This window comes from Pipistrellus kuhlii, unplaced genomic scaffold (assembly GCF_014108245.1).
Source record: "Pipistrellus kuhlii isolate mPipKuh1 unplaced genomic scaffold, mPipKuh1.p scaffold_m20_p_50, whole genome shotgun sequence".
Lineage (NCBI taxonomy): Eukaryota > Metazoa > Chordata > Mammalia > Chiroptera > Vespertilionidae > Pipistrellus > Pipistrellus kuhlii.
In genome coordinates, this window is record NW_023425552.1 from 186,540 (window position 1) to 326,427 (window position 139,888).

The 139,888-nt window shown below is 52.5% G+C and overlaps 5 protein-coding genes across 14 annotated transcripts in view; 2 read left to right on the forward strand and 3 right to left on the reverse strand.

The window, feature by feature from the left end:
* The window catches only part of LOC118706304 (AP-3 complex subunit sigma-2), a 28,180-nt gene extending 19,183 nt beyond the window's left edge, over positions 1–8,997 (reverse strand). For 2 of the 3 annotated variants that reach the window (XM_036415539.2, XM_036415536.2), the window contains exons 1-4: positions 8,842–8,997; positions 4,191–4,282; positions 3,489–3,600; positions 2,323–2,394 (exon numbers count right to left, since the gene is read on the reverse strand). In XM_036415539.2, the coding sequence (XP_036271432.1) occupies positions 2,323–2,394; positions 3,489–3,600; positions 4,191–4,282; positions 8,842–8,910 (345 nt within the window). In that variant the 5' untranslated portion in view covers positions 8,911–8,997. The remainder of the gene's footprint in view (positions 1–2,322; positions 2,395–3,488; positions 3,601–4,190; positions 4,283–8,841) is intronic. The other variant, XM_036415538.2, reaches the window with a different exon arrangement.
* A 2,821-nt stretch (positions 8,998–11,818) lies between these two features.
* ARPIN (actin related protein 2/3 complex inhibitor) lies at positions 11,819–21,312 on the reverse strand. Its single transcript, XM_036415534.2, has 6 exons — positions 21,111–21,312; positions 18,897–18,972; positions 18,159–18,291; positions 15,765–15,971; positions 14,739–14,902; positions 11,819–12,536 (listed from the first exon to the last, which is right to left on the reverse strand). The coding sequence occupies exons 1-6, from the start codon at positions 21,200–21,202 to the stop codon at positions 12,528–12,530; spliced, it is 681 nt and encodes a 226-aa protein (XP_036271427.1). The 5' UTR covers positions 21,203–21,312; the 3' UTR covers positions 11,819–12,527.
* A 16,596-nt stretch (positions 21,313–37,908) lies between these two features.
* LOC118706339 (40S ribosomal protein S24-like) lies at positions 37,909–61,593 on the forward strand. Of its 5 annotated transcripts, none has more exons than XM_036415602.2 (5): positions 37,909–38,315; positions 38,449–38,451; positions 41,844–41,857; positions 58,576–58,578; positions 61,583–61,593. In XM_036415602.2, exons 1-3 carry the CDS (start codon positions 37,924–37,926, stop codon positions 41,848–41,850), a joined length of 402 nt encoding a protein of 133 aa, XP_036271495.1. In that variant the 5' UTR covers positions 37,909–37,923; the 3' UTR covers positions 41,851–41,857; positions 58,576–58,578; positions 61,583–61,593. The 5 variants fall into 5 exon arrangements, with proteins under 5 accessions (XP_036271495.1, XP_036271496.1, XP_045429447.1 ...); XM_036415603.2 differs by lacking the exon at positions 61,583–61,593 and adding an exon at positions 59,705–59,714; XM_045573491.1 differs by lacking the exons at positions 38,449–38,451; positions 41,844–41,857; positions 58,576–58,578; positions 61,583–61,593 and adding exons at positions 40,885–40,891; positions 45,665–45,671; positions 46,818–46,959; positions 47,012–47,174.
* ZNF710 (zinc finger protein 710) lies at positions 47,216–99,680 on the forward strand. Of its 3 annotated transcripts, none has more exons than XM_045573484.1 (6): positions 47,216–47,310; positions 49,147–49,230; positions 90,737–90,927; positions 90,958–92,274; positions 93,283–93,474; positions 94,313–94,724. In XM_045573484.1, the coding sequence occupies exons 3-6, from the start codon at positions 90,763–90,765 to the stop codon at positions 94,703–94,705; spliced, it is 2,067 nt and encodes a 688-aa protein (XP_045429440.1). In that variant the 5' UTR covers positions 47,216–47,310; positions 49,147–49,230; positions 90,737–90,762; the 3' UTR covers positions 94,706–94,724. The 3 variants fall into 3 exon arrangements, with proteins under 3 accessions (XP_045429440.1, XP_045429439.1, XP_036271491.1); XM_036415598.2 differs by adding an exon at positions 97,686–99,680 and having other exon boundaries at positions 47,223–47,310; positions 90,737–92,274; positions 94,313–94,487; XM_045573483.1 differs by having other exon boundaries at positions 47,218–47,310; positions 90,737–92,274.
* IDH2 (isocitrate dehydrogenase (NADP(+)) 2) lies at positions 79,714–120,604 on the reverse strand. 2 transcript variants are annotated; one of them, XM_045573489.1, is made up of 12 exons: positions 120,390–120,604; positions 112,145–112,236; positions 110,870–111,035; positions 110,083–110,243; positions 109,838–109,981; positions 108,709–108,845; positions 108,365–108,516; positions 105,916–106,028; positions 105,107–105,204; positions 104,705–104,797; positions 103,434–103,552; positions 79,714–79,774 (listed from the first exon to the last, which is right to left on the reverse strand). In XM_045573489.1, the coding sequence occupies exons 1-11, from the start codon at positions 120,505–120,507 to the stop codon at positions 103,465–103,467; spliced, it is 1,362 nt and encodes a 453-aa protein (XP_045429445.1). In that variant the 5' UTR covers positions 120,508–120,604; the 3' UTR covers positions 79,714–79,774; positions 103,434–103,464. The 2 variants fall into 2 exon arrangements, with proteins under 2 accessions (XP_045429445.1, XP_036271505.1); XM_036415612.2 differs by lacking the exon at positions 79,714–79,774 and having other exon boundaries at positions 103,199–103,552.
* Between the last annotated feature and the right edge of the window lie 19,284 nt (positions 120,605–139,888).

Sequence of the window (139,888 nt, forward strand, 5' to 3'; positions counted from 1 at the left end):
AAACTTATACTTCTTCTAGTGCCACTTCTTCAAAACAGACTCGCCCAGGCCGTCGTATTTTGTGGAAAAGCCACACTCAAGGGGCCAAAGAGCCGCATGTGGCTCGCGAGCCGCAGTTTGCCGACCACTCTGTAATTCCCTTGTACCAGGCTCCTTGTGGAGTCAGAGTCAGGGAAGATGCTGAGAGGAACTGCCCTGCATTCCAGCAGTCAATCCTGAGAATGCCCAGACTGCGCCAGCCTGCAGAGTGCCCTGAGAGCCTGGGAGAGGGCAGAGACTGAGAGTCCCTAGACTAATAACACCCGCCTCACCCTAGCCAGGGTGGACCAGTGGCTAGAGCATCGGCCTGCAGACTAAAGGGTCCCAGGTTCGAGTCCTGTCCAGGGCATGTACCTTGGTTGCAGGCTCCTCCCTGGCCCAGGCCCTTGTTGGGGCGCATGTGCAGGAGGCAACCAATAAAGTGTGTTTCTCTCACATCGCTATTTCTGTGTCTTTCCCTCTCTCTTTCACTCTCTCTAAAAATCAATGGAACTGAAACCGGTGTTGCTCAATGGATAGAGCCTTGGCCTGCAGACTGAAAGGTCCCGAGTTCGATTTCGGTCAAGGGCATGTACCTTGGTTTGGGGCACATCCCCAGTGGGAGGTGTGCAGGAGGTGCTGATCGATGATTCTCTCTCATCAATGTTTCTAACTCTATCCCTCTCTCTTCCTCTCTGTAAAAAATCAATAAAAAATATATATATACATATATATTTAAAAAAATATGTGTGTGTGTGTGTGTGTGTGTGTGTATATATATATATATATATATATATATATATATATATATTTTATTGATTCTCTACAGAGAGGAAGGGAGAGATAGCTCTATCCACTGAGCCAAACTGGCTTCGGCCAATCAAATATATTTAAAAAATCAATAAAAATAAAAATCAATGGAAAAATATCCTTGGGTGCGGATTAAAAATATGTATAAAGAGATAAAAATACAAACATCTGCCCCATCGGGATGGAAACAGAGTCATAAAGGACCATGGCTTAGCAATGAGCACAGAGCATCCAAAAAATCACTACCACCCTCCAAGGGCCCAGGGTCCCGGTGACAACCAGCTGGAGAAAAACCAGGACCAAGCCAAACCGGAGCCGCCTGGACCTCCGGCAGGGAGCAGCTCTGGCTGGGTGTGCGCCCAGGGGGACAAAACACATGCTGGCAGCTGCCCTGCCCTGGCCGGCAATCGCCCGGGTCTAATCTGGATCTTGAGGGCGGAGGCCACGCCAGGGAACATGGGACTCTGAACCCCTCCGATCCTGCCTGACATCAGCTTCTCTGCAGAGCGTCACGTGACCTTCGGCTACGTTAATGATGCCTTAGCCACTGCTTTCCTGTTCAGGAAAAGTAAAGATTTCACCGGGGAAGTCAAAGCCTCGGAGTCGGGATTATGTGAAAGCTTCACTCTTACTGGACCGTTGCCGGGAAACTCATCTGATAACCAACATAAATCTACTGATCTCACCGTTCAGCCCGACAGCCAGTCATTCCGGGGACATGGCTGCCATCCCCCAGGAGGTCTGCATGGAAAGCCGAACCATGCTACAGGTCCAAGAGTGATCTCTGTGTGTTACCATTGGGAACGGATCTTTGCAAAGAACCCCCAAAACTATCACACTTAAGTTAGTAAATGAAAACGGGTTCTGCCCGGCTGACGTAGCTCAGTGGTTGAACGTCGACCTATGAACCGGAAGGTTGGGGTTCGAGTCCCAGTCAGGGCACATGCCTGGGTTGTGGGCTCGATCCCCAGTAGAGGGCCTGCAGGAGGCAGCTGATCCATGATTCTCTCTCATCACTGATAGTTCTCTCTCTCCCTTCCCTTCTCAAATCAGTAAATTTATTTTTATATATATAAAACAGTTCTAGGCCAAACCAGTATGGCTTAGTTGGTTGAGCGTCAAAAAGACATATTAAGAGCCCTGACTGGTTTGGCTCAGTGGATAGAGCGTTGGCCTGTGAACTGAAAGGTCCAAGGTTCGATTCCGGTCAAAGGCATGTACCTTGGTTGCAGGCACATCCCCAGTGGGAGGTGTACAGGAGGCAGCTGATTGGTGTTTCTCTCTCATCAATGTTTCTAACTCTCTATTACTCTCCCTTCCTCGCTGTAAAAAAACATCAATAAAATATATATTTTTAAAAACATATTAAGAAAAAGCAAAACCAGGTTCTGGCAATGTCCCAAGGGAAAAAGCACAAAAGAAAGCACATGAAGGTGCAGAGGGATGGCTGAGGCGCTTGGCTTCCTGGGAACCCAGGTTTGGGAGAGAAGGTACCTTATCCATGTGGAAGATCAGGTCCAATTCACAAACGTTTTCGAAGCATTTATCCAGGGTCTCCACAAAAACCTAGGAAACACAGAGAAATCGGTAAAGGAGAGAAACGGGAAATAGTCACATCTTCGTAAACAGCACACTGGAAAGTAAAGGGCGAAGTCATGATACTGTGTACCTGATGTAAATCTCAAACAAAACAGAACCTCATTTCTTATCTTTGCTCTCCCATTTTCCTCTCCGGTTTTTAATTTCTAAGAGATCATCTTGTTTGTGTTTCTTGTTTGTTTAGCAGCCCGTGTTTGTCTTCCTTTATCGCTCTGTGGCTTAGAGATAAGGGGTTGTTTCTCTCTCCCTCTCCCTCTCTCTAAATAAAAAGAAATTAATAAAAAAGAAAATATATATGTACATATATGTGTGTGTGTATATACATACATATATACATACACACACACACACACACATATGGAGCAGTCACGTGTATTTTTTCCCTCAAGCCTCAAAACACCATTAGTTTGAAGAACCCAAGGAATAGCCGAAACCAGTTTGGCTCAGTGGTAGAGGGTCGGTCTGCGGACTGAGGGGTCCCGGGTTCAAATCCGGTCGGGGGCATGTACATTGGTTGCAGGCACATCCCCAGTGGGGGGTGTGCAGGAGGCAGCTGGTCGATGTTTCTCTCTCATCGACGTTTCTAACTCTCTATCCCTTTCCCTTCCTCTCTGTAAAAATCAATATAATATATATTATAAAAAAAAAAAAGATTTAGTGAAAGTTTAACTGACTGACTGCTAGCCTCTGTTTCATCAGAGGCAAAAACAATGGATGCGTGAGAAGACGCTCTTGCTTGGAGGTTGGGAAGGGCAGAGAAATGACAAGAACGGCGAGAAAAGGAAATGGTTGAAAAGCAAAAAACAAGAAGTGAGCTACTGGAAATGTACACAAATGAACATAAAAACCAAGGGCAGCGAGAGGGATGGTAGGAACCAATGAACCCAGAAGCTCTGGGTGTTGAAGGGTTGCAGTGGAGCTTTCTCATAGCGCCATCTGGTGGACATCTGGCAACTTTACCAGTATCAGTACAGAGACTGACAAAAGGATCTATAGGATGGCTACTCAAAAACCGAAAGCGAACCCTAAAGCAGCTGCTGTCATTAGCTGACTGCACGTACCTGGATGAGGTCCAAGATCCCAAGTTCACTCTCGGATGAATCCACACAAAATACAAAGTAGAGGGTAGCGTAATGCCGATAGATCAGTTTGTAATCAGAACCACCAATCAAGCTGTGGAAGACAGAAAACACTTAAATCCCTGCATTTTTAAAAAATATATTTTATTGATTTTTTTTACAGAGAGGAAGAGAGAGGGATAGAGAGTTAGAAACATCCATCAGCTGCCTCTTGCACACCCCCTACTGTGGATGTGCCCACAACCAAGGTACATGCCCTTGACCGGAATCGAACCTGGGACCTTTCAGTCCGCAGGCGGCCGGCTCTATCCACTGAGCTAAACCGGCTTCGGCTAAATCCCTGCATCTTAATTAAACACATCGAAGAGCAACCCTGTCCCAGGGAATTGGGACTTGAGCCAGCACACAGGGGGAGGACTGGCCAAAGCATAGGCCAGTTCTACCAGGCGAGTGTGACCACGCTTGGCCCTGGTGCCTAAATCACTTCCCTCACCTTTTTTTTTTTTTCCTGCTCATCCTCCCAGAAACCAAACCTCTAAGTGAGAAAAATCCGAAACACAACTGTTCAACAGCTTCCAAACGGAATGTGGTCTCTCCCTCAGCCCATCATGCCGAGGTCAGCTCCAGCTGGCTGCACGGGCACCCAGCTGTCACGTGGGCAGAAACCGGAAGCTGGTCACTTACCTCCCGCCCTCCAGGAAGTTACAGATGTTGTCATCCCGTTTGAGAACCAGATGGAAGGTCTCTCGGACGATCTGCTGCTGAATTTCTTCGGGCTGTGGGATAAAAAAAGTAAAGTGAGTCAGCAGGGGGCAGTGGTCGGCAAACTGCGGCTCGCAAGCCGAGGTTTGCCGCTCTGTTGGCTAATGAGTTTGCCGACCACTGAGCTGGGGCATCTGGAAATGTATCCCACTGATGGAGGTGGACAGGGAGAGAAGTGCTTCCAAGCTGGGAATGATCTGAACAGATGGTACCAGATCCCAGAAAAAAGGGATGAGTAGCCGAAACCGGTGTGGCTCAATGGATAGAGTGTCGGCCTGTGGACTGAAAGGTCCCAGGTTCAATTCCGGTCAAGGGCATGTACCTTGGTTGCGGGCACATCCCCAGTAGGGGGTGTGCAGGAGGCAGCTGATCGATGACTCTCTCTCATCGACGTTTCTAGCTCTCTATCCCTCTCTCCTCCTCGCTGTAAAAAATCAATAAAATATATATTAAAAAAAAAAAAAGGGGGGGATGAGTAGAGAAAAAAAGAATAACGGGAATCTCTGGAAAAATGGACAAGGCTCTGTTATAGGAATTAAGCAAGGGTATATTGCCTAGCCAGCATGGCTCAGTGGTTGAGTGTTGACCTATGAACCAGGAGGTCACGGTTTGATTCCCATCAGGGCACATGCCTGGGTTGCGGGCTCGAACCTCAGTGTGGGGTGTGCAGGAGGCAGCCAATCAGTGATTCTCTCTCATCATTGGTGGTTCCATCTTTCTCTCCCTTCTGCTCTGAAATCAACAAAAATATTATAAAAACAAAACAAACAAAAAGAAAGGTATATTTAACAAGCTATCTAATCACTAACCATTGTCCTGACAGATAATCTGATATCAATATATATAAAAGCCCAAGGAATCAGCCAACTGGTAGCTATGACATGCACTGACAGCCAGGGGGCAGATGCTCACCACAGTAGCTGCTGAACTACAGTGACTTGGCAGCGGGGGTTCTCTAGTGATGCAGCTGGAACCAGAGAGGAGGGAGCCCGATTCCGGGGAATGTCACCCGAGAAACGCCGTCTCGCAATCCGGGACCCCTTGGGGGATGTCGGAGAGGCGGTTTCAGCCCAAACCCTGCAGGCCAGGCCGAGAGATGCCACCAGTGCACAGAGTCTCTAGTTTCTTTATAGTTAAGAATAAAGAAAGGAGAATTGACAGCTCTCCAGCAAGGTGAAAGAATAACTAGAAGGCGTGGTCCTGAAATATTTTGTCTTGCCCTCGAAAACATCTATGTCAACAGGCCTAACACCTTAAAGAGGTCGAGATGTAACTGTGTACACGTTAAAAAACCGACAAAACAACCTGTCATCTTATCTGCTGGTGATGTTGGTATTACATATAAGATATGCTACCATGCCAAAACTGGTTTGGCTCAGTGGTAGAGCGTTGGTCTGTGGACTGAAAGGTCCTGGGTTCGATTCCGGTCAGGGGCATGTACCTTGGTTGCGGGCCCATCCCCGGTAGGGGGTGTGCAAGAGGCAGCTGGTCGATGTTTCTCTCTCATCGACGTTTCTAGCTCTCTATCCCCCTCTCTTCCTCTCTGTAAAAAATCAATAAAATATATTAAAAAAAAAAAAAAAAAGATGTGCTACCAACAGTGTTACTGAGAAAGATAGTTCTATAGAGAAAAAGAATTTTAAATAATCGCAGAGCTACAAAAACTCCCCCCTCCACACTTATCACATCTGAGAGAGGTCGATTATGATGGAATCTCTTGATAATTCACATTTGATTTCTATTTATACACATAAGGTTCAAAATGAGTATGGACCTAACTGGTTTGGCTCAGTGGATAGAGCATCAGCCTCCAGACTGAAGGGTCCCAGGTTCGATTCCGGTTAGGGCATGTATCTTGGTTGTGGGCACATCCGCAGTGGGGGGTGTGCAAGTGGCAGCTGATCGATGATTCTCTCTCATTGATGTTTCTCTCTCATCGATGTTTCTGTCTATCCCTTTCCCTTACTCTCTGTAAAAAAAATCAATAAAATATACTTTTTGAAAAATGAGTATTTTTTTAAAAAAAAGGACTGGAGAAACCAGTAATTACAGAAGCAATTAAAAGCTCTAGACCAGTGCTCTCAAATCTCAATAAATGTGCAATAAGCCACCTGGGAATGTTATCAGAATGCAGATTATTCTGACACAGTAGGTCTAGGTAAGTCCTGAGACCATTTCTAACAAGTTTCTAGGCAATACCAATGCTGTTGGGGGCTACACTTTGAGGAGCAGAGCTTAAGCAAACCTTCAGAGTGGACTTGCCCTAAGAGTCAGATAATAGATTTAAAAATGTTAATACCGCTGAAATCTGTTTGGCTCAGTGGATAGAGCGTTGGGCCTTCGAACTGAAAGGTCCCAGGTTCGATTCCAGTCAGGGGCATGTACATTGGTTGTGAACACATCCCTAGTGGGCGGTGTGCAGGAGGCAGCTGATGTTTCTCTCTCATCGATGTTTCTCTCTCTCTCCCTTCCTCTCTGTAAAAAAAAAAAATCAATAAAATATGTATATTTTTAAATGTTAATACCTTTCTTTCTGCAGGAATTTATACTTGAAATGTTTAGTTATTGGAAAGAAATAGAGATAAAAACAGGGAAAATGTCATGGTGGAGAAACCATTTTTCAGAACTTTGACTTGCACTAGCACAGTGGCTCGGTATTTACTGACGGATGAATGAAAACGCACTAATCACTGACCCTTGTAAACCTGAGTAAATCGACCAGGTATTTTCCTGGTTTCCATTTCAAGCTTGCAGAGGGAAGCATCAGCACTTTTTTAAACTGCGAAAAACATCTTTCAAACTAGAGCCTTTTTAATCTGACTCTAGGGTGGAGGTGGCAGCAGATGGTGGAGAAAATATGAAATGATGAAGCTACCGAATTTCTAATTCAACAAAAAGGTAAACTACCAATTGTTTATAGTCCTCAGTGATTTTTATTATTTTTATTGAATTCAGAGAGGAAGGGAGAGGGAGAGAAAGATAGAAACATCAATGATGAGAATAATTGATTGGCTGCCTCCTACACACCTCACACTGGGGATGTGCCCACAACCCAGACATGTGCCCTTGACTGGAATCAAACCCGGGATCTTTCAGTCTGCAAGCCAACGCTCTATCCACTGAGCCACACCAGGTAAGGTTAGACCTCAATTATTTATTTTATTCTTTTTCTTTCTTTATTTTAATAAATCTTTTTTAAAAATATAAATTTTATTGATTTTTTTACAGAGAGGAGGAGAGACGGATAGAGAGCTAGAAAAGTCAATGAGAGAGAAACATCGACCAGCTGCCTCTTGCACACCCCCTACTGGGGATGTGCCCGCAACCAATGTACATGCCCTTGACCAGAATCGAACCTGGGACCTTTCAGTCCGCAGACTGACGCTCTACCACTGAGCCAAACCGGTTTTGGCTATTTTAATAAATCTTTACTGTTCAGATTACTACAATTGTTTCTCCTCCACCCCCCCTCAATTATTTTATCATAATAATCCCTCATATCCTTCAATACTTTTCTTTTTACAAGGTTAATTTTTCACTCCTAAGCTAGTATGGTTTTTACAAAAATACTATGTTCTTCAAAGATAGTACAAATGGTTAGTAAGGACAGGAAAAGATGCTCAACATCATTAGACATTAGGGAAATGGGAATTAAAACCACAATAAAAATCTACTTCACACTCACTAAGACATCGTTAATGGAAAACAGTAAAAGTCACCAGGGAGGTAGAGAAATTGGAACGAATACTGAAATTGGGAATGCCAAAGGGTTCAATCACTTGGAAAAAATTGGGCAATTCCTCAAAACGTTCACCATAAAGCGGCCGTATGACCCAGAAATTCTACTCCTAGGTATAAAATCAAGAGGAATGAAAAACACACGTCCACATAAAAACTTGCAGTACATGGCCCTAGCTGGATTGGCTCAGTGGTTAGAGCACTGGTTTGTAGACAGGAGGGTCCCAGGTTTGATTCCGGTCAAGAGCACGTGCCCGGGTTGCAGGCTCCATCTCCAGTATGGGGTGTGCAGGAGGCAGTCGATCAATGATTCTCTCATCATTGATGTTTCAATCATTGATGTTTCAGTCAGGGTCTCCTTGAGGCACCCCGGTCACTTACAGAGAGCCCAGAGAACAAGGAGGTGTCACAAAATGGCATAGAGCCCTAACCGGTGTGGCTCAGTGGATAGAGCATCAGCCTGTGGACTGAAGGGTCCCGGGTTCGATTCCAGTCAAGGGCATGTACCTTGGTTGCAGGCACATCCCCAGGAGGGGGTGTGCAGGGGGCAGCTGATCGATGTTTCTCTCTCAACCATGTTTCTAGCTCTCTATCCCTCTCCCTTCCTCTCTGTAAAAAATCAATAAAATATATTTAAAAACAAAACAAAAACAAAATGGCATAGAAATGCCAGGGTCCGGAAAGGGGTCAGGGAGAGCGGGAAAGCGGTCGGCGTGTGAGGGTCACGCGTGGTGAGGGAGCCCGAGGTGGTCGGCGGAGAGGAGGGGAGCCTGGGGGTCGGGAGGAAGGGGACGCGGTGCCCCGGAGGGACGTGACGCAGCCGGGCCGCACTCACGAAGCGCTGGTAGAAGCGGACCAGCCGCGGCTTCCCGTGGTTGTTGAAAACCAGAATCGCCTGAATCATCTCTGCCGGCCGTCACGCTCCTTTCGAGCTGCCTGCTGTCTCCAGAAAACATCAACTTCCGCCACAACTCCGGCACTTCCGGTGGGTGCGCCTTTGAAAAGCGGCCGGCGGAAACTCCCCCCCATGCTGCGCCTGAGGGCCGGACCGCGAAGAGGCCGGCTTCCGGATCGCGGAGGAGCCAGGACCCGCTGCAGGCCCGCGGGGATAGGGATCTGGGGGGGCCACGAGACCCCGAGGCTGGGAGGGTTGTCTCCTCGGCCAGCCTGGCCGGGACGCGAGTCTGGATCTGTGTTCTTTGCCCAGACCGACCGCTCGCCTCACTGATCACGTGGGAGAAGCAGGTTCCCACGCAGGAACGCCTGCGCGAAGTGGCGGAGGCCTCCCTCTCTTCCCATCCACATCCCGACATCATGTCCTGCTTGCCCTCTATGAGATACAGGCTAATTTAGCCTTTTCCCAGTTGGAGCGCGTTAAGATCTTTTTCTTTCTTTCCTCCTTTCTCTTTCTTTTTTTCTTTTCTTTTCTTTCTTGATTTCTTTTCTTCTTTCTTTCTTTCCTCCTCTTTCCTCCTTTCCTTCCTCCTTTTCTTCTTTCTTTCCTCCTTCCCTTCCCTTTGATTCCCTTCCCTTCCTTTCCCTTTTCTATCCTTTCCTTTCTTTTCTTTCTTGGATTCCATCCATAGTAGATATGAATTGTGGAATCAAGAGATCGCTAATGCAATCCCATTGAAAAGGTACCGGCGACCCCATATTGATAAATTTTTTTTATTTTTTTTTTACGTTTAATGACAGCACCTTCTTAGGCTACAGATGGAGGTGCAAACTGGGTCATTTATACAAATGACTGGGAATGTTTCAAACACCTTTAAAATGTATTCGCCTGGCCCTCACAAGCTGTATGGGCGTGCAGGAGGCAGCTGATCAATGATTTTAAAATGTTTAAAAAAAAATAACATTAGACCCAACAAATGAATGTTTCTCTGTTTCTCAAAATCGATCAATACCTTTTCTAAAATAAATATGTATTACTCTCTAGCCTAAACTGGTTTGGCTCAGTGGATAGAGCGTCGGCTTGTGGACTGAAGGGTTCCAGGTTCGATTCCGGTCAAGGGCATGGACCTTGGTTGTAGGCACGTCCCCCAGTGGAGGGTGTGCAAGAAACGGCTGATTGATGTTTCTGGCTCTCTATCCTTCTCCCTTCCTCTCTGTAAAAAAAAAAAATCAATAAAATATATTTTAAAAAATGTATTAGTCTTGTAGCCAAGGTTGTTTAATTCAAAAAAATCCAAAAGGCAGTAATATGCTCTGAAACTTAACAAAATGTTTTCAATGTTGAGAGGAGTACCAAAGAAAATTCTAAAAGAATGAGGGGACTTAGCTCTGCCAACTATCAAAACCTACTGTGATAGTCACATTGTCACTATAGCAAACCCACTGAAATATAATGGCTAATTGAAATATGAAATAATTTACTATGTGATGTAGGAGAAATGATAACCTGACAGTGGGGGGAAATGCAATAAATATGTTGGCATAACTGGTTAGCAATTTGAAATTAAGCAATTTCGTTATCTCACTTCATATCCTTCTAAAATTAAAGTTTAGTAAAGTGGTTTAGAGACAAATATAAAACTAGATAATAACTAAAAATGGAGGAAAATGAAGTTGCGTAACAGCTGAAAAGAATATCTTAGAAGCGATAAAAACCACAAGTCATCAGCTCTATATAAAGACTTTATATTTGTAAAACCAATTTTTAAATGTGGGAACAAATAAAAATGGAAAAGTTGTTAAAATCATGGCCAAGGAGCTGCCTCCTTAGCGCAGTAGGCAGCGTGTCAGTCTCATAAAATATGGCAAATGGTTATATTTTAAAACAGAAATAGCTGTGATAAACCGAAAAGAGTTACTCCCTTAGTAGATAAATGGGCAAAGAAACTGAAAAACAAAAGAGGAAACACATCTAGGAAATGAAAATGTTTAAGCTCGCTATTAATGGGGGAAAGGCTAATTAAAATAAAGTATTAACTTTAAAATTAAAGTATTTTCACCTTATTAAATACAATTTTTAAAAGTGTTAGCAGCCAGAACCGATTTGGCTCAGTGGATAGAGCATTGGCCTGCGGACTGAAGGGTCCCAGGTTTGGTTCTGGTCAAGGGCATGTGCCTTGGCTGCGGGCACATCCCCAGTGGGGAGTGTGCAGGAGGCAGCTGATTAATATTTCTCTCTCATCGATGTTTCTAACTCTCTATCCCTTCCTCTGTAAAAAAATCAATTAAAAAATACACATATATATATCTTTAAAAAGGAACCAAAGAATTACCCCAAAATTGGACAACGATAGAGCTATTAAATGGTAGCCGATCTTAAAAAAATAATAATAATGGTTATGAAAACTCAGTAGCAATATGGAAAGTGATTATATAACGATGGAAAAAGGATAATCTCATAAACTGATGAACAAAAATAGACCCAGAGACAAAGAAACCTGGAACAGACTGTCAAACCTCAGAGGGAAGGCAGGGAGAGATCAACCACTGAACTTGGGTGCATATATGCATAACCCATGGACACAGAATAGGGTGGTGAAGGCCTGGGGGGACAGGGGCAGGAGAGGGCAATGGAGGGAAAAGGGGACATATAAACAATATGTCTTTTTAATCTTTCAACAATAAAGATTAAAAAAAAAAAATGCCCAGCCAGTGTGGCTCAGTGGTTGAGCATCAACCTAGGAACCCGGAGGTCACCAGTTTGATTCCCAGTCAGGGCACGTGCCCAGGTTTTGGGCTCCATCCCTCGTGCAGGAGGCAGCATCATCACTGATGTTTCTATCTCTCTCTCCCTCTCCCTTCCTCTCTGAAATAAAAAAATAAAATAAAAATGTTTTGTTTAAAAAAGAAAAAGGGAAGGGGGGGCGGGGGGGGGAAGGTGCTATCAAAAACGTGGCCTGGCAGAGTGTGTCTGAGAGGTGAGGACCAGCCAGCCACACCTGGGCACAGCATCCCCAGACAAGCAGACAGAGAGGCCAGGAAGCAGGACCCCCCCAAGGTGGCGGAGACACAGAGGAGGAAGAGAGAACTGGCAGCTTCAGGAGAGAAAAGGGCACCAGGGACAGGAGGCCTGAGCAGCAGAGCAGAGGCCCTGGCCCAGAGCACCAGGGAGGACAGGTGAGGGAAGAACCGGGAGAATCCCAGGGCAGAGGGAGTAGCTGTCAGCTTCTCTTCCTCCGGGCCGCTTTGCATATACAAGGGGGATGTTTCCGAATTCTGCACCGAGACCAAGCCCAGTTCCTCTGACCGCGCTGGGGCTGGGGCACTCACTCACCACCTGCCTGCAGAGACACAGCTGCCCTCAGGCCGTGGCTGTCAAAAAAACTAGGAGGCTACAGCGGCCCTGATGCTAAGGGTGTGGCTGTTGGATTTGGTCTCAGCACGGCTTGTTCAGAGCGAGGAAGGCCTCTGGCGACCTCCTGGTTCCTAGGTTGATGCTCAACCACTGAGCCACACCAGCCAGGCATTTTTTTTTTTTTTTTAATCTCCTTGAACTGCAGAAGGGAAGTCGATGGCAGAAATTCTCAGCGTCGGTGAGCCCTGGGGTTACGCCTTCTTCCAGAAACCTCAGTCGTCCTGGGGATAAAGCAAAGAGACGTGAAGTGAGCACATATTTTAAATATATATATTTTATTGATTTTTTCACAGAGAGGAAGGGAGAGGAAGAGAGAATTAGAAACATCGATGAGAGAAAGACCCATCAGCTGCCTCCTGCACACCCCGCACTGGAGATGTGCCCGCAACCAAGGTACATGCCCTTGATGGTAATTGAACCTGGGACCCTTCAGTCTGCAGGCTGATGCTCTATCCACAGAGCCAAACTGGCTAGGACTCAGCCTCACCTCTTTAGAGGTGGCCCAGGGCGTCAGCTGACATCTCCAATTGTTTCTCTGTCCAAGACTTACTTACTTTATTTTTTAATGTATTTTTATTAATTTCAGAGAGAAAAGGGGAAGGAGAGAGAGAAACATTAACGATGAGAGAGAATCATTGATCAGCTGCCTCTTGCACACCCTACACTGGGAATGGAGCCCATAACCCAAGCAAGTGCCCTGACCGGGAATCGAACCGTGACCTCCTGGTTCATAGGTCGATGCTCAACCATTGAGCGACACCAGCCGGGCCAAGACTCACTTTATCAAGACAAATGGAAATCCAGACCCTCTCGTCCACCTGTGGTCTGTTTTCTCCGACAAAGGCTGTCATCTCCATCACCGAGACAAACAGCCCAGTTTTTCTGTGACTCTGTTTCTGAATGCTCCATTTGGGGCGTTTGACATCAATTCAGATCTTCAGGTGAAATACACTTCCGCCAAAACAAATAGTAAGCGGTGAGTAGGTTGAGGTCAACTAGAGGGCTGACCATTGGCAAACAAACAAAGAAAAAAACAACAACCGCTGAGCACCCAGTTAGCCATTTCCTAGCCGCTCTGGGCAGAGCGCCCAGAACAGAGAAAGGAAATATGCATTCCTTGCTTGGCTGCCTCCGCCTGGCTGATGGTAGTCGCTGGGTGTGACAGTGTTTGCAGACTTGCTCTGAAGTCACACGGTCCCTTCTACTGTCCATTCTCTGTGTCCCGCTTTTTTTTTTTTTTTTTTTAATTGATTTCAGAGAGGAAGGGAGAGGGAGTGAGAGAGAAACATCAATGATGAGAATCATGGATCAGCTGCCTCCTGCATGCCCTCCACTGGGGATCGAGCCCACAACCCAGGCTGTCCCTTGCTTTTATACATCTCTGGGGATTTCTTGTAAATGGGCACAGTTCAGACCCACCAAAAAGAAAGATCCCAGGACCTAACCGGTGTGGCTCAGTGGATAGAGCACTGGCCTGTGGACTGAAGGGTCCCAGGTTTGATTCTGGTCAAGGGCACGGTTCTGGGTTGCAGGCTCCTCCCTGGCCTGGGCCCTGGTAGGGGCGCATGCAGGAGCAACCAATCAAGACGTCTCTCTGACATCGATATTTCTCTGTCTTTCTCGCCCTCTTCCACTCTCTCTAGAAATCAATGGGAAAACATCCTCAGGTGAGGAGAAAAAAGACAAAAGAAAAAAAGGAAGGTCCCAGGTTGTCCGCCTTCACACCTTGAAGAATTTTCCCGATGCAACACACCCTCAGGAAGGCCACGGAGTTCCAACAAGGCTGGAGGGTCAAGTCCACACTGCTGTCTCCTTGTCCTACACACAACTACCGCTGGTACGGACAAAGCTCCTGCCAAGCCCAGCCAGCCCAGCCGGTGTGGCTCAGTGGTTGAGCGCTGACCCAGGAACCAAGAGGTCCCAGTTGCATTCCCGGTCGGGGAACATGCCTGGGTTGTGGGCTGGATTCCCAGTAGGGGGCGTGCAGGAGGCAGCCGATCCATGATTCTCTCTCTCTATCATTGATGTTTTTCTCTCTCCCTCGCCCTTCCTCTCTAAAAAGCAATAATATATATATATATATATATATATATATATATATATATATATATATATATGTTAAAAACAGCCCTAACCGGTTTGGCTCAGTGGATAGAGTGTCAGCCTGCAGACTGAAGGGTCCCAGGTTCGATTCTGGTCAAGGGCATGTACCTTGATTGTGGGCACATCCCCAGTGGGGAGTGTGCAGGAGGCAGCTGATCGATGATTCTCACTCATCGATGTTTCTAACTCTCTATCCCTCTCTCTTCCTCTCTATGAAAAATCAATAAAATATATTTTAAAAAAAATATTAAAAACGCACAACTCCTGCCAAGAGGTAAACCACTCCATCGCCAGGTCCACGGTCGTTGCCCCTGACCTACCCACTCCGCATCCTCCGCCCCGTCCCCCTGCTCTCGGGTCTCCGCCTTGGCCCCTTCGGAAGGCTTCCGGGCCATGATGTTGTCGGTCCATGACGCGCCCGTCTTCGCGTCGCCAGCGAAATTGCACTTGGTCACTGTTCCAGCCTCGAGTTTGGCTAACGAATCTGCGAGAAGGAAGGAAGCTGAGTGGCCTCTCTTCCTGGGGTGGGAACCCACTGGGGGGCTGGCCCCATTCTCCGGGGGTCCCTGTAGCCGGGGCGTGAGCCATTGTTCTCTGCAGGCCTGGGGGTGGACCTCAGAGAGACCGTGGATGGGACCCCCAAGGCCCCAGCTACCCTGTTTCCCCGAAAATAAGACAGTGTCTTAGATTAATTTTTGCTCCCAAAGATGCGCTAGGTCTTATGTTCAGGGGATGCCTTATTTTTCCACAAAGAAGAATACGGCGCACATTTATTGTTAAATGAACATAAAGGAAATCTATTACCTGTCTACGGTACGGCAGTACGGTCGTTGTCAACACAAACCAGACAAACTGTGAATCCTACAGTATCAAGAATTGACTCATTCATTCAATGACAATCACGTCATCATCTTCTGGAACATCATCCTAACAATCCAATTCCTGAATTTCCCGGTGAATTTCTTGTGACTCCATTTCTTTCAGAATCAGGGGGCCAAATCTCTCATGGTTAGCCTGGAGGGGGGGGGGCTTATTTTCGGGGGGGATGCCTTATATTTCACTCAGAAGGAAACCCATCAGTAGGTCTTATTTTCAGAGGATGCCTTATTTTCGGGGAAACGCGGTAGGAATGGGCACCCACAGGTACCATGGGACTGGACAGCATCCCACAATCCAGGGTGTCCAGGGCCTCAGGGCACGGCCCTGGAATTTAGGGATGTTTCTCAAAGGGTCTTGTCCCCCAGAGGCCAGACCTGGCTGCTCCCAGATCTCCAAGCAGGAGGGTTTGGGGCGGGGGGGGGGGGGGGGCCCAGGCCAAATGGGAACACGAGGGCTGCACTGCTCACCCAGGAAGGGGCCGTCGCCTCGGGTTTTCAGCCGAATCCCGGCCCCCAGCTCCAGCTCCAGGGCCTCCATCTCGGACTCGGGCACCCAGAAGGCCACGGTCTGCTCGGGCGTGAGGCTCTGGGTCAGAGCCAGCAGCTCCGGCTTATTCACCAGCTCCTTCAGGGCCTCGGGCGTGAGTCTGTCCGTGTCCCCCTTGGCGTCCACCTCTGCAGGCACACAGCACAAGAGGATGGATTGTTCCCGCTGTGGGACCAGCACGAGGGGCCCTAGACGGTGCGGCTCAGTGGATAGAGCATCGGCCTGCCGACCAATGGATCCCGGGCTCAATTCCAGGCAAGGGCATGTGCCTCCGTGGCAAGCTCCTTCCTGGCCCCATGCAGGAGGCAACCAGTCAATGTGTTCCTCCCACATCGATGTTTCTCTCTGTCTTTCCCTCTCTCTTCCACTCTCCCTAAAAATCAATGGAAAAATATTCTCGAGTGAGATTAAAAAACAAATAAATTAGCCCTAACCGGGGTGGTTCAGTGGATAGAGCGTCGGCCTGCGGACTGAAAGGTCCCAGGTTCGATTCCGGTCAAGGGCATGGACCTTGGTTGCGGGCACATCCCCAGTAGGGGGTGTGCAAGAGACAGCGGATCGATGATTCTCTCTCATTGATGTTTCTAACTCTCTATCCCTCTCTCTTCCTCTCTGTAAAAAAAATCAATAAAATATATTTTTTTAAAAAGAAAAGAAAAGAATTTTCATTCACCAGGCCTCTAGTAAAAAAATTGTTCAGCCGAAACCGGTTTGGCTCAGTGGATAGAGCGTCGGCCTTTGGACTCAAGGGACCCGGGTTCGATTCTGGTCAAGGGCATGTACTCTGGTTGTGGACACAACCCCGGTAGGGGGTGTGCAAGAGGCAGCAGATCGATGTTTCTCTCTCATCGATGTTTCTGACTTTCTATCCCTCTCCCTTCCTCTCTGTAAAAAAAATCAATAAAATACATTAAAAAAAAATAATAATAAATAAATAAATAAATAAAAATGTTCAGCCCTAACCGGTTTGGCTCAGTGGGTAGAGCATCAGCCTTTGGACTGAAGGGCCCCGGGTTCAATGCCAGTCAAGGGCACGTACAGGCAGCAGGCTTGATTCCCGGTCCTGGCTGGGGCACAAACGGGAGTCAGCCAATCACTGTGTCTCTCTCACATCGATGTTTCTCTCTGTCTCTGCCCCTCCTTTCCGCTCTCTAAAAATCAATGGGAAAAATATCGTCGGGTGAGGATGAACAACAACCATGCTCAGAGAATGAATGAGCTGTGGAAAGCACGGATGAACGCAATGACAGGGGGGTGGATGGATGCCGTGCAACCTCAAAACCTTCCCCTCACAGGCGTAGAGAGCAGAGGTCCCGCTACTGCCAGCACCGGGGAGGGAAACAACACCACGAAGGGCCCAAGACCCAAACGACAATTTTGGCAGCAAAGTGGAGGCACCAAGGCAGTGAGAGCCCGGAGCCAGGTTCATGGGTGATTCTGCCAGACTGAGGGGGCGGGGGAAGGGGGAGAGAGGACAGAAGCACTGGGATCATCTGCGTGAACGGGGTACAGGGTTCAGTCAGGGGCCCTCAGGCCAGACATGGGCTTTATTTTATTTTTATTTTATTTTAAATATATTTTATTTATTTTTCACAGAGAGGAAGGGAGAGGGATGGAGAGCTAGAAACATTGATGAGAGAGACACATCGACCAGCTGCCTCTTGCACACCCCCCACCAGGGATGTGCCCGCAACCAAGGTACACGCCCTTGACCGGAATCGAACCCGGGACCTTTCAGTCCGCAGGCTGACGCTCTATCCACTGAGCTAAACCGGTTTTGGCCAGACATGGGCTTTAAAGCCTATCATGCTGCCCGGCTGGCTTGGCTGGGTAGCTGAGTCGACCTATGAACCAGGAGATCCAGGTTCGATTCCCCTCAGGGCACAGATTGTGGGCTCCATCCCCCCAGTAGGGGGCATGCAGGAGGCAGCAGATCCATGATTCTCTCTCATCACTGATGTTTCTCTCTCTCTCTCTCTCCCTCTCTCTTCCTCTCTGAAATCAATAAAAATATTTATTTATTTTTAAATATATTTTATTGATTTTTTACAGAGAGGAAGGGAGAGGGATAGAGAGCTAGAAACATCGATGAGAGAGAAACATCGATCAGCCACCTCTTGCACGCCCCCTACTGGGGATGTGCCTGCAACCAAGGTACATGCCCCTGACCGGAACGGAACCCGGGACCCTTCAGTCCGCAGGCCGACGCTCTATCCACTGAGCCACACCGGTTTCGGCAATTAATATATATTTATAAAATAGAGTCAGTCGTGCTGAAAAGACCCTTTCTCGGGCCGCAGGGCCGAGGTACCTACTGTAGGACGACATGAGGAAGCCTGTGTTCACCTTCCTGGTGGCGCTGAAGTTGGGCTCGATCTCGTTGCCCTTGGGGTCGAACTTCCGGCGGTGGATGTGGCTGGGCCGGATGTACAGGACGTAGTAGCGCTCCTGGGGGGCAGGCGGAGAGTTAGGGGGCTGCTCCACTCCCCCTCCCCTACTCCCCAATACACACAGACACTCCCTGCAGCCCTCCCCAAACTCTACACCCTGGAACCCCGCCCTTGGCTCCAAAAAACATTCTAGCTGTGCAGGTCCCTGCCTACTCCAATATTGATCCATTCGTCCACCCATACGTACACCCATTCATTCATTCATTCATTCACATGTTTTGTTTTAATATATTTTTATTGATTTCAGAGAGAGGAAGGGAGAAGGAGAGAGAGATAGAAATACCAATGATAGCCGAAACCAGTTTGGCCCAGTGGATAGAGCGTCCGCCTGCGGACTGAAAGGTCCCATGTTCGATTCCAGTCAAGGGCATGTACCTTGGTTGAAGGCACATCCCTGGTGGGGGGGTGTGCAAGAGACAGCTGATCAATGATTCTCTCCCGTCGATGTCCCTCTCCCTTCTTCCCAGCTGCCTCTTGCACACCCCCCACTGGGGATGTGCCCGAAACCAAGGCACATGCCCTTGACCGGAACCGAACCTGGGACCTTTCAGTCCGCAGGCCGACGCTCTATCCACTGAGCCACACCGGTTTGGGCATCCTCACCTTTCTGCCATGAGCATCCGAGATGCTGTGCCGAGATACATCCACCAGCTCTCCCTCCAGCAGGACACCGTTTCCCCTGGATGGGATGAGAGGGAGGGATCAGCTGGCTCTGCCAGTCGTCAGGAGAGAGCCCTAGGTTCCAGGCCCAGTTCAGAGTCTGCACTGGGACTGAGGCAGCTCCTATGTGTACAAGCGGCCCCCTTCTCTGTGCTTCCCACGTGGGGCCTCCATGCCTTTGGGGGTCCCAAAGGTTGGGGTGCTGCTGAGGGGGTAGGAGGGAACCTTGTCAGGCTGCGAGGCCAAACGATGGCCCCTCCTGCGGGAAGGACTGTCACCAGGGACTCATTCTTCCCATCTGCAAAATGGGAGAGCAACAGTCATCTCACTCTGCTTCTGTGATGATGACGTAAGATCATGTATGGGACGCTGTTTGGTAAACTAATCAGTGTTTATTATGTATAAAAGAGCTTATTTTTTTTATTTAACCAAATTATAAAGGGTGTCTAAGTTGCTATAAAGTTATCTTTCCTGCTTTGGCTAGGTAGTTGGGTTGATGAGACCCGTGGTCAGCAAACTGTGGCTCGAGAGCCACATGGGGTTCTTTGGCCCCTTGAGTGTGGCTCTTCCACAGAATACCATGGCCTGGGCAAGTCTATGTTGAAGAAGTGGTGTTAGAAGAAGTTTAAGTTAAAAAAAATGTGGCTCTCCGAAGAAATTTCAATTGTTGTGCTATTGATATTTGCCTCTGTTGACTAATGAGTTTGCCGACCACTGGGTTAGACCAGTTGCAGGTTTGATTCCAGGTCCAATTGCCCTAGCTGGTTTGGCTCAGTGGATAACATCTTCAGCCTGCTGACTGAAGGGTCCCGGGTTCGATTCCAGTCAAAGGCACATGCCCAGTTTGTGGGCTTGATCCCCAGTAGGGGGCATGCAGGAGGCAGCTGGTCAATGCTTCTCTCTCATCATTGATGTTTCTGTCTCTCTCTCTCCCCTCTCCCTTCCTCTCTGAAATCAATAAAAATATTTTTTATAAAATAATCAACCAATGAATAAACAAGTGGAACAACAAATTGATGCTTATCTCTCTCAAGTCAACTAATCAATTTTTTAAAAATCTTGAGGGGTGGGATGAGGGCATGGGACAGGGGGAAGGTCAATTGGGGGGGAAAAAGGAGATATATGTACTATTATATGGAATACTTTAAACAATAAAAAAAAGAAGAAAAAGGAAAAATTAAAAGTTTTATAAATAAAAAAATAAAATAAATCTTTTATTTTTCACCTGTTTATTTTTACTTATTTATTTTTAAAGAGGAATGACGAGAGATAGTTAGAAACATCAATCAGCTGCCTCCTGCACACTCCCCACTGGGTATGTGTCCGTAACCAAGGTACATGCCCATGACTGGGAATCGAACCCGGGACCGGAATCTAGCCACTGAGCCAGACCGGATAGGGCATTTTCACCTGCTTAAAGCACTCTCACATCCCTGTTCTCATGGCTATTTTGGAGACAAAGAAGCCTAGGGTCCAGATTGCGGGGTTCCCACTGAGAAGAGCTGGGAACCCCACTTCCTGATTCCACTTTGCATGAAAGCAGAACTGAGTGTGGGTTTCCTGTTTGGGGAACCCCAAAAATGGGAGAGGCGTGGGGCAGGGGTGCAAAACCTGGCTACTGTCTGTACCTAGGTGCCTCTGTCACCCCCCCCCCCCTACCCTCAAAGGCCCGTTCCTTCCTTCTCCCAACTTCTGGGTCCCTCGGGGCAGGCCTGCGCCTCCCACATCCCACCCCCGCCCCACCCCTCGGCCCCGACACCCCTCTGGACTCTGGATCCGGTGCCAGCCGTGCCCAGGCCAGAAGGAAGGCTGGGCCAGCTGGCAAGCGGCTGCCAGGGGGAGTGGAGGGTGGAGACCGAGATCGTGAGAACCCGGCACCCACGTTGGGGCCAGGTTTGGGGGTGGAGACCCAACGCTCTCCAAGGGTTTAACCCGATCGATCCATCGATCGATCCATCGATCGGGGTGTCAGGGGGTGCGCCGCGCCTGCGTGCCAAGGGGAGGGCGCGCGGGAGGAGCTTTGGCACCGCCTGCTTTTCCTCTCACCGGCCCCAGGAGACCCCACCCGATCGGGGAGACCCCACCTGATCGGGGAGCCCCAGTAAAAGCCGGGGTGCGTGTGTGTGTGTGTGTGTGTGTGGGGGGGGGGGGGGTTACCCCTGGTGGGCGGCCGGCTCCCAGGCCCCGCGCAGCTGCGCGCTCCGCACCGCCTTGTTCCGGAGCGCGCTGTCCTGGTAGATGCGACTCATCCTCCTCGGGATCCGGACCGGGACCGGACCGGACCGGACCGGACCGGGAGCAGAGACCAGCGACTCCCGCTCCCTGCGGTTCCGGGAAGGCCGCGGCGCCCGGAGTTCCTGGGCGGGACCTAAAGGGGCCGCGCCTCATTCCCGCCCCGGGACCATGCGAGCCGGGAAGGGGCATCTGGGCAGACCCTGGGCGGGCTGGGATCCCATAGCCCTTCCTTCCTTCTTCTCTCCCTTTTCCTGTTCCTGGAGAGAGACACCCCTGCCCCAATACCCGCACAGAGAAACTGAGGCCCAGTGATCCCATAGGATCGGCTCTGGGAGAACAGAGATCCTATGGGATTGGCTCTGGAAGAAGAAATATCCTATAGGATCGGCTCTGGGAGAACAGAGATCCTATGGGATTGGCTCTGGAAGAAGAAATATCCTATAGGGGCCCTGGGAGAACAGAGATCCTATAGGATCAACTCCAGAGAATAGGAATAGAGAAAAGGGAGAAGCCTTATGGGAAGGGGAAGGGGGTAGGGGAGTTAGGGAGGGGGGCGCCGAAGCTGCTCTTGGGCCCGCCCCAGATCCCACAATGGCTTGGCTGAGGTTCCTGGGGTCTGCGACTGACTGACGCAGGGCCTAGGGTTGGGTGTCAGAGCTAGGGGGTTGGAACTCCCGCTGTGGACAAGTTCCTCAATCTCGGGAGCCTGTGATTTCTGCTCTGTGAAATGGGGTTGGGCCCCAGCCGGTGTGGCTCAGTGGGTAGAGCACCGGCTGGCCTGCAGACAGAAGGGTCCCGGGTTCGATTTCCAGTCAAGGGCACAGGCCCCGGTTGTGGGCAGGAGACAGACAGCCAATCCATGATTCTCTCTTCTCAAGGATGTTTCTCTCTCTCTCTCCCTCTCCCTTCCTTTCTGAAATCAATAAAAAAGATATATAATTTAAAAGGAGTAATAAACTCGTTCCAGAGCACAGCACTGCCCCTCTCTGTCCTCCCTTGATATTCTTGAACCCAGGCTCCCCACTGCCCTTTGTCCAAATGTCCCCTGCTAGCGTGCGCTGACACTCCAACCAACGGAGCCACCGAACAGGGCTGTAGTCGTGTGTGTGTGTGTGTGTGTGTGTGTGTGTGTGTGTGTGTGTGAATCCCTACCCGGGATGCTTTTCCATTAATTTTTTTTTTCTTTTTAGAGAGAGAGAAAGACAGAGAGAAACATCGATGTGAAAGAAACACATCGATTGGTTGCCTCCTGCACGCTCCCTGACCAGGGCCGGGGGGGCCAGGAGGAGCCTGCAACCCAGGTACATGCCCTTGACTGAATCGAACCCAGGACCTTTTGGTCCACAGGTTGACGCTCTGTCCACTGAGCCACACCGACTAGGGCTTAGCTGTTTTCTGTTTGTTGTTTTGTTTTGTTTTTTTTCTAGAGAGGATCGGAGAGGGAGGGAGAGATAATAACACCAATGATGAGAGAGAATTGTTCATCAGCTGACTCCTGCATGCTCCCACTGGGGTTTGAACCCGCCACCCGGGCATATGCCCTTGAACAGAATCAAACCCAGGTTCCTTTAATCCGCAAGCCAACACTCTATCCACTGAGCCAAACTGGCTAGGACTTTAAAAAAAAATTTTTTTTTTTAAGAGAGACACAGACAGACAGACAGACAGACATTGATCGGCTGCCTCTGCATGCCCTGCTATGGGGATTGAGCCCGCAACCTGGGCATGTGCCCTGGCCGGGAATCAAACAGGCAACCTCTTGGTGCATGGGTCGATGCTCAACCACTGAGCCACACAGGCCACGTCAGATCACATCCTAGCAGACCTGACAACGTCTGTCTCGTCCTGATAAAGTCTGGGGGTTCCAGAGCGAGAATGCCAAAGGGCCACAACTGCAGCGAATTTACACACACACACACACACACACACACGCACGCACATGCACACGCACATGCGCGCGCACACGCACACACAAACACGCACACGCACACACGGCACAGAGCCAAAGACACGCACAACAAAGGAGGCACCCGGGAGAGGAGACATCCTGTAAAAGAAGATGTCAGAATAAGAACTATACCTATCCATCACGTGGTGTCGATAAATGCAAACAGGGCAGGCCTTGTTCGGAGGAAAATCCGTGACAGGCCTTCGTATCAGGCAGCTCGTCCTGCCGCGTCACAGCCTCCCGGCCTCACAGGGCCTTGGATGTACCCTGTCCCAGCTACTCCCTGTCCCAGCTACTCCCTGTCCCAGCTACTCTCTGTCCCCGCCACTCCCTGTCCCAGCCACTCTCTGTCCCCACTACTCTCTGTCCCCGCCACTCCCTGTCCCAGCTACTCCCTGTCCCAGCTACTCTCTGTCCCCACCACTCCCTGTCCCAGCTGCTCCCTGTCCCAGCTACTCCCTGTCCCAGCTACTCCATGTCCCCGTCACTCCCTGTCCCAGCTACCCCCTGTCCCAGCTACTCCCTGTCCCAGCTACTCTCTGTCCCAGCTACTCTCTGTCCCCGCCACTCCCTGTCCCAGCTACTCCTTGTCCCAGCTACTCCCTGTCCCCACCACTCCCTGTCCCAGCTACTCCCTGTCCCAGCTACTCCCTGTCCCCGCCACTCTCTGTCCCCGCCACTCCCTGTCCCAGCTACTCTCTGTCCCCACCACTCCCTGTCCCAGCTACTCCCTGTCCTCGCCACTCCCTGTCCCAGCCACTCCACCGTGGCGACCAGCTCTGCTGGGGCTCCACTGACTGCGGGCAGAAGCCGTCCTCCACGCCTCACCGTATGGCCATGCCACCCCACCTGCCCCTTCAGACCACTGGTCCCCAGGGGGCTCCTTACAAGATCGCTCTCTGGAGAGGCCTGAGAAATTGCATCGCCTATTTTCCGGTGGCCAAAGGGACGTGATTGCTAACAGTAAGTGGGGGGTGATAACCCCTGCCATGAAGTGGCATCAGAATTACTCAGGTGTTGCTCTAGCCACATGTGTCAAACACAAGGCCCGCGGGCCAAACCCGTCCCGCCAGGCCTTGCAATGTGGCCCGCACCGCGCTTGTCATCACTGCACTCCGCTGCGTTTCCATCACAATGACAGTTTATGACTGTTCAGTAAACCATTCGGCCCGCGATTTAGGCTGGATTTTAGATTTTGGCCCCTTCTCTGATTGAGTTCGACACCCCTACTCTAGATGGTTTGGCTCAGTGGATAGAGCATCGGCCTGGGGACTAGAGGGTCCCAGGTTTGATTCCGGTCAAGGGCATGTACCTTGGTTGCGGGCACATTCTCAGTAGGGGTGTGCAAGAGGCAGCTGATGATGTTTCTAATTCTCTATCCCTCTCTCTTCCTCTCTGTAAAAAAAAAAAAAAATCAATAAAATGTAGTAAAAAAAGAAAAAAGATTCAGAGGTACCCCGATGCATTTCCTCTTTCCTAAGGTGCTGGCTTGTGCACGCAGTATTTCTGGAAGGAGGAAGAAGCAGCGGATCTCGGCGGCCGCCTCAGGGCCAGAGGCTCCTCGGGTGTGGGAAGGAGATGTATGTCTCCTAGCGTGGCTTTTTATGCTCTTTGATATTTTCTTCCCCGTGTACATGAATTACTTCTCCAATTAAAAGCTAGTTAATTTTTTAAACCGTGGAAACATCTTCATATTCGACCTCAGCTGTCATCAGAGAGATGCAAATGAAAACATCACGGAAATCGCCGAAGCCGGTTTGGCTCAGTGGTAGAGCGTCGGTCTGCGGACTGAAAGGTCCCAGGTTCGATTCCGGTCAAGGGCATGTACCTTGGTTGCGGGCACATCCCCCATAGGGGGTGTGCAAGAGGCAGCTGGTCGATGTTTCTCTCTCATTGACATTTCTAGCTCTCTATCTCTCTCCCTTTCTCTCTGTTAAAAATCAATAAAATATATTAAAAAAAAAAAGAAAGAAAAAAAAAACATCACGGAAATAGCCTTTTTTTTTTTTTTTTTGAAGGACTTCAGAATGAATAAGGCTCACAAGCTGATGAGGATATGAAAAAAATGGGCTCCAGTACTGTGTGCATGTTTCATGCACAGGAATGAGCATATATAGAAGTCATGGAGTTATCGTGAGTTCTATGTAAGTTATAAACACAAGCTAATTCTTGTTCATCTGGAAGTGCTTCTCCTAGTCCCTCCTCCCTCCCTGATTTGTCATTATATTCAGAACTAAATGCATCCCTAAAAGTTTCTTTGAAATGCTATCTTTGCCAGATCCTTTAAAATATATACATGGCTACTCTACTTGCAAATATTCCTCTTTACATGTATTTATCAATTCGAGAGAGAGAGGGAGAGGGAAAGAGAGAAACATTGATTTGTTGTTCCACTCATTTATGCATTCATTGGTTGATTCATATTATATATACATACAGTATATATATTCTTATTGATTTCAGAGAGGAAGGGAGAGGGAGAGATAGAAACAAAAATGATGATCAATTTTTATGGATCGGCTGCCTCCTGCACACCTCCCACTGGGGATGTGCCTGCAACTAAGGCACATGCCCTTGACTGGAATCGAACCCGGAATCTTTCAGTCTGCAGGCCGATGCTCTATCCACTGAGCCAAACACCGCTTTCGGTGCATATTAGCCTTTTATTATACAGGACACTAATGTTCATTCATTCATTCGTTCATTCATTCTCCTATCTCCTACCCACTAGGAAGGGATATGTGTGTGTGTGTGTGTGTGTGTGTGTGTGTGTGCATGCACATGTATTCTAACAGGGAGAGTTCCACCTTCATCCTCTCCAGTGGAAAGTCAACAGACAGTGACTCAATCCGAGAAACCAAGACGGGGCGATGCGTGCGCGCGGGTGAGAGATGAAGGAGAGAAGAGGCGCAGGGCCCGCCGAAGGAGGGAAAGTGGTTTCCGCTGCGGAGGGGGAAATGGCTGGGGAGGCGGAGGAGACGCTGTTTCTCATAACCAGACTTCCACGGTGATGGGGCTCTCACGGTAAGCGCACACGTGACACCGAGAAAAGGCGACAACAGGAGGGTGACCACCAGCACAACAGAGATAGGATCTCGAGCGTGCAAACCATCATGGGGGGGGCGGGGGAGAGGCGGGGGAGAATACAGAAATGTGATTAATCCAACAAATGGTAGGAAAAGAAACGGAAACAATAATGGAAAGAAGTATATCAGAGCCCTAACCGGTTTTGGCAAGGGTATTTTTTCAATTGCTTTTCCGAGAGAGTGGAAGAGAGGGGAAGAGGGGGTTGAGAGAGAGAGAGAGAGAGAGAGAGAGAGAGAGAGAGAGAGAGAGAGAGAAACATTGATGTGAGACACAGACAGATCGACTGTTTACCTCCCCCGACACGTGTCCCAGTGGGAACAAGGAGTTAATCCCCAACCCAGGGACATGCCCTGGACCGGGAATCGAACCCGAGACCCTTCGGTCCTCAGGCCACTGGCCAGGATGAAAAAGAAGAAAATTTAAAAAAAATAAACCTTCCTCCCTAAGTAACTAGAAAAAGAGCAGGTTAAACTCAACATCAGCAGAAAGAAATAAGAGCAGAGATCAATAAAACAGGAAACAGGCAAATGTTCGAGAGAAATCAATGAGGCCGAGAGCTGGTTCTGTGAAAAGGTCAATAAAATCGATCAGCCTTAAATAGACCGGGGAAGGAAAAAAAAGAAAGGAAGATGCAAATTGCCAATACGTTTTGATTTAAGTTTGTTTTATTCCATGTTAAACGTACACAAAGCTCTAGAGTCAGAGCTGCAAAGCCGGGTACATTCAGAAAGTCTGACCTCTATTCCTGTCCCTTTTACACTCAGTCCTTCCTCTCCTGGAGGTATTCTTTTCCTTTTCTTTTTAAAAATATATTTGTGCCGAAACCGGTGTGGCTCAGTGGAGAGAGTGTCGGCCTACGGACTGAAAGGTCCCAGGTTCGATTCTGGTCAAGGGCATGTACCCTGGTTGTGGGCACATCCCCAGTAGGGGGTGTGCAAGAGGCAGCTGATGGATGTTTCTCTCTCATCGATGTTTCTAAATCTCTATCCCTCTCTCTTCTTCTCTGTAAAAAAAAAAAAAAAAAAAAAAAATCGATAAAATATTTAAAAATAAATAAATAAATAAAATTAAAATATATTTGTATTGATTTCAGAGAGGAAGGGAGAGGGAGAGAGAGAGAGACATCAATAATGAGAGGGAGCCGAAACCAGTTTGGCTCAGTGGTAGAGCGTCAGTCTGCGGACTGAAAGGTCCCAGGTTCAATTCTGGTCAAGGGCATGTACATTGGTTGCGGGCACATCCCCGGTAGGGGGTGTGCAAGAGGCAGCTGGCCGATGTTTCTCTCTCATCGACGTTTCTAGCTCTCTATCTCTCTCCCTTCCTCTCTGTAAAAAATCAATAAAATATATTTAAAAAAAATTTTTTTCTGTGGCTTATCCATTTCCTATTTGTGTATATGAAAACACACATAGACTGAATACATTTGCAGCATTGTTTTAAGGAATGTAAAGATTGTCAGAAGGGGGTGATCTAACAGTCTCGGGAGGATAGCCGTGTTCAGATATAATCGATACATCCAAACAAAAGCTTTTAGTGGAATTCAAGAAACGCAGGCAAGAAGTGTGTTCAATAATAGATCAATGAGTCTGGTTCCCGTCCACAAATAATGGTGGAGAATATCAACGAAGCTTCTCCGGACTCTGCAGCAGCGAGTCCCGCCTTTTTGTGGACTCTGAGGGACAAAACACCTTCTTCCCTTCTACTCTCTCTCTAAAAAAAAATATCGAAGGTTGGACATGCCCCAAGGGCTCCTGGACTGTGAGATCCCACTGGGGATCGAGCCAGCAACCTGGGCATGTGCCCTTGATGGGAATCGCACCTGGGACCCTTCAGTCCGCAGGTCTCTGCTCTAACCACTGAGCAACACCGGCTAGGGCAACAACAACAACAACAACAACAAAAAGTTTTGAAAAGAGGAGTATTTACCAGCAAGGAAACATATTCCCCCCAAAGTATCATAAAGTGGAAAAAAGGTTTGCCAAACTACTTAAGTGGCATCGCCTTCATGTTACTGGAGAAGTATATATATTTACACACATGGTGTTATATAAATTAAATGATCTGAAGTGATAGAAAGCAAGGTAACCCGGATGTTAGTTAGTCCCGGATGCCATTGCCAGTGTTTTATATTTGGTTTGCTTGTGCCTGTGCGTTTTCTGACTTTTTCTGTAAATAAGCCTTTATTGCTTTTCTAATAAGAAATGAAGTCATGGCACAGTATTGGCCTGGCGATACACGAACAGATCAATAGAACAGCACAGAAAACAGGACAGAAAAGAGTCCATAGGAATAAGAATTCGGTGTGTGATAAAGGTGGGATTTCACATCAACAGGGAGAAGATGGGTAAGCAGATCCATCTCGCTGGCTCGGCTGGCTAACAGTGGGGAAGATCAAGTACCATCAGGCCCTCAATAAGCCCCCGTGTTATTTGAAGGCAAACGAAGAAAACTAGGTCTCCCCTAAGAAAGAATGGATCTTTAGAAGAAAATAAAAGCAAACTGTTCCATCGGTTTTTTTTGTTTGTTTGTTTTGTTTGTTTTGTTTTTTTTATATAAATATATTTTATTGGTTTTTTTACAGAGAGGAAGAGAGAGGGACAGAGAGCTAGAAACATCGATGAGAGAGAATCATTGAAAAGCTGCCTCTTGCACACCCCCCACCGGGGATGTGCCCACAACCAATGTACATGCCCTGGACTGTAATCGAACTTGGGACCTTTCAGTCTGCAGGCCGACACTTTACCACTCAGCCAAACCGGTTTTGGCATCTTTCTTTCTCTAATTTCTTAATCTCCAGCTCCTCCACTCAGGAGCCTCTCGTCTTTCCGTGCGAGACTTGGAAAAAAAGAGAAATACCACAGTTGAACATCAACCTATGAACCAGGAGGTCACAGTTCCAATCCCTGTCAGGGCACATGCCCGGGTTGCAGGCTCCATCTCCAGTAGGGGAGCGCAGGAGGCAGCCTATTGATGACTCTCTCTTACCATTTTTGTTTCTTTCTTTCTTTTTTTTTTTTTTTTTAAAATATATATATTCTATTGATTTTCCACAGCGAGGAAGGGAGAGGGATAGAGAGCTAGAAACGTCGATGAGAGAGAAACATCGACCAACTGCCTCCTGCACACCCCCCCACCGGGGATGTGCCCCCAACCAATGTACATGCCCTTGACTGGAATCGAACCTGGGACCCCCCCAGTCCACAGACCAATGCTCCATCCATTGAGCCACACCAGTTTCGGCACCATTGATGTTTCTTTCTCTGTCTCCTCTACCTTCCTCTCTGGAATCAATACAAATGTATTTTTTTTTTAAAGATGTTTTTTCAACAAACATCAAGTCATAGGAAAATATTTACAACACTTTGTCAGACAAAGGGTTAAGGCAATATCTCTAAGTGTTTATGAATAGAAAAAGCAGTTGAAGAGAATACAATAAAACAGCATCAGTGGTTATTCCTAGAGGAGAGTTAATGGGATATTTTAATTTCGTTCTTTATACCCGTTCCTATATTTTCCAAACAGTTAGCAATAAAAATACACTCCACTTTCCTAGTCAGAAAAATACGATTTTTTTTTTTTAAGTTGAAGGGAACTATAACAATAAAAACAGGTAATTAAAAGAGAAAATATGGCCAAAACCGGTTTGACTCAGTGGATAGAGCGTCAGTCTGCGGACTGAAGGGTCCCGGGTTCGATTCCGGTCAATGGCATGTACCTTGGTTGCGGGCACATCCCCAGTGGGGGGTGTGCAGGAGGCAGCTGATCGATGATTCTCTCTCATCCATGTTTCTAACTCTCTATCCTTCTCTCTTCCTCTCTGTGAAAAATCAATAAAATATTAAAAGAGAGAGAGAGAGAGAGAGAGAGAGAGAGAGAGAGAGAGAGAGAGAGAAAATATGAAAGGAAATAAGAAGGCTAAAAAGGTTTGAAAGGGTAGAAGGTAAAATCAGAACATGTGGAAAGGAAAGGTAGCCGTGGCTGGGTGGCTGAGTTGGTCGGAGTGTCGTCCTGTACACCAAAAGGTCATGGGTTCGATTCCCAGTCGGGGTGTGTACAGGGCTGTTTCTCTCACACACTGATTTTTCTGTTCCTCTCTCCTTTCCTCTCTCCCTCTCTCTAAAATAAAATAAAAAATAAAAAAATAAAATAAAATAAAATAAAAAAACATCCTTGGGTAAGGATAAAAAATCATAATAATAAATTAAAAATATGTACACAGATAATAATTTAATAAAAAAATTAAAAATAAGCCTGACCAGGTGGCTCAGTGGTTGAGCATCAACCTAGGAACCAGGAGGTCAGGGTTCGATTCCCGGTCAGGGCACAGGCCTGGATTTCGGGCTCCATCCCCTGGTGTGAGATGTGCAGGAGGCAACCAATCCATGATTCTCTCTCATCATGGATGCTTCCATCTCTCTTTCCTTCTCCCTTCTTCTCTGGGGAAAATTTTTTTTATTTTATTTTATTTATTAATTATTATTATTATTATTATTAATATATTTTATTGATTTTACACAGAGAGGAAGCGAGAGGGATAGAGAGTCAGAAACATCGATGAGAGAGAAACATCCATTAGCTGCCTCCTGCACCCCCCCCACCGGGGATGTGCCCGCAACCAAGGCACATGCCCTTGACTGGAATCGAACCCGTCACCCTTCAGTCCACAGGCCGACGCTCTATCCACTGAGCCACACCGGTTTCGGCACTGTCTATATATATATTTTTAAAGGATTGAAATCATAGGAAGTGTCTTTTTTCAGTAACAACAGAAGAAAACCAGAAATCAATAGCAGAGGGAAAATTAGGAAGAAAAAAACAAAACAAAAAACCCACAAACGGATGGAAATTAAACAACGCGCTTTTAAACAACTAACGGGTCAGAGAATAAATCACCGGGGAAATCAGAAACTACCCCGAGACCAATGAAAAGAGCAACACAATATTCCAAACCTTGCGAGACGCGGTGGAAGCGGCGCTCAGGGGGAGTTTACGGCTATGAAATGTTCACATTCAGAAAGAAAGAAACAGCTCAAATCAACAACCTAGCTTCCTACCTCAAGCAAATACAAACCAAGAATTCACTACACCCAAGCTAGCCGAGGAAGGAAATAATAAAGATTACAGCAGAGATAATAAACAAAGCAGGGCATAGAGAGACAATAGGAAAAAAATCGACAAAATTAAGAGTTAGTTTTTTAAAAATATATATATATTTGTTATTAATTTCAGAGAGGAAGGAAGAGTGAGGGAGATAGAAACATCAATGATGAGAGAGAGTCACTGATTGCCTGCCTCCTGCATGACCCCACTGGGATCGAGCCCACAACCCGGGCCTGTGCCCTTGACCGGAATTGAACTGGGACCCTTTCAGTCCTCAGGCCAATGCTCTATCCACTGAGCCACACCGGTTTCGGTTTAAGCAATAGTTTTCGAAAAGACCAACAAAATGAACAAACCTCTTAGCTACAGGGACCAAGGGTGTGGGAAAGAGAGAAGACACCAATAATTAAAATTAGAAGGGAAAGAGGAGGCATATGGCTGACTTCACAGACATAAAAAAAAAAAAAAAGATTGTGAGAGCCGGGACCGGTGTGGCTCAGTGGATAGAGCGTCGGCCTGCGGACTGAAAGGTCCTGGGTTCGGTTCCTGTCAAGGGCATGTGCCTTGGTTGCGGGCACATCCCCAGTAGGGGGTGTGCAGGAGGCAGCTGATGGATGTTTCTCTTTCATCGATGTTTCTAACTCTCTATCCCTCTCTCTTCCTCTCTGTGAAAAATCAATAAATATATTTTTAAAAAAAGATTGTAAGAGAATATGGTGAGCGGTGATACACCCACAAATTAGGATAACCTACAAGAAATGCGTAATTCCTAGGAATCCAGATTGGCATATGGAGAAATTGGGGGAATGTCCTGTACAGCATGGTGACTATAGTTAATCATACTACAGTTCATATTTTAAAAGTTGCTAAGACAGACCTAACCGGTGTGGCTCAGTGGATAGAGCGTCAGCCTGTGGACTGAAAGGTCCCAGGTTCGATTCTGGTCAAGGGCATGTACCTTGGTTGTGGGCACATTCCCAGTGGGGGGGAGGGGTGCAGGAGGCAGCTGATCGATGTTTCTCTCTCATCGATGTTTCTAACTCTCTATCCCTCTCTCTTCCTCTTTGAAAAAAAAAAATCAATAAAATATATTATAAAAATAAATAAATAAAAGTTGCTAAGAGAGTAGATTAAGATCTACTTTAAGAAGTCCTCACCACAAGGAAAAAAAAGCCGTGGCCCTGATTGGGTAGTTCAGTTGTTTAAAGCATCATCCTGATACACCTCGGTTGTGGGTTCTAACCTTGCTCAGGGCACAAACAAGAAGCAACCGATGAGCCCCCGCTGGTGTTGCTCAGTGGTTAGACCACGGGCCTGCGGCCTGAAGCATCCTGGGTTGGATTCCAGTCATGGGCACATGCCCAGGTGGCCGGCTCCATCTCCAGGAGGCAGCCGACCGATGATTCCCTCTCATCATTGATGCTTCTCTCTCTCCCTCCCCCTTCCTCTCTCTGAAATCAGTAAGAACATTAAGACAACAACAAGCAAACTTCTCACCTTTTGAAAAAAAAAAATTTAATATATTTCATTATTGATTTTTTTACAGAGAGGAAGGGAGAGGGATAGAGAGTTAGAAACATCGGTGAGAGAGAATCATCCATCAGCTGCCTCCTGCACACCCCCTACTGGGGATGTGCCTGCAACCAAGGTCCATGCCCTTGACGGGAATCGAACCCGGGACCCCCTCAGTCCGCAGGCCGACGCTCTATCCACTGAGCCAAACCGGTTTTGGCAACTTCTCACCTTCTTAGGTGATTCAGAAGGGCCCCCGATTTGTAAACCACGGACCCGAAGTGATCCTGGAGGGCTTCTCGGAGGAAGAGGAGCGGAGAAGGGTGGGCATGTTTGGGTTGGGCGGGGCTGCCGAGGAGAAACTGGTTCAGCAGCAGCATTGTCACCGCTGCCAACGTTGATGACACGTGCCTGTCCCGTGTGGTTCCTACGTGTTCTCTCACTGAGTCCCACCGCAGCAACGCTGTGAGGCAGGGCACGTCCTGGCGGTGCCAACCTGCTCTGCACCACCCCCTTTCCCCCCCCAACCCTCCCAGGCCTCCCCTCTGAATGGCTCCCACGGCAACAGGACGATGGGTTCCTGCCCTGCTCTGGCTGACCAGGACCGGGTCATTCACATACATATGAATACACACATGTGTGTGTACACATGTATGTATTCATGTGTATAACACATACAGGTATATGTATTATATATAATACACACGTGTAGGTGTACGCACATGTATATATATATATGCATGTGTGTATGTATATGCATATATGTGTATACATGTATGTATATATACATATATATTTTTTAATGTTTTATTGATTTTTCACAGAGAGGAAGAGAGAGGGATAGAGAGTTAGAAACATCGATGAGAGAAACATCCATCAGCTGCCTCTTGCACCCCCCGCACTGGGAATGTGCCCGCAACCAAGGTACATGCCCTTGACCGGAATCGAACCCAGGACCACCCTTCAGTCCGCAGGCCGACGCTCTATCCACTGAGCCAAACCAGCCTCGGCTACGTATATTTCTTTATTGATTTCAGGGAGGAAGGGAGAAGGGGAGAGAGCTAGAAACATCTATGATGCGAGAGGATCATTGATCGACTGGGGATGGAGCCCACAACCCAGGCATGTGTCCTTGGCCAGAATTGAACCTGGGACCCTTCAGTCCACAGGCCGACGCTCTCTCTCCTACAGGAGGCTGGCACCATGGGCAAACGAATGATGGGCCTGGGCACCTCAGGCCCCCAGGAGCGCCCTCTGCTGGCGGCTCCTGGCCTGGCACATGCCTGAGGCGCTGGGCACAGAGCCCAGGTGTCTTTCATTTTTCATTAGCGTGATGGGCTGCCTCTCCGATTCTGGGCGGTATTCATTACAGCCTGTTGTGTAACAGCCTAAGGTTTCACAGGGGAGGGAGCTCTCCGTCCCAGAGGCGTCTGGTCCCGGGGATTTGCCTCCCAAAGGACTGACTTATATATATTTTTAAAAATATATTTTATTGATTTTGTACAGAGAGGAAGGGAGAGGGATAGAGAGCTAGAAACATCGATGAGAGAGAAACATCGACCAGCTGCCTCCTGCACACCCCCCACTGGGGATGTGCCCGCAGCCAAGGTACGTGCCCTTGACCGGAATCGAACCCAGGACCTTTCAGTCCGCAGACCGATGCTCTGTCCACTGAGCCACACCGGTTTTTGGCACGACCCGCTTTTGAAAAGGATTTTGCGGATTCTGGGAAGCAGGCTGAGTAACTCACAGCCCGAGCAGCAGTCACTGCGTCCCCAGGAGCGGGGGAGGAGGGGGGGCGGACACGACAGGACACAAGTGAACAGGAAGGAAGCATCAAAGAGGAAGTGATCTTGAGAGAGGGACCAAGAACTGGCTTCTGGCAGCACCCACTCCAGGCCGGGCACCTCCCTGGCACTGGGCATGTGTCATCTCACTCGGGCGGTCAGAGAGGCTTCTGCAGAGCAGGACACCAGGACTCCGAGCGGTTAGGGAGCTTCCGGCACTCTGTCCCCTGAGCAAAGCCCTGGCCCCCTTGCGTGGCTGAGCAGGTTCCCACTTTTCTTTCGAGACCCATTAAAAAAAAAAATATATATATATATATATGTATATGTATATATATATATATATATGTATGTATATATCTGTATACATATATAGATATGTATACAGATATATACATATCTGTATACATATCTATATATGTATACAGATATGTATATATCTATATACAGATATATACATATCTGTATACATATGTATACAGATATATACACACACACACACACACACACACTTCTTTTTTTAAAATATATTTTATTGATATTTTACAGAGAGGAAAGGAGAGAGACAGAGAGCTAGAAACGTCGATGAGGGAGAAACACCGACCAGCCGCCTCCTGCACACCCCCCACCGGGGATGTGCCCGCAATCAATGTATGTGCCCCTGACCAGAATCAAACCTGGGACCCTTCAGTCCGCAGACCGACGCTCTACCGCTGAGCCAAACCGGTTTCGGCTATATACTCCTTTTTATTGATTTCAGAGAGGAAGGGAGAGGGGAGAGAAACATCAATGATGAGAGAGCATCATGGATCGGCTGCCTCCTGCACGCCCCACACTGGGGATGGAGCCCGCAACCCGGGCCTGTGCCCTGACCGGGAATCGAACCCTGACCTCCTGGTTCCTAGGACGATGCTCAACCACTGAGCCACACCGGCAGAGCTCAAGATCCATTTTATTTTTATTATTTTGATTTTTGTTAATCCTCACCTAAGGATATTTTCCCATTGACTTTTAGGGAGAGTGGAAGAGAGAGGGAAAGACAGAGAGAAGCCCTAACCGGTGTGGCTCCGTGGATGGAGCATTGGCCTGCGGACTGAAGGGTCCCGGGTTCGATTCCAGTCAAGGGCACGTATACCTTGGTTGCAGGCACATCCCCAGTGCGAGGTGTGCAGGAGGCAGCTGATGGATGTTTCTCTCTCATCGATGTTTCTAACTCTCTATCCCTCTCCCTTCCTCTCTGTAAAAAATCAATAAAATATATTATTAAAAAAAAAAAAAAAAGACAGAGAGAAATACCCATATGATTGCTTCCTGCATGCGCCCAGACCTGGGCCCGGGCTGGGCAGGAGCCTGCCACGGAGGTACATGTCCTTGATCGGAATCGAACCCGCGACTCTTTGGTCCACAGGAGATGCTCTCTATTCACCTGGCCAAACCAGCCAGGGCAGCAATGCATTGTCTTACTGAATCTCCTCAGCAACACGGGTGACCCTGAGCCCATTCTCTAGGCCGTGGTCGGCAAACTCATGAGTCCACAGAGCCAAATATCAACAGGCCGACTGACATTTTTTTGGAGAGCCTCATTTTTTAAACTTAAAACGTCTTCAGACGCCACTTCTTCAACACAGACTCGCCCAGGCCGTGGTATTTTGTGGAAGGGGCCAAAGAGCCGCCTGTGGCTTGTGAGCCATCCTTTGCCGACCACGGCCAACAAACATGTCAATATCGCGGCCCTGCCCACCCACGGCGAGTTTGACACGCTTGCTCTAAGGTAGGGGTGTCGAACTCAATCAGAGAAGGGGCCAAAATCTAAAATCCAGCCTAAATCGCGGGCCGAATGGTTTACTGAACAGTCATAAACTGTCATTGTGATGGAAACGCAGCGGAGTGCAGTGATGACAGCGCGGTGCGGGCCACATTGCAAGGCCTGGCGGGACGGATTTGGCCCGCGGGCCTTGTGTTTGACACATGTGCCTAGGGAGTGAAGCACTGAGTTTGAGTGTGGCCACGGTCATTCCCAGCTGCTTAGTCCACACAGCCAAGAGCTCCCTAGGCTCCAGCCATGGCCACCTTCTCACTCGAACCCGGGCCCCTCCTGTGGTTAACGCAGACGCACGCACACGCAGACGCACACACCTACCTCATTCCTCCGGTCTTGCCCATCATCATGGCTTCGCAATGGTGTCCTTTTTCCCCCAGACGGCGAGCTTAATGAATGCCTAAAAGGAAATTCATGAGAGTGATCCTTAAGGATGCATGTTGATTCATTTATCTGTTTGTTTTTTTAAAATATATCTTATTGATTTTTTACAGAGAGGAAGAGAGAGGGATAGAGAGTCAGAAACATCGATGAGAGAGAATCATCAATCAGCTGCCTCCTGCACACCCCCTACTAGGGATGTGCCCGCAACCAGGGTACATGCCCTCGCCCGGAATCGAACCTGGGACCTTTCAGTCCGCAGGCTGACGCTCTATCCATTGAGCCAAACCAGTTTTGGCCATGCTGATTCATTCATCTGTTTTTATGAACAATACACATTTACTGACCCCCTCCAACCCCCCCCCCCCACCCCAATTGGGCTGGCCCTGGACACAGCAACCTAGGTGCAGGCTGGGAGGACACCCATAGGAGACCTTCAGAGCGGCCCTGCCCCCAGTCCACCTGCTGCACCCAGGCCTGCCTCCTCCCCCTCCCCTCCCCTCCCTTTCCCACCCCTCTCCTCCCGGTTCTCACCCCACAACCCTTTATCTCCCTTCACAAAAAGCCCCATTCTCCTTTGGCACAATACGCTTTCACAATAGTCTATTCACCGCACAGCCCAAATCCTCAGCCGCCAGAGCGCTGTTCCTCCTTCCTCCTCCGTCAGGGCGGGAGAAATGCCTGCTTTCTGCCCCATGACTTCCGGTGTGCTCCGCTGTTTTGGACTGTAAGTACCTTGAAGGCCTGACTTGAATCTTTTTTTTTTTTTTGTTCCTTCCAGGATGATGATAGTTTCTTTTTCTTTTCTTTTTTAATTTGTATTGATTTCAGAGGGGAAGGAAGAGGGAGAGAGAGATAGAAACATCCATGATGAGAGAGAATCATTGATGGGCTGCCTCCTGCAAGCTCCCCACTGGGGATCGATACCGCAACCCGGGCATTGCCCTGGACCAGAATCAAACCCGGGACCCTTCAGTCGGCAGGCCCACGCTCTATCCACTGAGCCAAACTCGCTAGGGCTAGTATATGATTTAAAAAAAATATATATATATAGATAGATTTTAGCTCTTTTCCTTCCTGGATGCTGGAAGCTAAACCTTCATCATGAACGACACGGTAACCATCCGGAACAGGAAGTTCATGACCAACAGACTACTTCAGCGGAAGCAAATGGTCATCGATGTCCTTTACCCTGGGAAGGCAACAGTACCCAAGACAGAAATTCGGGAAAAACTAGCCAAAATGTATAAGACCACACCTGATGTCATCTTTGTGTTTGGATTCAGAACCCACTTCGGTGGTGGCAAGACCACTGGCTTTGGCATGATTTATGATTCCTTGGATTACGCAAAGAAAAATGAACCCAAACACAGACTTGCACGACATGGCCTACATGAGAAGAAGAAGACCTCAAGAAAACAGAGAAAGGAACGCAAGAACAGGATGAAGAAAGTCAGGGGGACTGCTAAGGCCAATGTTGGTGCTGGCAAAAAGGAGTAAAGATTCTTCGGTGACTATCTGTGACGGTTGTGCAGATTTTTTTGCGAGAGAACTAATAAACTATAAACTTATAATAAAAAAAAATATATAGATTTTATTAATTTTTTAGAGAGGAAGGGAGAAGGATAGAGAGTTGATGAGAGAGAAACATCGATCAGCTGCCTCCTGCCCGCCCCCTACTGGGGATGTGCCCGCAACCAAGGTACACGCCCTTGACTGGAATCGAACCTGGGACCCTTCAGTCCGAAGGCAGACACTCTATCCACTGAGCCAAACCAGCTAGGGCTAGTATATAATTTTTAAGCATTAACATATAGTTAGAGAACAGTTCCTAGGCTTCTCATTCACTCCACAGTAAAAAAAGATCCAGGTCAGCCTTAGCCGGTTTGGCTCAGTGGATAGAGCATTGACCAGCGGACTGAAAGGTCCCTGGTTTGATTCCAGTCAGAGGCACATGGCCCGATTGAGGGATCCATCCCCAGTGTGGGGCGTGCAGGAGGCAGCCGACCCATGAGCCTCTCTCATCATTGATGTTTCTCTCTCTCTCTCTCTTTCTCTCTCTCCCTTCTTCTCTGAAATCAATAAAAATATATTTTTTTAAAAAAAGGAAAATTTAGGAATCATCCAGGATTTAGCGGGAAACCCAAAGGCAGGCAAAAATCTGTGTGTGGTCGACATCTGACATTGGCAAGTGATTTTCCAGGAGTAATGACAGGCTGTGTCAAAATCGCCTTCCTCTGATGACTCTGCCTGTGGCCACGGGTGTGTATTTGCATTGCTTTATTCCCCGTAACCTAATCAGCCTTATTTGCATAAATATGAGACTAAAAATATGCCAAAAGAAGCCTAGGCCATCGACCATAAACAGGAACCTGCCAGCTTCACCAGGTCAAAACCAATAAACACGTAAGAGCCATAACAATAACTTCTATTGCTGTGGAAGAGCTCATTATTGGTAAAAAGCCTGGAATACAATTTCATATTAGTGACCAAGAAAAGCTTAAAAGGCCTGGCCAGTGTGGCTCAGTGGTTGAGCATCGACCTATGAACCAGGAGGTCACGGTTCGATTCCTGGTCAGGGCACAGGCCAGGTGACAAGCTTGATGCAGCCGATCCAAGATTCTCTCTTATCATGGATGTTTCTCTCTCCCTCTCCCTTCCTCTCTGAAATCAATAAAAACAAAAGAAGCAAAATAAAGCTATGTCTTTGCTTATTTTATATGTAAAAAAAGCTTAAAAGCGTATACTGCCGAAAACGGTTCGGCTCAGTGGATAGAGCGTCGATCTGCAGACTGAGGGGTCCCAGGTTCGATTCCGGTCAAGGGCATGTACCTTGGTTGCGGGCACATTCCCAGTGGGAGGTGTGCAGAAGGCAGCTGATCGATGTTTCTAACCCTCTATCCCTCTCCCTTCCTCTCTGTAAAAACTCAATAAAATATATATTTTTAAAAACATAATTAATAAAAAAATAAGGATAGCCAAAACCGGTGTGGCTCAATGGATAGAGCGTTGGCTTGGGGACTGAAGGGTCCCAGGTTCGATTCCGGTCAAGGGCATGTACCTTGGTTGCGGGCATATTCCCAGTAGGGGGTGTGCAAGAGGCAGCTGATCGATGGCTCTCTCATCGATGTTTCTGACTCTCTATCTCTCTCTCTTCCTCTCTGTACAAAATCAATAAAAAATACATTAAAAAAAATAAGGATAATGTGACTGTTTCTAGAGGGGGGAAAGCTATCTGACATAACCGCTTTTTGAAGTCCCTCTTACTTCCACCCTGGGGTCCTGCCCTTTCCAATGGCTGAGGCCAGTTGGGAGATTTAGCACGAAGCATCCAACACGAAATATTGCAGGAGCCTCGAATGCTTCTTAAAATGTCTGTCTGGTCTGTCAATGAGAGAAACAGATCTTAATAATCACCTGCTAATCTCCCAGCAGCTACTCGGGGGAACACATCAATTGAGACGCCGAAGAGCTGTGTCTCCTCCCTATTCTCAGCTCTCAAGATTCCCCAGACTTTCAGAGATGGATAGGAACATTCTGGAAAGTCTGCAGCATGAATGCATCTGATCCCCTTCTCCCTTGGGGAAATCCTGAGGATGAATAAACCTTATAATAGGGCCGAAACCGGTTTGGCTCAGTGGATAGAGCGTAGGCCTGCGGACTGAAGGGTCCCGGGTTCGATTCCGGTCAAGTGCATGTACCTTGGTTGCGGGCACATCCCCAGGAGGGGGTGTGCAAGAGGCAGCTGATCGATGATTCCCTCTCATCGATGTTTCTAACTCTCTATCCCTCTCTCTTCCTCTCTGTAAAAAAAAAATCAATAAAATATGTTTTAAAAAAAGATTTAAACCTTATAATAGCAAACTTTCCTTCCCATTTCAGCTCTGGGGGCAGGGGAGGGTGAGGGGGACAACTCTCGGGGCTTCTGAGATACCCAGGGAGACCCCCATTTCTTTCTCTCTAGTATGAATCCTGGGGTTCTCTTCCCCGGTTTGAGCTGGCCAGGGGATCTGGCTAAACCTCGGGGGTGCCTGTCGGTGACTGCAGACCTAACGTTTGCACCAGGGCCTCAGTGTACGCAATACGCCCTAATGCGTCACATGTCATATTCCCTGCCTTTATCCCTCAGAAGCCCAGGACGTTAGTGGACATTAGAGAAGTTAAAAAGGTGTCAGAGAAGGAAGTGGGTCACCTGCCCAGACAGGTTGTCCCAGGGCGGCCATCCGCAAGAGAAAAAGATAATGGGGTGTCCCTGCTGGTGTTGCTCAGTGGATAGAGCGTCAGCCTGCAAACTGAAGGGTCCCAAGTTCGATTCTGGCCAAAGACACATGCCCGGGTGGCGGGCTCCATCCCCCCAGTGGGGGGGCATGCAGGAGGCAGCTGATCGGTGATTCTCTCTCATCATTGATGTTTCTATCTCTCTCTTTCTCCCTCTCTGAAATCAATTAAAAAAATATATATATATATACACACACACATACACACACACACACACACACACACACACACACACACACACATATATATATATATATATATATATATATATATATATATGAATGATAATGTGGGTGTTTACAGAGAGAGAAAGATACCTGTGACTTACCACTGGGCGAAAGTGGTTGCAATTCAATAGGTCTAGGGTTATGTCATTTTTGTTAATTTTGTAAAAATAACATACTATTTACATGTACAAGTCACTCATTTGTTGAACAATTTAACATCTTTCTAATATCTACTTTACTGATTTCAGAGCGGAAGAGAGAGGGAGAGAGAGGTAGAAACATCCATTGATGAGAGAGGATCATGGATCGGCAGCCTCCTGCACACCCCGCGCTGGGGATCCGAGCTCGCAACCCGGGCCTGTGCCCCGACCGGGAATCAAACCGTGACCTCCCGGGTCACGGGTTGACCTTAACCACTGAGCCACATCAGCTGGGCAACAATATTTACTTTGTATGGTTTTATTTTCTATATGCGTGGATATAAAATGTCCAAGGATGGCCGAAACCGGTGTGGCTCAGTGGGTAGAGCGTCGGTCTGCGGACTGAAGGGTCCCGGGTTCGGTTCCGGTCAAGGGCATGTACATTGGTTGCGGGCACATCCCCGGTGGGGGGGGGGGTGTGTGCAAGAGGCAGCTGGTCGATGTTTCTCTCTCATCGATGTTTCTGGCTCTCTATCTCTCTCCCTTCCTCTCTGTAAAAAAATCAATAAAAAATATATTAAAAAAATAAAATGTCCAAGGATGTATATGCCACACTATAGTGGCTCCACGGGGGTTTCCTTTTCAGTTTGGCTTAGCTAATTTTCAAACTATCTCACCATGAACTTGTGTCCTAAAGAAATAATAGGAGTGTTAAGATGTTTACAATGCCAGAAACTGGAACACCGGTGCGCCAGGATCCGGGAGGGGGCAATCTGCTGGTGCCAAGTTCATCTGCATGTGGCTTCGAGAATGAGGGACCCAGGCAAAGAACTAAGATTTGAAGCAGCCAAAACCGGTGTGGCTCAGTGGATAGAGCGTCAGCCTGCAGACTGAGAGGTCCCAGGTTCGATTCCGGTCAAGGGCATGTACCTTGGTTGTGGGCACATCCCCAGTAGGCGGTGTGCAAGAGGCAGCTGATCGGTGATTCTCTCTCATTGATGTTTCTAGCTCTCTCTCCCTCCCTCTCTGTAAAAAATCAATAAAATATATATTTTTTAAAAAAGATTTCAAGCAGCTGGTAAAGGAGTCTATAATCCCTTCTGCCCGCCCTCCTCCCCAGCGTGACTGTCTGTCTGCTTCTCTCCACTGAGCAAACTCAGGGTACCTGCTCCAAGGGGGTCCCCTCTCTTTGCCAGGATACCCTCCCCTGACGAGGCTTGGCTTGGGTAGCCAATCTCCGAGTGCCATCCATGCCCCTTAGCGAACGCCTTGGCCCCCTGGATGAGACGTAGGTGTCCCCGATCCAGGCCACCTGTGGGGATACGGGCATCTTTCAAATGAATGCTCCTCCACAAGCTAGCTCATCGAGTTTCTGGCGTGGTGAGTCATCTGGAATGGAATCTCATGTACGGGCACCTTCCTGGTTTATAACACGAAGGAAAAGCCTAAACCGATTTGGCTCAGTGGATAGAGCGTCGGCCTGCGGAATGAAAGGTCCCAGGTTCGATTCCGGTCAAGGGCACGTACCTTGGTTGCGGGCGCATCCCCAGTGGGGAGGGAGGGGTGCAAGAGGCAGCTGATGGATGATTCTCTCTCATCGATGTTTCTAACTCTCTATCCCTCTCTCTTCCTCTCTATAAAAAATCAATAAAATATATTAAAAACAAACAAACAAACAAAAAAACCCGAAGGGATAGGCTTAGCTGGTTTGGCTCCGTGGATATAGACTAGGGGTGTCGAACTCAATCAGAGAAGGGGCCAAAATCTAAAATCCAGCCTAAATCGCGGGCCGAATGGTTTACTGAGCAGTCATAAACTGTCATTGTGATGGAAACGCAGCGGAGTGCAGTGATGACAGCGTGGTGCGGGCCACATTGCAAGGCCTGGAGGGACGGATTTGGCCCGCGGGCCTTGTGTTTGACACATGTGATAATAGACTGTCGGCCTGGGGACCATAGGGTTCTGAGTTCGACTCTGGGCAAAGGCTTGTTTGTACCTGGGTTGTAGGTTCCTCCCGGGCCTGGGCCCTGGCCAGGGCCAGTGCAGGAGGCAGACCATCGATGGTGTTGCTCTCACATCGATGTTTCTTTCTGTCTCTTCCACGCTCCCTAAAAACCGATGGGAAAATATCCATGGGTGAGGATTAACAGAACAAATAAGCAAGCAAACAAACCCCCCCAAAAAAACACGCGAAAGAATAGAAGCCACCATGTACCATGCTCTGCACAGGCTCACGTAGGCCTCGTTTTAACCCCGTGAGACGGTGTGTTTTCATACCCATTTTACAGATGGGAAGACAGAGAAGTCCACAAGCCCAGAGATTTGCCCGCAAGTAAGCCTAGGCCCTTACACAGAAGATGCTATCTCTGCAGCCCCCAGATCTTTCTTTCTTATTTTTTTAAATTGATTTTTTACAGAGAGGAAGGGAGAGGGATAGAGAGTCAGAAACATCAATGAGAGAGAAACATCGATCAGCTGCCTCCTGCACCCCCCCCCCCCCCCGCCCACTGGGGATGTGCCCGCAACCAAGGTACATGCCCTTCACTGGAATCAAACCTGGGACCCTTCAGTCCGCAGGCCAACGCTCTCTCCACTGAGCCAAACCAGTTCTGGCTCCCAGATCTTTCTTAGCCCCAATGTATAAGTGGGGAAACTGAGTCTAAGTTCTTTCCTGAGGCTGTGACTCCTCCAAGCTCATGAAGTTAAACAAGCGGGATAGGCTAAAATCTGACAATCTCCCCTCCCCCACTTCGCCCAGTCACCCTCCATGCTCTCGCCTCCCCCACGTGTGCCCTGACATTGCTCTCCTTCCCCACTCCCCCGCATGCACTCTCCTCTGGGGTGGCACATACTTGGGGCAGCTCCAAGAATCTGTAAGGATGTGCTCACTTGCCCTGGGGGCTTTGGACAGGCTGTGCCTGCCCACGCATCTGCCTGTCCCAGGCCTACTCATCCAGATGTCGCCTCTTCCGGGAAGCCCTCCCTGACCACCTTCGTCGAGAGTCTCCTCTTAGGTGCTTCCTCCTCTGTTCTTTGCACGCAGCACCTGGCACTGTGGTGGCTGCTGCCTTCTTGCTTATTATTTCCCTGCGGGTCTGGCCAGGCCTTCCATGAGGAGGACCTTGGCACCCAGCTCAACAGCAGGCACCCAGTAGGTAGGTATACTCGGTAAGCATTTGTGAAATGAATGCTTGGCCGGCCCGAGCTGTGCTTTGCTTTGTTTGAAGGCTACGACGTGGGGGCACGAATCTGGAGGAAAAGAAAATGACAGCGATGCGCCGAAACCGGTGTGGCTCAGTGGACAGAGCACCGGCCTGTGAATCGAAGGGTCCCAGGTTCGATTCCGGTCAAGGGCATGTACCTTGGTTGCGGGCACATCCCAAGTAGGGGTATGTGCAGGAGGCAGTTGATGGATGTTTCTCTCTCATCGATGTGTCTAGCTCTCTATCCCTCTCCCTTTCTCTGTAAAAAAAATCAATAGAATATTTTTTTAAAAAATGACAGAAATGTGTCATCCTATGAAGGGGGCCCAGTGGCCAAAGGCTCTGGGGCCTTCGCGTGGTGGTATTAAAACGCTGGTGTCCTCCTTGCCCACGCCAAGCCTCCGGCTCCTGCTTTCTCCCTCCCAGTCAGACACAAATCATGTTTCTGAGTGACTGCAGTCATTGCTCACATCACCAGGCGCTAGTTCGGGGTGGGGTGAGGGGCAGTGGCCTTGGGGCTCCGGTCTCTGAAGGCCCAGGCCTCCTGGCTGGGGGGCAGGCGGAGGGGGGGAGGGATGCCAAGTAGCAGGTCGGTCGGGGGAGTCTGCAGCCCCTTGGGGGAGAAGACAATAGGGCTCCACATCTGCTCTCTCTGCTGGGAGCAGGGACCCTCCGCTGAAAAGCAGGGAAGTGTGGGAGGAATGGATGAGAAGAAGGGGCGGAGCCAAGGAGATGCTGCCGGGAGGAAGGAAGGAAGGAAGGAAGGGGAAGGAAGCGAGGCGCTGGGCAGGCAGGCGCCGGCTTTCCTTCCTTCTCCTCCTCCTCCCTGACCTGGTCTGGGGCGCCAGGCTCCTCAGGCATTGTTTCCTGCGGAAACTCCGGGGGGGGGTGGGGACCCCAGGGGGGGCCTCACGTTCCCCCCTCAGTCCTTGGCAGCAGCCTCAGCCCCAGCCCCAGGCATCCAGCAGGTGCTCAATACTTACTTGGGGGACATGAGAGAGAACGTGGCCAACTTTTTACTCTGGGAACTTTTCCCTGTCCTCTCCCCGCCTCGCCTGCAGAAGCTGAGGGCAGAGCAGGTCTTGGGAGCACGCCTGGGCGCCCCATGAATAATTGACCCTCTCGGGGCGGCTCTGCCCCGAGCGGGGGGGGGGGGGGGGGGGGGGGGCGGGGGGAGACACAGGGTCCCCGAGTACAGACGCGGGTCCGAGGAGCTGGGTTCCCGGAGGTGGGAGGCCCAGGGTCCGGCCTGCGCCCCGGAGAGCTGGGGGCTGAGGGGGGTGGGAAGCCAGGCCGTGCCAAGCCCCCCGCAAGGAGGCGCCAGGCCCTGACCCTGCACAGGAAGTGGCCACGCCCCGACGCCCCGACGCCCCCTGCGGTGTCCGCGGGGCTGAGGCCGCGCCCTGGGATTGGAGGGCCCTCGGGGGGGGGGGGGGCGACCCCCGGCTCCGCCAGTCCGGGCCCCGCGCGCGCAAGGCCGGGAGCGCGCCTGCGCGCCCCCCTCGCGGCCCGCGCCCTAGAGCCCGTCAGTCCGTCCGTCCGGGGCGCCCCGAACAGCTGTTTTCCAGGCTTTTCTGCAGTTTCCCAGCCCATCTGCCTACTTTTTTCAAAAGACAGGAGTCTCCAGAACACACCCAGCTTCCACTCCGGGCCCCGGGAGGGGCGGCTGGCTGGGCGGCACCCCACCCGCCCCGCTGGTTCCCCTTCTCCGGGCGCCTCAGGCTCCCCAGGGCCTGTGTGGGGGGGGGGCCTGAGGGGGGGGCGCGCAGTCCCCGGGCCCCTTTATGCCTCCCCCCCTTTTTCCATGTGAGGTGCTGCCGCTGCCCTTCTCCTCCCCCCGCTTCACTTCATCTTTGTTCCCCTTTTTCTGAGAGAGAGAGAGAGAGAGAGAGAGAGAGAGAGAGAGAGAGAGAGAGAGAGAGGAGGAGGAGGAAAGAAAAAAAAAAAAAGGCGTGACTAGGTTTTCAAACGAAAACTCCCACAGGCACACAAAACCCTTTTTTAGAGACATAAGAAAGGAGGAAGAAGGAAGAAAAGAGGGAAGAAAGAAGAAGGGGAGGGAGGGCGGGAGGGAGGGGAGGGGAGGGGGGGAGCGGACGCCCGGCTGAGGCGCTTTCCATTCGGAGTGGGAGAGTTGGAGCGAGAGGCAGAGAGAAAGGGGAAGAAAAGAAAAAAAAGAAGAAAAAAAAAAACCCGTCCTCGGTGGCAAGAGAAAAAGAAAACTTGGGCTGACAGGAGGGGGTGGGGGGTGGAAGGAAGTGAGAGCACAAAAGAGAGATAAAAGGGCTGCTTCTCCCTCCTCCGTGTGTGTGTGTGTGTGTGTGTGTGTGTGTGTGTGTGTGTGTGTGTCTCTCTCTCTCCCGGGCGCGCCGGCTCCGGAGGAGCTGCTGCTTTGCATCCCTCCGCGCCCGCCCTGCCTCGCTCCCTTCTTCCTGGGAGAGAGAGAGAGAGGGAGGAGGAGGAGAGAGAGAGAGAGGGAGCGAGAGGCAGAGGGAGAGAGAGAGAAAGAGAGGAGCGGAGGGCGGGCGCGCGTGGAGGCGGCGGCGGCGGGCGGGCGCGCACAGCAGCCGGCGGTGGGCACCGCGCCCCCGGCCCCCCGAGGCCCCCGCGCAGCCCCGGACCCGGACCCGGACCCGGAGCCGGGTGAGTGTCCGCTGGGCCCCGCAGCCCCGCACCCCCGGGCGGGAGGGTGGATCGGACGGGAGGACGGGCGGGCGGGGCGCCGGGGGCGCAGGGGGGCGCGGGGCTGGGGCGCTGCGGCCGCGGCCGGCCCGCCCCCCGCCTCTCCCCGGGGACCGGGGCGCGCAGGCCCGCGCCCGCCGCGGCTGCAAACATGTCGCCTTTTCCCTTTCACTTCCACATTCCCGCATGCCGGCGAGAGAGCTGGAGGGAGAGAGAGAGAGAGAGAGAGAAAGAGAGAGAGAGAGAGAGGGAGGAGGAGAGGAGAGGAGCGGGGGGTAGAAGACTGGGGATGGCGTCTGGGGGGGCGGGGAGGGGAGAGGGGGAAGGGATGAAGGGAGGGAGGGGAGCGCGCGAATGAGAGACGGAAGAGAGAGAGAGAGAGAGAGAGAGAGAGAGAGAAGCAGAAAGGAAAGGAAAGGGAAGCAACGCGGTGGCGGCGGCGCGGGAGGCCGGGCGGTGGCGGCGGCGGCTGGGGGGGCGGGAGGACCCCGCACGTGGGTGTCCCGGCGCCGGTGCACTCCCCCCGGCCGCTCGACCGGCCGCCCGGGACTCAAAGTTTCGCCCCGCCCCTCGGCTGCCCACAAACTTTACTCTCCGAGTGGGTGGGGCGGCCCCGTGCGTGTCCCAGCCACTCGGGGTGGTGATGGGGGGGGGGGCTGGTCCCCCGAGATGCGCCATGCGCCCTGGGGACCCCCCTCCACCCGCCGGGCCGGCGGCGTCGGGGCAGCCCCGCGGGGACCTGTTGAAGGCGCTCCGCCGGCTGGCCGTGGCCTGTGCTGAGTCTCCCCGAGTCCCTAGTCGGGGCCCCGGGGCCCCCCCCTTCCTTCCCCCCCCAGTCATCCTCTCTCCGAGTCTCCTCGCGGTCATTTTCCTAATTGGACGGCGCGCTGGTGGGTGTGATCGTCGGCGGCGTCAGATCCGGGGTTCTCGAGGCTGCGGGGGGAGGGGGAGCGCGGGGACCCCGGGACCGTTAGGTGAGGGCAGCCTGTTCTCTCCACCCCGGCCTCAGCCTTGGAGATTCCCATAGACCCGGCCCCCTCCCTGCCAGCGCACCCTCAAACCGCGGACTGGCTAACTCGTGCGTATAGGGGTGTGTGTGTGTGTGTCTGTGTGTGTGTGTTTTCTGTTTATTTTTCCCCAACGTGCCTTTTTTTTTTGTAATTTAATATATTTTATTGTTTTTTTACAGTGAGGAAGGGAGAGGGATAGAGAGCCAGAAACATCGATGAGAGAGAAACATCCATCAGCTGCCTCCTGCACCCCCGCCCCCCCCCCCCCCAATAATGTGCCCTTGACCGGAATCAAACCCAGGACCTCGAACCTGGGACCTTTCAGTCCGCAGGCCGATGCTCTATCCACTGAGCCAAACCGTTTTTGGCCCAACTTGCCTTTTAAAGATGACTTTTGTGGTCGCGGCCACTGCCTGGCTCCAGTCTGAGCAGCAGTTTGGGGGAGACGGAAGAGGCCAGGGAGGGGCTTGCGTGGGGTTTTAACGAACCCCAAACTCGGTCATTCATGTCTCTGAGCTCCCACGATGGTTGCGGGGGAAGGCGCAGGCTTAGTCTTAGTGCGTTTTCACGGGGGACACTTCGGGGTGCTGGTCCATCCAGGGAGTGGGGTGCCACCCCCCTGGGCCTCCCTGGAGTCGGGGTCAATGCCCTCACTTGCTCAGGGTGCCCTGGGCGGGCCTTGATTTCTGTGCCCCCCAGAATGGGAACCCCCGGCAGGCGTCCATTGGAAGGGGGGACATGGTCAGTTCCAGGGGTCGCCTCTAAAATGTGCAAAATCTCCCCACAGGTGCTCAGAGGAGGTCTTTGCAGCCTTGAGGGTCACCCCGCCATCTTTGAAGCGACTCCTTTTCAACCCTGCCTTTGAGATCATGTAAGTAAAATCACTCCAAGTTCATGGCGAGCCAACGAGAGGCCTTCAAAGGACCTGCCGGGCCAGGTGGGGGAGGGCCAGTGAGACCCCCCCTCCCAACTGTCAGTAGAAAAAACGGGTCCTTGGTGTCTTCTGTGATCAAAGCCGCGGGCCTGTCTGGTTCTGATGTGGGAGACCCGCCCGTGGCCCCGTGGCCCTGTGGCCTCATGGCATGACTGTCCCTTTCTCATTTGTTTGCAAGTGAATGTTGTTTGCTGGTGGTTTCGCCGTGTGTCCCCCGGTGCCAGGCACCTGCCATGACTTGGGACAGGACCTCTGCATAGGTCCCCTGCAGTTTTCCCCCTGGATTCACGCTCCAGGACCCTGCAGGGCCTGGCTGTCCTGCCCGTGGGCTGTGGTGTGGCCTGGAGCGGCGTGCCTTTGGGGAGGGCGCATGGGCCACTCAGGCCACATTTTCTCGCCGCCAGACTCTCCCCTGCGTGCATGCGTGTGGGTGGAGGGAGGCGGTACGTTGAAGCGAAAGGCAGATTCTCGCTCTTTTCCCGGGTTCAAGTCTCTGTGTTCCGAGGTGCGTGGCCAGCGGGTCACTCAGTTTCGTACTTGGGGGTCACTCCGCACAACCCGTGAGATCTGTTTCTCAGGTTCCCTTTCTGGAGACGGGGAAAGATCTGGAATGGGCCCTGACCGGTGTGGCTCAGTGGATAGAGCATCAGCCTGTGGACTGAAAGGTCCCAGGTTCGATTTCGGTCAAGGGCATGTACTACCTTGGTTGCGGGCACATCCCCAGTAGGAGGTGTGCAGGAGGCGGCACGTGGATGTTTCTAACTCTCTGTGACTCTTCCTTTCTCTCTGTAAAAAAAAAACCACCAATAACAGCCGAAACAGGTGTGGCTCAGTAGTTAGAGCCTGGGGACTGAAAGGTCCCGGGTTCGATTCCGGTCAAGGGCATGTACCTTGGTTGCGGGCACATCCCCAGTGGGGGTGTGTGTGCAAGAGGCAGCTGATGGATGTTTCTAACTCTCTATCCTTCTCTCTTCCTGTCTGTAAAACATCAATGAAATATATTTTAAAAAATCAATAACATATATTAAATTAAAAAAAAGAAAGAAAGATCTGGAATGGTTTTCAAGTTGGAGGACGAAAGACAAATGGGGGACCCCCCGAATCCCCCAAGATTTTGTGCAATGACTCCTATTCTAGCTTTGCCCTGCCCCATCTGGGGTGCTGACCCACCTCCCAACCCCAGGCTGGGGGCTCCTTCTGTGGGATGGAAAGTTCCGGGAATCTGCTGCACATGTGTCAAACACAAGGCCCGAGGGCCAAATCCGTCCCGCCAGGCCTTGCAATGTGGCCCGCACCGCGCTGTCATCACTGCACTCCGCTGCGTTTCCATCACAATGACAGTTTATGACTGTTCAGTAAACCATTCGGCCCGCGATTTAGGCTGGATTTTAGATTTTGGCCCCTTCTCTGATTGAGTTCGACACCCCTAATCTGCTGGATCTCATGTCAAATGGTGGTCGATCCCAGCCTTTGGAGCTCAAAGCCCAAGAGGGACCAGAGCGGTTGTCTGAAAGGAACCCAGGCATGCCCTAGCCTCGTGGTCGGCAAACTGCGGCTCGCGAGCCACAGGCGGCACTTTGGCCCCTTGAGTGTGGCTCTTCCACAAAATACCACGGCCTGGGCGAGTCTATGCTGAAGAAGTGGTGTTAGAAGAAGTTTACGTTTAAAAAAATGTGGCTCTCCGAAGCAATGTCAGTCGCTGTGCTGTGGATACTTGGTTCTGTGGACTCATGAACTGGCCTACCACTCTCCTGGCCGGTTTGGCCCAGTGGATAGAGCGCTGTCCTGCAGGCCAAAGGGACCCCGATTCAGTTCCTTCCGGTCAAGGGCATGCACCTTGGTTGCAGGCTCCTCCCCGGCCCCTGGCTGGGCTCAGGGCATGTGCAGGAGGCAACCCATCCATGTGTTTCTCTCACATCGATGTTTCTCTCTGTCTCTCTCCCTCTCTCTTCCACTCTCTCTAAGTCTAAGAGATCATGGGGGAAAAAAATCCTTGGGGGTGAGGATTAACTACAGCAAATAAATAAATACAAATGTAAGCAGTCAAAGAAACCCAGGCCCGAGACAGGCTCCATGCCCAGGGCCCCACAGTAAGGGGCAGGGTCAGCCCTTGACCCTGAGCTGTCCGGGTTCATGTCCAGTGCATGCGTGCTCTTAACACAAGGCTGCCGCCTTTATTCCTGCTGGGGAGCATTTCCCAAGTTCATGGCTCTGAGAGCATGAGACCATGGGCGTGTGCTGTGTGCATGAGATGGGTAAAGAAGCCCCGTGTTCCCGCTGTGACACACATACTGTCCTGGAGGGTTTGACTGGCCCAACGGACTGCTAGGCGGGGCACCAGGGGCTTCTGGCTATTCTTGCATGGACTTCTTCAAAGTCCATCGGGTCGGCAGGCTGCTCCCAAGCCACACTTAGCACTTCATTTTTAAAAATATATATTTAGCCCTAACCGGTGTGGCTCAGTGGATAGAGAGCGTCAGTCTGCGGACTGAAAGGTCCCAGGTTCGATTCTGGTCAAGGGCATGTTATCGTGGTTGCGGGCACATCTCCAGTGGGGGGTGTACAGGAGGCAGCTGAATCGGTGTCTCTCTCATCGATGTTTCTAACTCTCTATCCCTCTCCCATCCTCTCTGTGAAAAATGAATAAAATATATTTAAGCCGAAACCAGTTTGGCTCAGTGGATAGAGTGTCGGTCTGCGGACTGAAGGGTCCCACGTTCGATTCCGGTCAAGGGCATGTACCTTGGTTGTGGGCACATCCCCAGGAGGGGGTGAGCAGGAGGCAGCTGGTTGATGTTTCTCTCTCATCAGTGTTTCTAACTCTATCCCTCTCCCTTCCTCTCTATAAAAAAATCAATAAAATATATATTTAAAAATATATATTCCGGTCAAGGGCAAAATATATACTTAAAAATATATATTGCCCTTGACCGGAATCAAACCCAGGACCCTTCAGTCCGCAGGCCAACACTCTGCCCACTGAGCTACACAGGCCAAGGCCACTCTTAGCACCTTTTGACCCGTGATGCTTCCTTCATGCTTTGGTACCTGGGATTGACTGAGGATTGATCTGGAGAGAAGATGGGGATGTAAGGGCCATCTTCTCTTGGTGGATTCGATCTTCCTGTTCAGCATCCTTTCATGCGGGTCGAGGTCCTTTTTGGTTCCGTGTGAAGCCCCTGTGCCTAAAACGGGGTCTGCCACCGAGAGAGCCCTCAATCACTGCTTGTTGCATCCATGTGTTGGATCGGAGGCCAGAGGTTTTCCTCGCGAGAGGAGTCAGAGAATGACACAGGGATGCGGGGGGCCGGGCGGGGTGGGGATGGATGGGAGCTGCCGGGTTTTGCAGTAACAGGTCACTTCAAAAGCTCGCTCCTCCCTGCTGGCTCCTCCAGGCAGGTACTGCGGGAGGGGCCTGGACTGGAGAGCTTTGAATGGGGTGGGGCTGCTGGGTGGAGACTTGCTCCCAAAAACAATAGCGAGGGCCGAGACTGGTTTGGTTCAGTGGATAGAGCTTCGGCCTGCAGACTGAAGGGTCCCGGGTTCGATTCCAGTCAAGGGCATGTACCCAGTGGGCGGTGTGCAGGAGGCAGCTGATCCATGATCCATGATCCATGATTCTCTCTCATTGATGTTTCTAGCTCTCTGTCCCTCTCTCTTCCTCTCTGTAAAAAATCAATAAAATATATTAAAAAAAACCACACAACCAAACAAACAATAGTGAGGGCTCCGATTGGGCTGGATGTGGGAGAATAATCATAATTCGATATCTCGGGCCAGGCGTGGCTAAGTGCTCTGCCTCAGTCTTCCCAGATGCTAGCGATGCCAGTGTCATCCCCACTTGGCAGGTTGGGAAACCAGGGCACAGGTTGGGAAACCAGGGCCACACACAGCTGGCATCGGAACCCAGGCAGACTGGCTTCAAGCTTCAAGCTTTGCCAGCAAGGAGCACTCAGCACATCCCGGCTCCTCAAAAGGATGTCAGAAGATGCCGAAACCGGTTTGCTCAGTGGATAGAGCATCGGCCTTCGGACTGAAAGGTCCCGGGTTCTAGCCCAGTCAAGGGCATGCACCTTGGTTGCGGGCACGTCCCCAGTGGGGGGGGTGTGTGTGCAGGAGGCAGCTGGTTGATGATTCTCTCTCATCGATGTTTCTAGCTCTCTGTCCCTCTCCCTTCCTCTCTGTAAAAATTCAATTAAAAAAAAAATGTTGCTCTAACCACTGAGCAACACTGGCTAGGGCCCTACTGCCATCCTTTCCCCTCTGTAGGCCAATGAGCCACACCAGCTCTATCCACTGAGCCACACCAACCAGGGCGGTATGTGCGCTCCAGCTCACACGATGGCTGTCACGTATGTGAAACTGGTGGGGATGTTAAAGCTGGGTGTGCCGCTCTCATCCTTAAGGCCCACAGCAGGCATTTCCCACCCGTGTGAGCCGTCCCCTCCTCCCCAGGCCACTCCAGACCCCGACGGCTCCCCCTTGGACGGACGGACGGCGTGAGATTCCCCAGTCGCTGAGCTGGTCCCGTCTGTCCGCGTGCAGCTTGCAGTCTCCCTGGGAGACAGACATTAAACTAATAATTACCCAAATGCTCTTTAATTACAGTGGTTACAGACGCTTCAAAGGGAGAAGTGCAGAGGGCGCGGGAAAGGGTGGGGGCTGATTGGCAGGGAGGCCGGGGGAAGGGAGGCGGGCCTGAAGGCAGAGCTGTGCAGGGTGGGCGGGGGTGGGACAGCCCATTGACCTTGACCTAAGCCCTTGCTCCTTTCTGTGGTCCAGGTCCCAGTCAGCACCCCCATTTCCTGGGCGCTTGTTAGAAATACAGACAGACCCTCAGGCTGCTCAGCAGACTTGCCCAGTCTGCTTTTTCTGTTTTATTTTTTTAAAATCCTCACCCGAGGCTATTTTCCCGTTGATTTCTAGAGAGGCTGGAGGAGAGAGGGAAAGACAGAGAGAAACATCGATGCGAGAGAAACACATCCATCGGTTGCCTCCTGCACACCCCGACTGGAGATCAAGTCCAAAACCCAGGCATGTGCCCTTGGCCAGAATCGAACCTGGGACCCTTCAGCCCGAAGGCTGACTTCTCTATCCGCTGAGCCACGCCGGCTAGGGCAGGAGTTTACTTTTTGAATAATAAGGATGATATGTCATGGCGTGGGATGGGGGCATCAAGATATTAGAGTTGCTTGGCTGGGGCGTGGCCATAAAGAGGTTGGGAACCACTGGGCTAGGCCATCAGAGCTTTGCAGAAAGGACAGAATAATTTCAAAAAGCGTGTGGGGCATTTTTGCACACAGGGAGGTCTGAAGTGAGAGAGAAACTGGCCGGGTCATAAGGGTCTTGAGGAAGAAAAGTATAATGTTTCTGCCCAAAGGGGAACCCGAAACCAGGGCGGGAGGAACCTGCTTAGCAGTGTTGCATGGGAACACCATACTTGACGAGTTGCCAGGGATGCCAGCTGGTGTGGCTCAGTGGCTAGAGCGTTTTGCCCTGCAGACTGAAGGGTCCCGGGTTCCGTACCCGTCAAGGGCACCTGCCCAAGTTTTGGGCTCCGTCCCCAGTGAGGGGCATGCAGGAGGCAGCCGATCCATGATTCTCTCTCATCGTTGATGTTTCTATCTCTCTCCTTCTCCCTTCCCCTCTGAAATGAATAATATATATATATATATATATATATATATATATATATATAATTGATTTTTTACAGAGAGGAAGGGAGATAGATAGAGAGCTAGAAACGTCGATGAGAGAAAAACATCGACCAGTTGCCTCCTGCACACCCCCTACCGGGGATGTGCCCGCAACCAAGGTACATGCCCTTGACCGGAATCGAACCCGGGACCTTTCAGTCTGCAGACCGACGCTCTATCCACTGAGCCAAACCGGTTTCGGCTGAATAAAATATATTTTAAAAAAAGAACTAGGGGCCAGTGCCTTTCTTGGCTGATCTCCCCCAGCCCTTCCTACGGGCCAGGCACCATTCTGAGCACTTCCCGTGTATTTGCTCATTTGCCTTGAATCACTTTCCAGAAGCCACACACCTAGAAAGGGTCAGGACTGCCAAAACCGGTGTGGCTCGCGGACTGAAAGGTCTCGGTCAAGGGCTTGTACCTTGGTTGCCGGCTCATCCCCAGTGGTGGGTGTGCAGGAGACAGCTGATCAGTGTTTCTCTCTCATCGATGTTCCTTACTCTCTCCTCTCTCTTCCTCTCTGTAAAAAAATCAATAAAATATATTTAAAAAAAAGAAAAGAAGAAGAAAGTGTCAGGACTATGATGGTACCCAGGCAGTTGGTTGACCTTAGTAACCGGGCAGGTGGGGGGTGGAGGCAGCGGGGCAGGGGGAAGCTCTTGCTGGTAGAACAAGAAATGAGATTGCGCCCTAAGCGGTTTGGCTCAGTGGACAGAGCGTCGGCCTGCAGACTCAAGGGTCCCGGGTTCGATTCCGGTCAAGGGCATGTACCTTGGTTGCGGGCACATCCCTAGTAGGAGGTGTGCAGGAGGCAGCTGATTGATGTTTCTCTCTCGTTGATGTTTCTGACTCTCTGCTCCTCTCCCTTCCTCTCTTAAAAAAAAAAAAAAAATCAATAAAATAAATAAATAAATAAGTAAGTAAGTAAGTAAAAAAGAAAGAAAGAAATGAGACTGCAAAGGTCCTGCCTCCCAGGGAACAGAAAGGACTTGGGCAGGGAAGCGTGTGTTATGAGTAAGCACCGGGTTGCCAGGCTAGCCCATGAGAGCCTGTGTCACGCTGGGCCCAGCTCCTGCTCGCTTGCAAAGGAGAACAATGAGGAAACGAGGCTGGTGCGGCCGCCGCACGCCAAATGGAATATTCTAGAGCCGGGTAGAAGGGGCTGGAAGAATTGCACTGTCAAAATAAGGGAGGGGAGGTGGCAGCAGGAAATTGTGTAGATTCTGAAAAAAGAGGGGATTAAAGGAGGTGAGAGGCCCAAGCAGGGCCAAATGCATGTAGAATCAGCAGCTTCCAAAGGTGAAGTCAGCCCTGGCCGGTGTGGTTCAGTGGGCAGAGCGTCGGCCTGCGGACTGAAGGGTCCTCGGGTTCGATTCCCATCCACGGCACCTGCTATGAGTTGTGGGCTCGATCCCCTGTGAGGGGCGTGCAGGAGGCAGCCTACCCATGATTCTCTCTCACTTTAAAAAAATATATATTTTATTGATTTTTTTACAGTGAGAAAGGGTGAGGGATAGAGAGTTAGAAACATCGATGAGAGAGAATCATCCATCAGCTGCCTCCTGCACACCCCCTATTGGGGATGTGCACACAACCAACGTACATGCCCTTGACCGGAATCGAACCTGGGACCTTTCAGTCCACAAGCCTAAGCTCTATGCACTGATCCAAACCGGTCAGGGCTCTCTCTCATCCTTAATGTTTCTGTCTCTCTCTCCCTCTTCCTTCCTCTCTGGAATCAATAAGAATATATATATTTCTTAAAAAAAAGATAATAGCCACGACCGGTGTGGCTCAGTGGATAGAGAGAGCGTCGGCTTGCGGACTGAAGGGTCCCAGGTTCGATTCCGGTCAAGGGCATGTACCTTGACTGCGGGCACATCCCCAGTGGGGGTGTGTGTGTGTGTGTGTGCAGGAGGCAGCTGATTAATGTTTCTAGCTCTCTGTCCCTCTCCCTTTCTCTCTATTAAAAAAATCAATAAAAGCCGGCACCGGTTTGGCTCAGTGGATAGAGCGTCGGCCTGTGGACTAAAATGTCAGGGTTCGATTCCGGTCAAGGGCATGTACCTTGGTTGTGGGCACATCCCCAGGAGGGGCTGTGCAAGAGGCAGCTGGTCGATGATTCTCTCTCATCGACGTTTCTAACTTTCTATCCCTCTCTCTTCCTCTCTGTGGAAAATCAATAAAATATATATTTCTAAAAATCAATAAAATATATTTAAAAATAAAAGATAATCTCATTCTTTTAAAAAATGGTAAAATCACACTGGTTTTTATGACCCGCTAATGAATGTGTGTAGCTCACAGGCCTGACCTTTCCCCAAGTACAGAGGGCTTTTGTCTTCCTTTTCTTCACGTGAGCGCTATTTGAATCCTTATCCTAGGCATTATCTATCAAACCTATGTATGTGTAAACGGAGCGGGGGGGGGGGGGCCTCTGAGAAGTGGGGTGACCTCTGGGAGGGGTTGGGCCCCAGCTCCTGTCACCGCCGTCCTCCTAAAGGAGCTTCTGATATTAAATATATATATACACGCTCTATTGTGTGTGTATTTTGGGAGAACACAGAGAGAGCTGTAGGCACGGTGAGGGTTTTCAGGGCGGTGAGGGTTTTCAGGACGATCGGAAGCTGAGAAGAAAAGGATCACATGGTAGATCCATGGCTTCCCCTTCTCTGCTTCCCCCAACCTCAACCCCCAAATCCTGGGGGGGGTGGGGGGGGAGGTGATCAATAGGGGGATCGAAACCCGGTAGGAACGATCACCTCGGAAAGCAGGCGCGTCCACCTTCGGGATGTGCACGGGAGCCTCGTTGGTGACTCTGGGTTACCTGTGGTTGGTCTTTTTTTTTAATTTTTTATTATTAGATATTTTATCCTGTGGTTGGTCTTGTGGGTGGCGGGCTCCTGAATGCCACCCCTGACCCCATCCCATTCCGAGAGGGGGCAGTGAGGGAGCAGGCTTCTGAGTGCCTGTGTTTGGTGAAAAGCAATTGCCAGCCCGGCCAGTGTGGTTGGGTGGTTTGAGCGTCGACCTGTGTGTCCCGGGAGGTCAAGGTTTGATGCCTGGATTGCAGGCTCCATCCCCCTGTGTGGGGCCTGCAGGAGGCAGCAGCTCCATGATGCTCTCTCATGGTGGATGCTCCTTTCTCTCCCTCGCCCTTCCTCTCAGGCATCAATAAAAATTAAGTTAGGCAAAACCGGTGTGGCTCAGTGGATAGAGCGTCGGCCTGTGGACTGGAGGGTCCCAGGTTCGTTCCGGTCAAGGGCATGTGCCTTGACTGCGGGCACATCCCCAGTGGGGAGCGTGCAGGAAGCAGCTGATAGATGATTCTCTCTCATTGATGTTTCTCTCTATCCCTCTCCCTTCCTCTCTGTAAAAAAAAATCAATTCGATATATTTTTTAAAAATAAAAAGAGAGAGAGAGAGAGGAGAGAGAGAGAGAGAGAGAGGAGACGGTATAACTAGCTCACTGCATGGCAACTGAGCAGGAGTAAGGACCACAGTGACTCTTAAGTAAAGTGTTCATATAGACACCAACGGACTGTACACCCTATGTATTCTGCATGCGTGAGGAGAATAGGAATAGTGTGTACGTTCCGAAGCAGGACAGGAAAGAAAAGAGGAAAAAAAAAGAGAGAGCACAAAGAGAAGAAAGCGCCAAATAAGACGGCAGAGAGAAACCACAAGTGTCGCCACGGCTCTAACAAGTGTAATCCCAGCTCTAAGCCGCTCTGAGGGGACCTGAGGACAGGGATATAGGCTGGGAGGCCCTGCCGAGCAGGCTGCAGCCATAGTCACTGGAGGGGGCCCCAGCCCCGGCCCCCAAAAGCAGCCACCAGAGGAGGGGGCGGTAGAAAAAAGCAAAACCGGAAAGATCGAAGGGGGACCCAGAACCCACTGGGGGCAAGACTCCCCCCACAACAGTACCTGCCATGGAAAAGGCAGGTAAGACCCTAGCGGGTGTGGCTCAGTGGATAGAGCATCAGCCTGTGTAGACTGAAGGGTCCCAGGTTTGATTCCGGTCAAGGGCATGGACCTTGGTTGTGGGCACATCCCCAGTAGGGGGTGTGCAGGAGGCAGCTGATCGATGATTCTCTCTCATTGATGTTTCTAACTCTCTATCCCTCTCCATTCCTCTCTGTATAAAATCAATAAAATACATTAAAAAAAAAAAAGAAAAAAAAAGAAAAGCTCAACGCTGTGTCGTTTATTTCTGGAGCCCCGATGCCTGGGCAGAGAGTAGTTGCTTAATAGATATCTATCGATTGAACAGAATCGATGCCAAAAATCAATACTCTCTTCTTCTCGCACAGTCATTCTTTTTTTTTTAAATCACAAGCACTAACCTGCCCCACGACTTGGGACAACTGGGATCTCGGATCTCGAGATCGGAATGGAGCTCAGGACCCTGTGGTCCACAGGCTGATGCTCTCTCTATCCACTGAGCCACACCGGCTGGGGCCAAAAAAACACCCTGAAAGAAGGAAAGGAGGCGAGGGCGGAGAGGGGGGGAGCAGGCTCTCACCCTGGCGCTGCGTTTTCACACGGGCTGTTTTGGGTGTGCTTCTCGGTAATCCTGGGAGGGCTTACCATGTCCGCAGACCCAGGCACCGGTGCTCTGAGGTCTGAAATGCTTGCCAGGGAACCTGGCACTGAATTTCAGTATTTTTTAAAAAATATATATTTTAGTGGTTTTTTTACAAGGAGGAAGGGAGAGGGATAGAGAATTAGAAACATCGATGAGAGAGAAACATCGATCCGCTGCCTCTTGCACAACCCCTGCTGGTGATGTGCCCGCAACCAAGGAACATGCCCTTGACCGGAATCGAACCTGGGACCATTCGGTCCTCAGGCTGACGCTCTATCCACTGAGGCACTGGTATTGCATTTAAAAAAATATATTTTATTGATTTTTTTTTTTTTTACAGAGAGGAAGGGAGAGGGATAGAGAGCTAGAAACATTGATGAGAGAGAAACATGGACCAGCTGCCTCCTGCACACCTCCTACTGGGGGATATGCCCGCAACTAAGGTCCATGCCCTTGACCGGAATCGAACCTGGGACCCTTGAGTCCGCAGGCCGACGCTCTATCCACTGAGCCACACGGGTCAGGGCTGGACATGAGCATTTTCTTGTTTCCTTCTCGCATGTTCTGCTGACATCTCAGAGGTGAAGGGGCCCGTGGGGGTGGAACAGCGGGGCCCGGGCCCGTCCCTCTCGGAGAAGTGAGTGTAGCGTTTCCTCCGGCTCCACCAGCTGGCCGGCCGGCTGGGGCCTCCAGGGCCGAGCAGAGGAGGCAGCCCAGGACCCCGGCCGCCACATCAGACACAATGAGGGGGGTTAGGGATGGGCTTTACGTCCTGCATTTGAAGTTGCCAGCTTTTATCGGGGTGTCTGAGCCTTCAGATCATTTCAAGGGAGCTTTGACGGCTGCCTGGGAACTGGCCTCAGGTAGGCCCAGCGGCAGCCTGGGGCAGAGGGACCCTTTCCTTCTGGTGCCTTCTCTTTGCTTTATGTTGGAGGGCTTTTTGGGGCTCACGGCACTTGGGACTTGGAAGATTCTGGAAGAGTCACTTTTTCTTTTCTTTTTAAAAAACTATGTTTTATTGATTTTTTTTTACAGAGAGGAAGAGAGAGGGATAGAGAGTTAGAAACATCGATGAGAGAGAATCATCGATCAGCTGCCTCCTGCACACCTCCTACTGGGGATGTGCCCGCAACCAAGGTACATGCCTTTCACCGGAATCCAGCCTGGGGCCCTCCAGTCCCCAGGCCAACGCTCTATCCACTGAGCCACACCGGTTTCAGCTGAGGGTATTTTTCCATTGATTTTCAGGGAGTGTGGAAGAGAGAGGGCAAGACAGAGAGGAACATCGATGTGAGAGAAACACATCCATGAGTTGCCTCCTGCCCAAGCCCTAACCAGAACCCGGGCGGGAAGGAGCCTGCAACCAAGGTACATGCCCTTGACCGGAATCGAACCCGGGACCCTTCAGTATGCAGGCTGACGCTCTATCCACTGAGCCAAACCAGCTAGGCCCTCAGTGGTCGGCAAACTCATGAGTCCACAGAGCCAAATATCAACAGGACAACGATTGACATTTCTTCGGAGAGTCACCATGTTTTAATCTAAACTTCTAACGCCACTTCTTCAACACAGACTCGCCCAGGCCGTGGCATTTTGTGGAAGAGCCACACTCCAGGGGCCAGAGAGCCGCGTGTGGCTCGCGAGCCGCCGTTTGCCGACCACGGGAGCTAGGGCAGCACTAACTTTTTCTCTCTCTCTCCACACAGCTGCAATCAGAGAGCATCTCTTTAATGAAAGGAAGGGAGATGTGTTTTTTGCTTTTATTTTTTTGGGTGTTTGTTTTTTTTTGTCTCCAGAAACACCTGTGCTGCTTTCAAAGTAAGATATTGACTGCTTCCTCTTTGCTGAAGCGCAGTGCGGTGCGGAGCACAAGGCCGAGGGTGTTGGTACATGTAACACCAGGCCGGCATGCACATGGTATGGCTTCGCCGGGAGGGAAGCATCTGGGGTCTTTTTTTTTTTTTAATATATATATTTTATTGATTTTTTACAGAGAGGAAGGGAGAGGGATAGAGTAGAGAGCTAGAAATGTCGATGAGAGAGAAACATCGACCAGTTGCCTCTTGCACACCCCCTACCGGGGATGTGCCTGCAACCGAGGTACATGCCCTTGACCGGAATCGAACCCGGGACCCTATAGTCCGCAGACCGACGCTCTACCACTGAGCCAAACCGGCTTCGGCAGCATCTGGTGTCTTGAAGAGGCAGAACCACCCAGCACCACCTGTCCTCAGGTGCGGTGTCATATTGAGTGTCTAAGTTGGAGTCATCTCTTCAGAAAGGCAGGGTGTGGCTCAGTGGGTAGAGCGTCGGCCTGCGGACCCAAGGGTCCCGGGTTCGATTCCGGTCAAGGGCACGTACTTTGGTTGCGGGCTCCTCTCCCCGGCCTGGGTCCTTGGTTGGGGCTTGTGCAGGAGGAAGCAACCCATCGATGTGTTTTCTCTCACATGGATGTTTCTGGCTCTCTATCCCTCTCCCTTCCTCTCTGTAAAAAACTCAATAAAATATATATATTTTTTAAAAAAGAATTTCTCTATCAAACTTCTAGTTTGGGGCCTTTATACCTTAGTTGTAAAAATTTATTCCCTCTCTCCAGGTAGATTAACCATCTCGGCTCAGGGACTGTCTCTCCCCCCGCACCCCCTTTTTCCCCTCTCTCCCCTTTGAATTCACTGTCGGAGGAGATGACCATTGTCCTTTTGTTGATTCTGGACAGATGTATTGTTTGTTTTGCCTTTTCTTTTCTTTAAAAAAAATATATATTTTATTGATTTTTCAGAGAGGAATGGAGAGAGATACAGAGTTAGAAACGTCGATGAGGGAGAGTCATCGGTCAGCTGCCTCTTGCACACCCCCTACCGGGGATGTGCCCGCAACCCAGATACATGCCCTTGACCAGAATCGAACCTGGGACCTTTCAGTCTGCAGGCCGACGCTCTATCCACTGAGCCACACCGGTTTCGGCTGTTTTGCCTTTTCACACCTGGACCCCTCTGCTGGCTGTCATCCCCTCCCCTCCCCCCGCCGCCTCCCCAGGGACAGAAAGTGGGGTGCTGGGTGTGCTGGGACGTGGCCCCCTCCTGGGTCTGTCACCCTCTTTGCACAGGACGTGAGCCTTTTTCCAGATCTCATGTCCTCGTCCCTGGAAACCACCTCTTAGTCCTTGAAGACGTGTCTGCCCAGGTCCGTTTCTTTCCAGATCGAGTTCAGCGTCCAAGAAACGATCAGTCTCTTGGATCTCGGATCTCTCCCTTTTGTTTTTCAGAAAATAGCTTTTATTGATTTTTTTTTTTCTCTCGTTACAGAGAGATGTATGATGGCTGTAGAAAATTTAGAAAACAAGCAAAAGGTAGAAAATAAAAAACCACCTATAATTATTAATATTTTAGTATACTATATATATATATACTTCATATAAGGATGCAGATTTTAATTTTTAAAGTATATTTTTATTGATTTCAGAGAGGAAAGAGGATGGAAACATCAGTGAGGAGGGAGAATCATCAATCGGCTGCCTCCTGCACTCCCCCTACTAGGGATCAAGCTCGCAACCCAGGCATGTGCCCTGACCAGGAATCGAACCCGGGACCCTTCGGTCCGCAGGCCGACGCTCTAACCATTGAGCCACACCAGCTAGGACCTTCCCCTATTTCTTGGCCACCTTCTTTCCCCTTGGCTCCTGGCGACACGCAGGCGGGTGCCCACCTCCTGGGCCTGGCACATCCATCCCAGTGTGTCTCTGCCCTTTCCCTGCACCCACCTGGCTCTGGCTCCCAGTCTCCCCACCCCGCCCGGTCCCCCCACCCCCCTCCTGCCCCAGGGACCCCGGTCCCAGCCTTCGCGGCTTTCTCAGGCCTGGCGGGAAGGTCACGGTCTGTCTCCGCACCCCCCCCCCCCCCCCCCCGCACCTCCCACCCCAGAGACACGGCGTGCCAGCTGCTGCCCGTTGGGTCACAGACAACAAAAACACAGAAGCCAGCCCCTGGAGGACGAGGGTCGTTTCGGTTTCTGTGAAACGAGAGAGGATCCCCTGGGGGTGGGCTTTGTTTAAAATTTAATATGCTCTTCTTCCTTTCTCTCCGCACACCGTGCCGGCTTCAGGCTGCTCTGTCTTTCAGCCCCGTTATCTGTCTGGCGGGTGAGATCCCTTACCTGCCCCGTCCCGCCTCCTCTTCCCGGCGTGACCCGTCCCCATCCCAGGCCTCCTTCCCCATGGAGGACAGCGACGTGTTACCTATTCCCTCCTGCGACCTCGGATTCCCATGACACTTGTCGCTTCGCTTCCTGGGCCATTACGATGTGGGGAGAGCCCTGACCGGTGTGGCTCAGTGGATAGCGCGTCAGCCTGCGGACTGAAGGGTCCCAGGTTGGATACCGATCAAAGGCATGTGCCTTGGTTGCGGGCTCATCCCCATTAGGGGCCGTGCAGGAGGCAGCTGATCGATGTTTCTCTCTCATCGATGTTTCTAACTCTCTATCCCTCTCCCTTCCTCTCTGTAAAAAAAAAAATCAATAAAATATTAGAAAACAAAACAAAACACAGAGCTAGGATGGATAGAGAAGGATGGATCGAGAAGGCCCTGGAAGTGGGCCCAGAGGCTTTCCGTCTCCCATCTCTGTGGTCTGCAAACTGCGGCTCCTGAGCCACAGGCGGCTCTTTGGCCCCTTGAGTCCTTAGCAAAGGCCAGCTTAGGAGTACCCTCATTACGTTAACAACCTTGTACCTACCTATATAGCGTAAGTTTTAAAAAGTTGTCTCTCCAAAGAAATTTCAGTCGTCCTCCTGTGGATATTTGGCTCTGTGGATGAATGAGTTTGCCTACCACCGCTCTATTCAGTCAGCAGACATTTTTATGTGCTGAATTCCATGACACAAAGGGGAACGACTTGGCAGAGGGGGATCTTGGATGTGTTGACAAGAGCACGGGAAAGCTAGCTCTCCGAACACGGCGAGGGCAGGGCGGCGTGCAGTCAGGGAGGGCTGCCTGGTGGAGGTGGCGTTTCGCCGCATCTCAGCCGGCAAGGGGAGCGAAGGCAGAAGGAAGAGGCGTGCCTGAAGCGTCCGTGGTGGTTTGAGAGGACGCGTAGGGTAGGATGGCAGAAGACGGAGCCGGAGGTGTCGGGAGGGGCCGATCTGGGAATGCGTCCAGAGGCCTGGACTCCGTCCAGAAGTCGCCTGTGAGGTCTGAGCAAAAAAGGGACGTGACAGCTCACTCTGGCATAAACCGGGGGCCTTGGGGCTTGGGTTGTTGTTGGATCCAACGGAGGGAAACCCCCTTGGAAGTGTTGATCTGAGAGTGGAGAAACCCCTTAGAGGAATATGTGTAGCACTCGCTTGCATTCCTCCTCAGTTCAGCTAAACGGCCTGCTTTGCACCCAGCGTTTCACAGATAATCTGCAAAAGCACGTCCTCCGCGCTTGGCTGTGTTTCCTCAAACTCCCTAACTGAAATGTTTCCACTAGCGTGTTTTTTAAAAATATATATATTTTATTGATTTTTTACAGAGAGGAAGAGAGAGGGACAGAGAGTCAGAAACACCGATGAGAGAGAGTCATCGACCAGCTGCCTCTTGCACACCCACTACTGGGGATGGGCCCACAACCAAAGTACATGCCCTTGACCGGAATCGAACCATGGACCTTTCAGTTCGCAGGCCGACCTCTATCCACTGAGACATACCGGTCCCAGCTCTTTTTGTTTCTTGATTTGAGAGAGAGGAGAGAGACATCAATTTGTTCCACTAATTTTTTTTTTTTAATATTTTTTAAATTGATTTCAGAAAGAAGGGAGAGGGAGAGATAGAAATATCGGTGTTTCTGTCTTTCCCACTCTCTTTCTCAAAATCAATGGAAAAATATGCTCAAGTGAGAATTTTTTTAAAAAAGGAAAACCCCAACCACTTGAGAAAATTTAAGAGACTCTCCTAAGTTGCTATTAGGAGAAATAAAGTGTATAGGGACGAACATTTAGAAAGCATGGAACACCAGAATGCCATATAACCAAACCTGGTTAGAAAGCCATATGGCACTATTCTCATCGCCTTAAGTGCTTTTATTATTAAGGAGAGAGAGAGAAAGAGAATAAATCAAGCATTTAGCCTGAGATCTTAGGGAAGAAAAAAACAAACAAAAAAAACACCATAAAGAATAAAAACAGCCCCTAAGGAAAACAGGAAGAAGAAATAGTAAAAATAAAAGCAGAAATAAACGAATTAGGAACAGAAACACCGTGGCATCCCCAAATATATCCAAGAGCTGGACTATGTTTTTAAACCAACAATAAAATAGACTAACCTGGCAAACCTTTTTTGAGAATTGAAAGAAAGAAAGAAAGGAAAAAATTAGGAGTGAGCCGTAACCGGTGTGGCTCAGTGGATAGAGCGCCGGCCTGCGGACTGAAGGGTCCCGGGTTCGATTCCAGTCAAGGGCATGGACCTTGGTTGTGGGCACAACCCCAGTGGGGGGTGGGGGGGATGTACAGGAGGCAGCTGATCAATGTTTCTCTCTCATCAATATTTCTGACTCTCCCTCTCCCTTCCTCTCTGTAAAAAAAAATAAAAATAAAAATAAAAAAATAAAATAAAATATATTTTAAAAAATAAAATAAATAAACTTGAATTTAAAAGTGAGCTCCATGAAGTTCAAGACCAGTCAACTCACTGCATGACAGACACTATTCAGAATTAAGACTTGTTGAACACACGGGTAAATATATATTTTATTGATTTCAGAAAGGAAGGGAGAGGGAGAGACAGATAGAAACATCTATGAGGAGAGAGAATCATGGTTCCGCTGCCTCCTGCACGCCCCACACTGGGGACTGAGCCTGCAGTTCGCAGAGATTTTAAAAAATAAAAATGTATGCACAGTATGCTCCAATTTGGAAACCCCCATTAATTGAATACTTTTCTGAAAATGCATCCGTTATCAGTGGAGAAAGAAGTTGAGGATACTACCAAAGCATTAACCGCCTCTACCCAAAAACACTGGCCCCAAGTGGTTTTGCCAGGTACTTATGTCCCTTTTGATCCTACTAATAACTAATAACGCTGAGCCATGCCATGGCTTAGCAAAAGGCCGAGAACTCACCAATCCATCCCACAAAAGCAGAAAAAGCCTGATATTAAAACATGATAGAGAGGCCGTATTGAAGAATGAAAATGCTGCGTCGGAAACAGAATCCAATACTATATTAAACAAGTCATCTGCCATAACCCCGTGGGGCGAGGCGGCGGGGAGGGCTTTAATGTCAGGAAAGCTTAATATAGTAACGACGTCATTACTAATGGGTCACAGACGCAACACCGATTGATTCCAATGTATGCAGGGGAAATGGATTAAAATCAAATATCCGTTTCTGCCTAATCAGTGCACCAAGGAAAGGAACAGAAGGGTGTGTTCTTAGCATGATTCGGAATATCTGTTTCGCCCCTAGCTGGTGTGGCTCAGTGGATTGAGCGTCGGCCTGCGGACGGAAGGGTCCCAGGTTTGATTCCAGTCAAGGGCACATGCCCAGGTTGCAGGCTCAATCCCCAGTAGGGGATGGGGATGGATGTGCAGGAGGCAGCTGATTAATGATTCTCATCATTGATGTTTCTATCTCTCTATCCCTTTCACTTCCTCGCTCTCTAAAATCAATACAAATATTGTTTTTAAAAGAAAAGTACTTGCTAAAACCGGTGTGGCTCAGTGGATAGAGCGTCGGTCTGCAGACTGAAAGGTCCCAGGTTTGATTCTGGTCAAGGGCATGTGCCTTGGTTGCAGGCACATCCCTAGGAAGGAGAATCAATGATGAGAATCATGGATCGGCTGCCTCCTGCACGCCCCACACTGGGGATCGAGCCTGCAAGCCGGGCAGGTGCCCTGACCGGGAATCGAACCATGATCTCCTGGTTCATAGGTCAACGGCTAGCCAACGGGGAGCAGCGGTCCCTCCTGGAAGGGCTGTCCTGCGAGATGGGAGTGAGATGACACCCCTAAGGGCATGCTCACGGCTGCACGGGGAAGGCGGGCTCCTTGGGAGAGCGGATTGCATTGTGGGTCTCCAGGAAATTGTCAGCTGCCCTCCCATTTCCGAATTCCTGTGTTTGTGTGCGCGTGTGTGTGTGCGTGTGCGTGCGTGCGTGTGTGTGTGTGTGTGTGTGTGTGTGTGTGCCCGCGCTGCCGGTGGGGTCGTCAGGAAACAGCCATTGGTTTCCTGCTGATTCATTCAGTTCCTGCAGGATTCCCCCTCCTCCAGCAGGCCTGCCTGCCCTCCCGCTCCCCCAGCCTGGCTCTGCTCTGGCCCCCCAGGCCCCGCCTTCCTCAGGGTGTCGCCGGCAGGTGTGTTTCCTTCCCACACTTGGCACCTGTGAGGATCTGGGTCTCTTCCCAGTCACCTGAAGGTGGGGCCTAAGAGGTTTCCATCATCTGACCTTGGACATGATGCCGTCAGGTCCCCTGCCCCTTCCGAGGCGGCGTGGTGGCACAAGATCGTTGAAGAGAGGGGTCGGCAAACTCATTCGCCCACAGAGCCCAATACCAACAGGACAATGATTGACATTTCTTTGGAGGGCCACATTTTTTTTTTTTAACTTACCGTATTTTTCGGACCATAAGACGCTCCGGACCATAAGACGCACCAGTTTTTAAAGAAGGGAAATGAAGAAAAAAAAGATTCCGAAACAAATAGTGTCCTAAAATATTTTATGTGCATTAAAACCCAACATCACAGTCACAAACACATGTAATCAACCCTGTAAAGTAAACAGCAGCATTTAGAACCATTTCAGAGCCGGGCAAGCACACAGAGACCACACAGAGCCGGGCAAGTAAAAAAAAATTTTTTTTTAAAGTACATGTGTAGGCTATATTTGGACCATAAGACGCAGGGACTTTTCCCCCCGACTTCTGGGGGGAAAAAAATGCGTCTTATGGTCCGAAAAATACGGTAAACTTCTTCTGATGCCACTTCTTCCGAATAGACTCGCCCAGGCCGTGGTATTTTGTGGAAGAGCCACACTCAAGGGGGCCAAAGAGCCGCAGGTGGCTCGCGGCGAGCCGCGGTTTGCCAACCACGCGTTTAAGAGATGGCCTCAGCTCCTGGCGGCTTTGGCTCAGTGGGCAGAGCATCGGCCTGTGGACGGAGGAGTACCGGTTCCGTTCAGATCAAAGGCACGTGCCCGGGTTGCGGGCTCCATTCCCAGGAGGGGGCGTGCAGGAGGCAGCCGATCGATGATTCTCATCGTGGATGTTTCTGATCCTATTGCCCTCTTCTTTCCTCTCTGAAATAACCATTAAAAAAAAAAAAAAAAAGGTGACGCCGAAACTGGTGTGGCTCAGCGTATAGACTAGAGTAGGGGTGTCGAACTCAATCAGAGAAGGGGCCAAAACCTAAAATCCAGCCTAAATCGCGGGCCGAATGGTTTACTGAACAGTCATAAACTGTCATTGTGATGGAAATGCAGCGGAGTGCAGTGATGACAGCGCGGTGCGGGCCACATTGCAAGGCCTGGCGGCACGGATTTGGCCCGCGGGCCTTGTGTTTGACACATGTGGACTAGAGGGTCGGCCTGTGGATGGAAGGGTCCTGGGTTGGATTCCAATCAAGGCATGTACCTTGGTTGCAGGCACATCCCCAGTGGGGGCTCCTCACGCGTTGCATCGGAGCTGGGCTGGCTCCCTGGGCTGGCTCCCTGGGCTGGCAGGGAAGCCCTGTGCTTGCTCAGGCCTAATGGCTGAGTCAACAGTGCAGGGGCCTGTGTTTGGTGAGCAAACAGGGAGCAGCCGCAGAGCCGCCCCTGCCTTCCTGCTCGCCTCTCCCTCCGGCAGCCGTCCTCCAAAAGGTCAGCTCGCCGCCGGCGGCTGTTGGGCAGGGAGGGCCTGGTGTGCAATGGACATGAGGCTCCTGATTGGAAAAAAAAAGGAGTCTAAATTCTCGAGATGGCGAAGGCACAGCCACGAGGCCCAGGCACCCTGGCCCCGGCCGGTGTTGCCCAGTGGGTAGAGCATCGGGCTGTGCGGACCTAAGGGTCCCCGGGTTCGATTGCGATCAAGGGGCACGCACCTCGGATGCAGGCTCCCCCCCCCGGCCCGGGCCCTGGTCGGGGTGCGTGCAGGAGGTAACTCATCAATGTGGTTTTTTCTCGCATGGATGTTTCTCTCTGTCTTTCCCTCTCTCCCCCGCTCCCTCTCTAGAAACCAATGGGAAAATATCCTCGGGTGAGAATTTTTTTTAAAAAATTATTAAAAAAAAAAAAAAATTAGTGCCCTAACCCGTTTGGCTCAGTGAATAGAGCGTCGGCCTGCGGACTGAAGGGTCCCGGGTTCGATTCAGGTCAAGGGCATGTACCTTGGTTGCGGGCACATCCCCAGTAGGAGCTGTGCAGGAGGCAGCTAATCGATGTTTCTCTCTCATTGATATTTCTAACTCTCTATCTCTTTCCCTTCCTCTCTGTAAAAAAAAAAAAAAAAAAAAAAAAAAAAAAAAAAAAAAAAAAAATCAATAAAAAATATATTTTTTAAAATTAGACCTAGCTGGTGTGGCTCAGTGGATAGAGCATTGGCTGCAGACTGAAGGGTCCCAGGTTTGATTCCCGTCAAGGGCACATGCCTGGGTTGCAGGCTCATCCCACTAGAGGGGCGTGTAGGAGGCAGCCAATCAATGATGTTTCTCTCTCTCTTCCTTCTCCCTTCTTCTCTGAAATCAATTAAAAAAATATTTTTTTAAAAACTGGGCTTCTTTTTGGTCGAAGAGGGACTTTACATCCAGACCCGCCTGAGTCCCCAGATATGTCCTCCCCACCCTGTCCCACGGGCACATCTGTCGAGGGTTCGAGTGACTTTTGCTGCAGCTTCTCCTTTGGCCCTTCTCGCCGCCCTCTGTCTCTCCCTTTCTCTGTAACAACGCAGGCAGCCTCCTGCCCGCCCTCCCTCCCATTCCTTCTGCCTTCCTTCCCCTCCATCCTGGCTGCCCTCCCCCGTCCCTCCCCCTCCGTCCCTCTCTTCCTCCTCTCGCCACTGTGTGTCTTGGAGGAAAACCCTCCCTATGTTTGCTGTGTCCATTTGGTCCTGTTTGAGTTTCCCGTCTCTCCTTGGATACCAGGCCTCGGTCCCTCCCCGGAGCGGCTGGAGCCGGTGCCTTCCCCCACTGAGGGCCGTCCCTCCATCGTCCCTCCATCTCCTCCCTCGGCGGCGGCCTCTGGCTCGGACCAGATGGTCTCCGGCCATCATCTGGAGCCTGGAATGAATCTCATTGTTTGCATGTGTCACTCCTCCCCACCTCCTCCCCACAGTCAGCTGTCAGCCCTCATGGCCGCCGGCAAAGCCGGCGTCATTTTGCCCCGTGACACCCACCCCCTGAGCCCTGGTAGCAAACCTGGCTGTCATGCTCAAGATAGGGGCTTCTGGGAAGGCCTGGGGCTGGGGCCGGGGCTGGGGCCGGGCTGCAGGGGGTGAAGGGGTTAAACCAGATAAGCCCAGGGTCTTCCCTCACCCTCTTCACATTGTCACCAGAGGATTTTCAGAGCGGCCCTGGGATCCTGACACTTCCCGCCACCTCCACCCTCACCCCCACCCTCCGCCCGCCTTGCCTACCAGTAATACCTGCTGCCCCACAATGGCACCCAGACCCTGGGCTATGGCCTTCAAGGCCCTGCCCTCCTAGGGAGAGGCTGGCATGGACTTGCTGAAAAGACACATGAGCCAGGCCGGTGTTGCTCAGTGGTTTGCGCATCGACCTATGAACCAGGAGGTCGCGGTTCGATTCCCAGTCAGGGCACACGCCCAGGTGGCGGGCTCGATCCCCGATGCGAGGTACGCAGGAGGCAGCCGCCGATTCATGATTCCTCTCTCGTCATGGATGTTTCTCTCTCTCTCTTCCTTCCCCTCTGAGATCAATTAAAAATATATATATTAGCCAAAACCAGTTTGGCTCAGTGGATAGACTGTCGGCCTGCAGACGGAAAGGTCCCAGGTTCGATTCCGGTCAATGGCATGTATCTTGGTTGCGGGCACATCCTCCGTAGGGTTGTGCAAGGGGCAGCTGATACATGTTTCTCTATCATCGACTTTTCTCTCTATCCCTCTCTCTTCCTCTCTGTAAAATATCAATAAAATATATTTAAAAATATATATAAATATATATATATATAAATAACCCTGCCAGTGTGGCTCAGTGGTTGAGCATCGACCCATGAACCAGGAGGTCGCGGTTCGATTCCCGGTCAGTGCACACAGTTTTGCAAGTGCTCTGGCGTTATTGGGTTATTATTGCGCAGGCAGCTCTTTGTCCTCTTGAGTGTGGCTCTTCCACAAAATACCACAGCCTGGGCGAGTCTGCGTTGAAGAAGTGGCATTATAGAAGAAGTTTAAGTTTAAAAAATGTGGCTCTCCAAAGAAATGTCAGTCGTCGTCCTGTGGATGTTTGGCTCTGTGGACTCATGAGGTTGCCGACCACTGCCTTAGCTTCTTCTGACCTGGAGCAGGCCCCTGCTGTATGTGCAGTGAGTGTGAGTGTGTGTGTGTGTGTGTGTGTGTGTGTGACATTGGCTTTGAAGAGTCCAGCTGGCCAGCTGTCTTCTAGAACAGACTCTGGCCTTGCCTGCGTGCCTTCAAGTTTGCATCGTTGTGAGACTCCTGATCATTGCTTCATTGTGTTTAAAAACGTCCTAGGGCGAAAATACGGGTGTCTCCTTTGTCCCCTAGCCCTGACTGAGGTATAGCATGTCCTGTCCAGCCACCAAGAGGTGGTTTAGCCCTAACCGGTTTGGCTCAGTGGATAGAGCGTCGGCCTGCGGACTGAAGGGTCCCAGGTTCGATTCCGGTCAAGGGCATGTACCTTGGATGCGGGCACGTCCCCATTGGGGGGGGGGGTGTGCAGGAGGCAGCTGACCGGTGTTTCTCTCCCATCAATGTTTCCAACTCTCTATCCCTTTCCCTTCCTCTCTGTAAAAAAAAAAAAAAAAAAAAAGAGGTAGTAACATTTTATATATATTTATTAGTATAGTATATATATAGAGAGAGAAACATCCATGCTGAGAGAGAACCACGGATCAGCTGCCTCCTGCACGCCCCCTACTGGGGACCGAGCTAGCAAGCCGAGCCTACGCCCCTGACCGGGAATTGAACCGTTCATAGATCGATGCTCAACCACTGAGCCATGCTGGCCGGGCAGATCCAGGGCTCCCAGCAGCCACCACTCTGCAGAGGCAGCTGGGAGACGGGGCAGAATTGATACCTTTGCTCTGCTTACACTAAGTGATAGGATGGGTATCGCCTACCCTCAGCCCTGGACCCGCCACCGTGGCCCCTCGTCCCTGAGTGCTGGGCTGGGGATGCGGAATGCTCTAGAACGTGACCTAAGCCGTCCTGATGACTCCGAGCGCTGGTTCTGGATTTAGTCTCTGAACTGTGGATAGAGGTGTCGGCACTGGGGTCATTTTTCATCCTGCTCCCTCGCTGTCAGCTGTCACCGCCCCCAGCACCCTCCCACCGCCCTCTGCCTCCTTTGGATTTGCATCTTGCATCTGCCGTGTCAGAGCTGAGGCCGAAGGCTCCGAGCGAGGGGCCTTGTCCCCGGAGGGGGAGGGCGAGGGTGACACCAGCCCCCTCACGCTGGCACAACTAGGGTGTGGCTGTAACATTTTCCAAGTTCAGACTTCCTAGGGGGGGAAAAAAATCTTTTTATTGTGAATCCTCACCACCCGAGGATATTTTCCTTTCTTTTATAAAAATGTTTTTTCTTTATTGATTTCAGAGAGGAAAGAAGAGGGAGAGAGAGAGAGAGAGATGGAAACATCCGTGTTGAGAGAGAATCATGGATCGGCTGCCTCCTGCACGCCCCACACTGGGGATGGAGCCCGAAACCCGGGCATGTGCCCTTGGCTGGGATCGAACCCGGGACCCTTTTCGTTTGCAGGCCGACGCTCTATCCACTGAGCCAAACTGGTTAGGACTAAAAAAAATCTTAACGCCCAGCAGAAGTGGCAGTGGAAACGTATGTGTGTGCATGTGAGCGCCATGACCACCATGCTGAGTGGCCCTGCAGCCTGGGGCTGGGGCTGGGGCTGGGGCTGGGGTTGGGGCTGGGGCTGGGGCTGGGGCTGGGGCTGGGGCCTGAGGCTGGGGGCTGAGGCTGAGCTGGGGCTGGGCTGGTTCTGAGGCTGAGGCTGGGGGCTGGGGCTGGGGCTAGGGCTGGGCTGGTTCTGAGGCTGAGGCTGAGGCTGAGGCTGGGGGCTGGGACTGGGGGCTGGGGCTGGGGCTAGGGCTGGGGCTGGGGGCTGAGGCTGAGCTGGGGCTGGGGCTGGGCTGGTTCTGAGGCTGATGCTGGGGGCTGGGGCTGGGGCTGGGGCTGGCTCTGGGGCTGGGGCTAGAGTTGGAGCTATGGCTGGGACTGGGGCTGGAGCTGGTTCTAGGGCTGAAGCTGGGGATGGGTATGGGGCTGGGGATGGTTCTATGGCTGGGGCTGGGGCTGGGTTGGGGCTGGTTCTATGGCTGGGGCGGGGCTGGGGCTGGGGCTGGGGCTGGGGCTGGGGCTGGGGGGCTGAGGCTGGCTCTGGGGCTGAGCTGGGACTGGGGCTGGGTCTGGTTCTGGTGCTGGGCTGGGCTGGGTTGGGGCTGGGGGCTGGGGCCTGGGGCTGGGGCTGGGCTGAGCTGGGCTGGGGCTGGGGCTGGAGCTGGGGCCTGGTTGAGGGGAGGGGTCCAGGGCTCAGGCTGGTTTGCTCCTGCCACCACCCTCCTTGTGCACACCCTCGGGGCCCGGCCCCTGTCCTCGCCCTCACACAGCCCCGACAGCACCAAACGGTCACGCTTGTGTGCCTGCCCGCCGCTCCCCCCACCGCAAGCGCCGTGAGCGCAGAGCCGGGCTCGCCCGCGCCTGGGAAGGCACGGGACACGCATCCATGAGTATTTGCTGTTATTGGCGTGTGCTGGGTTGGCATGCATGTAAGAGAGCCGTGCTCCTGGCGGCCCGGACGTTTTGCATGTTCCGCATGTCCCTTCCCTTGGCTTCCTGATTGGGGTTGGAGGCCCTCTTGGTCCCGTTCCAACGTCATAGCAGCCTTTCCCAGAAACGGCTAAGGCGGGGTTTTCTTTCCCAGGATCTGGGACGCCCCTGCTCCCCCCAACTAGAGCATCTCGGGGCCTCGGACCCGTCCTGTCACTTTGTAAGAGAGATAGAGACACCTGGGGGGCCCTGGCCGGTGTGGCTCAGTGGATAGAGCGTCCGCCTGCAGACTCAAGGGTCTCGGGTTCAATTCCGGGCAAGGGCACATACCTTGGTTGCAGGCACATCCCCAGTGGGAGGTGTGCAGGAGGCAGCTGGTCGATGTTTCTCTCTCATCGATGTTTCTTACTCCCTATCCCTCTCCCTTCCTCTCTGTGGAAAACTAATAAAATATATATTTAAAGCAAGCAAGAAAGATAGATAGATAGATCTGGGGATTGAACCCACAACCCCGGGCATGTGCCCTTGACCGGAATGGAACCCAGGACCCTTCAGTCCGCAGGCCGGCGCTCTATCCACTGAGCCACACCGGCCAGGGCTCCTCTTCGCTTTGTAACCCCAGCCCAGGGCTGCTGAGCTGGGTGCAGACTGATGAGCGAGGCTGAGGCTCGCCTCCGTCCATCCATCATCGGTTCAATCATCAGTCAGTAAGCCCGCCAGCCTCCCTCCTTCCACACAGCCTCCCAGGTCCCAGGCCCTTGTCATCATCGCCCGGCGCCCGGACGGTCAGAGGGAAGAGGAAACCTCTGCGGGAAGGTGACCCCTCGTCAGGGCTCGCTTCCTCCACGCGCTGAGCATTGAAAGGCAGGAGGAGCAAGAGGAGGAAAGACAGAGGGACCCCGGCCGGTGTGGCTCAGTGGATAGAGCGGAGGCCTGCAGACTGAAGTTTCCTCCCGGGTTTGATTCCTGTCAAGTGCATGTACCTTGGGGGCGTGCAGGAGGTAGCTGATCGATGATCTCTATCATCATCAATGTTTCTATCTCTCTCTATCCTCCCGTCCCTTCCTCTCTGAAATCAATAAAAATATATTTTTTAAAAAGTAAATAAATAGGTCAAAGGGATCTTGGGATCTCAGAGGGACGTCTTGGGAGTCATTCGGGCACCAGACCAGGGGCCACGTGTAGGCAGGGGTGTCCCGAGTCCCGGCCCCGGCCCCCAGGGGCACCCGGTGGTGACTGATGTCTGAAGGAGGTGGGAGGGGGGATGGATGGACGTCTAAAGCCAGGCCTGTTCTCAAACAGGTTCCCTCCGGGAACCCCGCGTGTCCTGTCACCGCCAGTTCCCCGCTAACTCAGGAACGTGCCCATCTGGGGTGACCACAAGCCTCGGAGTCCACGCGGAAAAGGGGCCGGCCCAGCCTGTGCCCCTCCTGGACCGAGGCCCAGCAGGCCAGGCTTCCCGGGAGCAGCCCGCCCATCCCAGGCCCGTGTCACCCCAGTTCCGCGCGTGCCCAGTGCCCCCCGCGTGGGCTGGGCCTTCCCCCCACCCACAGCGTCCCCATGGGGTTCACCCAGGGCCTGTGGCAGGCGGCAGGGGCCAGGGCAGGGGCGCTGACACGGACATGGAGCCCATGGCCTGGCCGCCAGCCCCCCGTGCCCCCACCCCCACCCCCCAGGAGGGAGGGAGCCCCCCGCCCGGGAGAGCAGCTCTCGGACGCGTCTCCCCTGGCACCGAGTTTCTTTTCTGTACTTTTCGGCATTAACTCGCCATTCTCAGCCTGCCCCCCTGCCCCCTCCCTCTCTCCCCCGGAAGGAGAGAAGGAGAAAAGGAGGGAGGGTGTGCATTGTGGCTGTGATTGGCACCTCCTGTGAATGGGGAGGGTGGGGGGGTGTCCCCTGTGCCGGCTGCTCCCTTTCAAGCCCCCCTCTCCCTCCCCTTCTCTCCCCTGAGCCCCCCCTCCCCCCAGCCCCCCCTCCCCTGCTCCCCAGCGCTCCTCCTTCTCCCACCTCTTGTCTTTTTCTCCCTTTTGTATCTGTGCTTTCAGTCCCTTCCCTGGCGGCTGCTCTCACCCTCTCTCTCTCCTCCCCTCCCCCCACCTCCCTTTTCTTCCTTCTTCTATTCAGTTCCTTTTTCTTCTTCTTCTTCTTCTTCTTCTTCTTCTTCTTCTTGCCTCTTTTTTTTTTTTCCTCCCCACTTCTTTTTTCTTTTCCGTTTTGAATAGCGCTTCTGTGTTCCGCGGCCGGCGGGCGGGCGAGGAGAGAAGTTGGTTCATTTGAGGAAGGGAGAATGTGAATGTTTGCATTTTTTTCTCCGCGGCTCCCCGTGTGTGCAAAACCCGCCGCTGCGCAGGGCGCTGGCTGCCTCTGGGCCCCTCGCCGCTGTTGGTGAGAGAGAAGGGAACAGCCAGGCCGGTGTGGCTCAGTGGTGGGAGCATCAACTTGTAAAACCAGGAGGTCGGGGTTCGATTCCCGGTCAGGGCACACGCCCGGGGTGTGTGCTCGATCCCCCAGTGTGGGGCGTGCAGGAGGCAGCCGGCCCATGCTTCTCTCTCATCATTCATGTTTCTTTTTTTTTTTATTCTTTCTTAAAAATATATTTTGTTGATTTTTTTTTTTACAGCGAGGAAGGGAGAGGGATAGACAGTATGAGAGAGAAACATCGATCAGCCGCCTCCTGCACACTCCCCACTGGGGATGTGCCCACAACCAAGGTCCATGCCCTTGAACCGGAATCGAACCCGGGACCCTTCAGTCCGCTCTGTCCACGGAGCCACACCGGTCTCGGCAAGACATGTTTACGTTTAAAACATGGCGGCTCTCCAAAGAAATGCCAGTCGTTGTCCTGTGGATATCCGGCTCTGTGGACTAAGGAGTTTGCCGACCGCTGGCCTGGGTGATTGGAGAGGAGAGGGCCCCAGGCGTGGCTGGCTGGGCTGGTGGGAGCCATAACGGTGTCCGAGTTCGAATCGAGCGTGTCCCTAGCAGGTGGGAATGTGTCCTTAGGTGCCGACAGTACAGCACAGAGGGTGGAAGCCCCATGGGAACTAGGGGGTAGGGGGAATTCCCTGCCCCTCAGAGCACTGGGCACAGAGGGTGGGGGGACGGTACCCCCCGCCCAAGGAAAAGTGGGGGTGTCCCAAGCTCAGAGGGGCCGTGACCGAGCCAGACACCACAGGCGGACCGGAGGGAGGGAGGGAAGGGGGGGGGGCGGTCTGAAGCCCCATGAAGAGTAATCTAGCCAAAACCAGTGAATAGAGCGTGGGCCTGCGGACTGAAAGGTCCCGGGTTCGATTCCGGTCAAGGGCATGTGCCTTGGTTGAGGGCACATCCCCAGTGGGGGGTGTGCAGGAGGCGGCTGATAGATGATTCTCTCTCATCGATGTCTCTAACTCTCTATCTCTCTCTCTTCCTCTCTGTAAAAAAATCAATAATATATATATATTTTTATTTTTTTTATTTTTTTTATTTTTTTAAGAATAGTGTAGACGGGGTGGGGGCACCTGCTGAGCACCCACTGGGTGCCCATTTGGAGGCTGACACGCTCCTAAGAGGGCAGCCTGGGGCTCCGAAGGGCTGGGGAGGGGGGGTGCGTGGCTCTCTCTGGTCGGGGTGCCTGAGACAGGGGAGCTGGGGGTGAGGGCAGCAGGCGGTGTGCTTGGCTATGAGAGGCCGGATGGAGTCTATTTTGAAGAAGTGGCGTTAGAAGAAGTGAAGTTTAAGTTTAAAACGTGTGACTCTCCAAAGAAATTGCAATCGTTGTGCTGTTGATATTTGCCTCTGTGGACGAAGGAGTTTGCCCACCGCTGGGCTAGGTGATGGGAGAGAGGGCTCAGGCCTGGCTGGCTGGCTGGGCTGGCGGGAGCCTGGGGCGGGGGCTGTAAGCGGTGCCATAGGAGGTGCTGGGAGCAGGTGCCGCCTGGCAGAGGCCTCCTGGGCCGGGCAGGGAGGCCGCCCGGCTCTCCCCAGCCCCACCTGCTCCCTGGGCACCTGCTTGCTCAGTTGCTGGCAGATCTGGGCCTGGCTGCCTGGCTGGTTTTTCTGGTTTGGGCCAGAAGAACTGCTTACACCCCATTAAGTCACCCGCAGATGAAAGGGGGGGCCCCCTCTCTTAGGGAGAGGCTCCCTCCTGGATGGGGAACTGAGTCGTGTTTTCGGGGTCCTGGGCGGCAGAGGGCCGGACGTCAGGGGTCGGTCCCGCTTCGAGCGAGGCACGCTGTGTGGCCCCGGGCGGGCACGCTGCTGAATGCTGCCAGGCTCTGCTGGGAGCGCTTGGCATCATTCCACGAGGAAGGCTCTCGCCAGCTGCACTTGGCACCGGCCGCACGGAGGGAGGGAGGGAGGGAGGGAGGGAGGGGAACATGTCTCGCCGTGGCAAAGCAGCAGAGGTGGGATTCGAACTGGCAGCCTTCGGGGTCCAGCGTTCAGGCCCTCGACCAGCGCTTCTCGTCCCGTTTCTGTCTTTTTAAAAATTTATTTTTTTATATATATATTTTATTGATTTTTTTTTTACAGAAAGGAAGGGAGAGAGATAGAGAGCTAGAAACATCCATGAGAGAGAAACATCCATTAGCTGCCTCCTGCAAACCCCCTACTGGGGATGTGCCCGCAATCAAGGTATGTGCCCTTGTCCGGAATCGAACCTGGGCCCTTTCAGTCCACAGGCCGATGTTCTCTCCACTGAGCCACACCGGTTACGGCAAAATTTATTTTATTTAAAAAAAATTTTTTTTTTCCCCCCATTGATTTCAGAGAGGGAGGGAGAGAGAGGGCGTGATATCAATGATGTGAGAGGATCATGGATCGATCGGCTGCCTCCTGCACGCCCCACACTGAGGATCAAGCCCATAACCCGGACATGTGCCCTGACCGGGAACCGAACCGTGACCTCCTGGTTCCTAGGTTGACGCTCAGCCACGGAGCCAGGCCGGCTGGGCTCGTCCTGTTCCTTAAATTATTACTTTGAATCCTTGCAGACCAATATTTTATCGACCCTGCCTGGGCGCAGTGGAGTTGGCACAGGCTGGCACCGTCTTTGGATTGGCGATCGGGGGGACGGGCATGGCTGCGGGACAGCCTGGCAGGGAGGGAGCCTGCGGCCCGGTGCGGGGAAGGCTCTGTGAGCCGCAGGCTCCCTCCCTGCCAGGCTGTCTCTCTGGGTCCCAGAGGGTCTGTGCTTCCTCCTGCAGGCGGGCACCCAGAGGCGGGCCCTGGGTGCTCCTGGGCCGGGGCCCTGCCCGCCGGCCCTGGCCGCCACTGGGTGTGCGTGCCGCGGCCCTTCCCCCGCCTGGGCCCCGGCCCTCCCTCGTGTCCGTAGGATTGTTGGTGAGGGGGCTGAGGAGGCAGCACCACGTCGCTCCTGCTTGTGGCGGGTTGCAGTGTGAGTGTGAGTGTGTGTGTGTGATTGGGGTGTGTGTAATGTGTGTGGTGTGATGTGTGTGTGTGTGTGTGTGTAATGTGTGAGTGTGTGTGCGTGTGTGTGTAATGTGTGTGGTGTGATGTGTGTGTGTGTGTGTGTGTAATGTGTGTGTGTGTGTGTAATGTGTGAGTGTGTGTGTGTGAGTGTGTAATGTGTGTGGTGTGATGTGTGTGTGTGTGTGATTGGGTGTGTGTGATGTGAGTGTGTGTGTGTGTGTGTGTGTGGTGTGAGTGTGTGTGTGTGTGTGTAATGTGTGTGGTGTGATGTGTGTGTGTGTGGTGTGAGTGTGTGTGTGAGTGTGTGTGTGTGTGTGTGTGTGATGTGTGTATGGATGTGTTTGTGTGTGGTGGGATGTGTGTGGTGTGTATTGTGTATGGATGTGTGTGTGTGTTGATGTGTGTATGTGGTGTGATGTGTGTGGTGTGTATTGTGTATTGATGTGTATGTGTGTGGTGTGGTGTGTGTGGTGTGTATTGTGTATGGATGTGTATGTGTTGATGTGTGTGTGTGTGTGTGTATGTGTGTGTGTGGTGTGTGTGTGTGTGTGTGTGTGAGTGTGTGTGTGTGTGTGGATGTGTGTTGTGTGTGTGTGTTTGATGTGTGTATGTGGTGTGTATTGTGTATGGATGTGTGTATGTGGTGTGTATTGTGTATTGATGTGTATGTGTGTGGTGTGATTTGTGTGGTGTGTATTGTGTATGGATGTGTGTGTGTGGTGTGTGTTGTGTATGGATGTGTGTATGTGGTGTGTATTGTGTATGGATGTGTGTATGTGGTGTGATGTGTGTGGTGTGTATTGTGTATTGATGTGTATGTGTGTGGTGTGGTGTGTGTGGTGTGTATGTATTGATGTGTGTGTGTTGTGTCTGTATGTGGTGTGATGTGTGTGATATGTGGGGATGATGTGTGTGTGTGTGTGTGGTGTGTGTATGTGAGAGGTGTGTGGAGTGATGTGGATGTGATACGTGTGATGTGTAAGTATGTGTGAGTGTATGTGCCTGTGGTGTGATGTGTGTGGTGTGTATTGTGTATGGATGTGTGTGATATGTGGGTGTGATGTGTGTGCGCGCACTGTCAGCCCAGACGTCCCACCGGCTGTCCGCCCGCGGAGACCCGGGGAGGCCCAGTGAACGAGAGGCCCCCTGACGCCCCCTGGCAGCGGGCGGTGTGGTGGCTGCGAGATCACACGGTCGCCACGGCGGCTGCCGGGCCTGGGCTGCCGAGCGGGGCGAGGGCGCTGTGCCCAGGCCACGCTCCTCGCCGGCTGCCCCGGACTTCCTCTGCCCGCTGCTTTTCCGGGTCCCTGCCTCTCCTGTGTCTCCAGCCGGACAGGCCCCATCTCCTCCCCCTGCCTGGGGGCGGGCGGTTAGGGTTAGGGTTAGGGTTAGGGTTAGGGCAGGAAAGGAGCCCGCAACCAAAATACGTGCCCTTGACCGGCCTTCAGGCCTCAGGCCGGCGCTGTACCCACTGAGCCACACTGTCTAGGGCGAGAGTGAATTTTGAAGAATGGATGGGTCTCACCATCCTGATTGGAGGGAGAGGGGCTGGTGCACGGAGCAGCTGCTGTGTTTCACTTCACCAGGCAAGGGGGCCCTGGAGGGCCTTGGATGGGTGGGTGGGTGGCCCCTGGTCTGTGTGAACTCCTGTTGGGGCCTCACTGGGGAAGGAGTCCGGGCTGGCTCACCCACCCAGGTCCTGCCCTCTAGCTGGGGGGGGGCTCTGCCCAGGGTGCCCCCTCCCAGTGATCCCTGCCCCTCGAGGTGAGGTCAGAAGCAGGCAGGGGGGGCATTCTGGGATTTCCGAGTCGACCCTCGGAGATGCCCTGAGAGAAAGAAGGCTGGGACTGAACTACAGAAGCAGGGTTGCTAAAATGGGATCTCTTTTCCCTCCTTCCCTCTTTCCTTCCTTTTTTTATTTTATTTTTTTATTTTCTAAGCAAAAGATAAATAAATGTCGCCCCGAGATGACAAGAGAGCGTTGGAGGAGATGAAAAGGGAGTAAAAGGAAGCGAGAGACCAGCGGCAAAGGACAGAGGGGGCCTGGGGCCGTGGTGCCCTGTGATGAGGGGAGAGATGAAAGAGGGAAAGGATGGGGACACACAGGACCGAGCAGCAGAGCGGAGGATGGGGTTGCCACGGAAACGGGAGGAGGGGCGGGATGGAGGGAGAGGGAGAGGAAGACGGGATGGAGGAGGCTGAGCAGGAAGGGAAGCCATGAGCGGCGCCCGGGCCGGAATCGGGCCCGATGTGGGGAAACTGAGGTCCGCGCAGGAGGAATAGAGACACGACCCCACAGAGCTGGTGCCCGCCGGGGCCTGGCAGGGTGGAGGGAGGGAGGGAGGTGGGCCCAGCCGGGATCTGCTCCGCTGCCTGCAGGGCCCGCCTCTCTCCGAGCCTCAGTTTCCACGCCTGTAACTTAGAAGAGGCACTCCCGCCGAAACCGGTGTGGCTCAGTGGATAGAGCGTCGGCCTGCGGACTGAAGGGTCCCGGGTTCGATTCCGGTCAAGGGCACGAACCTTGGTTGCGGGCACATCCCCGGTGGGAGGCGTGCAAGAGGCAGCTGATCGATGATTCCCTCTCATCGATGTTTCTAGCTTTCTATCCCTCTCCCTTCCTCTCTGTACAAAATCAATAAGATATATTTTTAAAAAGAAGAAGAAAAGAGGTGCTCTGCAGTCCAGAGGGCCGCCTGGGAGCCTAGAAGTTGCGTGTGCTGGTCACAGGGCCGGTCAACGCAAGCCCGACGGATGCCCTGCTGCTCCTCTCTTCCCTGTGCTGCTTGCCGGAGTCCCGTGAACTTGGGAGCCCTCGTCCTGTTGGTTTTTCTTATTTTATTTATTTTTATTTTTAAAAATATATTTCTATTGATTTTCCACAGAGAGAAAGGGAGAGAGATAGAGAGCTAGACACGTCGATGAGAGAGAAACATCGACCAGCTTTCCTCCTGCACACCCCCTAGCGGAGATGGGCCCGCAACCAAGGTCCATGCCCTTGACCGGAATCGAACCCGGGACCTTTCAGTCCGCAGGCCGACGCTCTGTCCACTGAGCCACACCGGTTTCGGCCTGTTGGTTTTTCCCTGTTGGAGCGAGCTGGTGACCTCTGGGCTCCGCGGAGTCAGCCTGCATGGAACAGGGATGGAGGCTTTTCGCTTGTGGGATGGGAGGAAAGAGGCAGGGAGGGAAGCGGGCGTGTCCCTGTCTGAGAAAAGAAGTGGCCGGCACCGCGAGCAGCAGGCTCCCCGGGGGGGCTGGCCCTGCCCTGGTGGCTCAGCAGATCTGTCCACGGAGAAAAGGGGAAGCTGAGGCAGAGAGAATCCTCTCAGAAAGGGATTCCCACACTTCCCCCCTGGCCGCCCCCTCCCGGCCCCGGTGACCTGCCCCGTCCCTTGCAGAAGTGAGACTGGGCAGCAGCAGCCTGAGGTTTGCACAAGCCTCCGGCTTTTGCTTTTGCTTCCTCTTCCTTTCTGGGGATGTGAGCGGAGTTTACCTTAAAAAAAAAAAAAAATGCAGCCGAAACCGGTGTGGCTCAGTGGGTAGAGCGTTGGCCCGAGAACCGAAGGGTCCCGGGTTCGATTCCGGTCGAGGGCGTGTACCTTGGTTGCAGGCACATCCCCAGTGGGGGGTGTGCAGGAGGCGGCTGGTCGATGTTTCTCTCTCATCATTAATGTTTTTATCTCTCTATCCCTCTCCCTCCCTCTCTGAAATCATTGAAGAACTATATATATATATATATTTAAAAAGACCCTAATGGGCTTGTCCAGGGTCAGCCAGCAGGACAGTCGTTCATTCACTTGAAAAGTGGGGGTGCCCTGAGAGTTCTGGGGCATGCCAGGGCAGGGGGGCTGGGGATTTCTGTTGGGCCTCAACCCTGAGACTCTGGTCCCTTCCCTGCCCAAGAAGGGGCCATGCTGAACCCCGAGAAAGGAGGAAAAAAGGGGCAGCCCTGGGCTCTGGTGTCCCCACACCGCCATTTCCTCCCCGCCCTCCTCCCCCTGCCCCCTCTGCCTTTGTTCCTTGGCCTCCACAGCCCCTTTCTCTCTCTTTCTCTCCCTCCCTCCCTCCCTCTATTCCGCCTCCCTTCTTCCTGAGGCCGCCCCCTCCCCCTTCCCTGTCTCTTCATTCTCTCCCTCTCTCTCTCTCTTCCCTCTCTCCCCTCGGCTGTGGCCTCCCTTCCCCCACTCCCTGTGCATGCGAGTCTTTAAACTATAATCAGGCAGCGATTCCGATTCCGTTTCCTCTATTTCCCTGCCTCTGTCGTTTCCTCTCTCTGCCCCCCCCCCCTCCCCAGGGGCCCTGGTGCCCGGGGAGGCAGCCCAACCACCTGCTGCGATCCGATGGGCACCCGCTCTCAGAGCCAAGGGCAGGCTGGTCTCCTCTCCTCCTCGCACCCTGTGCCCAGCTGTGCCCTGAGCCCCAAGCACCAGCCGTGAGGGGAGGCCTCGCCCCAGGAGGGAGGTATCACAAGGGCCCAGAACGGGAGGGTTGTGGCCTGTGAGCAGGAACCCGATTTTGGGGGAGGGGAGGGAGGGGGTTGGGGACCAAAAGGATGGCCAAGGAGCGGGGGAAAGAGGGGAAAGCTGCAGAGCCCCCAGCTTCCCGCCCGCCATTTCCATGTGCGACAGACAGAACACGCATGCGGGATGCAGGCAAATTAGATTCCCCCGGCCTTCTTTCTCCCGGCCTCTGTCTCAACAAACAGAGTCCTTCCTACATGCACACACACACACACACACACACACACGCATGCATGCACACACGCACGCACAGCCTGCTGGCTGCACCAGGGAGCAGAGCAGGATGGATGTGCATGCGGGCGGGCCCGCTGGCTTCTCCCCACCTGCAGGGGGCAGGGTGGCACCTGAGAGACCCGGGGCCGAGGCCGGGGGCCCTGACCTCCCAGGTTGCACAGCGATGGGGCCCACCCCGTGCAGAGCCCGCTCCGCCCACAGGGACAGGGCGCCCTGGGGGAGCATTCACAGGCCCCTGGTCCCCGGGCTGCGACATAGGGGCACCCCACCCTCACCCCCACCCATGCAGTGGGTCCACGATTCACCCAGAGGCCCTGCGCAGGCAATTCGTGCCCGGGAAGGGTGCCTAGGCCTGGCCGGCGATCGGGGCTGGATGGGGCCTTCCTTCGTGCTACCCCACCCCCCGGTGGTCAGGGCACCTCATAGCGAGCGGTCGAACTCCCTCCCGGACAGCGGAATTCCCGACGGGCCCATTTGCATATTAGCCTTTTATTATACAGGATGGCTCACCTGGGTGGACCCTCGGGAATGCAGAGCTAGCTCTTCTGCACCTGGGTCTCCCCCTCCCCGCTTCACGGACTTGGGCAGATCCCCTCAAGAGCGGGGGCCTTGGGCAGATCCCCTTACCACATGTGTCAAACACAAGGCCCGCGGGCCAAATCCGTCCCGCCAGGCCTTGCAATGTGGCCCGCACCGCGCTGTCATCACTGCACTCCGCTGCGTTTCCATCACAATGACAGTTTATGACTGTTCAGTAAACCATTCGGCCCGCGATTTAGGCTGGATTTTAGATTTTGGCCCCTTCTCTGATTGAGTTCGACACCCCTACCTTAGACCCAGGTTCAGGCTCCTCAGCCCCCAAATCACCGCCACCTGCCCGTTACCATAGCAACCAGGGGATACCTGGTGGTTGAATCTGGAGGGGGGGTGGGGGGGTTGCTCAGCTTGTGCCTGGGGTCCTCGTTAGGAGGGACCCCTCTCGTTCTTAGAAGGTCCCTAACAGGGACAGCCAAGTACACTGCTAGCCTCCCTGGAGGGTCAGTCCCAGACGTGGGTCTCGGCCCACGGGCAGTTGCTGGCTGGCTTTCTCACGGGCGTATCTAACGACAGAGCGACGTTAACGGTTTCTCTGCTCCTGTTACCTTGAGGTGGCTGCCAGGAGAGCGCCCGGAAGGCAAGTTCAGGGAAAGGGGCTGATTTTTACCCTGATTTCCTCAATTTGCCCAGAAGTCAGGCATCTCATAGAGACAGAATAAGGGACTTTAGTCCTTGGAGACGGAAGAGGGACCTTGGTGCATAGGGACAGGATAGGGACCTCCAGCCGAAACCGGTGTGGCTCAGTGGATAGAGCGTCGGCCTGCGGACTGAAGGGTCACGGGTTCGATTCCGGTCAAGGGCATGTGCCTTGGTTGCGGGCACATCCCCAGTGGAGGGGTGTGCAGGAGGCAGCTGATCGATGATTCTCTCTCATCGATGTTTCTAACTCTCTATCCCTCTCTCTTCCTCTCTGTAAAAAAAAATCAATAAAATATATATTTAAAAAAAAAAAAAGAATAGGAACCTCCATTCATTGAGAGGGAATGGACACCTCCATCCTTAGAGACGGAACAGAGACCCCAGTCCATGGAGATGAGGGAACGGAGGCTCCAGATGCAGTGGCATGCCCGGGCTCCAAAGGGCAGAGTCCGGATTTGAACTCAGATCTCAGGGCCGAGTCCCCAGCAGGGGATCTGCTGTGGAGGGTCAGTTCCTCCCTTCCCGCCCCCCTCCCCCCTCTTCCCCTCCTTCTGGCCTTGCCGTTGGGGAAGTCTAGAAAAAATGCTGAGATCTGGTCTGTCCGGACGCAGGCGTCTTCAAACTACGGCCCGCGGGCCACATGTGGCCCGCAGAGGAGTCTGATCCGGCCCGCCAGGTTTTTTGGGCAGTGAGCGCAGCCGAGGTGTTACAGTAGGAATTAGTAGTTCATATAGTCCGGCCCTCCAGCTCTCTGAGGGACCGTGATCTGGCCCCCACTTTAAAAAGTTTGAGGACCCCTGGTCCAGACCCACAGCAGACACGAAGGCTTGGGCAGCTGGGTCCGTCCGGGTGCAGCTGGGGCCAGGTCGGAGGGGCTGTGGTGGCACAGGGGTCTCCCCTGTGGACTCGGGAAGGACACCCCCTTCCCTCTCTCCCTCCCCGGCCTCATCGCCTGCAGCTCCAGGAGCAGGGACTTAGCAAATAGTATTTGTTGCACAAATGGACTAGTGGGTCCTCTGTTCTGGGGGTTGTCTGAAGAGTCGCCCAAACCTTTGCTGGACTCGGGGCTCCAGAATGGAGAAGTGGTCTTCCCAGCTCTGTGCTCTTCATCAGAAAAGGCTCCTTCCAGCCCTGGCCGGTGTGGCTCAGTGGATAGAGCGTCGGCCTGCGGACCCAAGGATCCGGGGTTTGATTCCGGTCAAGGGCATGGACCTCCGTTGCAGGCTCCTCCCTGGCCTGGGCCCTGGTTGGGGTTTGTGTAGGAGGCATCCAATCGATGTCTTTCTCTCACATCGATCTTCCTCTCTGTCTCTCTCTCTCCCACTCTCCCTAAAAATCAATGGAAAAATAGCCTCAGGTGAGGACTGATAAAAAAGCAAAAAAAGTAAAGGCTTCATCAAAAGGCAGACAGTAAGAGTGACAGTTGTTAGTTTTTCTTAAATGTTTTTATTGGTTTCGGAGAGGGAGAGGGAGAGAGAGAGAGAGAAACATCAATGATGAGAATCTTTGATCGGCTGCCTCCTGCACGCCCCCTATGGGGGATGGAGCCCGCAACCCGGGCATGTGCCCTGACCAGGATTCGAACCTCCTGTTTCATAGGTCGATGCTCAACCACTGAGCCATACAGGCCAGGCAAGCGGGATTCTTTATATCCGCTTAGGGCTTTGCCAAGAGCTGAGTACGGCCCTTCCTGGGTAGGATTTTCTTTTCTCTCTCTCTCTCTTGTAAAAAAAAATATATATATTTTTTATTGATTTTTTTACAGAGGAAGAGAGAGTTAGAAACATCAATGAGAGAGAATCATCGATCAGCTGCCTCTTGCACACTCCCTACCGGGGATGTGCCCACAACCAAGGTCCATGCCCTTGACCGGAATCGAACCTGGGACCCTTCAGCCCGCAGACCGACGCTCTATCACTGAGCCAAACTGGTTTCAGCCTGGGTAGGATTTTCATCCCCATCTTTAGATGGGGAAACTGAGGCACGGACGTGACTTTGAAACGACATTGCTCAGGCACTTGTAAGTGGCAGCTTAGACTTGAGGCCGGGCTCCCCGACTTTCCAACAAGGGGCTGCGCCCCGAGCCTGAGCTTAGCTCCCTCGGGCCCCGCTCCCACAAGAGAGTCCCATTTCACCCCTAATAGGCTCGTCTGTAGTGTCCATTTCAGGGAGGCTTGTTCCTGTCTGGGGCGTTTTATTTTTAGCCGCTGAATTCAGGAAGGGGAGGCTCGGCTGGCCTGTGGGGGGAGGGAGACACCCGCCCAGAGCCAGTTTCCTGAGGAAGGGCCTCTGATGGGCCCGGTGCCACCTCCCTGACCGCGGCCCTGGGCTGGGAGCGGGCGAGGCGGGCACCAGCCGCCCCGGGATTGTCTCTCTCCGTCCTCTGGCCTGCCTCCCGGGTGCCAGGCTGTGGGGGGTTAATTCGTGAGGATCCAGCTCAGGGCTCCAAGGAGGCCCTCCCCCATCTGGGCACTGCGTGCCCGCCACTGGAGAGGCTGGCAGAGGGCACTGGCCTGGCAGGGAGGGCAGGGAAACCCAGGAGCAGGTGCGATTGGAAAGAAGGCTGGGAGGAGGGGCCAGGGGCTCAGCAGGTTGGGGAGAAAGGCACCAAGAGGGAGGAGGGCCCCGACAACATGCAAAGGGTGGGGCCCGCCGAAACCGGTGTGGCTCAGTGGATAGAGCATTGGCTTCCGGACTGAGGGGTCCCAGGTTCGATTCCGGTCAGGGGCATGTGCCTTGGTTGCAGGCACATCCCTGGTGGGGGGGGTGCAGTAGGCAGCTGGTCGATGTTTCTCTCTCATCGATGTTTCTAGCTCTCTATCCTTCTCCCTTCCTCTCTGTAAAAAATCAATAAAATATATATTTTAAAAAAACAAACAAAGGGTGGGTCCTATGGGAAGGTAGGACATCCTGCACCTGCGGTTTGGTGGGCACATATGGCTTTTTTTTTGCTATATTTTTATTGATTGCAGAGAGGAAGGGAAAGGGAGAGAGAGAGAAACATCAATGATGAGAGAGAATCCTGGATTGGCTGCCTCTTGCATGCCCCCTACTGGGGATTGAGCTTACAACCTTGGGCATGTGCCCTTGACCAGGATCTAACCCGGGACCCTTCCGTCCACAGGCCGATGCTCTATCCACTGAGCCACACCATCTATGGCCACATTGATTTTTAAAAAAATGTATTTTATTGATTTTTTACAGAGAGGAAGGAAGAGGGAGAGAGTTAGAAACATCGATGAGATTGAGAAACACCCACCAGCTGCCTCCTGCACGCCCCCCACCGGGGATGTGCTTGCAACCAAGGCACATACATGTCCTTGACCAGAATCAAACCCGGGGCCTTGAGTCTGCAGGCCGACGCTCTATCCACTGAGCCACACTGGCCGGGGCCCCATTGATTTTTCTAAAAGAACCTATTAGCTGGGTGAGTGTGGCGGCAACGCTGGGGTTCGGTGCCTTCCTTTCGGAGGGATTCTTTATATCCTCGGAGGGTCTTTGCAGGGAGCCGAGCCCCTTCCCCTGAGTGACAACCCTTCACGGGCTTGTAGCTCAGCCTCTGCCGAGGGCTTCTTTCACCTCGGATCTTGCGTGGAATCCCAGTGTGCAAATCAGAAAGAGAAAAAAAAAAGCGATCATTTTTATCAGTGTGCATGTACAATAGATATTTAAATACATTTGATTGATTTTTTACAGAGAGGAAGAGAGAGGGATAGAGAGTTAAAAACATGGATGAGAGAGAAACTGATCAGCTGTCTCCTGCACCCTCCCCACTGGGGATGTGACTGCAACCAAGGTACATGCCCTTGACCAGAATCAAAACCGGGACCTTGCCAAAGCCGGTTTGGCTCAGTGGTAGAGCGTCGGTCTGCGGACTGAAAGGTCCCAGGTTCGATTCCGGTCAAGGGCATGTACCTTTGTTGCGGGCAAATCCCCGGTAGGGGGTGTGCAAGAGGCAGCTGGTCGATGTTTCTCTCTCATCGACGTTTCTAGCTCTCTATCCCTCTCCCTTTCTCTCTGTTAAAAATCAATAAAATATATTTAAAAAAATATTGAAAAACAGAAGAATCTCTAGTTTCTGCGAGTTTTGAGCGTGCTTCCTGCAGGGCCTGCAAAGCATCGTTTTTTGGAAAATCACTGGGGACACTCAGCCTGCCTATTTCACAGATGGGGAGACTGAGGCCAGCCAGGGGGCGGGGCTTACCCAGAACCCCATGGTGGGGAGGTGGAGATGGGCGGGTACTGTCCTGTCCCAAGGCAGGAGTAAAAAGAGGTCAGAGTAGGGGAGGGTGGGAGCAAGGGGGAGAGATCAACCAAAGGACTTGTGTGCATGCCTGTGGGTCTAGCCAGCGGCCCCGGGCAACAGGGGGGTGGGGGCATGCGTGATGAGGGGTTTGGGATGGGAATGGGGGGGGGATGAGGACAATTATGTGATACCATAATCAATAAAATTACTATTATTTTTTAAAAATATATTTTATTGATTTTCCACAGAGAGGAAGGAAGAGAGATAGAGAGCTAGAAACATCGATGAGAGAAAAACATCGACCAGCTGCCTCCTGCACACCCCCTCCAGGGGATGTGCCCACAACCAATGTACATGCCCTTGACGGGAATCGAACCCGGGACCTTTCAGTCCGCAGACCGACGTTCTATCCACTGAGCCAAGCCGGTTTCAGCCATAATCAATAAAATTTTAAAAATTAAAATTAAAAAAGAGGTCAGAGGCCGACGCACCCGGAGTTACCCCGCCCCTTGCTGTCTGTCTGTCTGTCTGTCTGTCTGTCTTCTGGGCCTGCAGCACTAACGCCCCCTTCTCCCCTCGCCCCCACAGCGATGCCCTCCTAGCCCCGCCCAGGCATGGAGGGCTTCATGGACTCGGGGACCCAGACGGACGCGGTGGTGGTGCTGTCCCTGGCGCAGGCCGCCGTGCTGGGCCTGGTCTCGGAGAATGAGCTCTTTGGCGCCACCATCAGCGCCGACGCCTTCTACCCGGACCTGGGCCCCCCGGAGCTGTCATCGGCGGCGGAGTCCGCGGCCTCTTCCCTGGGGGAGCCGGGCCCCCAGGACCCCGATGTCTACCAGCTCGCCTGCCACGGACGCGGCCTGGAGGAGCCGGCGGCGGCGGAGGAGGAGGTGCTGGAGGTGGAGGCGGCCTTCGAGAAGCACACGCGGCGGAAGACACGGCCACCGGTGCGCCTGGTGCCCAAGGTCAAGTTTGAGAAGCTGGAGGAGGAAGAGGAGGAGGAGGAGGAAGTCTACGAGGTGTCTGTGTCCGGCGGCTGCAATGACAAGGACGCAGGCCCCGCTGAGGTCCCCGGCTGCGAGGCCCTGGTGCAGAGCAGCGCCGTCAAGATGATCGACCTGAGCGCCTTCAGCCGCAAGCCCCGGCCGCTGCGGCCCCTGCCCCGCGCCCCAGCCCCGCGGCCAGAGCTGGACCTGGCCCCCTACGCCCCCCACTTCCCCGATCCCGCCCGGGATGTCGTGTACCCGGAGCCCGACGCCTTGCCCTTGACCTTGACCTCCGAGTGTGGCTTTGAGCCGCCGCCGCCTCCTCCGCCGCACCTGGCCCCGCTGGGCGACCCCGAGGCGCCCCCCGCCTCCGCCGCCACCGTGGGGTCCCCGGAGGCCCTGAAGCCCGAGGAGGGGGGCTTCGTGTGGCCGGAGGCCGGCGAGCTGGAGGCGGCCGCCGGCTCGACCGCCGATCGGCACAAGAAGGCCCAGCTCGACCGGCTGGACATCAACGTGCAGATCGACGACTCGTACCTGGTGGAGGCGGGCGACCGGCAGAAGCGCTGGCAGTGCCGCATGTGCGACAAGTCCTACACGTCCAAGTACAACCTGGTCACGCACATCCTGGGCCACAACGGCATCAAGCCGCACGCATGCCCGCACTGCGGCAAGCTCTTCAAGCAGCCCAGCCACCTGCAGACGCACCTGCTCACGCACCAGGGCACGCGGCCGCACAAGTGCCAGGTGTGCCACAAGGCCTTCACGCAGACCAGCCACCTCAAGCGCCACATGCTGCTGCACTCCGAGGTGAAGCCCTACAGCTGCCGCTTCTGCGGCCGCGGCTTCGCCTACCCCAGCGAGCTCCGGGCCCACGAGGGCAAGCACGAAAGCGGCCGCTGCCACGTGTGCGTGGAGTGCGGCCTGGACTTCTCCACGCTGGCGCAGCTCAAGCGCCACCTGGCATCCCACCAGGGCCCCACCCTCTACCAGTGCCTCGAGTGCGACAGGGCCTTCCACTACCGCAGCCAGCTGCACAACCACATGCTCAAGCACCAGAACGTGCGGCCCTTCGTGTGCACCGAATGCGGCATGGAGTTCAGCCAGGTGCACCACCTCAAGCAGCACTCGCTCACGCACAAGGTACGTGCGCCGTTCTCGCGCCTCCCGGGTCTCCCTCCGCCTCCCCCTGGCTCCGCCCTCGCCGGTCCTACAACCCAGGGCTTCCCGAAGGTCGTCCTAGAGGCGGTTCATAGACGAACAGTTCTTATTTATTTTTTAAAATTTGTTGATTTTCTACAGAGAGGAAGAGAGAGGGATAGAGAGTTAGAAACATCGATGAGAGAGAAACATCGATCAGCTGCCTCTTGCACACCCGCTACTGGGGATGGGCTCGCAACCAAGGTACATGCCCTTCACCGGAATCGAACCCGGGACCCTTCAGTCCCCAAGCCGGCGCTCTATCCATTGAGCCAAACCGGTTTCGGCTATTTATTTTTTTAAAATATATTTTATTGATTTTCTTCAGCGAGGAAGAGAGAGGGATAGAGAGTTAGAAACATCGATGAAAGAAAATCATCGATCAGCTGCCTCTTGCACACCCCCTCCTGGGGATGTGCCCACAACCAAGGTACATGCCCTTCACCGGAATCGAACCTGGGACCTTTCAGACCGCAGGCCGACGCTCTATCCACTGAGCCAAACCGGTTTCGGCACAGATGCAGTTCTTACGTATTTATTTTTCTTGATTTCGGAGAGGTTTCGGGCTGGATCCCCAGTGTGGGGTGTGCGGGAAGGCAGCCGATCCATGATTCTCTCTCATCACTGATGTTTCTCTCTAGCTCCCCCTCCCTCCCTCTCTGAAATCAATAAAAATATGTTTAAAAAAATTCTCGGGTGAGGACTAATAAATAATAATAATACGGCCCAGCCGGTCTCTGCCCAGTCAACCCTGCAGGGCTTCCTGGAGGCAGCGGCCCTGCCCGGCATCCTAAACAAGCAGTGCCTGTTTGGAACAACCCCCCCCGCCCCGCCCCCCCAAGGGAGTCATTTCCCAGAAGCTGTACAGACAGGCGCTCCGACCCTCTCTAGTCCACACAGAGGCTGTGCCCATCCTGTGGCCCTAACCACTGCCCCACCCCCACCCCCCAGGGCGTGAAGGAGTTCAAGTGCGAGGTGTGCGGCCGGGAGTTCACGCTGCAGGCGAACATGAAGCGGCACATGCTGATCCACACGAGCGTCCGGCCCTATCAGTGCCACATCTGCTTCAAGACCTTCGTGCAGAAGCAGACCCTCAAGACCCACATGATTGTACACTCGCCCGTGAAGCCGTTCAAGTGCAAGGTACCCGGCCCGCCGGCCCCGGGGCGGGGCCTGTCCTCTGGGCGGCCCCGGATCAGCAGGACTGGCGGGCACATCTGTATGCAATGCATACAGTTGGCGCTGGTTGGGTGCAACTGCCCGGGCTTCGGGGAGATGGAATGGGGGGGTGCGGTTCAGATCTTACAAGCTGCTGAAGTTGTTTTACGAGAGTTGGGGAGGGGGATGTGTGTGAAAGTCAAGGTGCAGCTACAGGGAGAGAGATTTGGTGCAGTAGGAGATCCGAACTTTCGATGTTAAGAGAAATTGTCTTTTTTTAAGATACATTTTAATTTTTTAAAAAAATATATTGATTTTTCACAGAGAGGAAGGGAGAGGGATAGAGAGCTAAAAACATCGATGAGAGAGAAACGTCGACCAGCTGCCTCCTGCACACCCCCTACCTGGTGCCCGCAACCAAGGTACATGCCCTTGACGGGAATCGAACCTGGGACCTTTCAGTCCGCAGTTCGAACGCTCTATGCACTGAGCCACACCATTGTCCCAGCTCAGGAACAGTGAGGTGCGAGGAGGCTTAGGTCTCTGTCTCTCGGGCCTCTGGGGTCACATAGGAAAGAATGAAAAACCAGGGCTTGACCGCAGTGGGTGGGACTGCAGCCTGGCCACAGAGGTGGGCGGGGGCGTGGCTTCTGGAGGGCGGGGGCGTGGCTTCTGGATAGATGGGGTGTGGCTCCTGTAGGGAATGGGCCCGGCCTCTGGAGGGCGTGGCTTCTGGAGAGACGGGGCGGGGCTCCTGGGGTGGGGCGTGGCTTCTGGAGGGCGGATCCCCCGTGGGCTGACGGTGCCCCCGGCTGTGTTCCAGGTGTGCGGGAAGTCCTTCAACCGCATGTACAACCTGCTCGGCCACATGCACCTGCACGCGGGCAGCAAGCCCTTCAAGTGCCCCTACTGCTCCAGCAAGTTCAACCTCAAGGGCAACCTGAGCCGGCACATGAAGGTCAAGCACGGCGTCATGGACATCGGCCTGGACAGCCAAGGTGGGTGGGCCACGCGCAGCGGACGGGCCAGGAGTGGTCCCCTCCCGGCACACGCTGGAGCCTCCTGTCCCGTGAGGGGAGGCGGCGGGGGGAGGCTGGCCAGGCCTGAGACCTCGCTGGGGTGGGCGCAGGTCTGGAGAGGGGGCCCCCCGGAGGGCCCGCGTGGCGACGACGGGATGTTCATGTATGCTTCCAAGGAGCTGAGCGGGCTCACGTAAAAAACAACAACAACAACAAAAAAACGATATAATAAAGAGAACGCCGTTGATTGAGTGCTACCTGTGTGCCAGGCCTTTATTAACGCACGTGACCCCGAAGGCGAGGTGTTACCGATGTGGGAACTCGAGGACGGAGGGGTTAGGTAACTCGTGTCAGATCACCACACGCAGGAACGATACTTTAATTAATTAATTAATTAATTAATTTTAAAATATATATATATATATTTTATTAATTTTTCACAGAGAGGAAGAGAAAAGGATAGAGAGTTAGAAACATCGATGAGAGAGAATCATCGATCAGCTGCCTCTTGCACCACCCCTACTGGGGATGTGCCCGCAACCAAGGTACATGCCCTTGACCGGAATCGAACCCGGGACCTTTCAGTCCCGCAGGCCGACGCTCTATCCACTGAGCCACACCGGTTTTGGCAGGAACGATACTTTATCTCATGACTGAGAGATGACGGGAAATAAAGGGGCGGGGAAGGGATTCTCAAATGAGAAAGTGGCAGCTGGAGAGGGAAGGGACAGCCAGGTGCACCATGGGAAGCCTGGCGGGCAGGCAGAAGGGAGCGCTGAGCTTCCCAGCAGCCAAGGCGAAAAGGGTAATGGTCCTCCCGGGAAGTGTGCTTCCTCATTCCCTCCCAGCGGGAGAGGGAGAGCCTGCTCGCCTTTGCTCTGTGAAGCCAACAAGAACATTCTAAGAATTCACAGGCCAGCGGGGGTGGGGGGGGGGGGGGGGGGGTGTCCCAGGCTTCGTCCTGAGCCACTTCTTGGGGAACGGGTGGGTGGAGCTTGCCCTTAGACTTGAGGTTCTCACAGAGCGGGGAGTTAGTCCCCGAGGAATGTCTGGCTCTGGTTCGGTTGTCACACCTGGGGTGGTGCTTCTGGCATGGGGCTGACAAAGGCTGGAGCTGCCGCTGAACACCCTACAGTCCACAGGACGGGGCCCCCAACAATCAATGACAGCCCCAAATGTTGGTGGGGCTGGGGTTGAAAGCCCCGCCTTAGCCCTGGAGGCCACCCTCCCAGGGTCCCCAGATCATACCCCAGGCTTCCCCCTTTCTCTCCGCGCTCCCCCCCACCCCACCTCCATGACTCCCTTTTTTTTTTTTTTAATATATATTTTATTGATTTTTCACAGAGAGGAAGGGAGAGGGATAGAGAGTTAGAAACATCGATGAGTGAGAAACATCAATCAGCTGCCTTCTGCACACCCGCTACCGGGGATGTGCCCGCAACCACGGTACATGCCCTTGACCGGAATGGAACCTGGGACCTTTCGGTCCGCAGGCCGACGCGCTATCCACTGAGCCACACCGGTTTCGGCGTGTCTGGTTCTTGTTCCGACAGTAAGAGCATTAGAATGAGATTTCAGCTGGATACAATGACAGGAGGCCTCTTAGCGTTCCTGCCTCCTCCTCCTCCTCCGGGTTAACCTCTCCTGGGTGTGTGCTTGGCCCGGGGAGACCACTGGGTAGAGCTGGCTTCAGGCACAAACGCTGGCCCCCCTGGCCTGGGCAGCTCAGCTGGCGAGAGCATCCTCTCCCACCACAAGGTGGCGGTTCAAACCCCACAGTCAGGGCACATGTAAGAAGTAACCCGTGCCGAGACCGGTGTGGCTCAGTGGATAGAGCGTCGGCTTGGGGACTGAAGGGACCCGGGTTCGATTCCGGGCAAGGGCATGTGCCTTGGTTGCGGGCATATCCCCGGTAGGGGGTGTGCAAGAGGCAGCTGGTCGATGACTCTCTCTCATCGATGTTTCTGACTCTCTGTCTCTCTCCCTTCCTCTCTGTACAAAATCAATAAAATATATTAAAAAAAAAAAAAGAAGTAACCCGTGAATAAGTGGAAACAGCACGTCTATGTTTTTCTCCCTCTCAAATCAATAAAATTTTAAAAAAATAAAAAGAAGCATCCATGCTACAGGAAGTCAGAGGAAATGGGGTCCCCCTCCCCCGCCCCCCAGCCGGTGGGTGAAATCAGCAGCTTTGCCGGGTCCCCTTAAAAGCTGATGCACCCCTCTGACTGCCCTTTGGCCTCCTCACTGGGGTCGCTGTGAGCACTCGCACTCCGATGTGTGTGCCGTGAAGTGAGTGGTGATGCTGAGACGGGACACAGGGCAGCCAAAGGGGACGGATGGGAAACATGGCAGAAAAGAAATAAGCTTAGTGGCTTAGGAGAGACGGGAGAGGCAGGACCAAGAGGCCAAGGCCAGGCCTGTCCCCTCCCCTCCCCTCCACACACCCCCCCACACACACACACGGGGCTCCGATCTGATGATCTATCAGAGTAGCCACCAGCATCTGGGGACGCTTCTAGGGGGTCCTGTGGGAACACCGCCTGGGAAGTTCTTCTTTTGGAAACGCCCGTGGTCGGCAAACTGCGGCTCGCGAGCCACATGCGGCTCTTTGGCCCCCCCGGAGTGTGGCTCTTCCACAGAATACCAGGGTATGGGCTAGACTATTTTGAAGAAGTGGTGTTAAAAAAAAGTTTAAGTCTTTTTCTTTTCTTTTTTTTTTTTTAGTTAAAATTTTATTTTTTTAATTATTTTTTAAATGTTATTTTATTGATTTTTGTTACAGAGAGGAAGGGTGAGGGATAGAGAGTTAGAAACATCGATGAAGAGAGAATCACCGATCAGCTGCCTCTTGCACACACCCCCCACTGGGGATGTGCCCGCAACCAAGGTACACGCCCTTTGCCGAAATCGAACCCGGGACCTTTCAGTCCGCAGGCCAACGCTCTATCCACTGAGCCACACCGGTTTCGGCTGGGCTAGTCTATGTTGAAGAAGTGGCGTTAGAAGAAGCTTAAAAATCTAAAACATGCGGCTCTCCAAAGACATGTCAGTCGTTGGTTGTCCTGTGGAGGTTTGGCTCTGTGGTCGAATGAGTTTGCCGACCGCATGCGCTTCCTCTGGGGGCCGCAGGTCCCAGAGGCGGCCTCGGGGGCTAACTGTGCCCCTGTCTTGCAGACCCCATGATGGAGCTGGCGGGCGCCGACCCCTCGGAGCTGGACGGCCAGCAGGAGATGGAGGACTTTGAGGAGAGCGCGTACGCGTACGCGGGCGTGGACGGCGGCGCCGAGGCCAGCGTGCTCACCGAGCAGGCCATGAAGGAGATGGCCTACTACAACGTGCTCTAGCGGCCCCCGGAACCGGGTGAGGGGGGCCTGGGCGTGGGGGTGAGACCCCCAGGAGTCACCACTAGGGACTCGCAGACCAAATGGATGAACCACTGGCCTCGGCTGGGAACCGGACCCGGGCCCCAGGCCCTGCGGGAAAGGGAGGGTGGCAGGGACCCTGGTCTGCGGCTCCTGGGCCTGCCTACTGCCCTGGGAGGGTCGGGGACAGGGACAGGCTCTCAGGTGTCCCCAGGCCCGCAGTGTCCCGCAGGGCCAAGCCGATGGCTCCTCAGGGGGTCCCGACACTGGAAAAAAGGATCGTGGAGCCTTGTTCCCCTCCCTGCCTGCTTCTTAGGGATGTTGGGGCTCCCGGCTGGCCAGCACTGCCCACCCCTTACCCATGAGCCCCCGGGGCTGGGCCCCCCCTCCCCCACCCTGCCCCCCGGACAGCCAGGCAGGGCCCCGCCTTCTACCTCCCGGTGCCTCCCCGGCTCCCCCTGGAGCCAGGGGCACGTGCGGCCCCATCCTGGCCGGCGGGACAGCAGGGTGCAGCTCACCCCCCCCCCCCCAGCAAACGCCTTCTCCAGCCCACCCCCCGCAGGCCCCTTCTTACCGCCCGGAGGTGGGTGGAGTCCCCCAGTTCTGTCTTAGCCGGGGCTCCACACGGTGTCCCCGATCGATCGGGGCCCCCGATGTGAGCTGAGCCGGGCACCGTGAGGGGTCTCTGAGACCCCCCCCCCCAGGAGCTGCCCGGGCTGGGGCCGGAGCATTCGTCTTATTTAAGGGGTCACCGTGTCCCTGCTGAGGTCGGGACAGCCCCGTCTGCAGGGCCCCCCCGAAACAGCCACATTTAAAAAGGAAAATGAAGACCATAGAGAGAAAGGAGATTTTTTTTTTTTTTTTTTTTTTGAGCAAATGGGGGACTTTGGAAGGTAATTGATTTTACGCTTATAACCTTTCTAATGGAGGCCGTTTTCTTTTTCCCAACGGGAGCTTCCTTACGTGCTGTGTGGGCGCTGTGCCCCCATCCGAGAACTTTGTCCTGGCCTGGCGGACCTCGGGGGCTGCGCTCCGGCCCTGGGGGCCCAGCTGCTGGCAGGGAGGCTCAGGGGGTGCGTGGGGAGGCAGGAGGAGGCCTGGGGGGCAGGCCCTCCACCCCCACCCAGCCCCTCGCTCTGACCCGCTTCCTCCCGGGCCCTGTCCCCCGCCGGCTCCTGCCCCTGGAACCGGAGGCGGCAGGCCCCTGGCAGGGCAATGGCACATTCAGGAACCGGGGGCACCCAGACCCCTGCCCTCTGTAGGGAGAGGCGGGCAGGGCTGTCCCCGAAGGCCCAGAGGAGGTGAAGCCACCAACGTCAGCCCAGGAACCAGGTGCGGGGACAGCTGGGGCTGGGAGAGCACTTTGCAATGCAGCCCCTGTGCCCAGGTGGGGGGGGGGGGGGCGGGCCTCGGGGTCAGGCCGCCCGGGGCCCCTCCTTCTCTGCTGCAGCTCCTGCTAAGCAACAGACGAGACGTTGGGGGCCACGGGGGCCCCTCCCCAAGCCTGGCTCTCCAGACCCCCCGCCCCCCGGCGCCCCGGCGCCTGCCACGATGACCCTCAGGTGGCAGTGACCCCATCACTGTAGAGACGTTTTCTCCTGCTGAGACGCATCGTTCCTGAAAACTACCTCTTCCCACGACGTCTTTCTCCCCTGGTACCAAAAAGAACCCCGTACCTCTCCTCCTCCTCCTCCTCCTCCCACTCCTCCTCCTCCCTCCCTCCTCCTCCTCCTCTCCTTCCTGCTTCCTCTTTTTTTCCCTCATCTTTCCTTCCTCCTCCTCCTCTCTCCCTCCTTCTTCTTTCCCTCCTCTCTCCCTCTTCCTCCTCATCTCTCCTCCCTCCTCCTCCCTCCCTCCTCCTCCCTCCCTCCTCCTCCTCCTCCTCCCACTCCTCCTCCTCCCTCCCTCCTCCTCCTCCTCTCCTTCCTGCTTCCTCTTTTCTTCCTCATCTTTCCTTCCTCCTCCTCCTCTCTCCCTCCTTCTTCTTTCCCTCCTCTCTCCCTCTTCCTCCTCATCTCTCCTCCCTCCCTCCTCCTTTTCTCCCTCCTCCTCCCCTTCTTCCTCCTCCTCCTCCCTCCCTCTTCCTTATTTTTCCTTCCTTCTTCCTCCCTCCCTCCTCCTTCCCCTCCCTTCCTCCTCCTCCCTCCCTCTTCCTCTTCCTCCACTTCTTCCTCCCTTCTCCCTCCTCCTCCCCCTCTCTTCCTCCTCCTCCTCCCGCCCTCCTCCTCCTCCTCCTCCCCTTCTTCCTCCTCCTCCTCCCTCCCTCCTCCTTCCCCTCCCTTCCTCCTCTTCCTCCTCCTCCCTCCCTCTTCCTCTTCCTCCACTTCTTCCTCCCTTCTCCCTCCTCTCTCCCTCCCTCCCTCCCTCCCGCTCCCTCCGCCAGCGCAGTGGCCTTGGAAACCCGAGGGAGAAGGGCCAGGCCCCGGGCGGGCTCTCCTTCCCGCCCTCGGCCAGCGCGATACTTGAACGCCCGGCCCTGTGCCTCGGACCCGGGTGAAGCTAACGGAAGGGGGGACAGCACAGCTCGCCGCCTGAGCTGGGGGGGGGAGGGGGGGGAGGAGAGGGTGGTCTGCCGAGGCTCCTGTCCTCACCCCTCTCGCCCCCAACCTTTGCCAAGGAGGTGTGAGCGAGGCCCCTCGGGGGACGGGGAGACTCCTGGACGCATCCGACTCTAACTTATTTGACTGTTTAGCGATCCCACGCGTGCAGAGCCCTACTGTGTCATTTTATGTTCCTGTTCCAGAGAAAAGTTTACTTAGCAATAATTATAAATAAATGGATATTCTTTAGCGAGGCGGCTGCGGGTGCTTCTTCCCCGTAATTCTCGGGGACCTGGTCCTCCCCCCCCCCCCCCCCCCCCCCCCGCAAGGAACTCCTAACTGAGCTTTGCAGCCCGCCCAGCTGGTGTGGCTCAGTGGTTAAGCCTCGACCTATAGACCAGAAGGTCAAGGTTCGATTCCCGGTCAGGGCACAGGCCCCGTGCTGGTTGTGGGCCCGGTCCTCAGTCGGGGGTGTGCAGGAGGCAGCCAACCCGTGGTTCTCTCTCATCACTGATGTTTCTCTCTCTCCCGTTCCCTTCCTCCCTGAAATCAGTAAATATATATTTTTATCTATTTATTTATTTTTTTAAATATATTTTATTGATTTTTTTACAGAGAGGAAGAGAGAGGGACAGAGAATTAGAAACATCGATGAGAGAGAATCATCGATCAGCTGCCTGCTGCACACCCCCAACTGGGGATGTGCCCACAACCAAGGTACATGCCCCTGACCGGAATCCAACCCGGGAACCTTCAGTCCGCAGGCCGATGCTCTCTCCACTGAGCCAAACCGGTTTCAGCTATATATATATATATATATATATATATATATATATATATATTCTTTTTTAAAATATATATATATTTAAAAAAAAAAGCTTTGCAGCCCTGCCGAAACTGGTTTGGCTCAGTGGATAGAGCGTCGGTCTGCGGACTGAAGGGGTCCAGGGTTTGATTCTGGTCAAGGGCATGGACCTTGGTTGTGGGCACATCCCCAGTAGGGGGTGTGCAGCAGGCAGCTGATCGATGATTCTCTCTCATCGATGTTTCTAATTCTCTGTCCCTCTCTCTTCCTCCCTGTAAAAAATCAATAAAATATATTTTATAGAAAGCTTTGCAGCCCTACCCAGCAGGGGAGGGCTCTCTGGGGACCGGGGGAGACCCACACCATCCTAAGCACCCACCAGAGTGAACCCCCAGGCACCCCCAGGGAGCTGCTCCAAGCCCAAGCCGAGGGAGGGGGGAGGCGGGAAGGGGGAGGAGGCAGACCAGGGCCCCAGAACCCCCACCGCCTGCAGACAAGAGCAGCTTTCCCTCCTCGTCCACCTTCGGGGCCCAGGACAGAAGCCAGCCCACCGTGCCAAGCCGGGCTTCCGAGGCTGCGCGTTCTGGCTTCCCCCCCGGAGCTGGGCCTGTCAGAGGGAACATGCCAGCCTGTCTTCCCATGGCCCTGGGAGCCCATGGCAATGACCTAGGACAATGGTCCTAGGGACAGAAGGGGGTGCCAGTGCCTGTGTGTGCGCGTGCATGCGTGTGTGTGTGTGTGTGTGTGGCTACAGCCCATCTCAAAGCTACCAAGGTCCCCAACTGTTGGGTTTCGTGTGTCTCTGTGTGTGTGTGTGTGTGTGTGCATGTGTGTGCGTGCGAATGTGTGTGCGCGCGTGCATGTGTGTGTGGCTACAGCCCATCTCAAAGCTACCAAGGTCCCCAACTGTTGGGTTGTAGTTGCTCTGAGAGTCCCCCCCAACACGTGGGAAATGGACTCAGGACTGCCAACTCTTTGTTTATCAAATGAACATGGTACAGCCTTCCCCCGGACATTTTGACACCAAAAGCATGCTAGGGGGACAGCCCTGGAAAGGGGGTCTGTTTGTTCTAGTTTTGCTAACGAAGGGAGGAGGGGGCCCGGCCGGCGTGGCTCCGTGGTTAAGAATCAACCCACGAACCAGGAGGTCACGGCTGGATTCCCGGTCAGGGCACACGGCGGGACGGCGGGCTCCATCCATCCCGTGTGGGGCGTGCAGGAGCAGGTGATCCGTGATGCTCTCTGATCACCCATGCCTCTCTCCCTCCCTCTCTCTCTCTCTTTCTGAAATCAATAAAAACATACATGTAAAACAGAAAAAAAGAAAAAGAATTGAGGAGATGAACTCAGGTCCGGGGCTCAGTGTCCTGGACCCCACGGGGGCCGTATTCATACACCCAGCACCCAGCACCCAGCACCCAGAAGCTGTGAGTGGAGAACCAGAGTCGACTGCCAAGGCGAGGGCCTGTTTTCAGTACCAAGAACAGGGCAAGGGGCCGAAACCGGTGTGGCTCAGTGGATGGAGCGTCGGCCTGCGGACTGAAAGGTCCCAGGTTCGATTCCGGTCGAGGGCATGTACCTTGGTTGCGGGCACATCCCCAGTAGGGGGTGTGCAGGAGGCAGCTGATGGATGATTCTCTCTCATGGATGTTTCTATCCCTCTATCTCTCTTCCTCTCTGAAAAAAAATCAATTAAAAAAAATATATATACATATATATATATTTTAATATATATTTTATTGATTTTTTTACAGAGAGGAAGAGAGAGGATTAGAGTTAGAAACATCGATGAGAGAGATCATCGATCAGCTGCCTCTTGCACACCCCCCACCGGGGATGTGCCCGCAACCCAGGTACATGCCCTTGACCGGAATCAAACCCGGGACCTTTCAGTCCGCAGGCCGACGCTCTATCCACTGAGCCAAACCAGTTTCGGCAAAAATATGTATATATATTTTTAAAAAAACCACAGCAGACGGCTTTGTGAAGAGGTTTTAGTAGCTAAAGAACGGCACCACGTGTTCCGAGGCCATACCAATGACAGTATGCGGGACATACTGACGGGCTGAGGTAAGACACAGGGCTCCGCCTCCCATCCCCTCCGCCAGGGGAAACGCCGGAGACGGGGACAGACGTGTCGCTTATAAAAAGTGTCCCCCCCGCGAAAGGCCTCCTGAGGGGGCCCAGGCTCACCCTCCGTGAGTCCGGGGCCGGGGCCGCCTGGCCGGGGCGCGCTCACCGCCCTCCTACTTCTGGCCCAGGGCTTTGTCCAGGTTGTTCTTGATGGTGTCCAGGAAGTCCGAGGTGTTCAGGAAGTGTTCGTTGAGCTTCACGCTGCCAAAGAGGGCGAGAGAAGGCCGCTGGCATAAGGGGCAGAGCCCGAGCTTGGGCATCTTTTCTTCTTTTTAATCTACTTTTAATTGATTTTTTTTTACAAAGAGGAAGAGAGGGGGACAGAGAGCTAGAAACATCGATGAGAGAGCATCATCGATCAGCTGCCTCCTGCACACACCCCCACTGGGGATGTGCCGGAAACCAAGGTCCATGCCCTTGACCGGAATCGAACCCGGGACCCTTCAGTCCACAGGCCGATGCTCTATCCACTGAGCCACACCGGCTCCGACAGCTTGGGCATCTTTTTTTTTTTTTTTTTTTTTAATGTATTTTATTGATTTTGTACAGAGAGGAAGGGAGAGAGTTAGAAACTTCGATGAGAGTCATCGATCAGCTGCCTCTTGCACACCCCCTACTGGGGATGTGCCCGCAACCAAGGTCCATGCCCCTGACCGGAATCGAACCCAAGACCCTTCAGTCCCCAAGTCGACGCTCTGTCCACTGAGCCAAACCGGTCCTGGCAGCTTGGGCATCTTGATGGCAGCCCCCCACCCCCTGTGGGGACGCATGGCCAGGCCACCTGCAGGTCACAGGTCCCCCCGCCGCTGCCCACCCACCGCCCAGGGTCCCAGCAAACTCAGCGGGAGCCCGGGAAAGTCTGCCTGTTCTTCTGCAGGTGAACGGGCTGCTGGGTACCAGGTCTCCTGGGAGACGCTGGGAGGTGGGTACCGGAGCGGGTGGATGGGGAGCGTGGGCCTGTCTTGCCCTAGGCTCCTGGTGGCAAAGCTGATCGAAGACCAGGGACACACACACACACACACACACACACACACCCTCACCCTAGCCCGTGTGGCTCAATGGATAGAACATCAGCCTGCAGACTGAAGGGTCCCGGGTTTGATTCCGGTCCAGGGCACATGCCCGGGTTGCAGACTCCATCCCCAGTAGGGGGCGTGCAGGAGGCAGCCCATCCGTGATTCTCTCTCATCATCGATGTTTCTCTCTTTCGCTCTCTCTCCCTTCCTCTCTGAAATCAATAAAAATTTTAAAAGGACGGGGGTAGGGGGTCTCTAAGAAGGGTCCCTCAGCTTCTGCCCACTGGCCCCCCCAGGCCCCGGAAGGCCAGCCCTGCCCTCCCCCCCGGCCACGCACTTGCTGAGACCGTGGATGCAGCCCGCCAGGTCCTTGGTCATGGCTCCGCTCTCCACCGTCTGCACGCACACCTTCTCCAGGGTCTGGGAAAACCTGCAGGGGGGGTGGCGGGGGGTGGAGTAAGACCTTGGCCGGGGCAGCCTCTGGCCCAGACCCTGCCCCCGGGGCCAGCACAGCCCCCTCTCCTGGGCCAGCGGTCGGCAAACTCATTCGTCCACAGAGCCAAACATCCACAGGACAACGGCTGACGTGTCTTTGGAGAGCCACATTTTTTACACTCAAACTTCTTCTCACGTAGACTCGCCCAGGCCGTGGTGTTTTGTGGAAGAGCCACACTCCAGGGGCCAGAGAGCTGCCTGTGGCTCGCGAGCCGCGGTTTGCCGACCTCTGTTCTGGGCTCACCTCATGAGGTCCTGGTTCCCGTCCAGCTTGCCCCGGTGCTCCAGGCCTCGCGTCCAGGCGAAGATGCTGGCAATGGGGTTGGTGCTGGTAGGCCGGCCCTGGGGGCAGGAGGCACGGGAGGGAATTAGGAGCCCAAAGGCCAACAAAGCCATACCAGCAGCTGCGTGTCACTGAGGGATGCCCAGGACCAAACCAGAGATGGTCGGACCTGCATCGCCACCACGTGTCCACCAACCAGATCTGAAATAGCACGGCTGACATGGACACATAAGGAGCTGTTTGACATGGAAATGGGGACTCGGAAGAACTGTTGGCCCAGAAAGGAACTCGCTACAGACTGATTCATCAGCCTCTCAGAGTAACCATAATATGGCTTGTCTCAGTTTCCGTTCTTACAGGGGTCTTTCTTAGATCACATGATCCCACCCATCTAGGGGAAATAATGAACAACATACACTGACGAACAAAAAACTGACCCAGAGACAGAGAAGCAGCGATCCGACTCTCAAACCTCAGAGGGAAGGTAGGGAGGGTGGGGGTCAGGGGGAGAGATCAACCAAAGGACTTGTGTGCATGCCTATGGGCCTGGCCAGTGGCCATGGACAACAGGGGGGCGGGGGCATATGTAGGGAGGGGTTTGGGATGGGAATGGGGGGGATGAGAACAATTATGTGATACTATAATCAATAATTTTTTTTTTTAAAAAAAGGCCAACAAAGGGGGCGACCTGGAGGCAGCTTCCCACACCTAGACCCTCAGGGCCAGGCCCCCCCACTCCCAGCCCATATGGCCACGCTCCCCACACTCACCTTCTGGTGCTCCCGATAGTGGCGCGTGACTGTCCCATGAGCAGCCTCAGCCTCGATGGTCTTCCCGTCGGGGCAGACCAGCACGGAGGTCATCAGGCCCAGCGAGCCGAAGCCTGAGGGGTGGGGAGGGCCTCCGTCTGAGCGTGGGTGCCCCTCCTCGGGTAACCTGGATCCAGCCCACCTGCCTCCTGGCTGTCACTCAACTAAAGGCCCCGCCCACCTGCCTCCTGGCTGTCACTCAACTAAAGACCCCGCCCACCCGCCTTCTGACTGTCACTCAACTAAAGACCCCGCCCACCCGCCTTCTGACTGTCACTCAACTAAAGACCCCGCCCACCCGCCTTCTGGCTGTCACTCAACCGAAGACCCCGCCCACCTACCTTTTGGCTGTCACTCAACTTTAAGACCCTGCCCACTTGCCTTCTGGCTGTCACTCAACCGAAGACCCCGCCCATCAGCCTTCTCACTGTCACTCTCAACTTAAGACCCCGCCCACCTGCCTTCTGGCTGTCACTCAACTTAAGACCCCGCCCACCCTGAGAGGGCAAGGCACTGTTTCCGGTTTCCCACCCCCCACCCCCAGGTCATGGGACTCGAGGGCCCAGCCCAGGACAGAGGGGCCCTCTCAGGAGGCTTAGAGCTGGCCCTTTAGCATAAACAGGTTTTCCATCTCAAACTCCCCCTTCCTGCAAATATTTAGTTTGCTTTGCAAAAGGCGGGATTTGATTTGCAAAAGAGGGAATTGGAAGCGGAACACCTGTGTCTGGGGCCCCGCCTCCAGGTGTCCCACAGCCCGTGGCCCCCGGGGCCCAAGGGCCCACAGAGTTCTGCACCAGGAGGCCCATTGAAGCGGAAGGAAGCCTGCAGACAGCACTTCCCAGCGCCCGCTTTCTCGGCTGCTCTTGCCAGCTCCTGGCAAGCAAGCTCTGTAATGTGTTCCCGAAGCTTCCCACATGCACGTGTGAAGCTTTTCTGATGCCAAGGTCCCCGCGGCACCAAAGTAAGAGCTGTCCAGTCCCAAGGAAGGCAAAGTCCTCTGGGGAAATGCTCTGTCCGGGAGTTTTGCTGCTGGCCCAGGGGGAGGGGTCCTTCTCCATGGTTACCTGGACCTTCCCACGCACCAATTCCCTATCTATGTAGGGGTCCCTGCCACGCCTTTCTCTAGCCTGCGGAGGCTTTTCATCCTCCCAGCCCTGAGGGGAATCGTTCTATCACCACTGAGCTTTGCAAATTGAAGCAGGAGGTCAGGCTGCGAGGAGGGAAAGGCATAAGGCCCCAAAGCTTTGTAAACCCATTGGGGGTTTCTTATGGTTCCTCTCGGCTGGAATGTAGGGCTGAGGGTTTTTTCCATCTTCCCTGATATTCTCCTGTGTCTGAAAGGTTTATGGTGCACGCCCTAGCCGGTGTGGCTCAGTGGATGGAGGGTCGGCCTGCAGACCGAAGGGTCCCGGGTTCAATTCCGGTCAAGGGCACGTAACCATGGTCGCAGGCACCTCTCTGGCCCAGGCCCTGTTCAGGTCTCGTGCAGGAGGCAACCAATCGATATTTCTCTCTGTCTTTGCCTCTCTCTAAAAATCAATGTAAAAATGTCCTCGGGTGAGGATTACATAAACAAATAAAAGGTTTACTGCGCAAAACAAATTCTCTGCAATTTAAAGAGCACCCGCCCTGGCCGGTGTGGCTCAGTGGATAGAGCGTCGGCCTGCGGACTGAAAGGTCCCGGGTTCAATTCCGGTCAAGGGTACATGCCTGGGTTGCGGGCTCAATCCCCAATAGAGGGCATGCAGAAGGCAGCTGATCCATGATTCTCTCTCATCATTGATGTTTCTATCTCTCTCTCCTTCTCCCTCCCTCTCCGAAATCAATAAAAATATTTTTTAAAATGCCAAAACCGGTTTGGCTCAGCGTCGGCCTGAGGACTGAAGGGTCCCGGGTTCGATTCCGGTCAAGGGGCATGTACCTTGGTTGCGGGCACATCCCGAGTCGGGAGGTGTGCAAGAGGCAGCTGATCGATGTTTCTCATCCATGTTTCTAGCTCTCTATCCCTCTCTCTTCCTCTCTGTGAAAAATCAATAAAATATATATTTTTTAAAAAATATTTTTAAAAATAATAATAATACAGAGCACCATTTGGTTTCATTGGAGCCAAACCTAGTTCCTCGGCCCCTCCCTGGACAGGGACCGCCCAGCCCCTGAGAAAACTTTACGTCCCATGTCCACTTTTCTCTTCCACGACAGCCTTAGGAAACCAAATTTGCGATCCTCACTCAGCTCTCAGGGAGCTCCTGCCCCCTGCTGTCCACAGGGGGCATTGCAACCAGCCAGCAACCCCCGGCGCTGCTGCTACCCTACGGGACCACTCCTATCTACCCAAAGGGTCTAAGCGTGACCTCGGCCAGCGAGGCCGAAGGACCCATCCCCACGGGGAGCAGGGGTGCTCCCGGCGTACCCTGGGCCAGGATGTCCGACTGCACGTCTCCATCATAGTTCTTGCAGGCCCACACAAAGCCGCCTGAAGACTTGAGCACCTGAGCCACCATGTCATCAATGAGCCGGTGCTCATACCAGATCTTATTCTTCTCGAACTCGGTCTTATAGTGCCTGGAAGCAGAGGGGCCTGTTGCGGGGGAGGAAGGCGGGGGGTGGGGGTGGGGGAGGCTGACAGATTGGGGATCCCTTCCTGAGCCAAATGCATTATGGGGACGGCACCCTTTTTCCCCGGTAGGGTCAGGGCGGGCGGGGGGACCAGGAGGAGCGAGGGCCGGGGCATGGGAGAAAGGGAGCGGCTGTTACTTCTCATAGATTTCCTGGAAGATGTCCTTGAAGCGCCCGTCGTAGGCCTTCAGGATGGTGTTCTTCGTGCTCATGTACAGCGGCCACTTCTTCTGGATGGCGTACTGGAAGCAGCTGTGCGCGAACCCCGAGATGGACTGCAGGGAGGAAGACGGGTGTCAGGCACGGTCCCTACCCCCCAGGGCCAGGCCCCACCCGGGATGGCACCCCTCCCCTCCACGCAACCCTCTCTTGGAATCTGGGTTCATGCAGCCACCTTCAGCGAGCATCTGTTGTTCCTTTTTTTTTTTTAATATATATTTTTTATTGATTTCAGAACGGAAGGAAGAGGGAGGGAGAGATGGAAACATCAATGATGAGAGAGAATTAATGATCCGATGCCTCTTGCACGCCTCCTCCTGGGGATCGAGCCCACAACCCGGGCATGTGCCCTGTCAGGGAATTGAACCGTGGCCTCCTGGTTCATGGGTTGAGGCTCAACCACTGAGCCACACCAGCTGGACGCATCTGTTGTTTCTGCTTCCTCCCCCTTCTGGGAGGATTCAGTGCCCCCAGCTTTGTGTTGGAAAAGCTACCTCCCGCTCTGCCCATTCGTAGACCCTATGGCTGGGATGGGACCTGTCTCTCGACGCTGGGTGTGTCTGGCTTATCCAATCAGAGCGCCTCCTCTCTCTTGGGGGCCTCTGTGATTGGCTCAGAGGTGGTCACGTGATTTGGGCTAGCACTTTTGGCGGGAACCAGTGGAACTGGCAGAGATAAGCCTGGAGCGGAGAAGCCAGACTAGGAGAGACTCTGGGTGTGTCTGGCTTATCCAATCAGAGTGCCTCCTCTCTCCGGGGGCCTCTGTGATTGGCTCAGAGGCAGTGGTCACGTGATTCGGGCTAGACCTTTGGCGGGAACCGGTGGAGCTGGCAGAGATGAGCCCCCTGGGGAGACTCTGGGTGTTTCTGGCTTATCCAATCAGAGCTTCTCCTCTCTCAGGGGGCCTCCGTGATTGGCTCAGAGGTGATGGTCATGTGACTCGGGCTAGGACTTTGGCGGGAACCAATGGAGCTGGTTCCAGAGATGAGCCCGGAGCAGAGAAGCCAGGCTGGGGGAGAGAGCAGCTCAGGCTCTGTGCCCACCTCACCTCGTCGGTGTTGTACATGCCCATGCCCACGCCGCCAGCGGGGAAGTTGAACACCTCCCACTCCTTGGCACCGCTGCCATCCTTCGGCGTGAACACCATCTTGAAGGTGCCGGCCCGGTCAGCCACGAAGTCCGTGGCCTTGTACTGCAGAGGCGAGAGGGTGGCTCAGGCTGTGGCTCCAGATTGGGGGGTTCGGGGGGGGGGGTGTCCAGGCCAGCAGAGCCCCAACTCCCGCCTCGGCCCACCTGGTCGCCATGGGCGTGCCTGCCGATGGTGATGGGCATGGTCCAGCCGGGGACCAGGCGGGGGATGTTCTTGCAGATGATGGGCTCCCGGAAGACGGTGCCCCCGAGGATGTTCCGGATGGTTCCGTTGGGGCTCTTCCACATCTTCTTCAGCTTGAACTCTGGGGGAGCAGAGAGGAAGTGGCCCCACCACAGCCCTCCCACTTTCCAGCCGGAATCTGGAACCCGAGCAAGAGTGCAGCCAGGGGAGGGGCCTACAGATGGTTCCGGGGGAGAGTCTAGAGCCGTGGTTCTCAGCCTTTCTGATGCCGCGACCCTTGACACCCCCCCCCAACCATAAAATTATTTTCGTTGCTACTTCATAACAGTAATTTTGCTACTGTTTTTTTTTTAAATATATTTTATTGATTTTTTACAGAGAGGAGGAGAGAGGGAGAGCTAGAAACGTCGATGAGAGAGAAACATCGACCAGCTGCCTCTTGCACACCCCCCACCGGGGATGTGCCCGCAACCAAGCTACATGCCCTTGACCGGAATCGAACCCGGGACCTTTCAGTCCGCAGACCGACGCTCTACCACTGAGCCAAACCGGTTTCGGCTGTAATTTTGCCACTGTTAATGAAAACCGAAGCCAGCCCCTTCACTGCCCCTCCCCGGCCCCATCTACAGGGACCCTGCCCCCAGGCAGCCCCAGGGAGACTGGGTGTGTCTGGCTAATCCAATCAGAGCGCCTCCTCTCTCTTGGGGCCTCTGTGATTGGGTCAGAGGTGGTCACGTGCCCCCATACCTTCCACCCGGGCCTCATCGGGAGTGATGGTGGCGCACTTGACAGCCACGCTGTACTTCTGGGTGGCCAACGCCGAGTCGATGGTGACCTGGTCGTCGGTCTTGTCACGGTTGGGGAGCCCCAGGTCGAAATACTTGAGCTGGACGTCCACGTGGGGCAGGATGAGCTAGAGAGAGAGGCCAGGACAAGGTGTCGGCCCAGAGACGATGGCTCGGGGGCATGTGCAGGCGGCCAGGGACACTCTCAGTCAGGGCAGAGATGAGGGCGGGCCAGCAGAGGGAGGGGAGAGTCAGCCACCCCTGGGCGGAGCCTGGGCAAAGCGGGCTGGAGGCAGGGCCTCAGGGGGCTCATCCCCTAGCATGGACCATAGGCCCCTGCCGTGGCCCATGCACTCAGCCGAACCCCAAACTCCAAGGGCATCGCTATTCTCTAAGCCAGGGCTGGGGCCCGGCCGGTGTGGCTCAGTGGTCGAGCATTGACCTATGAACCTGGAGGTCACAGTTCGACTACAGTTCAAGGGCACATGCCCAGGTTGCCGGCTCCATCCCCAGTAGGGGGCGTGCAGGAGGCAGCCGATCCATGATTCTCTCTCATCATGGATGTTTCTTTTCTTATTTTATTTAATATTTTATTGATTTTTTTTTTACAGAGAGGAAGGGAGAGGGATAGAGAGCTAGAAACATCAATGAGAAAGAAACATCGATCAGCTGCCTCCTGCACACCCCCCACTGGGGATGTGCCCGCAACCAAGGTACATGCCCTTGACCGGAATCGAACCCGGGACCTTTCAGTCCGCAGACGGACACTCTCTCCACTGAGCCAAACCGGTTTTGGCCTCTCTCTTTGATGTTTCTATCTCTCTCTTCCTCTCTGAAATCCAATAAAGAAATATATTTTTAAAATAATAATAAAAATTAAACAATAAAAGGTGACTCTAGGCACAGCAGCACCCACACCAGCCCTGCGCTCCTTCAACCCTGGAGGCAGCTCATCGGGACAGAGGGGGTGAGGTAGACGGGATATAGGGGCAGCCCCAAATCTGCACACAGATTGAGACACGACGGCTTCGGCGCCCGGGGGAGGCCCAGGCCGCTGCCAGACGCATGAGGGGTCTGGACACAGCGGAAGGATGTGCGGGAGGAGGGACACAGGACTGTGGCCACCCACTGGGGGACAGGGGCACGTGGTGATGGGGGGGGGGGGCCTGGAGCGAGGTGGGGGGACCTGTGCTGGGGTGGAGCACTGAGCCCGGCCAGCCACCCCGGGGAGAGCCACCTTGTCCTTGATGAACTGCCAGATGATACGGGTCATCTCGTCGCCGTCCATCTCCACCACCGGCTTGGCCACCTTGATCCTCTTGTCGGCATCTAGAGCGGGGCACAGACACTGCATGAGGCCCCTGCGGAGGAGGGGAGGGAGCCCCCGCCCCCAAGGGGACAGCAGTGGTCAGCCAGGCCTAGCTGCCCGGCCATCACACCCAGGAACAGCTCTCGGGCAGCTTGGGGACCTGAACCCGCCACTGAGCACGGCTGGCCAGCCTGGCCAGTGAAGTCTCCTCCCTCAGGGATCTGAAGGCAGAGACGCAGAGCCGGCTGGGGCCGCCCCGTCCAGCAGCCCGTCGGGAGAGGCTGTCCGGGGTCTGCTGCCACCCGGTTGCCCAGGGCGACCAGGATCCCCTCTAGTGCAATCCACGCAGTTCTGCAAGCTACCCTGTGACCTTTTTAAATATATGTATTTTTATTGATTTTTTACAGAGAGGAAGGGAGAGGGAGAGAGAGTTAGAAACATCGATGAGAGAGAAACATCCATCAGCTGCCTCCTGCACACCCCCCACCTGGGGATGTGCCTGCAACCAAGGTAAATGCCCTTGACCGGAATCGAACCCGAGACCCTTTGGTCTGCAGTCCCGACGCTCTATCCACTGAGCCACACCGGCTAGGGCGTCCTTCTAATAACACACTCTCACACTCGGCCTGTCACTCACCCGCCTGTTGCTTGCAACCTGAGAACCTGACCAGCTTGCAAGGAGGAGGGATTGCATTAACACCTCCTCCGGGCCAGACCGTGTCTCCCCCCCCCCCCCACTGACGTGATCCCACTCCCTCCTCCCCAGAGGGTATCATCACTTCCAACTTTAAAAGTGGGGGGGCTGAGGCTCCCGGCTTCCGGTTTGGAAACAGGGGGATTCACACCTTGCAGGAGTGAGGGCACCTGGGAAGGGAAGTCAGGCTCAGGTCGGCCAGTTCCGCCAGAGAGGCATCGCCAGACAGGACGAGGGGAAGGGAGATGGGGAAACGGAAGTCAGGGAAGCTCTTCAAGGAAACTCTGACTCGAGGGAAAAAACCAACAGTCTGGGAAGGGCATTGCAAGGAAAATGCAAGAAAATGGCCCAGTCCTCAGCTGGTGCGGCTCCGTGGATAGAGCGTCGGCCTGCGGACTGAAGGGTCCCCGGGTTCGATTCCGGTCAAGGGCACATGCCCGGGTTGCAGGCTCGATCCCCAGTGTGGGACGTGCAGGAGGCAGCCGATCAATGATTCCCTGTCATCATGGTGTTTCTAGCTCTCTCTCCCTCTCCCTTCCTCTCTGAAATCAATAAAGAAATATATTTAAATATTTTTAAGTATAAAAAAAAAAATTAGAATCACCATGTGGCCCGCCAGTCCTATTTCTGGATATATAGCTGGAAGAATCGAAAGCAGGGTCTTGCACACCCATACTCATAGCAGCATTACGCACAATCGTCAAGAGTGGGGAGCGACGGGTGAACGAGCAAACCAAAGGTGGCATGGACCTTCAGGAGAAGAACAGGCCCGGCTGGTGTGGCTCAGTGGTTGACTGTCGACCTATGAACCAGGAGGTCACGGTTCATTGGATTCCTGGTCAGGGCCACATGCCCAGGTTTCGGGCTCCATCCCCAGTAGGGGGCGTGCAGGAGGCAGCCGCTTAGTGATTCTCACTCATCGATGTTTCTCTCTCTCTCCCTCTCCCTTCCTCTCTAAAGTCAATAAAAACATTTTTTAAAAAAAATAAAGGAGAACAGGACTCCGAAGCTAATCCAGGAGAGTTGAGAAAAACTTTCCTCCTCAGGTTGAACAATGTTCATGATCCCAAGTTTTTCAGACGGACCTCCTCACCACCCCTTAACCATGGATGTACCTGTTTTCTCACTAAAAAGGGTTAGTGACCCGGGACCCACCCCAACCGCTTTTGCCCGTATTTTCCGGCGTATAAGACGACCCTCTAATTTTTACAGTTAAAACATAGGTTTAGGCCTATATTCGCTGTATAAGACTACCCCCCACTTCAAAGAAAAGACTTACTTTGCCGTCAAGATCTGCAGGTAATTTTTGTGCAATTTTGGTCTTTTGGCCCCGATTTTCGGTTGACTTTTTTTTTTCGTTTCAAAAGTCGTCTTATACGCCGGAAAATACGGTACTTGTTCTTTTGTTACAAATTGCACAAAGGCAAGTTCACTTTGTACCTCTTACCATGTGGTATAACTTATATGACAATATTGCAGCCCTGGCCAGGTAGCTCAGTTAAAGTGTCAACCAGATTTCGGATTCAACCCTCAGTCAGGGCACATACAAGAATCTACCAATGAATGCGTCAATAAGTGGAACAACAAATCGATGTTCCTTTCTCTCTTAAAAAAACAACAAAAAACGTGGCCACATTTCCCAAACACTCTTTGAATCCAGCTGTGTTTAACATTTTTGAGAAGCAACACCTGTGATAAATTAGAAGTAGTATTAAATATGTAAGGATTTACTAACTAAGCTTTTTACAATGCCTGTACCTTACTCAGTATTAAATATATAAGGATTTAATAACTAAGCTTTTTACAATGCCTGTACCTTACTCAGAAGGTCAATAAGCTTCAACATGATATATATATATATATTTTTTTAATATATTTTATTGATTTTGTACAAAGAGGAAGGGAGAGAGATAGAGTCAGAAACATCGATGAGAGAGAGTCATCGACCAGCTGCCTCTTACACACCCCCCACTGGGGATATGCCCGCAACTAAGGTACATGCCCTTGACCGGAATCGAACCTGGGACCCTTTAGTCTCCAAGCCGACGCTCTATCCATTGAGCCAAACCGGTTTCGGCAACATGATATATATTTTTTAAAAATATTTTTTATTGATTTTTTACAGAGAGGAAGGGAGAGGGATAGAGAGCTAGAAACATCAATGAGAGAGAAACATCAATCAGCTGCCCCCTGCATACCCACTACTGAATATGTGCCCGCAGCCAATGTACATGCCCTTGACCGGAATCGAACCTGGGACCCTTCAGTCTGCAGGCCGACGCTCTATCCACTGAGCCAAACCGGCTTCGGCTCAACATGATATTTTTAAGGTGGAACATACGTGCAATAGAATACTATTCAGCCTTGAAAAGGAAGACGATTCTGTCACACGCACCACAACACACAGGTGAACCTTAAGGACATGACGCTAAGTGAAACAAGCTAGCCACAGAAAGCCAGATTCACCTCACAGGAGGCGCCTAAAGAAATCAGTCACAGAAACAGAAAGTAGAATGCTGGTTGCCAGGGGCTGGGGTGAGAGGAATGGGGAATTATTGTTTAACGGGTATAAAGTTTTAGTTTTACAAGATGAAAAAGCTTTGGATATTGGTTGTACAATAACAAACACGACTGAACACGATTGAACTGCAGACTTAAAAATGGGTAACATGGAAATTTTTGTTATGCATTTGTACAATCTATATATACACTGAGTGGCCAGATGATGATGATGTCTGAGCGCATAATAACCTGGCCACTCAGTGGATATCCTATAGAATAAAAGGCTAATATGCAAATTGTCCCCTCGACCAGGAGTTCGACCAGCAGGCAGGTCGGCCGACCACCCATGTCCCCTCCCCCTGGCCAGGCTGGCTGGACCCCGCCCATGCACAAATTCATGCACCAGGCCTCAAATAAATATAAATATATATATATATATATATATATATATATATATATATACACACATACACACACACATATATATATATACATATATATACATACACATATACATATACATATATATATATACATATATAGACATATATGTAAACAGAGTGGCCAGATTATTATGTGTTCAGAGATCATAATTATCTGGCCACTCAGTGTATATAGAACACCAAGCAAGGATTTATTTTTAGTCTATTTTTATTGATGTCAGAGAGGAAGAGAGAGGGGGAGAGAGAAACATCAACGATGAGAATCATGGATCGGCTGCCTCCCGCACGCCCCCTGCTGGGGATCGAGTTGTAATGCAGGCATGTGCCCTGATCAAGAATTGAATCTGCGACCTCTTGGTTCATGGTTGACGCTCAACTGCTGACCCACAGCCGTCGGGCCCAAGTTAAGGATTCCAAACCCACCCCCAGTTTTCAAGATCTGCCTGCTGCTGCAAGCTCAGGGCTCAAGGTCCCCGGTATGACAGCCACCCCCGAGACAACTGCCTCTACTACCCGTACTTGGCCAGCCTGGCCAGCAGAACAAGGAGCCCCAGTTCCCGGAGCAGTTTTGGAAGACATTCTAGTATTTTCCTCCCTTTCTCTCACACCCGCAGTCCAACCATCAAAAGGCCCTACAGGCTCTTCCTTCAAAATACACCCAGAATCCAACTACTTCTCACCTCCCCCAGAGCCACCGCGCAGCTCCCAGCCACCATCCTCTCTTGCCAGGTTATACCTCCTACCAGCTCCCTGAGTGCTAAAATGCAAAGCAGGACCCCTGGCTGGTGTGGCTCAGTGGCTAGAGTGTCGGCCTGCAGACTGGAGCGTCCCCAGGTTCGATTCCAGTCAAGGGCACATGCCCGGGTTGTGGGCTCGATCCCCAGGAGGGGGTATCTAGGAGGGAGCCCATCCATGATTCCCTCGCATCATTGATGTTTCTGTCTCTCACCCTCTCCCTTCCTTTCTGAAATCAATTTGATTTTTTTAAAAATATATTTTATTGATTTTTGTACAGAGAGGAAGGGAGAGAGAGAGTTAGAAACATCAATGAGAGAGAGTCATCGATCAGCTGCCTCTTGCACATCCCCAGTAGGGGATGTGCCCGCAACCAAGGTACTTGCCCTTGACCGGAATCGAACCCGGGACCATTCAGTCCCCAAGCCGACGCTCTATCCATTGAGCCAAACCGGTCCCGGCAATTTGATTTTTTTTTTTTTTTTTTAAAGCAAAGCAGGTCATGACACTCCTCTCAAAACCCTGCAAAGCCTCTCCTTTCAGTCAGAGTAAAGGCCGAGGTCCTCCAAAATGGCCAGCAAGCCCCTCCTAGCCCCCTCACCTGGCCCTTCTGCCGCTCCCCATCATGGACTCTGAGCCACCCCCGTGCACAGTCGCCTTCCTCGCTGCTTCTCCCACAGGCAATGGTATACAACAGGGGTGGGCAAACTCACTAGTCCACAGAGCCAAATATCCACAGCACAATGATTGGCATTTCTTCAGAGAGCCACATTTTTTAAACTTAAACTTCTTCTGACGCCACTTCTTCAACACAGACTCGCCCAGGCCGTGGTGTTTTGTGGAAGAGCCACACTCCAGAGGCCAAAGAGCCGCAGGTGGCTCGCGAGGTGCGGTTTGCCGACTGCGGGTCTAGAACTCCATCCACGGAGACCTTGACCCCTGCAGTTCACTCTTCCTTAGATAACGAAATCGCCCTTCCTTCTACCCAAACTTTCTCACACACACACCTTCCTTGCGTACTTGTTCTCCTGTTAGCATGTCACGGTAGTCGGTGTCTATCTTGTTTACTACCTGTCTCCACGTTAGAAGTGAAGCTCCATGGCCCTAACTGGTCTGGTTCAGTGGATAGAGCATCAGCCTGCGGACTGAAGGGTCCCGGGTTCGATTCCAGTCAAGGGCATGTGCCTTGGTTGCGGGCTCATCCCCAGTGTGTGTGTGGGGGGGGGGGGGTGCAGAAGGCAGCTGATCGATGTCTCTCTCTCATGGATGTTTCTAAATCTCTGTCCCTCTCCTTTCCTCTCTGTAAAAACATTAATAAAATATATTTTAAAAGAAAAAAAGATCTTATAACCTAATTTATTTATTTTTAAATATTTTTATTTATTTTTTACAGAGAGGAAGGGAGAGAGAGAGAGAGAGAGAGAGCGAGAGCGAGCTAGAAGCGTCGATGAGAGAGAAACATCGACCAGCTGCCTCCTGCACACCCCCTACTGGGGATGTGCCCGCAACCAAGGTACATGCCCTTGACAGGAATCGAACCCGGGACCCTTCAGTCCCCAAGCCGACGCTCTATCCATTGAGCCAAACCTGTCTTGGCCTAATTTATTTTTTTTAATATGAGCCACAGGATCTGAAGGCCTGTGAGTTGCCAAACTAGAAAGAGACACGTGCGGGAATCTGCCAGCTATAGCGCCAGGCTGCCTAAGCCCCACCCCCTTTCCTGCATCAGGCAGCAAAGACTCAGGGTGTTTTAGCCCAAAAATACTCTTTCTGTGTCATCGAGGGAATGCCAACTATGCTGTCTCTGCCAGCGTTGCCAGGTGCCGAGCTAGCGGAGGTCAGAATCGTATACGCTCACGTCCAACTCAAATACCAGGCATTCTTCCATGAAGAACCCACTTCCGGAAGGACCTGCTCTTTTGATGTGTTACCAGAATTCAGGCCTCTGAGGCGCTTTGTTTGCTTGTTTGCGTGTGGAGGGGGTGGGGTACTTTTTAAAAAATATGTATTGTATTGATTTTTTAAGTTGATTTTTAATATATTTTATTGATTTTTTTTTTTACAGAGAGGAAGGGAGAGAAATAGAGAGTTAGAAACATCGATGAGAGAGAAGCATTGATCAGCCGCCTCCTGCACACCCCCCCACTGGGGATGTGCCAGCAACCAAGGTACATGGCCTTGCCCGGAATCGAACCTGGGACCCTCGAGTCCACAGGCTGACGCTCTATCCATGAGCCAAACCGGTTAGGGCAAGTGTTGATTTTTTAGAAAGAGAGGAAGAGAGAAACATCGATGTGAGAGTGAAACATCAACTGGCACGCCCCCTACTGGCAATGGAGCCTGAAACCCCTGCCTGATGGGGAATCAAACCCAAACCTTTCGGTGACCAGATGATGCCCAACCAACTGAACCACACTGGCCAGGCTTTTCCATTTCCTTTCTTTTTAAAAAGTAAGTAATAATAATAATAATAAAATAAATAAATAAATAAAAAATTGTCATCAATGCAACATAAAAAGGAGAATTAGGGTCGGTATATAACTTGCACCATCTTTTGCTGAAGGTAGTGCCTATGGGAAACTTGGTTTGGGGGTACCATGGGATTGGGGGGCTGGCCCTTTATAAACAAATCCCAGACGTTCAAAAGCAGAAATGCCCCTTTTCTCCTTGGCAAGTGGGGGGGGGGGGGCGGGTGTGCTGGGGCCCCAACCCTAGCCAGCTGCTCCCACATCGGGTTAAAGATTACCTACCCTGGCAGTGCAGCCAGGCTGCCTGGGCCCCACCCCCTCTTCCTCACTCTCCTGGCTCACCCCAAGGGGCTCCCAGCCCAGGGAAGGATAGGGGATTCCGTGACCACAGGCATCAGACAGGGCCAAGGGGCCCCACATTGTTCCCTGCCCTTTGTGTAGCGGGCGATGGAGAGAGAGCCAGGGTTGCAGGCAGGCAATGCCCACATACCAGCAGGGGCAGCCTACGTGGATCATGGAGGTTTGGGCTGCGTCCAGCTTCCCATCCGGGAGCTAATGGTACCACATTAGCTGTGAACAAAGTCTCCGCATGGCATGCATGAGCCAGGCAGGGCCAGTCCGCGAGAAAAGGCAGCAAGGACAGGGCCTCAAGTGCAGCGACAAGGAGAAAGGGGGGGAGTCCAAACAAAGGGGGAAATGAAAAAAAAAAGAAAAAAAAAAGCACGCTTCTACAGCTGTCGCATAAAAAAGGCTCCAAAAATAGCTGACGAGGGCCTGGCAGCCAGGAGGGGTGACAGCGCCACTTGGCTGGAAAGGAACGGGAAGTGCATGCCTCCTCCCTCTCCCGCCTTTGTCTGAGCAGAAGCAGCTCGCAGGGTGCACCAGCCCCCCCATTCGGTTGCTCGTCTCCAGCCAGCGCGCGGGGATCCCCTCCTGGTCCGGGATCCACGCCCCCAGCACCTCCATATATAGTTATATCGGGTGCAAGAGGCAGCCCCGAGCTCTCCCCCCAACCCCCAAACCCCCGCGCGCAGGGCCGCAGGACTGGCATCGCCCGGGTCACCAGTTGCCACCGTCCTTCAAGTCGCCACCGCTGCGCCTGGTGCGACCTGGGAACTCGGGGCAGGGGGCGCCCGGAAGTGAGGCCACCCCCACCCCCCCTCCCGCCCCGCCGGGCCCCGCTCTTTGTGTGCCCAAACCCGTGATCCCCGGCCTGCGAGCCGCCGGATCGCGCTCCCCAGGCCCCCGCCCGGAGGCCGCCACGTCGCGGAGCCCGAAGCGCGCCCGCCCCGACCCGACCCGACTCGACTCGACACCCTCTGGCAACTCACAGTGGCGCCGCGGCTGCTCCTGCAAGTTGTTGGGGCCCGTCAGGGCAGCCGGAGCCCATGCCGACCCGGAGCCCGACGCCCTGCCGAGCGATCGCACGACCCGCAGGTAGCCAGCCATGCCGAGCAGAGGAAAACCAACCCCGCAGGCGGAGGAGATCCGAGCGCCGGCCGCTGCGCTGCTCCGCTGCCTGGCGGCGGGCTGCCCCGACCTGGGCTCCCCGCGCGCGGGCACGGTGGGGGCGGGGCTGCCGGAGGCGCCGTCCCATTGGTCGGCGCCGGGAAAGAGGCGTGGCCTGCCGGAGGGACACGCCCCCTTACGCAGGGGGGCGCTGCACAGGCGTCGCGGGAAGCCCAGTTGGACCCGCGCCAGAGGCGGGAGAGGCCGCTCCGGGTGCGCGCGGGGGTCGGCGCTGGAGGGGTCGCTGAGGAGGCGCCCCTCTCTCCGGGTCTCCTCGATTGAAATCGGGGTGTCCACTGCCGGCACAGCTTAAGTCCCCCCCCAAAAAAAGGCAAATCTGAGGTAACACCTGCGTCCTTCGCGCTCGCTGCGCTGAGGCGCGCTCACCCCGCGCGCGCGCGCGGCGTGGGCACCTCAGGCCTGACCCTCGGGGTCGCGCTCGGCTCCTGGTCCCCCCAACACGGGCGGTGCGGACGGACAGGAGCACCCCGACTGCGTCTCAGCCGAAGGTCCAGCTGCCGGGGGAGTCCTCGAGGCCGCAGGCCTGTCCTCAAGGGCACCCCGCCGCTCCCCGGGGGGCGCCCCGCCGCGGCCCGCGCTGAGTAAATTCGAGTGCACCCAGGTAAACGGCCCCATTTTTGCCTGTTTTCATAGAAAGAAAAACCATACGGGTTTGGTTCTGTCAAAAGAAAAAAACGAAAACACAAGGTTCCCCACCCTCTTTTTACTGCCCGCCCCTCCCCCCTCCTTTCTCCCCTTTCCCTCTCCTGCACCCCTTCACTCCTCCTCCCTTCTTCTCTCTTTATACCCATTTTCTTTTCTTTTTTAATTAATATATTTAATTATTATTATTATTTTTTTTACAGAGAGTAAGGGAGAGGAATAGAGAGCCAGAAACATCGATTAGCTGCCTCCTGCACACCCCTCTACTGAGGATATGCCCGCAACCAAGGTCCATGCCCGTGACCAGAATCGAACCCGGGACCCTTCAGTCCGCAGGCCGGCGCTCTACCCACTGAGCCACACCGGTTCCGGCTCACCCATTTTCTTGAACTGAGACACCAACAGGACTTGGGGTTTTATGTAGAAAAAAAAAAAAAAATCTAACCCTCAAAACTCCCCCCCCCTTTCCAGTCACAATTCACTCCAAATGCACTCAGCCTCTCTGCTCTCTGTTCCCCGCTTGCTTCCCAGTGACACTGCCAGATGGAGCCGGGCCAGGAGAGCGACCTTGAATTTCTGACTTCACCACTTCCTTCTCCCGGCCCCAGCCAGGCAGAGTTAATGACGCTCTGGCCCTGAGGTCCGCAGACTGAGCGAGCCCCCAGACAGGCTGCTTTGGGGCCCCCCCAAAGTCCGAGGCGTCGGTCAAATGCCTGTTCTTGGGCCAGCATGTCCCAGAATGACCCGTTCGCTCTGTTCCCAATTCTGTTGCTCAAAACACAAGCAGAGCCCTGGCCGGTTGGCTCAGTGGCTAGAGCGTAGGCCTGCGGACTGAAGGGCCCCGGGTTGGATCCGTTAAAGGCACAGGCCCGGGTTGTGGGCTCGCCCACCACCCCAGTAGGGGGCGTGCAGGAGGCAGCCAATCCACGATTCTCTCTCATCATTGAATGTTTCTATCTTTCCCGCTCCCTTCCTCTCTCTGAAATCAATAAAAATTAAAAAATAAAAATAAAAGCACACAAGAAGATACTGTGGAAGCCTCTGGAAGGTGGCTCTCATGGTGTTACCATGCAGCACCTGGGCCTTTACACCTGTAAACCGGGAGAATGCACTCCCAACCCCCCGACCCCGAGGATCCTTGGGACCCAGATATTCTGATTCAGCTATGTGTGCCATACTGCCACTTCTGAAATGGCCATAAAACACTGCTGCCCGCCGAAACCGGTGTGGCTCAGTGGATAGAGCGTCGGCCTGCGGACTGAAGGGTCCCAGGTTCGATTCCGGTCAAGGGCATGGACCTTGGTTGTGGGCACATCCCCAGTAGGGGACGTGCAAGAGGCAGCTGACCGATGACTCTCTCTCATCGATGTTTCTAACTCTCTATCTCTCTCCCTTCCTCTCTACAAAATCAATAATAAAAAAAAATGCCACTGGGATGCATTAAAAAAAAAAAAAAGTTTCAAAACGTATCACAGAGAACTGAAATGCACCAATGTGCCACAATATATATCTTTATAGACGGTACATGAGGCCCCTAGGATAAGGTGACCAGACGTCTCGCTTTAGGCGTGATAGTCCCGATTTTTAACAATTTGGAGTTGTTAAAGAATCTTTCCAGAAATCGGGACTTTTTAAAAATGCCGCGGGACATGGGACATATTGGTAAAAATCGGGACGTCTGGTCACCTTACTAGGACCATAAACCGTGCAAAAGATTCACGGTTAATAACTCATTCTCGAATTGCCCCCCTTCAGCATAAAATTGCCCCCTTTGTGGGGTGTGTGCCCCCCGTTGGGAACTACTGATCTACATGGTGGACCAGTGAGGGTGTCAGGGGCCTGGTAGGAGGCAGTACTGAAGCCTCAGTGTGTGCCAGAGTCTGCCCTTTGTCTGCAGAGGGATCGGAGTGGGGGTACGTGTGTCCTTTGCCAGCACAGCAGCAGACTGGAGCAATAGAAGTCAGATCTTCAGGTTAAACTGCCTCTCACTACCAAAACTGGTTTGGCTCAGTGGATAGAGCATCGGTCTGCAGACTGAGGGGTCCCGGGTTCGATTCCTGTCAGGGGCATGTGCATTGGTTGCAGGCACATCCCCGGTGGGAGGCCCCTGTGCAGGAGGCAGCTGGTTGTTTCTCTCTCATCGATGTTTCTGGCTCTCTGTTCCTCTCTGTAAAAAATCAATAAAATATATAAATTTTTAAATATATATTATTGATTTTTTACAGAGAGGAAGGGGGAGAGATAGAGCTAGAAACATCGATGAGAGAGAAACATCGACCAGCTGCCTCTTGCACACCCCCTACTGGGGATGTGCCCGCAACCAACGTACATGCCCCTGACCGGAATCAAACCTGGGACCCCTCAGTCCACAGACTGACACTCTACCGCTGAGCCAAACCGGCTCCGGAAAAATATATATATTTTAAAAAACTGCCTCTCACTGCCTGCCTCCCAGGGCTCCAGTTCCAAGCCAGCCTTCCTTAGTGACTGCGAGGCAGCTGCTATCAGCTCCATTGGCTCAGAGAGGTCTAGACACTTGCTCAAAGTCACACAGCTGGGAAGTAGTAGGTCTCTAGTTCACACCCGTATGCCAGGCTCATAGATCATTGCTTTTTTTCTTTTTAACCCTCATCCGAGGATATTTTCCCATTGATTTTTAGAGAGAGTGGAAGAGAGAGGGAAAGACAGAAAGAAATATATCAATGTGAGAGAAACACATCGATTGGTTGCCTCCTGCAGTGCCCAGACCAGGGCCCCGGGCCGGGGGAGGAGCCTGCAACCGAAGTATGTGCCCTTCATTTCACCGGCCAAGGCTCTATCCACTGAGCCAAATTGGCTAGGGTTCGTTGCTCTTTTAAGAAGGGGAAAAAATAGGAAAGCCAGGGCCACTATTTATTGTAGACTTTTTTGGAATTCCAAGAAAAGGTGCTTAGCCCTAGCTGGTTTGGCTCAATGGATAGAGCACAGGCCTGTGGACTGAAGGGTCCCAGGTTCGATTCCGGCCAAGGGCACATGCTCGGTTTGTGGGCTCGATCCCCAATAGGGGGATCCAGATATCAGGTGCAGAAGGCAGCTGATCAATGATTCTCTCTCATCATTGATGTTTCTATCTCTCTATTTCTCTCCCTTCCTCTCTGAAATCAATAAAGAAATGTTTAAAAAAGAAGAAAAAGAAAGAGAAAAAGAAAAGGTGTTTAGATCCTCCAGTTTGGTCAGCAGAACTGGAAATTTCCTCCCTTGCACACTGTAACCAAATCCCAATTAATGATTAAATCTAGGTCATGTGCAAGTCCCTGTGGAGGCACAAAAATGCCCATCACTCAGTCCCTGTCCTTCGGGAGCAAGGCACACATCTCTGCCATCACCCCAAAGCAGGCACAGAGAGAAGCGTCCCCAAGAGAAGTTTAGATGGCACAGGTGGCATCTGGCAGAGAAAAAGTCACCTCTGATGGGGGAGACCCAGTGAGCATCGGGGAGGAATACCCATCAAGCTGGCTCCTCAAGGATATTTAATATCTGAGGGGATCCCTAGCTGATTTGGCTCAGTGGAGAGAGTGTCAGCGTGCGGACTGGGAAGTCCTGGGTTTGGTTCTGGTCGGGGTCCCATGCCTGGGTCGTGGGCTTGCTCCCCAGTGGGGGGCGTGCAGGAGTCAGCCAATCAATGATTCCCTCTCATCATTGGTGTTTCTATCTCGGTCTCCCTCTCCCTTCCTCTCCAAAATCAATTTAAAAAATACATTTTAAAAAAAGATCTGAGGGGCCAAAACCAGTTTGGCTCAGTGGATAGAGCCTCGGCCTGCGGACTGAAGGGTCCCGGGTTCAATTCCGATAAGGGGGCATGTACCTTGGTTGCGGGCACATCCCCAGTAGCGGGTGTGCAGGAGGCGGCTGATCGATGTTTCTCTCTCATCGACGTTTCTAACTCTCTATCCCTCTCCCTTCCTCTCTGTAAAAAAATCAATAAAATATATTAATATATATATATATTTTAAAAATAAAAAGATCTGAGGGGAAGATGGACAGGCAGATGGTCTTGCTTTTCACCTAGGGGGACACTCAGGGCATCTGTTTTGTGGTGTGTTTATAGGCAGAGGGACACATCTGGCAGCAGTCATAAGAGGATGATAAGGGGTCAGGCCTGGAGAAGGAAGGAAGAAAGGAAGGAAGGAAGGCAGGCAGGCCGGCCAGGGTGCCTAAACCAGGAGCAGGTCTGACACGGGGTCCTGGAAGGACCTGGGGAAGGGCAAGACTCCGGAGATGGCACAGAGATAGAACGGGCAGCCCCTAGACCAGCAGCCGGTGGAGGAGTCAGAGTGACTCAGATGTGCATCCCTGGAGCAGAAAGAATGGCGGTGCCATTATTAGAAATCAGAACGCAGGGGAAGGGGAGGGCTGCGGGGGAGGTGCCGAAAGCAGAGCTATTTATGGTCATCTCTAAAGCGATGTCTCCGCCAGCATCGGTGCTCCCTCCCGCCTCCCCATCTGCGCTCTGCCTGCAGGTCCCAGCAGTTACTTCACGGTCAAATATTTGCAGTAGCTCTCTGCGGCCTGATACAATAAAATCTGAATGAGCTTATACCATTTCTTGGCTTTCACCTCCCTCACCATCCTTTTCATTCTACACCTCCTCCCTCCAAGAACGCAAACTTCAGCCGTTGCCCAGAATCCTCACTGCCTCTGAGCCTTCGCACTGTCCCTTCCTTTTGTCCAATGGACCCTTTTCCACTTCCTGTGGTCAGATCCAACTCATCCTTCGTGGCCAAGCTCAGTTTCTACAACCTGCAAGTGTGGGAGGAGGGGGAGGGAGGAAGGGGAGGGAATGGGGGGCGGCATTATTGATTTATACCTGAGTCATCACACAAGGTAAACAATCCCCCAGACTTTCTCCTAATGAAAGAGATAAAAAACGACTCTGATTTTAACTTGGTAAAATAAATTTAAGGACAATAACAGGCAGGGTCCAGAAACAAATTTGGAAGGTTATAAAATATGATTGATTTTTTTTAAATATACATTTCATTGATTTTTTACAGAGAGGAAGGGAGAGGGATGGAGAGTTAGAAACATCGATGAGAGAGAAACATCAACCAGCTGCCTCATGCACACCTCCCGCTGGGGATGTGCCTGCAACCAAGGTACATGCCCTTGACCGGAATCGAACCTGGGACCTTTCAGTCCGCAGGCCGACGCTCTATCCACTGAGCCAAACCGGTTAGGGCTATGACTTAATTTAATGAAATTTTCTCACAGGTTGCTTACATTAATCCTAAAAATTCCTAATGAAACCAGAAATTCAAAGTTGGAGCAAGAGGAAAATGATTGAAAGGTAACATCATCTTTCTGGAGCTTAAAGTTGCTCCGTGATGCTGAAGTCATTTGTTATGATTGTCTCATTGCCCTGGCAGATCACGTAGCTTCTCTGAGCCTCAATGTCTTCATCTGCAAATGGATGTAGTAACACCGACTCCTACTACAATAATTATTAGGCTTGAATAGATTCGTGCTGATAAAATGCTTAGAATGGTACCTGGCACACATTGAGACACGTGGTGGTGGTGTTAAAATTATTCATTCAAGCCCTGACCATTTTGGCTCAGTAGACAGAGCATCAGCCTGCAGACTGAAGGGTCCCAAGTTTGATTCTGGTCAAGGGCATGTACCTTGGTTGCAGGCACATCCCCCTAGGAGGTGTGCAGGAGGCAGCTGATTGATGTTTCTCTCTCATGGATGTTTCTAACTCTCTATCCCTCTCCCTTCCTCTCTGTAAAAAAATCAATAAAATATATTTTAAAAAAATAATAATAGCCTAGATATGGCCACACCTAAGTTTCAGCAACCAGGAGACTGAGGTCAGGGAATGGCATTCTGGTGCCCACACTCATGCAGATCAGGTGCCCCTGAGCTTGCAGTGCCCACCTTGCCCAGATGAACCCCTGGCCTGGGCCTTGGTGCAGGCCTGGTACATGGACAAGTCCCAGGACGACCTGAGGTGGCCCCATGGCCCAGAGCTGACTGCCTGCTGCACCTGGAGCAGCTGCTCAGGCTGAGTCCTTTCCTGGAAACTGACAAACATGAGAATGATCCAGAATTAGAAAAGTTCCAGAAAGAGAAACCGCTCCTGAATGGACCTCATAACCTTGGGCAGAGATGAACTGCCCAGCTGTAAAGATAAGGTTAAGATGTTTTGCGAGGTGCGCTTACCCAGTGGCTGCTTTGATGTAAGAGATAAAGAGGAACAGCGGGTCTGGATCTCTGTGCGGGGGAGGAGACGTGGTAACTTCCTGCAAGAATTCATCACTGGCCGAAACCGGTGTGGCTCAGTGGATAGAGCATCAACCTGTGGACTGAAGGGTCCCGGATTCGATTCCGGTCAAGGGCATGTACCTTGGTTGCTGGCACATCCCCAGTGGGGGGTGTATAGGAGGCAGCTGATTGATGTTTCTCTCTCATCGCTGTTTCTAGCTCTCTATCCCTCTCACTTCCTCTCTGTGAAAAATCAATAAAATGTATTTTTTTTTTTAAAAAAGAAAAAGAAAAGAATGCATCACTCCTCCACCCAGGAGAAAGAACAAGGTGACAGCCACGTGGCTGTCCCTGGGAGAATCAGTGTGGCGCACACACAGACAGCCAGCTATTTCCACGAGGGCGGTGCATGAGATGCTTGGCACAGAGAGAGAACACAGCTGTGCTCCCGGGAGCTGACACACTCCTTTTGTGAATCCTCACCCGAGGACATTTTCCCGTTGCTTTTAGAGAAAGTAGGAGAGAGAGAGAGAGTGAAAGACAGAGAAACTTGGATGTGAGAGAAACACATTGATGGGTTGCTTCCTGCATGTGCCCTGACCAGGGCCCGGTCTGGGGAGAAATCTGAAATCAATAAAAATATATTTTAAGCCGAAACCGATTTGGCTCAGTGGATAGAGCATCGGCCTGCGGACTCAAGGGTCCCAGGTTCGATTCCTGGGACCCTTGGAATCAAGGGCACATACCTTGGTTGCCGGCACATCCCCATTGGGGGGCGGGCAAGAAGCAGCTGATTGATGTTTCTTTTTTTTCTTTTTTTTAATATATTTTATTTATTTTGTACAGAGAGGAAGGGAGAGAGATAGAGAGCTAGAAACATCGATGAGAGAGAGTCATCGATCAGCTGCCTCCTGCACACCCCCTACTGGGGATATGCCCGCAACCAAGGTACATGCCTTTGACTGGAATCGAACCCGGGACCTTTCAGTCTCCAAGCCGACGCTCTATCCATTGAGCCAAACCGGTTTTGGCTGATTGATGTTTCTAACTCTCTATCCCTCTTCCTTCCTCTCTTTAAAAAAAAACAAAAACAATAAAATATATTTAAATATTGATATATATACCGTAATATATATATTAAAATCTATATAATAAGTGTAGTATGAAAATTGTCCCCTTGTCTGGGAGTTTGACCAGGGGGCGGGGCCGGCCTGGGGAAAGGAAGGAACACCCACTGGTAGCTGGCGGTAGGAACCCTACCAGTGCATGAATTTTGTGCACTGGGCCTCTAGAGTGTGTGTGTGTGTGTGTGTGTGTGTGTGTGTGTGTGTGTGTAACTTAGATGACCTCTCTCCGATTTCTTCTCTCTGAGCTTTCATCTTTCCATTCCACAGTGATTTAGTTCCCCTGGGTTTCCTGAGGCCCTTCATTTGTTTATCAAGTAGATTTATCAAAATGTTCGCCCGCCCTCGCCCTCCCTCGCTTAGTCAGCATCATGCCTCGCATTCCCCTCCCGCCTCCGGGGGCATCTTCCCAATAGCTTCAGGGCATCGCCTAGCGGGCCTTCCAACAAAGGACTGGGGGATCAAGTTTCTCCGTCTCAGATTGCTCCATTTTACCTTCACTATTTTTTTTCTAACCTTTTACTGAACTATAACACACACACACACACACACACACACACACACACAAAATCACCGCCCCCTAACCCCCCATTCTCCTCTGGCAATCACCATACTGTTGTCTACCTATGAGTTTGCTTGTTTGGTTGTTTTTCTGCTTAATTTCAATACCTTTTTTTACCTGGAAATGATGACTTTTGAGCCTTTTACTAAAATGTATTTAATTGTAAGTTTATATAATTTTTGTGGTGTTTTTTTTTTTTTTTTTTAATTATAATAATGGCTGTGTCTGCCAAAACCGGATAGAGCATTGGCCTGCGGACTGAAAGGTCCCGGGTTCGATTCTGGTCAAGGGCATGTACCTTGGTTGCGGGCACATCCCCAATAGGAGGTGTGCAGGAGGCAGCTGATGGATGATTCTGTCTTTTCGATGTTTCTAACTCTCTATGCCTCTCTCTTCCTCTCTGTAAAATATCAATAAATATATTTTAAAAATAAAAAATAAAATAAGTAAAATAAAAGTTTCATTTAAAAAAAAAAATAATGGCTGTGTCTAACAGCTGACTTGCAAAATTCCTGACCGTGTAACAATGGGCTCCATGAGCCCGGACAAGCCGCTGAGTTAGCCTATGGGGTCCTCTCCCAGAGCCCATCTCGACGCCCAAACGGCCTTCATGTTTGGTAGAGGGCCCAGCGCTGGACAGGTGCTCAGGACGGGCTCAGCGTTCTTCGTAAGGACCAGCGCTTGTTCCCCTGGGAACTGTGTCCCCTCCCCCTGGACACAGCTCAACAGGTGACCTTTCCCCTCCCTGGCTCTGAGCTGTTTTCATGCCGAGCCGCCGGCACCGGCCCCCGCTCCGGGGCGGACTATGTCAGGAATGCCCAGACGTGCACCCGCAGAGCCAGCGCAGCCAGCGCCGGGCCACGTCAGGTGGTCCCAAGGGCATCTGTGTGGCCAGAGGAGAGCGGCAGCCGCCGGGGAGGGGCAGCCTGCTCCCGGGCCCTCAGCCCCAGGACCTCTGTGGTCTCGGGTGAGGGGGGACCCCATGGTACTCTGCCCTCACAGGTTTCAGGCTGGGATCCCAATGAATGCTCCTCCTTACTTGTCCCCATTGCTGCTCTACCCATGCAAACAACAGACAGCCGTGATGGTGAGGGTGACATGCACGGGACACCTGCTCTAGAATTAACCCACTGCAGTGTCAAAACAGCCCTATGAAGGATATACTATTCTTTTATATATTTATTTTTTTGAGAGATAGACATTTATTTATTTATTTATTTATTATTTTTAAAATATATTTTATTGATTTTTTTTACAGAGAGGAAGGGAGAGGGATAGAGAGCTAGAAACATCGATGAGAGAGAGCTACATTGACCAGCTGCCTTCTGCACACCCCCCACCGGGGATGTGCCCGCAGCCAATGTACATGCCTTTGACCGGAATCGAACCCGGGACCCTTCAGTCCGCAGACCGACGCTCTACCGCTGAGCCAAACCGGTTTTGGCTAGACATTGATTTATTATTCTACTTAGTTATGCATTGCTTGATTCTTTTTTAAAAATATATATATTTTATTGATTTTTTTTTTACAGAGAGGAAGGGAGAAGGGTAGAGAATTAGAAACATCGGTGAGAGAGAAACATTGATCACCCAGTTTGGGAGAGCAGGACAAAATATATATATATTTTATTAAATTATTATCTGTGTACATATCTTACCATTGACACCCCCCCCCCACTCCCATACATGAAAAAAAGATATATTTTATTGACTTTTTACAAAGAGGAAGGGAGAGGGATAGAGAGCCAGAAACATGGATGAGAGAGAAACATCGATCAGCCGCCTCTTGCACACCCCCCACTGGGGATGTTCCCCAACCAAGGCACATGCCCCTGACCGGAACCAAACCCGGGGCCTTTCAGTCCACAGACCGACGCTCTATCCACTGAGCCACACCGGTTTGGTCATCGTTATACAATACCTTTAGCCATTAAGTTCACTCACCCTCTCCTTTATTGCTTTTGCCACCAGGAGGGGACACTCGCTCCAGTTTCAAAGGACGGCCCCCCAGTAAAAGCTACGACGTGGAGGTGACTCGATTCCTTCCCAGCCTGGAAGGTTACACGGAGATGCCAGCTGCCTGCACCCCGGGAAAAGGCTCTCACCAGACACGGCGTCTGCCAGCCCCCGGTCTCAGACTCCCGGAGCCAGGTCAGCGCTTTTTCCGCTGTGTCGCGGCCGCACCGCAAGGTGCTGTGGTCTCCCTAAGACCTCCCCTTACTTGGTCAAACAGAAAATACAACCTTGGCGTTGGCCTCCCTGGACTAGGCCTGGTTGTAGGACTTGGTTGCAAGCGTTGGCCCTCTGCCTTGGGGCCTGATTTAGCGCTTCCATCCTTTAGACCGGAGTCTCACGAGGAGGCAAGCAGGTTTCCGCTCTGACCTCTGGTAGTGGTGGCACAGGAGCCGCCCAGAAAAAGTTCTGTGGTCCCTGAGCCAGGCCTGCCAGGAGTAAGGCAGTGCAAGGCTAACTCTCGGTGCGCGCAGTGCTTGCTTGCCCGAGCCTGTCAGGCCTAAGGCAGGTGCTAGGCACAAGGACGAGCTTTGCAGAAAAGCTGGGAAAGGGAAGAGATGAAAGAGCCTACAGAAACCTTGGTTTTTCAGTTTCTTCACCGAGTAGTTTCTTTTTATTAAAATTATTTATTTTGATATATATTTTTATTGATTTCAGAGAGGAAGGGAGAGAGAGAGAGAAACATCAGTGATGAGACTGAATTATGGATCGGCTGCCTCCTGCAGGCCCCCTACTGGGGATCAAGCCTGCAACCCGGGCATGTGTCCTGACCAGGAATCAAATCACCGTGACCTCCTGGTTCATAGGTCAACGCTCAACCACTGAGCCATGGTGGCCAGGCTAATGTTTATTTATTGATTTTAGAGAGATAGAAACAGAGAGAGAGAAAAAAAAACACATTAATTTGTTGTTCTACTTATTCATGCATTCACTGGTTGATTCCTTTTTTTTTTTTTTTTTTTAATAATCCTCACTCAAGGATATATGTGTATGTGTTGTTTTTTTAATTGATTTTAGAGGAAGAGGAAGGGTGGGGAGGTAGAGAGACACAGGGGGGAAGACCTTGATTGATTGTCTCTTGTTTGTGCCCCTACTGGGGTTTGAACCCGAAACCCAGGCACGTGCCCTTACTGGGGATCGAACCCCTGACCTTTGGTGTATAGGTTGATGCTCTCATCAACTGAGTCACACTGGTTAGGACTCACTCCAGGGCCCTTACCAGGGCTCAAACCAAAAATTTTGGTGTAATGGGAGGACATTCTAACCAACTGAGCTACCTGGCCAGGTCCCTCAGTGAGTAGTTTTAGGTGCCACAGCTGTTGACTGGGAATGTTTATGTCCGTTTGGGGAAATCAAGGCAGGGGGCATGCAGCAGGGAGAAGGACAAACAGCGGCTCCCAGGGTCTGAACACCCGCGCCCCCACCCCCCACCCCCGTGTTGAATTCAGAACACAGCATGCGGAGCAGTTACTGAGATTTCTGGCCAAGGCTGCCTCTTGGCGCCCAGACCCAAAGAGACGGGGAGGCCAGGGGCCTGTCAAAACAGCCTGCTGGGAGGAATGCTGAGACTTCCTGCCAGCGGCAGGCACAGGCCGTACCAGCTGCAGCCCAGTCCTGTGCTCTGGGTACAAATGGATTTAGATTCTGTGGGGCCTGAAGCTCACACAGTTGGGTTGGCCAGGCATTTTATTTTATTTTTATTTTTAAAATATATTTTATTGATTTTTTACCGAGAGGAAGAGAGAGAGATAGAGAGTTAGAAACACCGATGAGAGAGAGACATCCATCAGCTGCCTCTTGCACACCCCCTATTGGGAATGGGCCCGCAACCAAGGTACGTGCCCTTGACCGGAATCAAACCCGGGACCTTTCAGTCCGCAAGCTGACGCTTTATCCACTGAGCAACACCGGTTTTGGCGAGGGGTTCCATTGAAAGAAAAGAACACAGAATTGGGTACTGAGCCTCGGCAGGGGCCCACGCCAGGGGGCGGGCCCTGAAGCCTCAGCAAGGGATCGGTGCAGAGAAGAAAATAAAATGGCGCGTAGGTGAATAGAGCATCCAGGACAGGGGAAGCTACTCCAGATTGGAATAGTCCGGGGAGGTTGGCTTCTGAGCTGCCGACCGAATGACAAGGAGCTGGCGGAGGGGACATCTGGGGGAAGAGCTTTCCGAGCAGAAGGAGCAGCAAGTGCAAAGGGCCTGTGGCAGAAACGGGCTTGAGGCCAGACGTTGGTGAAGATCCATGTGCCTGGAGTGTGGTGAGCCAGGGCAGAGGGAGATGTGCTGGGCCCAGAGGAGCAGGCAGGGCTGGTTTCCATGGGTCTTGGAGGCTGAGCAAGGACGCCATTACTCTGGTATCGGGGGAAACCATCCGCAGGCTTTTTTTTTTTTTTTTTTTTTTTTTTTTTAATATATTTTATTGATTTTTTACAAAGAGGCGAGAAAGGGATAGAGAGTTAGAAACATTGATGAGCTGGGACTGGTTTGGCTCAGTGGATAGAGCGTCGGCCTGCAGACTGAGAGGTCCCGGGTTCGATTCCGGTCAAGGGCATGTACCTTGGTTGTGGGCATATCCCCAGTAGAGGGTGTGCAAGAGGTAGCTGATCAATGACTCTCTCTCACTGATGTTTCTAACTCTGTATCACTCTCCCTTCCTCTCTGTACAAAAAATCAATAAAATATATTAAAAAAAAAAAAAAAAAAAAAAAGATGAGACATGGCAAGGCCAGGTGGCTCAGTTGGCTAGAGCAGTGGTCGGCAAACTGCGGCTCTCGAGTCACATGCAGCACTTTGGCCCCTTGAGTGTGGCTCTTCCACAAAATACCACCTGCAGGCGTGCACGTACAGTGCGATTGAAACTTCGTGGCCCATGCGCAGAAGTCGGTTTTCGGCTCTCAAAAGAAATTTCAATCGTTGTGCTGTTGATATTTGGCTCTGTGGACTAATGAGTTTGCCAACTACTGGGTTAGAGTGTCGTCCCAATACGCCAAGGTTTCGAGTTTGATCTCCAAGAATCAACCAATGAATTCATAAATATTGTAAGTGGAACAACAAGTCAATGTCTCTCTCTAACTCTCTCTCCTCTTCCTTCTCTCTCTAAAAAAAAAGTCAATTAGCCAAAACCGGTTTGGCTCAGTGGATAGAACGTCAGCCTGTGGACTGAAGGGTCCCAGGTTCGATTCTGGTCAGGGACATGTACCTTGGTTGCTGGCACATCCCTAGTAGGGGGTGTGCAGGAGGCAGCTGGTCTATGTTTCTTTCTCATCAATGTTTCTAACTCTCTATCCCTCTCCCTTCCTCTCTATAAAAAATCAATTAAAAAAAAAAATATATATATATATATATATATATATATATATATTTTTTTTTTTTTTTCCCTAAATCAATTAAACCTGGCCAGCATAGCTTAGTGGTTGAGCATCCGTCTATGAACCCAGAGGGCACAGGCCTGAGTTGTGGTCTCGATCGCTGATTGGGGGCATGCAGGAGGCAGCTGACCAGTGATTCTCTCTTTTCATCGATGTTTGTATCTAGCTCTCTCTCTCTCACTTCCTCTCTGAAATCAATTTAAAAAAATATTTTTTAAATTAAAAAAAAAAAAAAATGGGATAGAGCAGTCAGTCAACAAAGAGCCAGAAGGTGGCAGTGTCTACCCAGAGAGGGGCGCAGGGCAGGGCGCCTGGCCGAGGGTGTGTCCTTGACTCACCACAGCTAGTCACCAGGCGGGTCTGCCCCATTGCCCCTCTCCATGTGCCACACCTGCCAGCCCTCTCCCCCATGGCCCAGGCCCCGACTTGGTGGGCCCGTGACCAAGTGCCTCGTCAGTGACCTGTGTGACAGCTGGGGCGGCCCTGGCCTCTGAGATCTATTTAATAGACCATCTCCCACTCCCATCTCACAGGCAGTGAGACCCCCAGCATCCTCCTCACCGTTTCCAGGGTTCAAGAGGGCTTGTTTCCTGGCCGGTGTGGCTCAGTGGTTGAGCGTCGACCTATGAACCAAGAGGTCATGGTTCAGTTCCCGGTCAGGCACATGCCTGGGTTGTGGGCTCAATCCTCAGTAGTGCAGGAGGCAACTGATCAATGAGTCACTCTCATCATTGATGTTTCTCCCTCTCTCTCTCCCTCTCCCTTCCTCTTTGAAATCAATAAACATATATTAAAAAATAAAATAAAATAAAATAAAGAGGCTTGTTACCTAGTCCCCCCACCGAGGGCTGTGCTGCTAACCTCCTAGCCCCGGCCTCTCACTGCCTGGTCCAGTCTCTTCTCTTTGCCATGTGCCTGAACTGAAAGTCAGTCTCTTAGCCAGGACTTCTCCTTGCAGAAGATACAGCTTGGGGGACACAAACAGTTTAGAATGGAATATTATTGGTCCTGGTCTTTAAAAAGTCCTATGGAGCCCGGCCGGTGTGGCTCAATGAATAGAACGTGCGGGGGTGGGGGGGCAGTTGGGGACAATCAGGCCAGCAGGCAGAGTGGTTGGGGGCGATCAGGCAGGCAGGCAGGCAGGTGAGCAGTTAGGATCCAGCAGTCCCGCTTGCAAGAGGGATGTCTGACTGTCAGTTTAGGCCCGATCCCTGTGCCAGTAGGTCATCCCCCGAGGAGTCCCAGATTGGAGGGGGTGCAGGCCAGGCTGAGGGACACACAACAACCTTGCACCAATTTCGTGCACTGGGCCACTAGTGTGTATATATATTAATTTCAGATGGACAACCGCATGATTAAACATTGATATAACTTCCAAAGTGATCACCCCAATAAACCTAGTACCCATCTGACACCATCCTATATAATAACGAGCTACTATGCTAATTAGACTAGAGGACCGAACAATTTTCCAGAATGACCAGTGGGCAGGGGGGTGGGGTGGGGGGGGCCCACAAGGCAGCCAGAGCTGCGAAGGCCTACTCTTGCACAAATTTCGTGCATGGGGCCTCTAGTATATACATAGCACACAGTAAAATGTAGGTGTCGCCAAAACCGGATTGGCTCAGTGGATAGAGTGTCGGCCTGCAGACTGAGAGGTCCCGGGTTCGATTCCGGTCAAGGGCATGTACCTTGGTTGCGGGCACATCCCCAGTAGGGGATGTGTAAGAGGCAGCTGGTCGATGATTCTCTCTCATTGATGTTTCTAACTCTCTATCCCTCTCTCTTCCTCTCTGTAAAAAATCAATAAAAGAAGAAAAAAAAGAAAAAAAGAAACAGATCAATGTTATAAAAATAAAATAAAATAAAATAATAAAATAAAATAAAATAAAATAAAATAATAAAATAAAATAATAAAATAAAATAATAAAATAAAATAATAAAATAAAATAAAATAAATGAAATGAAATGAAATAAAATAAAATAAATAAAATAAAATAATAAAATAAAATAAATAAAATAAAATAAAATAAAATAAAATAAAATGTAGGTGTCCCTGCCACTGGGGGTTCCTCGTTGGAATTTCTCCCAGGCTGTGACTCCTGCCATTTTGCCCTACTCACCCTCCTCCATTCCTTTCCACGTCTCCTTTGTATTCTCTCTTTTTAGGGGTTCCCTTTCTCCAAGTCCCTGTTAACAAACCCTGTTACAACAGTGTTTATTTCCTCGCGGTTAACCACCTCCCTTCAGCGATGTCCCTGGCACTTCCGCTGCCTCCACCAAAGTGGCTGATGGAGATATTTTCCTTTTCGACGAAACTGTTCTCACCCTGCGGGCTGTGCCCAGGATTGCCATCTGGTGTGCGCGTTGCTCTCCCGAGAGGCCAGCCAGCCGTCCAAGTCCTCAGCGGAGCCTCCGCGCTCCGCTCCACCAGCTGCCAGGCTGCGGGCGGGCCTGGGAGCCCCGGGAGTGGATCTGTTTGGGGTGGAAGGAGGGGAGTCCTCTTTGAGCAGCCCCTTGGCAGCCTGCCAACAGCCCCTGATGGCAACGCTCCATCTGTCTGAGTATCACAGACCAGGCCTCGCTGGAATGTGCAGGGGTCTGGGGAGGAAACAGATCGATGATGGCCAAGAGTGGTGTGTGTGTGTGTGTGTGTGTGTGTGTGTGTGTGTGTGTGTGTAGATGCCCCTGGAGAGGTCCAGGGTCAGGGAGAAGAGGGATGAAAATGAAAGATGAACCCTAACCGGTGTGGCTCAGTGGATAGAGCGTCGGCTTGCGGACTGAGAGGTCCCAGGTTCGATTCTGGTCAAGGGCATGTACCTTGGTTGCGGGCACATCCCCAGGAGGAGGTGTGCAGGAGGCAGCTGATTGATGTTTCTCTCTCATCATTTCTAACTCTCTATCCCTCTCTCTTCCTCTCTGTAAAAAAATCAATAAAATATATATTAAAAAAAAAAAAAAAAAGTTGAGAGGGAAGACTAAAAGCCCTGACGGTGGGTGGATAGGACAAGCTGGGCAGGGAATCAGACAACGTGTTCCAGGCACAGATCTCCAGAGCCGGGGCAGAGGGCACGGTGAGAGTCTTCAGAACAGAAACTGCCGCTTGGAAAGCACTCATCATGCGCCAGTAGCCACAAGGGTGATCGCTCTGTGCCAGGCGTCGTTTCAAGCCAGACTGTCTGACAGGCCCACAGTGATACAGTGCAGGCCACAGGGCCCCTGTACGCATTCTACTAGCTACGTGTTATTTTCTTTTCTTGTTACTCCTCACCCAAGGATATGTTCCCATGGATGCTGAGAGACTGGAAAAGAGTGGGAGCCCAAACCGGTGTGGCTCAGTGGGTGAGCATCGACCTATGAGCCAGGTCACGATTCCATTTCAGGTCAAGGGTCATGCTTGGGTTGTGGGCTTGATCCCTACTGTGGGGCGTGCAGGAGGCAGCCCATCAACGATTCTCTCTCACCATTGATGTTTCTGTTTCTCTCTCCCCACCCTCTTTCTCTCTGAAAGCAATAAAATATAAAATAAAATAAAAATTTTTTAAAAGAAAGGAGAAGAAGAAATCAAGAGGGAAACACATCAATGTGAGAGAGACACATCAATTGGTTGCCTCCTGCATGCGCCCCAACGGGGGCCTGGGATCAAGCTTGCAACCAAGGTACATGCCCTTGACCGGAATCAAACCCAGGACCCTTTAGTCCGAAGGCCGATGCTCTATCCACTGAGCCAAACCCACGAGGGCTATTTTATTTTTAAAGAGGATACAAGGATAGCCAAGGGGATGTCACGGACTGCATAGGGAATATATTGTAGTCAGCAATATTGTAATATTGATAGCTATATATGGTGTCAGTGAGGTACTAGACATATTGGGGTGATCATAAGTTAGATCAATGTCTAAGCACATGGTTGACCACCTGAAACTAATATAATAATGTGCATCAACTGTAACTAAAAAATAAAAATTATTTCGTTATTTTTAAATTTTATTGATTTCAGAGAGGAAGAGAGAGGGAGAGAAAGAATCATTGATCGGCTGCCTTCTGCAATACCCCCTACTGGGGGTCAAGCCGCAACCCGGACATGTGCCCTGACCAGGAATTGAACCCGGGACCCTTCAGTTCACAGGCCAATGCTCTATCCACTGAGCCAAACCAGCTAGGGCTAAATTTTTTTTTTAATGAAATAGGCCCAACTGGTGTGGCTCAGTGGTAACAATAAAAATTATTTTTTTTAGCCGGGACCAGTTTGGCTCAATGGATAGAGCGTCGGCTTGGGGACTGAAGGGTCCCAGGTTCGATTCCGGTCAAGGGCATGTACCTTGGTTGCGGGCATATCCCCAGTGGGGGGTGTGCAAGAGGCAGCTGATCGATTGATCGATGACTCTTTCTCATCGATGTTTCTGACTCTCTATCTCTCTCCCTTCCTCTCTGTATAAAATCAATAAAATATATTTAAAAAATTATTTTTTTAAATGAGCATTTCATACGTTCAGCAGGTGTGTGCAGCTGGGGGCTACTCTACTGGACAGAGTAGTTTAGATACATTCATTCAAACATATCGCGTTGGCTACATTCATTCATTGAGTCCCCGTCCCCATGCTTTTGTGACCCTCATTTTACAGATGAGAAATGTTAAACACGGGAAGAAAACAGCTGAGCCGGGATCTGAACCGCCAAGCTCAGGTAAGTGTGGATCCAGAATCAGGCCTCCCAAACTGTCTACAGACCCTATTTCCCTCCACGTACAGTCATATTCTGTGGTACTGGGGGTTAGGATATCCACATGGGAATTTGGGGGACTCATTTCAGCCCACAACACAAAGGTTACATTTTTGTGATTACCAAAAGCAACATAGGTCCACCACAGAAAATTTGGAAACTTCAGCAATGAAGGCACTAAGTTTAGTAGCTCTGCAGAGATGACATTGATTGTTTTATCAAAAGGTGGTGGGTTGATTTGCATGCACAGGCTCCAGTGGCTGGGGGGTGGGGGGTGGGGGATGCAGGTGTTCCGAACCACTCCAGCCACTCTGGGCCTCTGGGCAGCGTGGGAAGGTGGAAAGGTGACTGGCCAGAGCGAAGGCAGTGCCAGCAGCCAGGGGAAGGAAAGCCCATTCTTACATGAATCTTCATGCATTGGCCTCTAGTACCAACATATGTGTAACTCCATCTATTGAAAAAAAAATCCGCATTATTAATTGGTATACCTAGTAGACGAAAGCGCTCAAAGATGAGCAAGTCGTAACACCTCCCAGAAGGCACTGCGATGTGAACTAAGCTGGGGGTTTAGGTCATAGGGCAGGGAGTTATATTTTCCCTTATTCCATCTTCCTATCTAACTGGG

Coding starts and splice junctions, on each gene's coding strand:
- LOC118706339 (XM_045573491.1), top strand. CDS start 37,924: ATGAACGACACGGTAACCATCCGGAACAGGAAGTTCATGACCAACAGA.
- IDH2 (XM_045573489.1), bottom strand. CDS start 120,507: ATGGCTGGCTACCTGCGGGTCGTGCGATCGCTCGGCAGGGCGTCGGGC. Junction 109,982..110,082: donor GGCACGCCCATGGCGACCAG/GTGGGCCGAGGC, acceptor TCGCCTCTGCAG/TACAAGGCCACGGACTTCGT. Junction 104,798..105,106: donor GGGAACCAGGACCTCATGAG/GTGAGCCCAGAA, acceptor CCCCCCCTGCAG/GTTTTCCCAGACCCTGGAGA.
- ARPIN (XM_036415534.2), bottom strand. CDS start 21,202: ATGAGTCGCATCTACCAGGACAGCGCGCTCCGGAACAAGGCGGTGCGG. Junction 15,972..18,158: donor CTTCCTCATGTCGTCCTACA/GTAGGTACCTCG, acceptor GTGTGCCTGCAG/AGGTGGACGCCAAGGGGGAC. Junction 14,903..15,764: donor AGGCGACGGCCCCTTCCTGG/GTGAGCAGTGCA, acceptor TCCTTCTCGCAG/ATTCGTTAGCCAAACTCGAG.
- ZNF710 (XM_045573483.1), top strand. CDS start 90,763: ATGGAGGGCTTCATGGACTCGGGGACCCAGACGGACGCGGTGGTGGTG. Junction 92,275..93,282: donor AGCACTCGCTCACGCACAAG/GTACGTGCGCCG, acceptor CCCACCCCCCAG/GGCGTGAAGGAGTTCAAGTG. Junction 93,475..94,312: donor TGAAGCCGTTCAAGTGCAAG/GTACCCGGCCCG, acceptor GCTGTGTTCCAG/GTGTGCGGGAAGTCCTTCAA.